General features: G+C 46.2%; 1 long non-coding RNA gene across 1 annotated transcript; it reads left to right on the forward strand.

Moving 5' to 3' along the window:
- The first annotated feature begins 10,155 nt into the window (after positions 1 to 10,155).
- LOC130358057 (uncharacterized) lies at positions 10,156 to 90,976 on the forward strand. The gene is made up of 3 exons (XR_008889389.1): positions 10,156 to 10,261; positions 44,135 to 44,310; positions 90,839 to 90,976. It is a non-coding gene; the product is annotated as an uncharacterized LOC130358057 (long non-coding RNA).
- The last annotated feature ends 37,683 nt before the right edge of the window (positions 90,977 to 128,659 follow it).

Raw genomic sequence — 128,659 nt, forward strand, 5'->3', positions numbered from 1 at the left:
ACTGAGTTAACCGGCAACTTTCGGTTTCAGCTCTGAGCGCGCGGCTAAAGGGTTAATAGCGTGCGGCACCGTGATCGGTGCTGCGCACTATTAGAGGCGGGTCCCGGCTTCACTATGACACCGGGCCCGCCGTGATATGATGCGGGGTTACCGTGTAACCCCGCGTTATATCAGGAGAGCAGGACCAAGGACGTACCGGTACGTCCTTGGTCCTTAAGGGGTTAAAATATACAGTAAAGTTACTTCAAGTTTACTTCAGAAAATCTGCTGTGGACATTCCATTATTTCTCCCTGCCGTTTGTGGGACGGTTGGCAGTAGGACCATTACATTGAGGAAACTGCACCCTGGCGTCACGACAATTAAGGGTTAACACCAACATACCCTACACTATCACCTGCACCACCCCGGCACCACAGATAGATGTAGATAAGATAGATAGATAGATAGATAGATAGATAGATAGATAGATAGATAGATATGAAATAGATAGATAGATATGAGATAGATAGATAGGTAGATATTAGATAGATAGATAGATAGATATGAGATAGATAGATAGATAGATAGATAGGTAGATATGAGATAGATAGATAGATAGATAGATAAGAAATAGATAGATATGAGATAGAGAGATAGATATGAACTAGATAGATAGATACAGAGGAAATCCACGTGAAAACAGCACAACCGCCTTGTTTGTGCTGCCATTTTTATCTATAGATAGATATGAGATAGATGATAGATAGATAGAATAATAGAACAGGATCATAGGGTCTTTGATACAGGGGATAAATAATAAAAGAGCTGTGTCTGTATAGAGAAGATATTGTACCTAATCCGTGTGTTTAAAGTCCAGAGCTGCTGAGGCAGTCGTATGATGCCCAGCAAGTTCCATGCACAAGTCCCTTCATCAAGGACTTGTGCACAGAACCTATTTGCGTTGTATGGTTGCTAAGCAACTGTACCACCAATCATGACCTTTAGAATGGACCGCATACCAACACTGGACTTAGCATTTAAGGGTAGGGTCACACATAGCACATCTGCAGCATATTTGAAGCTGCAGATGCGCTACTGACTGTCCCTATAGTGTGCCTCCAGCTGTGCCCGTGTGTCCTGTTCGCAGTAGCAATCCGCCGTTATGAGCAGACACAGAGGGAGAAGCCAGTCGTGGGCATGCATGTGCAGTGTACTCCAGACATCGCGGATGCTATTGGCCTAGCTCAGTGGGCAGGGGGAGTGGCCGCAATGTCTGGAGTACACTGCGTATGTGCACCCGCGACTTGCAGATCCCTGTGTGTCTGCTCGTAGCAGCTGTTGCTGTTGCCCCCAGGGCACACGGGCACAGCTGAAGGCACACTCTAGAGACGATCAGTAGCACGTCCGCAGTTTCAAATATGCTGCAGATGTGCTAAGTGTGACCCTACCCTTAGTCTTTTTGTTTCAGGCTGTAAACTCTACTGACATTTTTAGAGAGAACATCTAAGAGCTGTATTGACCTTCACAGTGTGTTCTCTACATGTTTCTCTACACAGAAGATATATAATGGGAATGGGAGGACTACAATACCCAGAAAAAAGATCAGAATTAGGGTTATTTAGTTTAGAAAAATAAAGCTTAGGGGTGGCCTGATAACTATGTATACATTTATTAGGGGACTGTACAGAGATCTCTCCCATGACCTATTTATACCCAGGACTGTATCTATAACAAGGGGGCATCCTCTACTCCCAAAGGATAGAAGGTTTCTATACCACAGATGGGGGTTCTTTACTGTAAGAGCAGGGAGACTATGGAACTATCTCCCAGAGAAAGTGGTATTTATGGGCCTAGATACATTTCTGGAGAGGAATAACATTACAGGTTATGGATACTAGATTTATAGGGATAGAACGTTGATCCAGGGATTTATTCTGATTGCCATATTTGTAGTCAGGAAGGAATATTTTTTTTACCCCTAGTATAAGGGTTTTTTGCTTTCCTCTGGATCAACTCAGTAGGGACAAAATAGGGATATAGGTTGGACTTGATGAACTCATTTTTTTAACCTTATGGACTATGTTGCTATGTTAAGATTAGTGTTGAGCGCGAATATTTGAAATGAAAATTTTTACTGTGAATATTGGGCACTTTGTGGTTTCACGTTTATGCGATTTTATGAGAATATTTATACGAATATCGGCACTTTTAGACTGGACACTGATCCCTTTCTTCTTTTAGGTGAGATGTAATTGTGCATGCGCATTATGCTAATTTAATTACGCATTTTCTCATGGAAAAAAAGAGAAAGAACATAGCGAATATGTAAATTTTGCGAACATAGGAGGAATATTCGTCCATATATTCACAAAATATCGTAAATTTGAATATGGCCCCTCCCACTCATCACTAGTTAAAATCATATGTGAAAATGGCAGGAGACTCACACATACTAATGGAAACAAAAGAGGAAAGGAAAAAAGCCAGAAAAATAGAGTTAATTAAACAAACTTGTAATATGACAAAGGAGACCGGGAGACCAGAAGACCAACAGACATAAATGAGCTTGATATACACCTTTTGGTTTTTAGTTAACCTATTGTCTGCTGATTTTGTACCTATTCTGCCCATGTGTTGCTCACCTGGCCTATCTGCCTTTCCTGACGTCCTGTGCACTAAGCTAGTGTAGGGACCATCACCCAGTTGGCGCCGCTGCTTAGGATGGATAGTCCAAGTAGGTAAGGACAGTGGTTTGCAGCGAGCTTAGGTTTGCAGTGTTCTCTACCTAACAAGTAGTGCTCTCGTCTGCATCACATCCTGCACATGAGGTAGATGAAAACCGAGGGAAGAGGAGAAGTTTAGAAGTAACTTTGCCCAAGGCAGTAGAATTAGCATTGCAATAGTGGTGAATAAAGGTTTGGGATTTCATCTGAAGGTGGCAACTTTTAGTTATTAGGCACTGACAAATATGGAAATGAGTTTCATTATTGCTCAATATATGCAAATATATGGAAATATATATTTCATAATCAAAAATAGCACAAGATCAGCAGTTTAGCAACACATAGCTTTGGATTTAAAAAGGAAGCATTGAAGTAAGTATTTCAGTAAGAAAGATATGTAAAATGCATATACAGCTCTTGTCTGTTGTATCATCATGCCCTGCATGTAATGTCTGACACTTCCTCTATACCAGTGGTCTGCAACCTGCGGACCTCCAGATGTCCGGGCATGCTGGGAGTTGTAGTTTTGCAACATCTGGAGGTCTGCTTGTTGAAGACCACTGCTCTGTACAATGCCCGAGGTGTACTGACATTTGGGTCAAGATAATTGGAAGAAAAGCAGTGCAGTTGCCCATAGCAACCAATCAGATTGCTTTTTTTTCTTTTTTAGTCTTGAGATGGGAGTGAGAGGTTGATTACAGAAGATGTTATTTTTAGATTGTGGTCTCAAACTGTGGCCCTCCAGATGTTACAAAACTTCAACTCCCAGCATGCCTGGAGCCAACGAGCAGGCATGCTGGGAGTTGAAGTTTTGCAACATCTGGAAGGTCACAGTTTAAGACCACTGTTTTAGATCATTAGCAGAGTAGAGAACACGTGTAGGATGGTAGACAGACATTCAGGAGGAGATGAAGGGAGGTCCAGCACTGGGGAGAACTTTGTCGGTAAGGCCCCTTTCACACTACGGAATTCTCGCGGCTGAATTCCGCGAGTGGAGATTCCGCCTGGCGGCCGCCGCCTAACTTACTTCGGCGCTAGGGCCACGGGGCACTGAGCCGTCACCATTGACGGCTATGGTCTGCTCTGAGAATCCGCACAAAGAATGAACATGTTCTTTCTTTGCGCGGAACACTTTCAGAGTCCGCCGCTGAAATTCCGCAGTGTGAACGGGTCTCGCGGAGACCCGTCCACACTAATGTTAAATTTCACACCGCGGAATTCTGCGGCAATTCCGTAGTGTGAACGAGGCCTCAGACTGAGACATTTGTACTGTATTCTGGACTGAACGGGAAACCAGTGTAATGACTGAGACGGGAGACATCGGTGTGATGACTGGAGAGGATGATGAGTCTGGCTGCGGCATTTAGGATGGACTGGAGAGGGGAGAGTTTAGAGAAGGGAAGGCCTATTAGTAAAGACTTATAAAACTTAAAGGAGTACTCCGCCCCTAGACATTTTATCCCCTATCCAAAGGATAGGGGATAAGATGTCTGATCACGGGGTTCCACCGCTGGGGACCACCGCGATCTCTCCTGCAGCACCCCTGTTCATCAGCTACATGGAGATCCAAGACCCCCACGATCAGACATCTTATCCCCTATGCCCTAGCCCCCTTCCATAGACTTGCATTGAGGGGTCGGGGCCGTGACATCATGATCCTCCGGCCCCTGTATCGCGAGTCATCGGGCACTGAGTGAACTTCGCACTGTGCAGCAGATGACAGCGGTGCTGCAGGAGAGATCGTGGAGGTTCCCATCGGCGGGACCCCTGTGATCAGACATCTTATCCCCTATCCTTTGGATAGGGCATAAGTTGTCTAGGGGCAGAGTACCCCTTTAAGACCAATGGAGCGGAGACTACTGAGGAGAAGTTGGTGATCTACAGAATTAATAGTGGCAGAGAAATCTAAGAGAATAAATAGATAGAAATTTACATTAGATTTGGACATCAGGAAATCATTAGGGACTTTGGTAAGGGCCTTTTCTGTGGAGTGTAGGGAGTGGAAACTAGACTATAAGGGGTCAAGGACCAAGCGTTCCAGGAGTCTGAAGATTAAGGGAAGAGAAGAGACGGGTCGATAGATAGCTGTATAAGTAGAGGATTGCTTATAATACAATTCCATAATAGTATATTACAGTGATCCCTCAACTTACAATGGCCTCAACATACAATAGTTTTAACATACAATGGTCTTTTCTGGACCATTGTAACTTGAAACTAGACTCAACATACAATGCTATGGAATCTGCCAAACGTGTCAATGGCTGGAAAAACCAACCAATCAGAATGGATATTTCACTGGTAAAACCCCTGTATTCCTAAAGTGCATGCACTGACTGGTGTCTGGTATCGCCCCCTACAGTACAGGGAGGTATTACATGTTCTGTACTCTTTACCTGTATTACTGAAGTGTATGCACTGACTGGTGTCTGGTAGCGCCTCCTACAGTACAGGGAGGTATTACATGTTCTGTACTCTTTACCTGTATTACTGAAGTGTATGCACTGACTGGTGTCTGCTAGCGCCCCCCACAGTACAGGGAGGTATTACATGTTCTGCACTCTTCACCTGTATTACTGAAGTGTATGCACTGACTGGTGTCTGGTAGCACCCCCTACAGTACAGGGAATTATTACATGTTCTGTATTCTTTACCTGTACCAGGGTTAGCTGCTCCTTTGGACATCAGGTGAGGGCGGCTCCATTTTTCTTTTTTAGAACATTGCGTGTTCTGCTCAGGACCCTGAAGAAGCTTCTGTCCTCTACATAGACCAGTGTTTTCCAAAGAGGGTGCCTCCAGCTGTTGCAAAACTACAACTCCCAGCATGCTGGGAGTTGTAGTTTTGCAACAGCTGGAGGCACCCTGGTTGGGAAACACTGAAATAGACAGTGATTTACAGCTCCCAGCAGATCTTTCTTACATTTATATGTAATGACTTGCTTTATCTATATTAGTTATCTACTTATGTTTCTTTAATCCTCTTTTTTTCCTATTTTTGGATGACATTTTCCATAGAATAATGGTCTCAACATATGATGGTTTCAACATACAATGGTCATCCTGGAACCAATTAATATTGAAACTTGAGGGACCACTGTATATTTAATATACCGTATATACTCGAGTATAGGCCGAGTTTTTCAGCACGATTTTTCGTGCTGAAAACACCCCCCTCGGCTTATACTCGAGTGAACTCCCCCACCCGCAGTGGTCTTCAACCTGCGGACCTCCAGAGGTTTCAAAACTACAACTCACAGCAAGCCCGGGCAGCCATCGGCTGTCCGGGCTTGCTGGGAGTTGTAGTTTTGAAACCTCCGGAGGTCCGCAGGTTGAAGACCACTGCGGCCTTCAACATCATCCAGCCCCCTCTCACCCCCTTTAGTTCTGAGTACTCACCTCCGCTCGGCGCTGGTCCGGTCCTGCAGGACTGTCCGGTGAGGAGGTGGTCCGGTGGGATACTGGTTCCGGGCTGCTATCTTCACCGGGGAGGCCTCTTCTAAGCGCTTCGGGCCCGGCCTCAGAATAGTCACGTTGCCGTGACAACGACGCAGAGGTGCGTTCATTGCGAACGTAATTCTGCGTCATTGCCAAGGCAACGGCTCTATTTCGGGCCGGAAGCGCGGAGAAGAGGCGCCCCCGGTGAAGATAGCAGCCCGGACCACCTCCCCACCGGACCACCTCCTCACCGGACCACCTCCTCACCGGACAGCCCTGCAGGACCGGACCAGCGCCGAGCGGAGGTGAGTACTCAGAACTAAAGGGGGTGAGAGGGGGGCTGGATGATGTTGAAGGCCGCAGTGGTCTTCAACCTGCGGACCTCCGGAGGTTTCAAAACTACAACTCCCAGCAAGCCTGGACAGCCGATGGCTGCCCGGGCTTGCTGGGAGTTGTAGTTTTGAAACCTCTGGAGGTCCGCAGGTTGAAGACCACTGAGGGCGAATGATGAGAAGAGGATGATGAAGGGGGGGTGTGGGGATGATGAAGGGGGGGGGGGTTGGATGATAAGGGGATGATGAAGGGGGGATGTGTGGGATGATAAGGGGATGATGAAGGGGGGATGTGTGGGATGATAAGGGGATGATGAAGGGGGGATGTGTGGGATGATAAGGGGATGATGAAGGGGGGATGTGTGGGATGATAAGGGGATGATGAAGGGGGGATGTGTGGGATGATAAGGGGATGATGAAGGGGGGATGTGTGGGATGATGACAAGGGGATGATGATGAGGATGTTAATGACGGGTCTGGATGATGACAGGGGGGGATGAGGTATTTCCCACCCTAGGCTTATACTCGAGTCAATAACTTTTCCTGGGATTTTGGGTTAAAATTAAGGGTCTCGGCTTATACTCGGGTCGGCTTATACTCGAGTATATACGGTAGTTCCAAATCAGATAATAGTTACTATGTTTAGAATAGACGTATTATTCTACTGATATTCTGTGTATCCAATTATAGGTTATAGAACGCTCACATCTCTGTATATAGATATGTACCGGTATATTTGCGATCTATACAGGGGAATGGTAAAATGACAAAAGCGAATGACATTTTTATCATGGAATCAATCCTGAAAGTTGGCGTTCTAGTAATAACTATTAAGCAATAAATGTCAGATGGCTTTGAAGCCTCACAGTGGGATCACTGAATTCTACACAGATGATTACATCCAATCACTTTAAATGCAGAGCGATATGGAGATTCTGCAAGGAAATTTACTAAATTACCTTCCCTTTCCATCTCATTTTCAGTACTTGGAACATGCAACAAAGTGTACATATCAATTATAGGATTAAAGTATTGGGTCCACCGAATGACAATGACATTAGACTGCCGTAATATATTACACTGGATGTAGAAACAATCACATAAAGGCGTGAGAATTAAAACAGGCCCTCTTAGAGCTTTATATATATATATATATATATATATATATATATATATATATATATATATATATATTAAACAGGATGAGTATTTAACTCAGGGAGAGTTCACCACTCCTGGTGTGACGGAGCTTTCAAGAGCCACTAAGCACTCCGCAGGCATTCTGGGTAAGGGACTATGCAAATCAGCTCATTATCCAAGGTGATGTAATGAGCTGATTTGCATATTCCCCTATACATATAATATATATATATATATATATATATATATATATATATATATATATATATATAAATATTACAGATTCTAGCCAGAAAACTGGAAGTCCACAACTAGGGTTGCCACCTTTCTTGCAAAAAAAAAAAAAATACCTGCCATGCTAATTTGCATAATTTCTATATGCGCAAAATCACAGGATACACATATGCACAAGGAAACTTTGTCCTTTTTTGACTCCTATAACTTTTTTATTTCTCTTTATACAGGCCTGTATGTGGGCTCATTTTTTGCATCACGATCTGTAGTTTTTAAAGGGGTTATCCAGGAAAAAACTTTTTTTCTATACATCAACTGGCTCCAGAAAGTTAAACAGATTTGTAAATTACTTCTATTAAAAAAAAATCTTAATCCGTTCAGTACTTATGAGCTGCTGAAGTTGAGTTGTTCTTTTCTGTCCAAGTGCTCTCTGATGGCACGTGTCTCGGGAGCTGTCCAGAGTAGGAGCGAATCCCCATAGCAAACCTATTCTGCTCTGTGCAGTTCCTGAGACAAGCAGAGATGTCAGCAGAGAGCACTGTTTCCAGACAGATGAGAACAACTCAACTTCAGTAGCTGATAGTTATTGGAAGGATTAAGATTTTTTAATGGAAGTAATTTACAAATCTGTTTAACTTTCTGGAGCCAGTTGATCTAAAAAAAAAAAAAAAAAAGTTTCTTCCTGGAATACCCCTTTAACAGTTCCATTTTTGTTTCAATGTTTCAAAGCACTGGGACATTATAAAGATGCGTCCATAAAACAATTTATAAATTGTGAATCCACTTATGTGGTATACAAAATAGATTGCAAAAGCTGCAATGTTTCCTACATTGGCAGCAGTAAGAGACCGTTAAAAAACGAATTCAGGAGCATTTAAGAGGTAGTGGCAGCGGCATATACTCTAACGCTTCTAATGTTTCAAAACACTTTAAAAATGTACATGGTGGTAGGGTCTCCGATTTTTCGTTTTCAGGCATTGAAGCTGTACAGTCACCTGATAGAGGTGGTGACCGCATCAAACTATTACATAACAGAGACATTTTTTGGATTTACTCTCTATGTACTTTTCAACCGCATGGTCTGAATTTAAAATCAGACGTTATTCTACACTATTGATGTTCTATGTAACCTCGGCAACTTAAAATAGTTACTCTTAATGATTATGTTAAAATGAAGCTGTTTGAATTACATTCTCTTATATGTATCCAATTTGGTCTCTTTCAATATACACAGGTTATGACAGCACTGTTTTCGAATTACTGTTTTTCTAAATAATTTTTCTAAATATTATATCTGTTTGATGTCCTATTTACGTGTACCTGTGGTGTTCAGCAGACGGGAATTTGCATGTTTGGAATTTACAGGGTTAATCCCAGGTTGGTGGTTTTTTACTCACCTGTTTCATTAGCTCTCTGGAATATATTCCTTTCCCCTCTGCTTCTCACCATGCATCTGATGAAAGGTCACATGACCTGAAGCGCGTCATGCTTGGCGCTTACTCCAAGGATTTTAATTGTCTGTCCTACTGAAGTCTCTCCATGTCTATGCTTTTAATGTGATGAAAATAAAGGTGAAGTTTCTTATCCGCTGGCATCTACCTGCTTTCTTCTAAACTTGGAGGACTATTCTGCCATGTGGTGAACGGGTGAGCTGACTATCCACTACTTTTGCAGATTTGTAAATTACTTCTATTTAAAAATCTTTATCCTTCCAGTACTTATCAGCTGCTGTATACTACAGAGGAAGTTCTTTTCTTTTTTAATTTCTTTTCTGCCTGACCACAGTGTTCTCTGCTGACACCTCTGTCCATTTTAGGAACTGTCCAGAACACGAGCAAATCCCCATAGCAAACCTCTCCTGCTCTGGACAGTTCCTGACATGGACAGAGGTGTCAGCAGAGAGCACTGTGGTCAGAGAGAAAGGAAATTCAAAAAGAAAAGAACTTCCTCTGTAGCATACAGCAGCTGATAAGTACTGGAAGGATTAAGATTTTTTGATGGAAGAAATTTGCTAATCTGTTTATCTTTCTGGCACCAGTTGATTTATTTATTTTTTATTTTTTCCCAGTGGAGTATCCCTTTATGGAATGAAAAGGGCACACCTATGGGGGTGCTCCCATTTGCCTTTCAAGGTTGTCCACATTTCCTCTTCTATTATTCTATGGCTGTAGCTTATATTGAACATGATTAAGTCATGGAGGGGCAGTCTATACCAGTAGCTGTCATCTACCCACCAAAATGCCTTGGTCACAATTGACTGCAGCATCTAGGGGGTTAAACTGCCAAGACCAGACAAAACTAAAACTTGCACCTGGCAGCAAGAATCAACTGCAATATAAGCGGACCCTTGCCTGTTATGGATCTTGCTTAGGACCAAAGCCCAATCAATATTAGCTTCACCTCGAATGGGAAAACAGGTTAAACCCCAAATTAGTTTAGTCTTTAGAAGTTTGAAAAGTTTGTTGCATCAAGTCCAAGAGTATATGGATGTCATAAGTAGATGGCCCCGCTCAAGACCCCTTCTATTGACCAGGGCCAAGATCAATTACAAACAACAGCTCCCTGTCTGGGGGTCTTAGCAGTGACATGTCTTACAGCTTTCCCTGGCATTATGATTTGATCGTCAGCATGGCCTGTGTTTTGGGAAACTGTACAGACAGGACAACCTCTTTAACCATAGGGTCACACACAGCACATTCCGCAGTGTACTCGGCAGTCACCGAGTGATGGCAGAGCGAGCTTCCTGCTCCCTGTAGCCCCGTGTGTCCCCCTGTAAATCCCATGTTAAATACCATGACCACAAACCATTTTTTTTTCTTCCAGCGTGGTAGGCAGCATTAAGTAAAACATAATTATTTCTAAACTTAATAAACATAAAATCCACAGTTCTCATCCACTTTTATTAAGGCATACTACCAGGTCTCAGTCTATGATCTTCACCGCACCATGGTACATCTAATGGTTCTTAAAGGGGTACTCTGACCCTAGACATCTGATCCCCTATCCAAAGTATAAGGGATAAGTTGTCTGAATTCCCGTGCCGCATTCGGCGTTCGCTTAGAGCGTCGGGTTTAGCGCCAGAGGCTCGAGACGTCATGTCCGCACGGCACTTTTGATGTCATGGCCACGCACCCTCCAATGCACGTCTATGGGAGGGGGCGTGGCAGCTGTCATTTCCCCTCCCATAGACTTGCATTGAGGGGGCATGGCCATAACATCACAAGGGGGGCGTGACCGTGATGTCACAAGCCTCCGTCCCGCATCGCCAGTCATCCGGCAAGGAGTGAAGTCCCCTTTGGATAGGGGATAAGATGTCTAGGGGCGGAGTACCACTTTAACCACAATGAATTTGTTGGCGTTGTAATACAGAATAAAGATGACCCATGTAATTGGAGCTAATAAAAAATGGCACAATGTTTCAGTGTCCTGACCATACAGTACATAGTACTTCAGAATGTGAACATGTTCCTGCTAAGCTCTATGTGAAAGACTATATGAAAGTCTTCTCTTTGTCTGTAGTCTCCCAGCTTCTGGAGTAATTTAGAGCATGGATGGACCTATAAAAGGTTTGTCGGGATATTTCTAAAAGTGAAATATAGGAGAGGTAGAAGAGGAATGTGATGATTTGTGAGATATTCTCCGCTCCGGATAACTGAGCAGCACATGGTCTACAGGAAACCTGGCCTATTGCGAGGAATCTCCTCTCTTTGGGGAACGATCATTGGCAATCAAATTGAATTACTAAGCACTTTGGGGGAAAGAAATTTTAAAATATGGATTTTCACTGTCACAGAGATCAAAAGCCAAGATATAGAATGAAATATCATCAACAAAGAGCACATCTGTCTTTCACCAAGGTTTAAATTCGACTTTTTAAAAGCTAAAAAATGGTGCTATATGGCTGTAAATTAAACACCTGTACGGCCAGTGGTTTTATCAGTCCTCTAGACTTATATAATCCTCTTAATCATGTCAAGTGGAGAACAATGGAAAATTCTATGGAGACATTTTATTAAAGCATCACAGTGCAAATGCAATGGGGGCAATTTAGTATCGGTGTAGAAAATGGGGCAAACATAAAGTACTGTATGTACTGTACAAGGGTGATTCCGTGGGCCTAGCCAAGCTGTATAGACTGTTACATCTGTCTGATTCAGTAAAGCTGCTGTTTTTCCGTAACTTGGCGTCATTATTTGCCCCCGTGCCTAGCCCAGGATCCAGCGGTATTCCTTAGGGTGGAGTAGAGGATAAACCACGCCCTGGTGTCACGAGCACAAGGGGTTAATGCCATCTGCCCCTAGGGTAATTCCATCTGCCCTCATCACACCCTCACCACAACTTTTGGCATCCTACGAACAGGATACAGGTGTGCGCCTTATGCCTAAAGTACCCCCCCCAGTCTGAACTGTGTCCAGTATTGCAGAGTAAAATTTGCACGCCGATGCAAACAAAGTTTGCACCATACAGTGTACAGGACTTTTTCTGTGAAAAGTGTTTAACTCGAGGCATTTGTGAAATAGAGGGGGATGTGAAGAAAAGACTGTTATGTCATTGAGAACTGTATAGAGTCTGTACCTGGAAGAGTTAACTTGGTCGATGTTTCCTGAGTGCGCGAGCAATCGCAGCTTTGCTCCGTCAGTCCGCAGCGGTGATGCCTCTTGAGTACAGCAAGGAGAAACCAAAGAGCTGCCCTGTGTTTTACAGAGGAAGATTTTGCTGTCCGGACCAAAACCAGAAGTTCCCTGGGCGCAGCCATATTGGAGGCTCCGATTGCTGCCTTGTCTTTGGCAGTCATCTACCAAGTACCCGCTGCAGTGCAAATACCAAGTCTCCGGTGCCTGAAGCTGTCAGTACTGCCACGTTATTGTCTGCAAGTCTGGTCGCAAGACTGTCCATTACCAGGTACCTTCAAAATAGAGGGGGAGTATCCACTACAGTACCCCCATTAGCCAAATCAGAGCCGCTACAACACTTCAGCAATCATCTTAAAAGGGAACATACCTTATTCTTCTTAAAGCGACAGCACACTCAAAAAACAACTGGATGTCTGAACCCAGCACCAAAGATCAACCATGCACCAGCGCCCCCTCATCTCCAGCAGCAAGGTCATCACCTGCTCCAATAGCCCCCTATTGCCTGCAGTCAACATCAACCCTGTCCTTCTTACCTACAATGGAGACCCCTTTACCCTGAGGGATTTCAAAGAGAGGATCAAGAGTTTGTTTGTCTTTTACTCTTTCCCTCCTAACCAACAGGTGCAATTGCTAACAGGACAACTCCAGGGACCGGCACTAGAGGAAGTCTCCACCTGGCCAGCATCTGAGAAGGCGACAGTGGAGCAGATCTTTGAAGGACTGTACCAGTTATTTGAGACCTTAAGCTGTAGCCCTACAGAATGCCCTAGAGAATGTCCAAAAATTAGATGGTATAACTTCTGAACAGGGCAACAAGGTGTTGATGGACAGATTCATTGATGGAGCCCATAACAAGTTGGACAAGGCCCAATTAAGAATGTTAGCATTCCAAAACCCTAACATGTCATTCCCTGCTTTTAAAAGACTGGCTATCCAAGTGACTGAGTCCAGGACTGAGTTAGAGGAAGTTTGTACTCCCCTTGCACCTGTTCAAGAGCCACTAGGGGCAGTAGCCAGGTCTATACCATCACTGTCCCCGCCCAAGTGCAACCCACTTTGCCAGTCACTGCAGCCTTAGATCCACAGAGCATTAAGCAGGACATTGAGCAATTGACCAAGGCTGTTAAGGAGCTTGCCATCTGGCCTGCTCCACCTGACCATGAACCTCCCCTGCCTAGGAAACCTGCTCCTGCTCCCTGCAATTCAAATTACTGTAATCCTTCACCTACTAGATAGATATTCAGGGACTTAGAGACCTTTATGAACCTATTGTAATAAACCCGGCCATTGGAAAATGCAGTGCTGGGATTTAAACGGATTCACCCTGAGGTTAAAGGACCAGCCCTCAGGAAAACAGTCACAAGGTCCAACCCCCGAATGACCTTAATCAGGACTCTCACTTTATGTTGCCTCTAGCTTTTTTGTAAAAGTCATTGTAGAAGGTGTACCTTTAGAGGCCTTGATATAGACCAGGTCACAAGTGTCTAACATATCTAAACTCAGCATTGGGATGCTAGTTTATTATGTGAGCCTTATGTTAATTTCAGGGTAGTTGCAGGTAATGGGCAACCAGTCCCCAGACATGGATACTGGGAGCCATCTATTCAGTTGGGAAAGCATGTACTTACCGGACAGGGAGTGATTGTAACTAATGTGACAGTCTGCTGAGTTTATATTGGGGATGAACATCATGAAAAATTGTTTCACTGAGATATTAGATGCTTTGCATGCCTCTCTTCCCCATATGTCCCCTTCAGACCAGGGGGCTGTGCAGCACCACTTGAAAGTTCTACAGGCGGGGCAGAAGTTTGCCAACAAGCAAGGTGAAATCTGCCGAGTACGAGTTCAAGACATCAGGTCGGTGACCTTACAACCCAACACGGAGACCATCATCTGGTGTTGTGCACATCCCGGAGTTAAGAATAGGGACTATCAGGCCCTGCTGGAACCTATGCAGTTAGAAGATCATCCTCTTGTCAGAACTGCAAGAAGTCTCGTCACTGTCACCAACGGGAGAGTCCTGGAGCGGTTATTGAACCTGTCTGATTCTGCCACTGTCTTACCCAAATATACTCCAGTGGCTCAGTTGTACCTCCTAGAGCCAAAACACATTGAGGGGCATTTACTAAGGGGTTTAGTCATTTTTTTCTGACTATTGTTGGCAAAATTGTCGCAATTGCGCCTACCCTATAAATTGTGCGACTTTCCCTAGCAAGAGCTAGAAAGTAAATTTTTTTTCCCGCTTAATTTACGCAAGTTTTCAGTTTTTAGGAATTTCAGGAATTTATTAACTGAGACAGTCGCAGTTGCGCAATAAACTGTCGCAACGGCCATAAAAATTGACTAAATTTACTCCAGCTCCAACATGGAGCAGGAAAAGCTACTGCCGCCCGGGCTCCGACATACTTTCTCCCCGCTACCCTCACTGCGCTACCGGGACACTGCAGTGATTTATATCCCCCCCTCTCACCTGCCAGCGCCACACAACTCCCATCTGTCTGCTGTTGCAAGACTACAAGTCCCAGCATGCCCTTACAGTGAGGACATGCTGGGAGTTGTAGTCTTGTAGCAGCGGGAGCTGAGCGGCGCGGGCGGGAGACAAGGGGGGGGGGTTTAGCGGGGAGGCCGTATGAGGAGCCCGGGCGGGAGACAAGGGGGGGGGGGGGTAGCGGGGAGACCGTATGAGGAGCCCGGACGGCTGCACTGTAATGTCAGCCCGGGCTCCTGCCCTGAGAGCCATAGGCTTTGGCTGTCAGGGCATGCTGGGTGTTGTAGTTTTGCAACAGCTGGAGGGCCACAGTTTGCAGACCACTGGTGTGTGGTCTGTAAACTGTAGTCCTCCAGCTATTGCAAAACTAAACAGCTGAAGGGGACCAGCGAAAACGTTCACTTACCCTTCCGAGGCTCCAGCGACGATCGCTGACGGAGATCGTCGCGCGGCAGTGTCGTGCAGCGCTGGATCCTATGTAAGCCGGTAAGTTGCGCAAAGCTTCCCAACCAGTGTGCCTCCAAATGTTGCAAGACTACAACTCCCAGCATGCCTGGACACCCTTTGGCTGTCCAGGCATGCTGGGAGTTGTAGTTTTGCAACAGCTGGAGGCACCCTTGTTGGGAAACACTGGCCTAAAACAGTGTTTCCCAACCAGGGTGCCTCCAGATGTTGCAAGACTACAACTCCCATCATGCCTAGACAGCCATTGGCTGTCCAGGCATGCTGGGAGTTGTAGTTTTGCAACAGCTGGAGGGCCACAGTTTGCAGACCATGGTTTGTGGTCTGTAAACTGTAGTCCTCCAGCTGTTGCAAAACTAAACAGCTGAAGGGGACCGGCGAAGACGTTCACTTACCCTTCCGAGGCTCCAGCGACGATCGCTGTCGGAGATCGTCGCGCGGCACTGTCGCGCGGCAGTGTCGTGCAGAGCTGGATCCTACGGAAGCCGGTAAGTTGCGCAAGCTTCCCAACCAGTGTGCCTCCAAATGTTGCAAGACTACAACTCCCAGCATGCCTGGACAGCCTTTGGCTGTCCAGGGATGCTGGGAGTTGTAGTTTTGCAACATCTGGAGGCACCCTGGTTGGGAAACACTGGCCTAAAACAGTGTTTCCCAACCAGGTTGCCTACAGATGTTGCAAGACTACAAGCCCCAGCATGCCTGGACAGTCAAAGGCTGTCCAGGCATGCTGGGAGTTGTAGTCTTGCAACATCTGTAGGCAACCTGGTTGGGAAACACTGTTTTAGGCCAGTGTTTCCCAGCCAGGTTGCCTCCAGATGTTGCAAAACTACAACTCCCAGCATGCCTAGACAGCCTTTGACTGTCCAGGCATGCTGGGACTTGTAGTCTTGCAACATCTGGAGGCACCTTGGTTGGGAAACACTGTTTTAGGCCAGTGTTTCCCAACCAGGTTGCCTACAGATGTTGCAAGACAATAACTCCCAGCATGCCTGGACAGCCTTTAACTGTCCAGGCATGCTTGGGCTTGTAGTCTTGCAACATCTGTAGGCAACCTGGTTGGGAAACACTGTTTTAGGCCAGTGTTTCACAGCCAGGTTGCCTCCAGATGTTGCAAAACTACAACTCCCAGCATGCCTAGACAGCCTTTGACTGTCCAGGCATGCTGGGACTTGTAGTCTTGCAACATCTGGAGGCACCTTGGTTGGGAAACACTGTTTTAGGCCAGTGTTTCCCAACCAGGTTGCCTACAGATGTTGCAAGACTACAACTCCCAGCATGCCTGGACAGCCTTTGACTGTCCAGGCATGCTTGGGCTTGTAGTCTTGCAACATCTGTAGGCAACCTGGTTGGGAAACACTGTTTTAGGCCAGTGTTTCCCAGCCAGGTTGCCTCCAGATGTTGCAAAACTACAACTCCCAGCATGCCTAGACAGCCTTTGACTGTCCAGGCATGCTGGGGCTTGTAGTTTTGCAACATCTGGAGGCACCCTGGTTGGGAAACACTGGCCTAAAACAGTGTTTCCCAACCAGGGTGCCTCCAGATGTTGCAAAACTACAAGTCCCAGTTTGGGAAACACTGTGCCCGGCCTCCGCCCCACCTTACTATAAGGGCATGCTGGGAGTTGTAGTCCTGCAGCTGGGGGCAGGGGACAAGCTTGTCACTTGCCCACACATCTCCTGCACCACACAACTACAACTCCCAGCATGTCCTTACTGTAAGGGCATGCTGGCAGTTGTAGTCGTGCGGGGCGGGAGATGTGTGAGCAGGTGATAATAAATGTACTAACCCATTTTTTTTGTTTTCTTCTCATTTCAGATCCGTGTATCCTGTGGACTCCTTCGGATTCGGTGGACTACTTCGATGACCAGCGTTTTTCTTTGTTTGATTTTAATAAAATGGTTAACGAGGGCTTGTGAGGGAGTGTTTTTTTGTAATAAAAATTTTTTAAAACCTGTTGTGTTTTTTTCTTACTTTACTAGACAGGCTTAGTAGTGGAAGCTGTCTTATAAACAGAGTCCATTACTAACCTGGGCTTAGCGCTAGCCACAAAAACAGCTAGCGCTAACCCCCTATTATTACCCCGGTACCCAACGCCACAGGGGTGCCGGGAAGAGCCGGTACCAACAGGCCTGGAGCGTCAAAAATGGCGCTCCTGGGCCTAGGCGGTAACAGGCTGGCGTTATTTAGGCTGGGGAGGGCCAGTAACAATGGTCCTCGCCCACCCTGGGAACCTCAGGCTGTTACTGTTTTGTTGTTATTTGGCTGAGAATGAAAATAGGGGGGACCCTATGCGTTTTTTTTTTTAAATAAATAATTAAATATATTTAAAAAAACGCATAGGGTCCCCCCTATTTTTATTCTCAGCCAAATACCAACCAAACAGTAACAGCCTGACGTTACCAGGGTGGGCGAGGACCATTGTTACTGGCCCTCCCCAACCTAAATAACGCCAGCCTGTTACCGCCTAGGCCCAGGAGCGCCTTTTTTGACGCTCCGGGCCTGTTGGTACCGGCTCTTCCCGGCACCCCTGTGGTGTTGGGTACCGGGGTAATAATTGGGGGTTAGCGCTAGCTGTTTTTGTGGCTAACGCTAAGCCCGGCTTAGTAATGGACTCAGTCTATAAGACAGCTTCCACTACTAAGCCTGTCTAGTAAAGTTAAATAAAAAAAAAACACAACAGGTTTAAAAAAAAATTTATTACAAAAAAACACTCCCCCACAAGCCCTCATTAACCATTTTATTAACATCAAGCAAAGAAAAACGCTGGTCGTCGAAGTAGTCCACCGAATTCGAAGGAGTCCACAGGATACACAGATCTGTAGAAGAAGTAACCAAAAAAAAAAAGTGTAAGTACATTTAGGGAGAAAAAAACTGTGTTAAAAAAATGTAATAAACACACACACACACACATTAAATACTTTTACCACTTCTGAGCCATGACTACAATTTACAGTGATCCCTCAACTTACAATGGCCTCAACATACAATAGTTTCAACATACAATGGTCTTTTCTGGACCATCGTAAGTTGAAACCAGACTCAACATACAATGCTACAGACAGTCCACAGATCTACAGATCTGTGAAACGTGTCAATGGCTGGAAGAACCAACCAATCAAAATGGGCATTCACTGGTAAAACCCCTGTATTACTGAAGTGTATGCACTGACTGGTGTCTGGTATTACATGTTCTGTACTCTTTACCTGTATCAGGGTTAGCTGCTCTTTTGGACACCAGGTGAGGGCGACTCCATTACTTGTTTGGGACATTGCCTGTACTGTACAGGACCCCTGAAGACGCTCCTGTCCTCTACATAGACCAGTGTTTCCCAATCAGGGTGGCCCCATCTTTTGCAAAACTACAACTCCCAGCATGCCCGGACAGCCTTTGGCTGTCCAGGCATGCTGGGAGTTATAGTTTTGCAACTGCTGGAGGCTCCCTGCTTGGTAAACACTGACATAGACAGTGATTTACAGCTCCCAGCAGATCTTTCTTACTTTTATATGTAAGGATTTGCTTTATCTATATTAGTTATCTACTTATTTTTCTTTGTCACTTTTTCCTATTTTGGATGACATTTTGGTGCCTTTAGAACCAATTACCACGTTTCCATAGAGTTATGGTCTCAACATACAGTGGTTTCAACTTACAATGGTTTTCCTGGAACCAATTAATATTGTAACTTGAGGGACCACTGTAGTTATTGAATTATTTAGATGTGGTGAAAAAGCTAAAAAAAAAAAAAAAAAGATCAGAAGGGAACCTAGCAGCCAAACCTATTCGGACAGCAGGAAAAAGGAACAGACTATTTTTTCTACTACATGAAGTAAATTTCCCACTTTTGCCTATGTGTGCCAAATGTATTAATGCCGTGCAACAATTTAGTAAATTTGTCGCACATAGTCAAAAATGAAGTAGAAAAAAACAGGGTAAAAACCAGACTACATAGTAAAAGATTAGTAAATGCCCCTCATTGTGTCAGAACATCTGGTGGTCCGACAGCGTGCAGCACAAGTTTCAAAGGGATCCAGTGCTAAGCCCCCAGAGCCCTGGTGGGCACAGCTCCAAGTTGGGGATGACACTACCATAAAAAAATAGGTTAATGGAGTCATTAGTGTTGCCAAAAGATATTATGAAGCTTTCAGGGATCGACCAATATCGATTTTTTTATGGCCGATACCGATGATCTGCGACCTTTCAGGCCGATAGCCAATAACTTATACCGATATTCCGGTATAAGTTATCGGATATTTCTCCCCCCCCCCCCCCACCCGGCCCCGCAGATCAATGATATAAAGCGGGCGCTTTAAATCAATTAACTGCAGTGGCTTTTGCAGGGCCAGAGACTGCCACCGCCCGCTTCTCTCCCCCTGCCTGGCCTGGGGTCCTCCCTAGTCCAACCACCACCGCTGCCCCATTGCCTCCCCCATCCCCGGATTTATAATTATCTGTTCCCGGCCACAGGAGCCAGAAGTAGCGTGGGCCCCGGGCCCCGGGAACAGGTAATTATAAATTCCGGGATGGGGAAGGCAATGGGGAAGCAGCGGCAGCAGTGGCAGCAGCGGCGGCGGTGGTGGTGGCGGTGGTGGTTTCTGGCCGGGGAGGCAGGCCGGGGGTGGGGCATTATTGGCATATCGGCAAGGTAATTGCCGATACCAATAATGTCCAAAATCGTGAATATCGGCCGATAATATCGGCCAAACCGATAATCGGTCGATCCCTAGTAAGCACCCCGGGAAGACTTCAATGATTCAGCACCGTATCCTCACAGGTAACAGCCCGCCTATCAAGGAAAGGCACCAGGCATGTACCAGACTGTCAAGAAGATGCTAACCGACATGAAAGAGACGGATGTCATACAAGAAAATCAGAGTCCCTAGGCGGCACCACTTGTCCTGGTCAAAAAGAAAGACGGAACCATCTGCTTCTGTGTCAACTTTAGGAAGCTGAACAATATCACACGTAAGGACGCTCATCCTTTGCCAAGGAACGAGAAGTCACATACGGCCCTGGGTCTGCTGCTTACTTCTCCACACTGGATTTGACCAGCGGATACTGGCAAGTGCCCATGGCCGTGGAGGATCGGGGGAAGACCGCCTTCGTGACACCCACAGGGTTGATAGAGTTTAAAAGTATGCCTTTGGGCATGCCCCTGCTACTTTCCAGCGTCTGAGGGAAAGGTGCCTGGGCCATCTGAATTTTCAAAGTGTCTTATTGTACCTAGACGATGCCATTGTGTATTCCAAGTCTTACCAGGAACACCTCAGTCATCTGTCAGACATTTTTCAAGTCTCCATTAAGCATGTACTGGAGATTAAACCGTCAAAGTGTAATTTGCTCAAAGCTCAAGTCCATTACTTGGGTCCTGTTGTCAGCGCAGAGGGAGTCCAGCCCAATCCTGAACAGGTGGAAGCTGTCAAGGACTGGCCTGCCCCATGCACAGGGAAAGATCTCAGGTGAACTACAAAGGAGAACTACAATGGAAGACCAACTATTGAATGGGTCAAAGAGCAAGAGAGCTTTCCAAGCTCTTAAACGTCTGCTAACAGAACCACCCATCTTGGCGTATCCAGACTACAGTCAGCCGTTCCGGCTATATACTGATGCCAGTTTTAAAGGTCTGGGAGCTGTACTGTCCCAAGTCCAGGAAGGACATGAGTGAGTGATCGCCTATGCCAGTCATAACCTGCGAGGAGCAGAGAAGAATAATGCCAATTACAGCTCATTCAAGTTTGAACTCCTCACCCTGGTATGGGCCATGACCGAAAAGTTCAAAGACTATTTGGCTGCCAAGCCTTTTACTGTCTACACGGATAATAAGCCGTTGGCCCACCTGAACACTACCAAGTTGGGTGCTATCGAACAGCGTTGGGCTTCGAGATTAGCCAATTACAGTTACACCATCAAGTACAGATGCGGAAAGTCAAATGTCAATGCCGATGTACTGTCTCGGATGACCCCGGTGAAGAACCATCCGTTGAAGACGTGTGGGAAGATGTGGAGATGCCCCCATTTTACCGGTTTGTGAACCAGGATTTTGTGACTGCCCTCATGGACGGTGATCCCAGGTTAAAGAAGACCTTTAAACTTGGAAGACTCTTCAGAACAAAAGTCGAGTCATGGGGGATCTGTTGGACTACCTTCTGGTGAAAAAGATACCAACCCTTCTACACCAGGCCCAGTGTGACTACGAGTTGAAACGCCTGTGGCGACAGAGGAAACGACTGTTTGTGCACAAAGGACTGTTGTACCGAAATTCTTTGGATCCAGTCTCGGGTGAGAGACTTCATCAGATTCTGGTTCCTCGAAGAGATGCGGCGATGGTCCTCAACGCATACCATGACCAGTCGGGAAACTTTGGAGTCCACAAGACTGAAGCCACTGTCAGGCAAAGGTTCTATTAGATCAGAATTGGGAGCGACATTAAAAAATGGTCCAGTGAATGTGCTGTCTGTAACATCACCAAGAATGTGCGCAAGGACGCAAGAGCGTGACAGACCCAACCAGTTGGTCGCGCTAGATTATGTGAATTTTTTTCCTGCCCTGTCCAGGTATACCTATGCTCTCACCATGGTGGATCGTGATTACAAGTGGGTTGTCGTTGTACCTATCAAAGATCTCACAGCCAAAGCAGCGGCTCAGATGTTCTACTCCAAATGGGTGCAAACCCTTGGGTGTCCGGAGTCCATCTTAACTGACCGTGGAACGGCCTTCGAGGCCCAACTCTTCCAAGAACTGTGGCAATTTCACAACTGCAAGAAACTCCGGACCACATGCTATGAGCAGCTTCTGTATGAAGGCAAGAAGAATGGCCCTGGTTATTGCCCGAGTTGTTGGAAATCTACAACAAAACAGTGTACTGCTCCACCGGATACACCCCCTTCTTCTTGATGATGGGCATGGGCAACTGCCGAAAGACCGAACGTTTGAATTACAGGCCCCAATCAACAATTCTGAAAATGGGCGAGGCCCAACAAAGACAACAAGAAGACTATAACAGCCATGCCTCTGCTAAACCACTCAAGGTGGGCGATAAAGTCTGGCTATGGAATTTCCCAAGAACTAACAAGTTAGACTCCATCTGGGAGACAGAACCCTATACGGTGACAGCCATACCCTATCCTGAGTCCGATGAATATGAAGTAAAGAAGCCTGGGTATGAGCCATAAGACGTCCACCGAAATCGTGTCAAGCTCTGTCTCAAAGAAGATCTACCAGTGCTCCCAGTACCGTCTCCTCCAGATGTCCGACCTGCAAGGGAGTATGTTCCTGGCGAGGGGATCCATCCATCCATGGATTTCCCCATGTTTTCAAAGAATCAGCCAGCATTCTTCTGTCTATCTCCAAACCCGGGACTAGTTCAACCAGCATTAGTCAACACGCCAGTCCCAGTCCTGTTACCATTGGCTCCGGTCTAAATACCTGTCTCCAGAGTGCCGACCATGTCTCCAATGTCTCCAGCTCAAATGCCAGCGAGTCCCGCAAGTTCTGAACCAATTCCAGCTCCTGACTTCATTGAAGAAGAGCTGACTGAAGCTCCAGAAGTTCTAAGGGTTCCAGATTCCCCAGGGGTGGTGCTGCGCAGATCTCAAAGGTCAACTCAGGGACAGTTACCAGCTAGGTACCGAGAGTGATAATACCTTTGTATATTTAGTCAGTCTAGCATAGATAATGCTAAGTGTAATTTTGTACAGTCAAGTCTAATGGAGTACATAGTGATTTGTATAGAAACTAGCCAAATGTAATGTCAAATGTAATGTCAAACTAGTCAAATGTAATGTAATGTAACTAACAAAAATATATTTCAGTCCATAATAGTCAGTAATGTCAAATGTGTAAATGTCTAAACATTTTCCTGTCCATCGTGTACAGGGTTCTCTACTAGCCAGAGAGTTCTTCTGGGAGCTAGATAAACACGAATAGTGACAGAGCTACCATGTATAAAGGTAATATTGTCCAGAAATATGCGTAGTATTTTGGGGAGAAAAAATACATAAAGAAAAAATAGACCAGCTCATCGCCCTGTAGAAGTAATCACTGGCAGGGTAGTTGGTGGAGGAGTACGGATGCAGGTCAAGCTGTGTAGCCAGTTGCAATGGAATCCAAACTTGGGATTCCATTTTGGGGAGAAGTAGCTAGTGCCAAAGGGCCCCAGTAGCTAAGACATTGCGGTAGAAAGCCTCCGACACCCTGATCCGAGTCAAGTGTGTTCAATGTGTTCATGTATGCAGTTGCAAGACTCAAGAACCTCATATGTCTTTTTATCCCCGTTATCAATACCCTTGCTAACAAAGGAGCATGTAAGGACATTCTCACCAATGCTACATGGACTCTTCCCCAACTGTTTACTATTTAGCCACCAAACCTCTGAAGGACTTTCAATATCAATGCCCCAGGAACAGTTTGTCATCACCAGGCACCAGTGGCCACTTTTATGTTGCTCACCCTCCAGGACTGGGTGCAAAGGGAAGCTGTTGTTAAGAGGGGGAGTTTGTGTGGCCCAGTACAGTAGTTGCACCCCTGTTCCCTAGCTACCCTATCAGGCAGCCTCCATACAGTGTCCCCTGCCCCCAAACCCCCCCCCCCCGCACCTTTCCCATTATCTATTCATTTGTACGCTGGTTATATAATGTATTATACATGAAATGTGTTATGCCTTTAAGACCAGTGGACATCTGATTAACCTGTTGTCATGTGATTGTAACCCAGTGAGGTGTCAGTGACCATGTGACCTATGGGTGACCTATGGGACCCCTCCAAGTCTCCATCATATAAGCCCTGGGAGGAGCTAGCTCTCTCTCTCTCTCTCTTCTCTTGAATGCTGAGGAACAGTGAGGTCAAGTCCTAGGTGTGTGTCTGGAGTCCAGAGGAGGCCTAAAGTTAGTCAAGCAGCCACGGATTCTCAAGTCCATTGCCCCACAGATCAAGTCAAAGCCTGGTAAGCTACAGAAGGGGTGAAGTCAGTCATAGTCTGTGATAGTCAAGTCAGTCCAAGTCATCCTGTCTCAAGTCAGTGTGGCCTGTATCCAAATTGTCCAAGTCCCAGCAAGCCCTAAGGTCTCTGAAGTCACTGGTCACCTCTGTGGGCCTAGCCAAGCTGTATAGACTGTTACACCTGTCTTACTCAGTAAAGCTGCCATTGTTCTGTAACTTGGCATCAGAGTCATTATTTGCCCCCGTGCCTAGCCCAGGATCCAGCGGTATTCCTTTGGGTGGTGTAGAGGATAAACCACGCTCTGGCATCACTAACACAAGGGGTTAATGCCATCTGTCCCTAGTGTAGTTCTATTTGCCCTCATCACACCCACACTACATTTGTAGTTTAACATCAGTGGTAAATGGCCAGTGACTTCAAATCAAAGCAAAACCATCTTAGTTGCCCAAAGCAACCAATCACAGCACAGTCCATAGCAACCAATCAATGCACAGCCCATAGCAACCAATAACAGCACAAGATTTATTTTTAAGAGCCAAATGTGAAATGATTTGATAAGATGACAACATTAAAACAAAGAAAAAGCTTAAGCATGAAGGAATTTACAATGCATTATGCATTGGATGAAGCAATTCAAAATCACTGGATGTTTATGTCATGGGAAAAGTCAGGTCCGCCTTAAAACTTTCAGAAGAGACAGTGGATAGGATTCGACCCATGTACCAGCACCGTCCTAGAACATTCACCAGGCTGACTAGTATGGAACTAAAGGTGCCATTATGGGTGTAGGAACCTGGGGAATGGGGATGGGGGTTATGCATCCCCCCAAGAAAATCATGCGGGGGACCAATAATGATGGAATTCCCCCAAGGTTGTGCCTGAAGTCCCAGCTTAAGGGTGCGTTCCCACAGGGCGTATACGCAGCGTATTTGACGCTGCACAAAATTTATGGCAGCAGCGGGAAATACGCTGCGTATTCCTTGCTCACTATACACACAGGGCTTTCCGGCAACAGCCCTATGTGTATAGTCAGTTTTAGAGGCGGAGCCGAGTGCCGGCGTGTCTGTGACACGCGGCTCCGCCTCCAAAACTCACTATACACATAGGGCTGCTGCCGGAAAGCCCTGTGTGTATAGTGAGCAAGGAATACGCAGCGTATTTCCCGCTGCTGCCATAAATTTTGCGCAGCGTCGAATACGCTGCGTATACGCCCTGTGGGAACGCACCCTAAAAAGTATGGAACTGTGGGTCGAGAATCTGGCTGTGTGGCCTACACTTACAGGGGAGGAGGAGGAGTAAGCACAGTCAGACTTCAGACACTAGAGGCAGTCTGTCTCTCTATTGCTCGGCACTTGGCTACACTGACCTCCCATGCCATGTTGTATCCGCCAGATGTCGTATAGGTCCTCCTCCCAAAGCAGATTAGAGACAAAAGAAGAAGAAAAGCATGTAGATGAAGAAGAGTCTTGAGATGGGTCAGATACAACATTGTGGTCACTGCATAAGGAGCAGGGAACCCCAAGTGGACTTGCCAGCTAATTTTAGTAAATGTTTTAAGAAACGGAGCTGGCCCTTGTTATGTGCACAAAGTACTACAATGGTGAGGTGGGTGGCATCAATTATGTAGCGTAAAATAACATACCTCCTCTGAGCATCAGAAGTTACCTCTTGGAGTGTGAAGGCGACCATGTTCCTGTTAGTGTTGAGCGGCATAGGCCATATTCGAATTCGCGAATATTTGCGAATATATGGACGAATATTTGTCATATTCGCGAATATTCGCATATTCGTAATGTTTTATTTTTGCATTTGCGAATATTCGAGTGTGCGAAAATTAACATATACAAAAATTTGCATACACAAAAATTAGCATAAGCGAAAATTCGCACATGCGAAAATTAGCATATGCACTGTGATGTGTACTGTAAAAAAAAAAGAAAAAAAAAAAAAAGAATATTCGTAATTACGAATATATAGCGCTATATTCGCGAATATTTGTGAATTCGCGAATATGCGATATTCGCGAATAAAATTCGAATTGCGAATATTCGCGAGCAACACTAGTTCCTGTCTGTTATCATAATTACCCTGGTCTTCGAGCTGTGGTGAGAATGAAAAATGTTAGGGTATGCAGGATGGTGGATTCTAGGAGCATACCTGGAGAGACGGTTGGTCTCCTGGGCACACAAGATATCACATCCAAGATTCTGAGCCTCCCTCCAGAGATGGGATCTTTTGTGTGGTGCATTTAACCCATTCACATTCATGCCAGCAATCGTTATGACTAGAGATGAGCGAAGTTACAGTGATTTGATTCGTCACAAACTTCTCGGCTCGGCAGTTTCTGACTTTAGCTTGCATAAATTAGTTCAGCTTTCAGGTGCTCCGGTGGGCTGGAAACGGTGGATACAGTCCTAGGAGAGTCTCCAGCCCACCGGAGCACCTGAAAGCTGAACTAATTTATGCAGGCTAAAGTCTGCAACTGCCAAGCCGAGAAGTTTGTGACAAATTGAATCACTGTAACTTCGCTCATCTCTAGTTATGACCATATCACATAGATATAACACATGTTAGGATATGATACAGGATATGCAAAAAGGGGGACAGAACGCACCTCCCAGCCAGCATGCATCTATCTGATATTACAGGAGGACAAAGCACTAGGACATCAGACATAGAGAAAATGCCACTTGAACAGTTAAACGTATAACAAATACAAACATAGAATAGCATCTGAATGCAAAATTTAAGAACAGGAAGATCCATTGGAAAGGGGGTCATCCAACAGTAAGCAGGGGTCAGACAGAGTCGACTCTGAATCCATTGGCAATGGGCACACCACCAGAGCTCATGGTGTAACAGGAAAAAAGAAATATGAAATGACAAATAAGTGCTGTCAGAGTTATCAAGCAGTAGCCCAATCCTTGGCCATCGGGACCAGACAAGCTGGGAGCTGAGGTTTAGGGGCAGCAGCAGGTGCTATCTTCCAGAGTTTCAGCAGTTCCAAGCCTTCCTCAAGGGAGCATACATTGTGCAGGGTATCTTCACCCCTGACGAAGAGGCGCACAGGGAACCCCCACCGGTAGGCAATTTTTGCTAATTGAAGGGCAGAGGTAACTGGCAGTAAGTCTCTGTGAGCTTGCAATGTGGCAGCTGAGAGGTCAGAATAGACCTAGATGTGGTGGAATGGTGCAGGAAGCACATTGTTCTTTCTAGCGGTTTCCATCAGGCATTCTTTCACAGTGTAGAAATGTACATGGGCAAAAAAAACTCATGTCAAAGAGTCATCTAAATGTTTCGAGCGGGGGACCCTGTGGGTCCAATCAACTTCCAGTTCTTGGGGTGTGCAGTCAGGAAGAGCCTTTTTGGAGGGGGACGCAGATGTAGTTTGGAATGTCCACAGGGGCCACCACCTCAGGAACCCCTAACGTAACTTTGGTATTATGGCAGCTCCTATCTTATAGAACTGCCACCTTGGCTTTGAGTACTTGGATGTCATCCTCCATAGCTGTGTGGGAGTCTACAAGAGTATTGTGCGAGTCGGCAAACTCGCCAAATTTATTTTCCACATGGTCCAGTCGGTCCCCCATAGCATCTACAGTGGTCTGCAAGGGGTTAACCATTCTCTGCATGTCAGCTAGGAAGGTTTTGCGTAGGACCGATAGCATGTCCCTCATGGTGGTGTCAGTAAGGGACTGGTTCATAACAGGGATGGCTTGAAGGGGATCTTCCCCTGGATCAGGGTCTGTGTCATGTAAACCCCAGGTGGTTGTAGCTTGTTGGAGAGGAGCATAGGGTGGGTTGGAGGAGTGCGCTCCAGGACTGGAGATATGAGGCCTGGCATGCGCACCGGAGGACTCACCTGGTGATGAGCCGAGGCTCTGGCTGGGAGGACAGTTATCTGCATGAAGGAGCTGCGTTGCTGCCCGCAGAGATAAGTCCTGAGATTGTGGAGGAATGGATAGGCAGTGTAATGCCGTGTCCGATGAGTATCACCGTAGCTGTGGAGAAATGGAGATGACATCTTCCGTGAGGAAGGGAGGCCTCGTGGTTGGAGAGAGAGATGTAAGTGCAGCGCCGGTGCCATCTTAGATTGCAGCGGTGCGGGGAACAAAGCTGAATTTCTTCAGCATTCCGGCTCTCCCGCACTTCCTCCATTTGACTGGCATGTCAGGAAGGTAATAGGTCTCTGTAGGTGTTAGAACTAGAGCAGCACAGTCGCTTTGTTGGTCGCTTTATAGGGCTCAGGAGCGGATCTCACTCAGTGTGCGACCATAACACCATGGCAGCCAGGCCACGCCCCTCTTATTTTAGTTTTTAAAATTTTTTTAAAGTAATGAAATAAAACAAAATATCTAAAAATTTGGTATTCGTATTTGTACTGACACATAAAATAAAGATAACATACGAGTTCCTCCATACGACAAAGAGAAATGTTTGGGTCACATAATTGAGCAATATTGTTTTCCAATTCTAATTCATTATCGTAAAATTAAGGTAGACAGTAAAAAGTACAACTAATACTGTGCAGAGGAAAAGTTGCCCAGTTGCCCATAGCAACCAATCAGATTGCTTCTTTCATTTTGCAGAGGCCTTTTAAAAAATGAAAGTAGTGACCTGATTGGTTGCTATGAGCAACTGGGCAACTTTTCCTCTGCACAGGTTTTGATAAATCTCCCCCTATGGGTCTTAGGAGGTGAGGAAGAAAAAATTACAAGCAAAAAAAATCTAAATGGGGGGTCAAGAAGTAGTTAAAAAAATACTTCTAACCCCTAAACATCAACAAAAACTTCCACATAAAAAACAATGTATATGCAGACTTTTCCCTAATTTGCTATAGACATCAAAATAATATCTTGCTGCAGCATTTTTGAACTTAAAAAAACCCAATGCATATGCCATGAAATGGTGTTGGATTGTAGCCTTGGTGTCCTTAGTTTGCCCTCTACGGCAGCAGGTAAGAGGTGGGATCTGTGTGCTCACGAAGTAATCGCAATTTCACAATAATTTTCCACCTTTTGAAGGTAAAATCACGTGTTGCCTTTCAAGTAAATAAGAAAAGTGATGCGTTCACAAAAATAAAAATAATAAAAAAAGAGAACTTTCCAAGTAACTTCTACTCCTCTTAAAATGCTGCCGGTGCTGAGGTATTAAATGAAAAAGAAGTAGAAAATGTAGTGATTTGTAATTTCCCAGAAGATGCCAAAGAGCTCAGCAATGAATTTTGATGCACTTCAGCTGTCCGCCGCGCTAAATGATTTCACAAATCAAACATCACTTCTATTTCACTCCTGTAAAAATGAAACAATATATCTCTTTTTTTTTCATTTACATAAGTCAAAGAGAAGAAGAAACGGTAGAACTGAAAAGTCATGAACATATTAAATGAGAGCATAAGGGGCTTAAACGAGATAAAAGACCGGCTATGTACGAACCTATGGGCATGTACAAGCAATGAGATAGGGCTCTGCTCGGTCCTGGTTTACATTGATACAAATTAGAGATGAGTGAACTTACAGTAAATTCGTTTCGTCACAAACTTCTCGGGTCGGCAGTTGATGACTTTTCCTGCGTAAATTAGTTCAGCTTTCCGGTGCTCCGGTGGGCTGGAAAAGGTGAATATATTCCTAGGAAAGAGTCTTCTAGGACTGTATCCACCTTTTCCAGCCCACAGGAGCACCTGAAAGCTGAACTCATTTATGCAGGAAAAGTCATCAACTGCTGAGCCGAGAAGTTCGTGACAAATCAAATTTACTGTAAGTTCGCTCATCTCTAATACCAATGGAACAATAGAGATTATATGAGACGACACTTGTGTTTAAAAATCTTAAGCCTACAAGTACTTATCAGCTGCTGTATACTACAGAGGAAGTTGTGTAGTTCTTTTCAATCTGACCACAGTTCTCTCTGCTGACATCACTTTGCATCTTGAATTTTTATCGTGAATATCGCAAATTCGCGATTATTGCGAATATATTCGCTATATATTCGAAATTGTGAATATTCACTTTTTTTCCTGCATATGTGAATATTCACATATTCCTTCTTTTCACTTGTGGGCCAATTAGAATGATGCAAATACATTTGTCAGAGGTTATCAACAACATCCCTAGCAACCAATAGTAAAGTTGCCCACCCCCTCATTGGTGTCTTCCTCGAATATGCGAGTCTTCCCATATGAGAATATGTGAATATAACGAATATGCGAAATTCACGAATATAGGATGAATAGTCATCTATATATTCGCGAAATATCACGAATTCGAATATGGGCAATGCCGCTCATCACTAATTTCAATGAGGAAGTCAAAGTTTGCAATACTTTTGTGGAAACATTGTGGTTATGCATCAAAAACTTTAACTTCGAAATTTAAATATTCCTCTCTAAAATGGGCACCAAATCCCCAACAAAATCTGTCCTACAAAAATTGAAAAAACGTGGGTAAGTTCATGCCGATTTTTTTCTTTTTTTTTTTCTATCTATCTAGTAATGTACAGAAAATTGCATTGACACAGACCCCCCCCCCCCCCCCACACACACACACATACACGCACACACACACACATACACTCATATGGGCATACTATAGACTATTTCATGAAATCTACCAAGTTCTAAATTGTGGTTTTGTAAAATCTGATTCAATAAAATCAGTATGAATGAGGCCTAAACAATTTCTTAGGCGACATCAGTGCATAGTGGCTGAAAGTGACTTTTGCTTATTCCATATTCTCATCAATATACTAGGAGAGTAAAGAGAATAAAATAATAATATACTAAATAAAAGAGTTTCCAGCCTACAAGCCTTTTTATGCCACTTCCATGTGAATATGATAAAAAAAAAAAAGGGAAATTAAGTGAAATAGAAGTTCATAAAATGCAAGATAAATATCTGTAATGGAGTTCAGAGCAAGCAAACAGGGCGAGAACCCGGGTGTGAATGCGAGTTTATTCCTGAGTGCAGTAAGTGTTTAAAATCATTATGTTCATGAGAGCGATATTCACCAAAAGAAAGATAAATATGCCAAACATCGCAAACTCAATTTGTAGGTGAATGATTAATGTCATGGAAGGACGGCAATTACAAGAGTTTGGATGTTACCCAGGGGGTTCGAGTTGTCAAGGAAGCCGGAGGACATGTACAGTACATCTTCTCAATAAGGGAACAAAAGTTTAGAGAATCGGATTTCGACTCAATCTATGGTCGTAATTTACTATACAGTGGTCATTCAAGTTACAATATTATTTGGCTCCAGGAAGACCATTGTATGTTGAGATCATAACTCTATGGAAACCTAGTAATTGGTTCTGAAGCCCCAAAATGTCATGAAAAAAAATAGGAAAAAGTAATGATTAAACAAAAATAGGTAGATACTGTAACTAATACAGATAAAGCAAGTTCTTACATATAAAAGTAAGAAAGATCTGCTGGGAGCTGTAAATCACTCTCTATGTAGAGGACAGGAGCTTCTTCAGGGTTCTGTACAACACACAGGCCCACATTTATTATTTTAAGTGTAAGTGAAGCATTTTTTTACACCCTTTTTTGTGTGCTGGCGATGTGTAGGAGCACCAAATGTATTAAATGTTCACAGAGCATTTGATAAATTTTGTGCAGGTAAACATTTTCTGAAATTTCTCTCTTCACATACACCAAAAAGCTATGCCAGGTCTGGGATGGTGTAGTTTTAGACACTTTTCAGTGGCTTTGCGCCTTTTTTGCGCCTTTTTACAAAAAGGCACAGTTCATAAATTTCAGTCCACGGCATGCGCTGAATTGAAAAGCGTTTACTGCTACTCCAAAACATCTGGAATGACTAAAATATTCTACCACCAAAAAGCGTAAAATAACACACAGTGCGCCAAAATAGCGCCTTTTGTACGGAGAAAAAAAGGTGTAAACTCATTGATAAATGTCGGCCACAGTGTCTCAAAAAAGTAAAATGGAGCTGCCCTCACCTGGAGCAGCTATCCCTGGCACCAGGGGCGGATCCAGAGTCTAGTCTCGGGAGGGGCACTTAGAGTTATTTTTTTTAGAGTATTTTGTGTTGGCGGACAGAAAATAAGGTGTTGCTTAAGGTACTTACAATATTTAGTCTAAAGGGGCGACATGCCTTCTTTACCATAAGAACTGTGAATTTATGGAACAGTCTACCTCAGGAACTGGTCACAGCAGGAACAATTAATAGCTTTAAAACAGGGTTAGATACATTCCTGGAACAAAATAACATTAATGATTATGCTGAATTATAAAACTACACCCCTTCCCCTTATCCCCTTACACCCTTCCCTTCAATTCCCTGGTTGGACTTGATAGATGTTTGTCTTTTTTCAAACATACTAACTATGTAACTATGTAACTATTTAAATGTATCATACAGTCCTAACCTTGTTTAAGACCCATAGGCCATGTTCACACGTCAGAATTTCCAATGCGGAATTCGGCACGGGCAATCCGCTGTAGCAGAGTCCCGTTGAATTCAACAGGATTCTGCTGCACTGTGCTCACGGCAGAATATCCATGCCAGATGTTTCCAGCACGGAAATTCCATTTTCTGTCTCTGTAGAAAGAATGAACACGTTTATTCTTTCTGCAGACACCGCACGGAATGCTTAGCCATCTCGGAGACGGCTGTCCGCACACAGATTTTCCCTGCGGACAGATAGGATGCCTGCGCTGTAGCATGTTGTGAGGCCCACGCTCTAGCATGTTGTGATGCCCACGCTGTAGCATGTTGTGATGCTTGCACTGTAGCATGTTGTGATGCCCGCGCTGTAGCATGTTGTGATGCCCATGCTGTAGCATGTTGTGATGCCCGTGCTGTAGCATGTTGTGATGCCCGCGCTGTAGCATGTTGTGATGCCTGCGCTGTAGCATGTTGTGATGCTTACACTGTAGCATGTTGCTATGCCCGCGCTGTAGCATGTTGTGATGCCCGCGCTGTAGCATGTTGTGATGTCCGCGCTGTAGCATGTTGTGATGCCCGCGCTGTAGCATGTTGTGATGCTTGCACTGTAGCATGTTGTGATGCCCGCGCTGTAGCAGGTTGTGATGCCCATGCTGTAGCATGTTGTGATGCCCTCGCTGTAGCATGTTGTGATGCCCACGCTGTAGCATGTTGTGATGCTTACACTGTAGCATGTTGTTATGCCCGCGCTGTAGCATGTTGTGATGCTTGCACTGTAGCATGTTGTGATGCCCGCGCTGTAGCAGGTTGTGATGCCCGCGCTGTAGCATGTTGTGATGCTTGCACTGTAGCATGTTGTGATGCCCGCGCTGTAGCATGTTGTGATGCTTACACTGTAGCATGTTGTGATGCCTGCGCTGTAGCATGTTGTGATGCCCACGCTGTAGCATGTTGTGATGCCCACGCTGTAGCATGTTGTGATGCTTGCACTGTAGCATGTTGTGATGCCCGCACTGTAGCATGTTGTGATGCCCATGCTGTAGCATGTTGTGATGCCCGCGCTGTAGCATGTTGTGATGCCCGCGCTGTAGCATGTTGTGATGCCTGCGCTGTAGCATGTTGTGATGCTTACACTGTAGCATGTTGTTATGCCCGCGCTGTAGCATGTTGTGATGCCCGCGCTGTAGCAGGTTGTGATGCCCGCGCTGTAGCATGTTGTGATGCTTGCACTGTAGCATGTTGTGATGCCCGCGCTGTAGCAGGTTGTGATGCCCGCGCTGTAGCATGTTGTGATGCTTGCACTGTAGCATGTTGTGATGCCCGCGCTGTAGCATGTTGTGATGCCCGCTGTAGCATGTTGTGATGCCTGCGCTGTTGCATGTTGTGATGCTGGGAGGGGCACTTAGAGTTATTTTTTTCGAGTATTTTGTTTTGGCGGACAGAAAATAAGGTGTTGCTTAAGGTACTTACAATATTTAGTCTAAAGGGGCGACACGCCTTCTTTACCATAAGAACTGTGAATTTATGGAACAGTCTACCTCAGGAACTGGTCACAGCAGGAACAATTAATAGCTTTAAAACAGGGTTAGATACATTCCTGGAACAAAAGAACATTAATGATTATGCTGAATTATAAAACTACACCCCTTCCCCTTATCCCCTTACACCCTTCCCTTCAATTCCCTGGTTGGATTTGATAGACGTTTGTCTTTTTTCAAACATACTAACTATGTAACTATGTAACTATTTAAATGTATCATACAGTCCTAACCTTGTTTAAGACCCATAGGCCATGTTCACACGTCAGAATTTCCAATGCGGAATTCGGCACGGGCAATCCGCTGTAGCAGAGTCCCGTTGAATTCAACAGGATTCTGCTGCACTGTGCTCACGGCAGAATATCCATGCCAGATGTTTCCAGCACGGAAATTCCATTTTCTGTCTCTGTAGAAAGAATGAACACGTTTATTCTTTCTGCAGACACCGCACGGAATGCTTAGCCATCTCGGAGACGGCTGTCCGCACACAGATTTTCCCTGCGGACAGATAGGATGCCTGCGCTGTAGCATGTTGTGAGGCCCACGCTCTAGCATGTTGTGATGCCCACGCTGTAGCATGTTGTGATGCTTGCACTGTAGCATGTTGTGATGCCCGCGCTGTAGCATGTTGTGATGCCCATGCTGTAGCATGTTGTGATGCCCGTGCTGTAGCATGTTGTGATGCCCGCGCTGTAGCATGTTGTGATGCCTGCGCTGTAGCATGTTGTGATGCTTACACTGTAGCATGTTGCTATGCCCGCGCTGTAGCATGTTGTGATGCCTGCGCTGTAGCATGTTGTGATGCCCACGCTCTAGCATGTTGTGATGCCCACGCTGTAGCATGTTGTGATGCTTGCACTGTAGCATGTTGTGATGCCTGCGCTGTAGCATTTTGTGATGCCCATGCTGTAGCATGTTGTGATGCCCGCGCTGTAGCATGTTGTGATGCCCGCGCTGTAGCATGTTGTGATGCCTGCGCTGTAGCATGTTGTGATGCTTACACTGTAGCATGTTGTTATGCCCGCGCTGTAGCATGTTGTGATGCCCGCGCTGTAGCAGGTTGTGATGCCCGTGCTGTAGCATGTTGTGATGCCCGCGCTGTAGCATGTTGTGATGCTTGCACTGTAGCATGTTGTGATGCCCGCGCTGTAGCATGTTGTGATGCCCATGCTGTAGCATGTTGTGATGCCCGCGCTGTAGCATGTTGTGATGCCCGCGCTGTAGCATGTTGTGATACCTGCGCTGTAGCATGTTGTGATGCTTACACTGTAGCATGTTGTTATGCCCGCGCTGTAGCATATTGTGATGCCCGCGCTGTAGCATGTTGTGATGCTTGCACTGTAGCATGTTGTGATGCCAGCGCTGTAGCATGTTGTGATGCTTGCACTGTAGCATGTTGTGATGCCCGCACTGTAGCAGGTTGTGATGCCCGCGCTGTAGCATGTTGTGATGCTTGCACTGTAGCATGTTGTGATGCCCGCGCTGTAGCATGTTGTGATGGCCGCGCTGTAGCATGTTGTGATGCCTGCGCTGTTGCATGTTGTGATGCCCATGCTGTAGCATGTTGTGATGCCCTCGCTGTAGCATGTTGTGATGCTTGCACTGTAGCATGTTGTGATGCCCGCGCTGTAGCATGTTGTGATGCCTGCGGTGTAGCATGTTGTGATGCCCGTGCTGTAGCATGTTGTGATGCCCGCGCTGTAGCATGTTGTGATGCCCGCGCTGTAGCATGTTGTGATGCCCGCACTGTAGCATGTTGTGATGCCCGCGCTGTAGAATGTTGCAAAAAATTATTTCCAGTATAATAATCAAATATACCAATTGCCACAGAATGGGAAAGTGCTAAAGAAGTTTTTACCTTTTAAAACTACAGCTCCCAGTATGACCTTAATTATGTGGTAAGGTTATGCTGGGAGTTGTTGTTTCACCCATCATTACGGCAGAACTTACAAGTGACTCCATCTCTGATAGGACATAATGAGGAGAATACAGAATGATATCAGTGACAACAGGTATCGTCTTCTCTATAGTGAGGAGAATACACAATGATATCAGTGATTACAGGTGACGTCTTCTCTATAGTGAGGAGAATACACAATGATATCAGTGACTACAGGTGATGTCTTCTCTATAGTGAGTAGAATACAGAATGATATCAGTGACTACAGGTGACGTCTTCTCTATAGTCTTTCCTTATCTAATTCAGATGGTACATACCACCGGGACTTGTTCCAGCTAAATGTTCTCTCAGCAGAACTTGATGGTTCCTCACTATGTCCGCGGATTCTGATCCTCTATGAAAACAATAATCATTATAATACTGCCAAACACTGTATCCTTTAAGAATATAATACTGGCACACACCGTACAATCTGAATATGATACTACTACACACTGTACCCTCTGAATATAATACCGCCACACACCGTACCCTCTGTATATAAAACCGCCACACACCGTAACCTCTTAATATAAAACCACCACACACCGTACCCTCTGTATATAAAACCGCCACACACCTTAACCTCTGAATATAAAAGCGCCACACACCGTAATCTCTGAATATAAAACCGCCACACACCATAACCTCTGAATATAAAACCACCACACACCGTATCCTCTGTATATAAAACCGCCACACACCGTAACATCTGAATATATTACTACAACACACTGAACCCTCCGAATATAATACTACCACATACTGTGCTTTCTGAATATTACCTTGCCATGCATCCTCTGAATACAATACCGTAATGTATTGTGGCCCATAAAAACCATACTACCCCAAAAATTCCTTATAATACACACTATGTATAATTGTCTTTAGACTGTTTTTTGTGTCTAAAAATGGTGCATTATATGAGAGGGGCATTAAATGTGAGGGGCACATGTCAGGGGGCATCATATGTGGGGGCACATGACAGGGGCATTATATGTGGGGGGGTACATGAGAGGGGGCATTATATGTGAGGGGCACATGACAGGGGGCATTATATGTGAGGGGCATGGGACAGGGGGTATTATAAGTGATGGGCACGTGACTTTGGGTATTATAAGTAAGCTGCAAATGTCAGGGGGGCATTATATGTGCATTATATGGGCACATGACAGGGGGGCCCCTGTCATGTGCCCCCACATATAATGCCCCCTGACATGTTCCCCTCACATATTGTTACGCCGAGCGCTCCGGGTCCCCGCTCCTCCCCGGAGCGCTCGCCACATCCTCGCTACTGCAGCGCCCCGGTCAGATCCACTGACCGGGTGCGCTGCGATACCGCCTCCAGCCGGGATGCGATTCGCGATGCGGGTGGCGCCCGCTCGCGATGCGCACCCCGGCTCCCGTACCTGACTCGCTCTCCGTCGGTCCTGTCCCGGCGCGCGCGGCCCCGCTCCCTAGGGCGCGCGCGCGCCGGGTCTCTGCAATTTAAAGGGCCACTGCGCCGCTGATTGGCGCAGTTGGTCTAATTAGTGTGTTCACCTGTGCACTCCCTATGTATACCTCACTTCCCCTGCACTCCCTCGCCGGATCTTGTTGTCATCGTGCCAGTGAAAGCGTTCCCTTGTGTGTTCCTAGCCTGTGTTCCAGACCTCCTGCCGTTGCCCCTGACTACGATCCTTGCTGCCTGCCCCGACCTTCTGCTACGTCCGACCTTGCTCTTGTCTACTCCCTTGTACCGCGCCTATCTTCAGCAGTCAGAGAGGTTGAGCCGTTGCTAGTGGATACGACCTGGTTACTACCGCCGCTGCAAGACCATCCCGCTTTGCGGCGGGCTCTGGTGAAAACCAGTAGTAACTTAGAACCGGTCCACTAGCACGGTCCACGCCAATCCCTCTCTGGCACAGAGGATCCACCTTCTGCCAGCCGAATCGTGACAGTAGATCCGGCCATGGATCCCGCTGAAGTTCCACTGCCAGTTGTCGCCGACCTCACCACGGTGGTCGCCCAGCAGTCGCAACAGATAGCGCAACAAGGCCACCAGCTGTCTCAACTGACCGTGATGCTACAGCAGCTACTACCACAGCTTCAGCAATCATCTCCTCCGCCAGCTCCTGTCCCTTCTCCGCAGCGAGTGGCCGCTTCAGGCCTACGACTTTCCTTGCCGGATAAATTTGATGGGGACTCTAAGTTTTGCCGTGGCTTTCTTTCACAATGTTCCCTGCACTTGGAGATGATGTCGGACCAGTTTCCTACTGAAAGGTCTAAGGTGGCTTTCGTAGTCAGCCTTCTGTCTGGGAAAGCTCTGTCATGGGCCACACCGCTCTGGGACCGCAATGACCCCGTCACTGCCTCTGTACACTCCTTCTTCTCGGAAATTCGAAGTGTCTTTGAGGAACCTGCCCGAGCCTCTTCTGCTGAGACTGCCCTGCTGAACCTGGTCCAGGATAATTCTTCCGTTGGCAAGTACGCCATCCAATTCCGTACTCTTGCTTCCGAATTATCCTGGAATAATGAGGCCCTCTGCGCGACCTTTAAAAAAGGCCTATCCAGCAACATTAAAGATGTTCTGGCCGCACGAGAAATTCCTGCTAACCTACATGAACTCATTCATCTTGCCACTCGCATTGACATGCGTTTTTCCGAAAGGCGTCAGGAGCTCCGCCAGGATATGGACTTTGTTCGCACGAGGCGTTTTTTCTCCCCGGCTCCTCTCTCCTCTGGTCCTCTGCAATCCGTTCCTGTGCCTCCCGCCGTGGAGGCTATGCAAGTTGACCGGTCTCGCTTGACACCTCAAGAGAGGACACGACGCCGCATGGAGAATCTTTGCCTGTACTGTGCCGGTACCGAACACTTCCTGAAGGATTGTCCTATCCGTCCTCCCCGCCTGGAAAGACGTACGCTGACTCCGCACAAAGGTGACACAGTTCTTGATGTCAACTCTGCTTCTCCACGCCTTACTGTGCTTGTGCGGATATCTGCCTCTACCTTCTCCTTCTCTACTAAGGCCTTCTTGGATTCCGTATCTGCAGGAAATTTTATTTTGGCCTCTCTCATCAACAGGTTCAACATCCCTGTGACCAGTCTCGCCAGACCCCTCTACATCAATTGTGTTAACAATGAAAGATTGGACTGTGCCGTGCGTTACCGCACGGAACCCCTCCTAATGTGCATCGGACCTCATCACGAAAAAATTGAGTTTTTGGTCCTCTCCAATTGCACTTCCGAAATTCTCCTTGGACTACCGTGGCTTCAACGCCATTCCCCAACCCTTGATTGGTCCACAGGAGAGATCAAGAGCTGGGGTACTTCTTGTTTCAAGGACTGTCTTAAACCGGTTCCCAGTACTCCCTGCCGTGACCCTGTGGTTCCTCCTGTAACCAGTCTCCCTAAGGCTTATATGGACTATGCTGACGTATTTTGCAAAAAGCAAGCTGAGACTTTACCCCCTCACAGGCCTTTTGACTGTCCTATTGACCTCCTCCCGGGCACTACTCCACCCCGGGGCAGAATTTACCCTCTGTCCGCCCCAGAGACTCTTGCTATGTCTGAATACATCCAGGAAAATTTAAAAAAGGGGTTTATCCGCAAATCCTCCTCTCCTGCTGGAGCTGGATTTTTCTTTGTGTCCAAAAAAGATGGCTCCCTACGTCCTTGCATTGATTACCGCGGACTTAATAAAATCACGGTAAAGAACCGCTAACCCCTACCTCTTATCTCTGAACTCTTTGATCGCCTTCAAGGTGCCCACATCTTTACCAAACTGGACTTAAGAGGTGCATATAATCTCAGCCGCATCAGGGAGGGGGACGAATGGAAAACTGCATTTAACACCAGAGATGGACACTTTGAGTATCTGGTCATGCCCTTTGGCCTGTGCAACGCCCCTGCCGTCTTCCAAGACTTTGTTAATGAAATTTTTCGTGATCTCTTATATTCCTGTGTTGTTGTGTATCTGGACGATATTCTGATTTTTTCTGCCAACTTAGAAGAACATCGCCAGCATGTCCGCATGGTTCTTCAGAGACTTCGAGACAATCAACTTTATGCCAAAATGGAGAAATGTCTGTTTGAATGTCAATCTCTTCCTTTCCTAGGATACTTGGTCTCTGGCCAGGGACTACAAATGGACCCAGATAAACTCTCTGCCGTCTTAGATTGGCCACGCCCCTCCGGACTCCGTGCTATCCAACGTTTTTTGGGGTTCACCAATTATTACAGACAATTTATTCCACATTTTTCCACTATTGTGGCTCCTATCGTGGCTTTAACCAAGAAGTATGCCAATCCTAAGTCCTGGTCTCCTCAAGCGGAAGACGCATTTAAACGGCTCAAGTCTGCCTTTTCTTCTGCTCCCGTGCTCTCCAGACCTGACCCATCTAAACCCTTCCTATTGGAGGTTGATGCCTCCTCAGTGGGAGCTGGAGCGGTCCTTCTACAAAAAAATTCTTCCGGGCATGCTGTTACTTGTGGTTTTTTTTCTAGGACCTTCTCTCCGGCGGAGAGGAACTACTCCATCGGGGATCGAGAACTACTGGCCATTAAATTGGCACTTGAGGAATGGAGGCATCTGCTGGAGGGATCAAAATTTCCAGTTATCATTTTCACCGATCACAAGAATCTCTCCTATCTCCAGTCTGCCCAACGGCTGAATCCTCGCCAGGCCAGGTGGTCGTTGTTCTTTGCCCGTTTTAACTTTGAAATTCATTTTCGCCCTGCCGACAAGAACATTAGGGCCGATGCTCTCTCTCGTTCCTCGGATGCCTCGGAAGTAGAGGTCTCTCCGCAACACATCATTCCTCCTGACTGTCTGATCTCCTCTTCTCCAGCCTCCATCAGGCAAACTCCTCCAGGGAAGACCTTTGTTTCTCCACGCCAGCGTCTCGGGATTCTCAAATGGGGACACTCCTCCCACCTCGCAGGCCATGCGGGCATCAAAAAGTCCTTGCAACTCATCTCTCGTTTCTATTGGTGGCCGACTCTGGAAACAGATGTTGTTGATTTTGTGCGGGCCTGTACTGTCTGTGCCCGGGATAAGACTCCTCGCCAGAAGCCTGCTGGTCTCCTTCACCCTCTGCCTGTCCCCGAACAGCCTTGGTCTCTGATTGGTATGGACTTTATTACAGACCTACCCCCATCCCGTGGCAACACTGTTGTTTGGGTGGTCGTTGATCGATTTTCCAAGATGGCACATTTTATTCCTCTTCCTGGTCTTCCTTCAGCGCCTCAGTTGGCAAAACAATTTTTTGTACACATTTTTCGTCTTCACGGTTTGCCCACGCAGATTGTCTCGGATAGAGGTGTCCAATTCGTGTCAAAATTCTGGAGGGCTCTCTGTAAACAACTCAAGATTAAATTAAACTTCTCTTCTGCTTATCATCCTCAATCCAATGGGCAAGTAGAAAGAATTAACCAGGTCCTGGGTGACTATTTACGGCATTTTGTTTCCTCCCGCCAGGATGACTGGACAGATCTTCTACCTTGGGCCGAATTCTCGTACAACTTTAGAGTCTCTGAATCTTCTGCTAAATCCCCATTTTTCGTGGTGTACGGCCGTCACCCTCTTCCCCCCCTCCCTATTCCCTTGTCCTCTGGTTTGCCCGCTGTAGATGAAGTGACTCGTGATCTTTCCACCATATGGAAAGAGACCCAAAATTCTCTTTTACAGGCTTCATCTCGCATGAAAAAGTTTGCCGATAAGAAAAGAAGAGCTCCCCCCATTTTTGCTCCCGGAGACAAGGTATGGCTCTCCGCTAAATATGTCCGCTTTCGTGTCCCCAGTTACAAACTGGGACCACGCTATCTTGGTCCTTTCAAAGTCTTGTGCCAAATTAATCCTGTCTCTTACAAACTTCTTCTTCCTCCTTCTCTTCGTATTCCCAATGCCTTTCATGTCTCTCTCCTTAAACCACTCATCATCAACCGTTTCTCTCCCAAAATTGTTTCTCCCACTCCTGTTTCCGATTCTTCTGACATCTTCTCAGTTAAGGAGATACTGGCCTCCAAGACGGTCAGAGGGAAAAAAATTTTTTTAGTCGATTGGGAGGGCTGTGGTCCTGAAGAGAGATCCTGGGAACCTGAGGACAACATCCTAGACAAAAGTCTGGTCCTCAGGTTCTCAGGCCCCAAGAAGAGGGGGAGACCCAAGGGGGGGGTACTGTTACGCCGAGCGCTCCGGGTCCCCGCTCCTCCCCGGAGCGCTCGCCACATCCTCGCTACTGCAGCGCCCCGGTCAGATCCACTAACCGGGTGCGCTGCGATACCGCCTCCAGCCGGGATGCGATTCGCGATGCGGGTGGCGCCCGCTCGCGATGCGCACCCCGGCTCCCGTACCTGACTCGCTCTCCGTCGGTCCTGTCCCGGCGCGCGCGGCCCCGCTCCCTAGGGCGCGCGCGCGCCGGGTCTCTGCGATTTAAAGGGCCACTGCGCCGCTGATTGGCGCAGTTGGTCTAATTAGTGTGTTCACCTGTGCACTCCCTATGTATACCTCACTTCCCCTGCACTCCCTCGCCGGATCTTGTTGCCATTGTGCCAGTGAAAGCGTTCCCTTGTGTGTTCCTAGCCTGTGTTCCAGACCTCCTGCCGTTGCCCCTGACTACGATCCTTGCTGCCTGCCCCGACCTTCTGCTACGTCCGACCTTGCTCTTGTCTACTCCCTTGTACCGCGCCTATCTTCAGCAGTCAGAGAGGTTGAGCCGTTGCTAGTGGATATGACCTGGTTACTACCGCCGCTGCAAGACCATCCCGCTTTGCGGCGGGCTCTGGTGAAAACCAGTAGTAACTTAGAACCGGTCCACTAGCACGGTCCACGCCAATCCCTCTCTGGCACAGAGGATCCACCTTCTGCCAGCCGAATCGTGACACATATAATGCCCCCGTCATGTGCCCCCACATATAATGCCCCCCTGACATGTGACCCTGACTTATAATTTCCCCTGTCCTGTGCCCCTCACATATAATGCCCCATGTCCTGTGCCCCTCACCTATAATGCCCCCCTGACATGTGCCCCTCACATATAATGCCCCCTGAGGGGGCAGGACAGGGGGCATTATATGTGAGGGGCACATGTCAGGGGGGCATTATATGTGAGAGGCACAGGACATGGGGTATTATATATGAGGGGCACATGACAGGGGGGGGGGGTCCTGTCATGTTCCCCCACCTATAATGCCCCCCTGACATGTGCCCCTCACTTATAATTTGCCCCTCTCGCTTATAATTTGCTCCACCACCCCTTTCTCACGCCCGTCACCTTTCTCCCACGCCACGACTGCTCCATTCCTGCAGTCAGTGAGAGCCGCGGGGACATGATCTCCGGGTGCCGGCACGATGATGTGACGTCTCTCACTGACTGCAGGAATGGAGCAGTCGGAGCGTGGGAGAAAGGTGACGAGCGTGAGAAAGGGGTGGTGGAGCGGGACAGCCGACAGCTCCCACTTCACCATGCTATAGTGCAGGAGGAGGGGTAACAATCTCGGGGGGGGGGGGGCAATTGCCCCGTTGCCCCCCCCCTGGATACGCTACTGCCTGGCACATGTAAAGAGTAGTACAGAACATGTAGTACCCTCTGTACTGTAGGGAGGCACTACCAGACAGCCAGGCAGTGCATGCACTTCAGGAATACAGGGTTTTACCAGTGAAATTTCCATTCTGATTGGTCAGTTCCTTCGGGTATTGATACGTTTTACAGATCTGGACTGTCCGTAGCATTATATGGTTTCAGGTTACAATGGTCCAGAAAAGACCACTGTATGTTGAAAATATTGTAAGCTGAAGGATCACTGTATATGTATTACACTAGCAAAAAACCTTGTTAATTTCTGTGTAGTTCCTCCCCTACTACTCTTACTCAATAGGGTCCTTATTTTTATTTGTTAAAACAGTGGCGCACAGTGACTTCACATGGGTGGCATTCGGACCAGAAAAAGCTTGAATACCGAGTGAAACAGATTCTGTCGCCTGACAGTGAATACCCCCCACTGTGATCCTTTCTCCCCCTCTGCACAATGTTTTATATGTGAGTATATAATAAAGAAGCAACCCTGAAAAAGAAGCACTGGTGAGTTTGCCGACTTTTTTCATCTTCTCCTTATACCTTAAAGATTGAAGTTTTATCTGGACTTTCTGGCTGGAATATTGTTTTTTTATTTTTTATTCTACAAGTGTCAGGTGATGGGTGGGATTATACAGTCAGGGGGTGAGAATGTTGTATAATGAGGGGCGTTTCTGCCTAATACATACCCCGGATTGTATAATCCCGCCCATCACCTGATATTCATTTCCAATAATAAAATTACATTCACATCCATCTGACTGATTTCCTGATTTGTCAGACAAAATGAAACTGTAAAAAGGTGTGTGATCAGGGCACCCTAATCTATTTAATTATTATCTAACGATAATGCAGTCTCATATTTTAAGGGTTGGCCACATGTTCTCTTATAGGGTAGGGTCACACGTAACAGATCCGCAGCGTATTGTATACTGCGGATCCGCCGGTGACCCGGCCCATATTGTGCCTCCTGCTGTTGCGGAACCTACCTGCCCCGCCCCTTTTCCTGCACACCCCGCCCCCTGACCTGCTTACAGCGGCAATCTGTGGCTCCAAGTAGCAGTGTATTTGCAATGTCTGAGTACACTGCGCATGCACATTGCAGCTTATATGGGATGTCTGAGTGCACTCGGCAACTTTCAGGCCCCAGTGTGGCTGCTCGGAGCAGTGGATTGCCGCTGCGAACAGGCCAGGGGGCAAGCAGGGAAGGGGGCTTGGAGGGTGGGTTCCGCAACAGCAGGAGGCACAATATGGGTCGGGTCATCGGCGGATAAAATACACTGCCGATCCATTGCGTGTGAACCTACCCTAAAGGGGTTTTCCGGACATACATGTTTTTACACTGGAATGGGGTTGCTTTTGAAATAAAGACAAACCATACTCACCTGCCCCGATCCCGTGCAGCTTTTGTTCTTCCCGATCCCTGCTCCTCTCTGCTCCTATTTGGCAAAGCGGTCATTTTATGCAGGAATAAAACTCAATTGGGGGGGGGGGGGCTACAGAGAGCAGCAGGTACTGGAAGCCATGAAAACAGCATTTGCAAGGGATCAGCGCAGGTAAGTACAGTTTGTTCTTTATTTTTAAAGCACTCACACTACAGTGTAAAAGCTAGTGAATGCCCCAGAAAACTCCTTTAACTCAGGAAGAAGATTTATTTTACAAATATAATATAAAAGAAAGATTTAATTCCCTATCCTAGCCTAAATTTCCTAGCAAAGGCATTGAGGCTTTTTAACACACCCATGACCCCCATCCCTCCATCAGCCACTGTTGCAGCCAACAAAGCAGCATTGCTGACTAATTGTAGGATAAAGAGTGGGAGAAATGAGCAGGAGCATGTGTCACTCCATAGACTGCAGTGCTCTACACTGGTGGCCCCATAGACTTACATTGTAGCCAAATGATAGAGATCCCTGAGAGCAAGAAGTGAAGCATGTTACCGTGCACTTCTCCCTGCTCATTTTCCTGGTCGGTGGGGGTCTTAGTGTTTCTGTGACAGGGACACTTTAAATGTTTATCTTTTTGACTTGGGCAATAGATTAGCATTTTCAAACTTTCTACATTGAAGTGTATATTACACCCCAAATGAATGTTTTTCCATCATCTGTTGCAATTTAGATCTTAAAACTGATTATCGATTATCCTGTGTCAGATTTATCATGTGATAACATTTAAATTAAGTATTCAAGCAAATACACTGCTCAAAAAAATTGCTAGAGATAGAGAAAGAGAAAGGTAACACATCCTAGATGTGAATGAATGAACTAATGGTATGAAATACTTTCGTCTTTACATAGTTGAATGTGCTGACAACAAAATCACACAAAAATTATCAATGGATATCTAATTTATCAAGGAGGTCTGGATATGGAGTTAACACTCAAAATCAAAGTGGAAAACCACACTACAGGCTGATCCAACTTTGATGCTGTCACGATCCCGGCTGGCAGGAGGTGGATCCTCTGTGCCAGAGAGGGATTGGCGTGGACCGTGCTAGTGGATCGGTTCTAAGTCACTACTGGTTTTCACCAGAGCCCGCCGCAAAGCGGGATGGTCTTGCTGCGGCGGTAGTGACCAGGTCGTATCCACTAGCAACGGCTCAACCTCTCTGACTGCTGAAGATAGGCGCGGTACAAGGGAGTAGACAGAAGCAAGGTCGGACGTAGCAGAAGGTCGGGGCAGGCAGCAAGGATCGTAGTCGGGGGCAACGGCAGGAGGTCTGGAACACAGGCTAGGAACACACAAGGAAACGCTTTCACTGGCACAATGGCAACAAGATCCGGCGAGGGAGTGAAGGGGAAGTGAAGTATAAATAGGGAGTGCACAGGTGAACACACTAATTGGAACCACTGCGCCAATCAGCGACGCAGTGGCCCTTTAAATCGCAGAGACCCGGCGCGCGCGCACCCTAGGGAGCGGGGCCGCGCGCGCCGGGACAGGACAGACGGAGAGCGAGTCAGGTACGGGAGCCGGGGTGCGCATCGCGAGCGGGCACTACCCGCATCGCGAATCGCATCCCGGCTGGAGACGGTATCGCAGCGCACCGGGTCAGTGGAGCTGCCCGGAGCGCTGCGGTAGCGAGAGAGAAGCGAGCGCTCCGGGGAGGAGCGGGGACCCGGAGCGCTCGGCGTAACAGTACCCCCCCCCTTGGGTCTCCCCCTCTTCTTAGAGCCTGAGAACCTGAGGAGCAGACTTTTGTCTAGGATGTTGTCCTCAGGTTCCCAGGATCTCTCTTCAGGTCCACAGCCCTCCCAATCCACCAAAAAGAACTTTTTTCCTCTGATCGTCTTGGAGGCCAGTATCTCTTTCACCGAGAAGACGTCAGAAGAACCGGAGACAGGAGTGGGAGAAACTAACTTGGGAGAGAAACGGTTGATGATGAGTGGTTTAAGAAGAGAGACATGAAAGGCATTAGGAATACGGAGAGAAGGAGGAAGAAGAAGTTTGTAAGAGACAGGATTAATTTGGCACAAGACTTTGAAAGGACCAAGATAGCGTGGACCCAGTTTGTAACTGGGGACACGAAAGCGGACATATTTAGCGGAGAGCCATACCTTGTCTCCGGGAGCAAAAATGGGGGGAGCTCTTCTTTTCTTATCGGCAAACTTTTTCATGCGAGATGAAGCCTGTAAAAGAGAATCTTGGGTCTCTTTCCATATGATGGAAAGATCACGAGTCACTTCATCTACAGCAGGCAAACCAGAGGGCAAGGGAGTAGGGAGGGGGGGAAGAGGGTGACGGCCGTACACCACGAAAAATGGGGATTTGGAGGAAGATTCAGAGACTCTAAAGTTATACGAGAATTCGGCCCATGGTAGAAGATCTGCCCAATCATCCTGGCGGGAGGAAACAAAATGTCGTAAATAATCACCCAAGACCTGGTTAATTCTTTCCACTTGTCCATTGGATTGAGGATGATACGCAGAAGAAAAGTTTAATTTAATCTTGAGTTGTTTACAGAGAGCCCTCCAGAATTTTGACACGAATTGGACGCCTCTATCCGAGACTATCTGTGTGGGCAACCCGTGAAGACGAAAAATATGTACAAAAAATTGTTTAGCCAACTGAGGCGCTGAAGGAAGACCAGGAAGAGGGATGAAATGTGCCATCTTGGAGAATCGATCAATGACCACCCAAACAACAGTGTTGCCACGGGATGGGGGTAGGTCTGTAATAAAATCCATACCAATCAGAGACCAAGGCTGTTCGGGGACAGGCAGAGGATGAAGAAAACCAGCGGGCTTCTGGCGAGGAGTCTTATCCCGGGCACAGACAGTGCAGGCTCGCACAAAGTCCACGACATCCGTCTCCAGAGTCGGCCACCAATAGAAGCGAGAGATGAGTTGCACAGATTTCTTGATGCCTACATGACCTGCGAGATGGGAGGAGTGACCCCATTTGAGGATTCCGAGGCGTTGGCGTGGAGAGACGAAGGTCTTTCCTGGAGGAGTTTGCCTGATGGAGACTGGAGAAGTGGAAATCAGGCAGTCAGGAGGAATGATGTGTTGTGGAGAGAGTTCAACTTCCGAGGCATCCGAGGAACGAGAGAGAGCATCGGCCCTAATGTTCTTATCGGCAGGCCGAAAGTGAATTTCAAAATTAAATCGGGCAAAGAACAGAGACCACCTGGCCTGGCGAGGATTCAGCCGTTGGGCAGACTGGAGATAGGAGAGGTTCTTGTGATCGGTGTAAATAATAACTGGAAATCTTGATCCCTCCAGCAGATGCCTCCATTCCTCAAGTGCTAATTTAATGGCTAGAAGCTCTCGATCCCCGATGGAGTAGTTTCTCTCCGCCGGAGAGAAGGTCCTAGAAAAAAAACCACAAGTAACAGCATGCCCGGAAGAATTTTTCTGTAGAAGGACCGCTCCAGCTCCTACAGAGGAGGCATCAACCTCCAATAGGAAGGGTTTAGAAGGGTCAGGTCTGGAGAGCACGGGAGCCGAAGAAAAGGCAGACTTGAGCCGTTTAAAGGCGTCTTCCGCTTGAGGAGGCCAAGACTTGGGATTGGCATTTTTTTTGGTTAAAGCCACGATAGGGGCCACAACGGTAGAAAAATGTGGAATAAATTGCCTGTAATAATTGGCGAACCCCAAAAAACGTTGGATAGCACGGAGTCCGGAGGGGCGTGGCCAATCTAAGACGGCAGAGAGTTTGTCTGAATCCATTTGTAGTCCCTGGCCAGAGACCAAGTATCCTAGGAAAGGAAGAGATTGGCATTCAAACAGACATTTCTCTATCTTGGCATAAAGTTGATTGTCACGAAGTCTCTGAAGAACCATACGGACATGCTGGCGGTGTTCTTCTAGATTGGCAGAAAAAATCAGGATATCGTCCAGATATACAACAACACAGGAGTATAAGAGATCACGAAAAATTTCATTAACAAAGTCTTGGAAGACGGCAGGGGCGTTGCACAGGCCAAAGGGCATGACCAGATACTCAAAGTGTCCATCTCTAGTGTTAAATGCCGTTTTCCATTCATCCCCCTCTCTGATGCGGATGAGATTATAAGCACCTCTTAAGTCCAGTTTAGTAAAGATGTGGGCACCTTGGAGGCGATCAAAGAGTTCAGAGATGAGGGGTAGGGGGTAGCGGTTCTTTACCGTGATTTTATTAAGACCGCGGTAGTCAATGCAAGGACGTAGAGAGCCATCTTTTTTGGACACAAAGAAAAATCCGGCTCCGGCAGGAGAGGAGGATTTACGGATAAAGCCTTTTTTTAAATTTTCCTGGATGTACTCCGACATAGCAAGAGTCTCTGGGGCGGACAGAGGATAGATTCTGCCCCGGGGTGGAGTAGTGCCCGGGAGGAGGTCAATAGGACAATCATAAGGCCTGTGAGGAGGTAGAGTCTCAGCTTGTTTTTTGCAAAAAACATCCGCAAAGTCCATATAGGCCTTAGGGAGACCGGTTACAGGGGGAACCACAGAGTCACGGCAAGGGGTACTGGGAACCGGCTTTAGGCAGTCCTTGAAACAAGAGGGCCCCCAACTCTTGATCTCCCCAGTGGACCAATCCAGGGTTGGGGAATGGAGTTGAAGCCAGGGTAGTCCAAGGAGGATTTCGGAAGTGCAATTGGGGAGGACCAAAAATTCAATCTTCTCGTGATGAGGTCCGATGCACATTAGAAGGGGCTCCGTGCGGAAACGTATGGTACAGTCCAATCTTTCATTGTTTACACAATTGATGTAGAGGGGTCTGGCGAGACTGGTCACTGGGATGTTGAACCTATTGACGAGAGAGGCCAAAATAAAATTTCCTGCAGATCCGGAATCCAAGAAGGCCATAGTAGAGAAGGATAAGGCAGAGGCAGATATCCGCACAGGCACAGTAAGACGTGGAGAAGCAGAGTAGACATCAAGGACTGTCTCACCTTTGTGCGGAGTCAGCGTACGTCTTTCCAGGCGGGGAGGACGGATAGGACAATCCTTCAGGAAGTGTTCGGTACTGGCACAGTACAAGCAGAGATTCTCCATGCGGCGTCGTGTCCTCTCTTGAGGTGTCAGGCGAGACCGGTCGACCTGCAAATCCTCCACGGCGGGAGGCACAGGAACGGATTGCAGGGGACCAGAGGAGAGAGGAGCCGGGGAGAAAAAACGCCTTGTGCGAACAAAGTCCATATCCTGGCGGAGCTCCTGACGCCTTTCGGAAAAACGCATGTCAATGCGAGTGGCAAGATGGATGAGTTCATGTAGGTTAGCAGGGATTTCTCGTGCGGCCAGAACATCTTTAATGTTGCTGGATAGGCCTTTTTTAAAGGTCGCGCAGAGGGCCTCATTATTCCAGGATAATTCTGAAGCAAGAGTACGGAATTGTACGGCGTACTCGCCAACGGAAGAATTACCCTGGACCAGGTTCAACAGGGCAGTCTCAGCAGAAGAGGCTCGGGCAGGTTCCTCAAAGACACTTCGAATTTCCGAGAAGAAGGAGTGTATAGAGGCAGTGACGGGGTCATTGCGGTCCCAGAGCGGTGTGGCCCATGACAGAGCTTTTCCAGACAGAAGGCTGACTACGAAAGCCACCTTAGACCTTTCAGTAGGAAACTGGTCCGACATCATCTCCAAGTGCAGGGAACATTGGGAAAGAAAGCCACGGCAGAATTTAGAGTCCCCATCAAATTTATCCGGCAAGGATAGTCGTAGACCAGAAGCGGCCACTCGCTGCGGAGGAGGTGCAGGAGCTGGCGGAGGAGATGATTGCTGAAGCTGTGGTAGTAGCTGCTGTAGCATCACGGTCAGTTGAGACAGCTGTTGGCCTTGTTGCGCTATCTGTTGTGACTGCTGGGCGACCACCGTGGTGAGGTCGGCGACAACTGGCAGAGGAACTTCAGCGGGATCCATGGCCGGATCTACTGTCACGATGCCGGCTGGCAGGTAGTGGATCCTCTGTGCCAGAGAGGGATTGGCGTGGACCGTGCTAGTGGATCGGTTCTAAGTCACTACTGGTTTTCACCAGAGCCCGCCGCAAAGCGGGATGGTCTTGCTGCGGCGGTAGTGACCAGGTCGTATCCACTAGCAACGGCTCAACCTCTCTGACTGCTGAAGATAGGCGCGGTACAAGGGAGTAGACAGAAGCAAGGTCGGACGTAGCAGAAGGTCGGGGCAAGCAGCAAGGATCGTAGTCGGGGGCAACGGCAGGAGGTCTGGAACACAGGCTAGGAACACACAAGGAAACGCTTTCACTGGCACAATGGCAACAAGATCCGGCGAGGGAGTGAAGGGGAAGTGAAGTATAAATAGGGAGTGCACAGGTGAACACACTAATTGGAACCACTGCGCCAATCAGCGGCGCAGTGGCCCTTTAAATCGCAGAGACCCGGCGCGCGCGCGCCCTAGGGAGCGGGGCCGCGCGCGCCGGGACAGGACAGACGGAGAGCGAGTCAGGTACGGGAGCCGGGGTGCGCATCGCGAGCGGGCGCTACCCGCATCGCGAATCGCATCCCGGCTGGAGACGGTATCGCAGCGCACCGGGTCAGTGGAGCTGCCCGGAGCGCTGCGGTAGCGAGAGAGAAGCGAGCGCTCCGGGGAGGAGCGGGGACCCGGAGCGCTCGGCGTAACAGATGTAATGTCCTTAAAACAAGTCAAAATGAGGCTCAGAAGTGTGCGTGGCCTCCACGTGCCGTATGACCTCCCTACAACACCTGGGCATGCTCCTGATGAGGATGGCGGATGGTCTCCTGGATGTCCTTCCGAGACCTGGACTAAAGCATCCGCCAACTGCTAGAAAGTATGTGATGAAACGTGGCGTTGGTGGATGGAGCGAGATATGATGTCCCAGATGTGCTCAATCGGATTCAGGCCTGGGGAACGTGCGGGCTAGTCCATAGCATCAATGCCTTACTCTTGCAGGAACTGCTGACACACTCCAGCCACATGAGGTTTAGCATTGCCTTGTATTAGGAAGAATCCAGGACCAACCGCACCAGCATATGGTCTCACAAAGGGTCTGAGGATCTCATCTCGGTACCTAATGTCAGTCAGGTTGCCTTTGGCAAGCACATGAAGGGCTGTGCGGCCCCCCCAAAGAAATGCCCTCCCACACCATTACTGACCCACCGCTAAACTGGTCATGCTGGAGGATGTTGCAGGCATTAGAACGTTCTCCACGGCGTCTCCAGACTCTGTCACGTCTGTCAAATGTGCTCATTGTGAACCTGCTTTCATCTGTGAAGAGCATAGGGCGACAGTGGCGAATTTGCCAATCTTGGTGTTCTCTGGCAAATGCCAAACTTCCTGCACGGTGTTAGGCTGTAAGCACAACCCCCACATGTGGACATCAGGCCCTCATACCACCCTCATGGAGTCTGTTTCTGACCTTTGCGTGGACACATGCACATTTGTGGCCTGCTGGAGGTAGGGTTGCCACCCTGCCGGTATTTTACCGGCACAGCCGGTATTTTCATCTACATTCCGGGCTGTGCCGGTAAGTTTGGATGAAAAATACCGGCCATGCAATGGCCGGTATTTTTCATTCACTGACAGGGGCGGACGGAGCAGCATCCCCAGAACAGCACTGCTTTCATGACCGGCCGTACAATGCCCAGGTCTAACACCACCAGCCTGTGACAGGGAGAGCTCCGTGCGATGACAGGAAGAGACTGTACAGTGCTGGGGAGGGGGGCGTGACCTCCTGTCTCCTCTCTCCCCCTCCCCCGCCTTCTCTCTGCCCCGTGCAGTCTTACAACCCTCCATAGGCAGAGCAGGGAGGGGAGAAGAGGAGAGGCCATGTATCCTGTCTCCCTCTGCTGCACAGGGCGGGTGAGTGTCTGTGTATATATATACGTGTGTGTGTGTGTGTGTGTGTGTGTGTGTGTGTATATATATATGTGTCTGTGTGTATATATGTGTCTGTGTGTATATATGTGTCTGTGTGTATATATGTGTCTGTGTGTATATATGTGTCTGTGTCTGTGTCTCTGTGTCTGTGTGTATATATATATATATATATATATATATATATATATATATGTGTGTGTGTGTGTGTGTGTGTGTAGGGGGGGGGGGTAAACTGCCTAATCTGGGGGACAACTATGCTGCCTAATCTGGGGGACAACTATGCTACCTAATCTGGGGGACAACTATGCTACCTAATCTGGGGGACAACTATGCTGCCTAATCTGGGGGACAACTATGCTGCCTAATCTGGGGGACAACTGGGGTACAACTATGCTCCTAATCTGGGGGACAACTGGGGTACAACTATGCTCCTAATCTGGGGGACAACTGGGGGACAACTATGCTCCTAATCTGGGGGACAACTGGGGGACAACTATGCTCCTAATCTGGGGGACAACTGGGGGACAACTATGCTCCTAATCTGGGGGACAACTGGGGGACAACTATGCTCCTAATCTGGGGGACAACTATGCTCCTAATCTGGGGGACAACTGGGGTACAACTATGCTCCTAATCTGGGGGACAACTGGGGTACAACTATGCTCCTAATCTGGGGGACAACTGGGGTACAACTATGCTCCTAATCTGGGGGACAACTGGGGTACAACTATGCTCCTAATCTGGGGGACAACTGGGGTACAACTATGCTCCTAATCTGGGGGACAACTGGGGTACAACTGGGGGACAACTATGCTCCTAATCTGGGGGACAACTGGAGGACAACTATGCTCCTAATCTGGGGGACAACTATGCTCCTAATCTGGGGGACAACTATGCTCCTAATCTGGGGGACAACTGGGGTACAACTATGCTCCTAATCTGGGGGACAACTGGGGTACAACTATGCTCCTAATCTGGGGGACAACTATGCTCCTAATCTGGGGGACAACTATGCTCCTAATCTGGGGGACAACTATGCTCCTAATCTGGGGGACAACTATGCTGCCTGATCTGGGGGACAACTATGCTGCCTGATCTGGGGGACAACTATGCTGCCTAATCTGGGGGACAACTATGCTGCCTAATCTGGGGGACAACTATGCTGCCTAATCTGGGGAAAAACTACCCGGCCCTCCACAATATTTTTAGTTTCTCATGTGGCCCCATGGGATAAATAATTGCCCCCCTCATTCCTCCTCAACCCCGGACATTCCTTAACCTGGAGCCGCCCGGGGAAAGGAGAAAGTGAAGACAAGAGACTGGTGAGACCTCTCTGCAAAATTGTGTATTTAATGCAGTGTTTCCCAACCAGGGTGTCTCCAGCTGTTGCAAAACTATTACTCCCAGCATGCCCAGACAGCCTTTGGCTGTCCGGGCATGCTGGGAGTTGTAGTTTTGCAATAGCTGGAGGCACCCTGGTTGGGAAACACTGATTTAATGTGTGAAACTATCTGCTGCGCTCTGTATCTAATCCTGTCATGTGCGATACTGTCTGCTGAGCCTGTGTATCTAATCCTGTCATGTGTGATACTGTGAGCTGAGCCTGTATATCCAAATCTGTCATGTGGGATACTATCTGCTGAGCCTGTGTATCTATATCTGTCATGTGTGATACTGTCTGCTGAGCCTGTGTTTCTAATCCTGTCATGTGTGATACTGTGAGCTGAGCCTGTGTATCTAATCCTGTTGTGTGATATTGTCTGCTGAGCCTGTGTATCTAATCCTGTCATGTGTGATACTGTGAGCTGAGCCTGTGTATCTAATCCTGTCATGTGTGATACTATCTGCTGAGCCTGTGCATCTAAATCTGTCATGTGTGATACTGTCTGATTAGCCTGTGTATCTAATCCTGTCATGTGTGATACTGTCTGATTAGCCTGTTTATCTGACGTTGCGCAGGGGGACGTCACTCGTCATCAGAGAGAGCCAGCGTTGCTGTCGCGCGCCACCACTACCGCCGCCGCTGGCATAAATAGGGTTTTGGTAGGTATTCTCTAAATGTAAATTTTTTTGTGCGATATAGGAAAATTCCCCCCCATATATATTGTATCCCTCCAATCCCCTATGCCATTTCTTAAACCCCCCTCCCATCCCCCGTGCCATTTCTTAAACCCCTGATCCCTCAGCCCCTGTGCAATCTGGCCCCTCCCCTTTTGTAGCTCCACCCCCACATAGCCACACCCATGACCGGTATTTTTCTGAGGGAAAGGTGGCAACCCTAGCTGGAGGCCATTTTGTAGGGCTCTGGCAGTGCTCCTCCTGCACTTCTGTGCACAAAGGCAGAGGTAGCGGTCCTGCTGTTGGTTTGTTGCCCGCCTACAGCCTCCTCTACGTCTCCTGATGTACTGGCCTGTCTCCTGGTAGTGCCTCAATGCTCTGGACACTACACTGACAGATACAGCAAACATTATTGACACAGCTCGCATTCATGTGCCATCCTGGATGAGCTGCACTACCTGAGCCATTTGTGTGGGTTGTAGACTAGAGTGAAAGCACCCCCAGCATTCAAAAGTGACCAAAACATCAGCCAGGAAGCATAGGAACTGAGAAGGGGTCTGTGGTCACCACCTGCAGAACCACTCCTTAATTGGAGATGTCTTGCTAATTGCCTATAATTTCCACCTGTTGTCTGTTCCATTTGCACAACAGCATGTGAAATTGATTGTCAATCAGTGTTGCTTTCTGAGTGGACAGTGTGATTTCACAGAAGTGTGATTGACTTGGAGTTACATTGTGTTGTGTAAGTGTTCCCTTAATTTTTTTTGAGCAGTGTAGAAACACAGGCTAAAGTGGAACTTTCATGCAATAAACCATAAGGATCCCTTTTTGGCCCTCCAAAAAGTTGGGATGTATGATCGCATCCAATGGTAGACTGCACAATTGTTTGTCTGCCTCTTAAAGGGGTACTCTGGTGGAGTCGGAGGCCGTGAGCGTGACATCAAATCACACCCCCCTCTCTTCATGTCTATGGGAGGGGACGTGTTGGCCGCAGGAACCCAGCGTTTGTTTAGAATAGCCGGGTGCTGTGGGAAATCATGGGGGGCCCCCAGCAGAAATATTATCCCCTATCCTTTTGATAGGGGATAAGATGTATAGCAGTGGAGTAAACCTTTAAATTTGGAGGCATATTGAGGTAGGGCAAAGTTGTCCTTCTTGACTAGAAACAAGGGGCAGGTGCTACCTATATTCCGGCTAAAAAATACAGATGTAGCAGAGCTAAAAGTGTTCAACAGTATCTTGCTTTGGATTCACTTGCATGCCTATGGATACATTGTTGAGCCAATGACACACTTAGCACAGCTACATCTGTATATTTAGAAATGTAGATTTTGTTTGTTCAGCAGCCAGAATATTCTTTTTTGTAACAGCAAAGTAAGTAATGTTGTACCTCATGTATTATTAATGGAAACCTCAGAACGGAGCCGGACAGTATAATGGCAGCTTCCACTTTCGAGGTTATTTACAGACATATGTTGTATATTCCTCGGTCTTTTTTCATCCTGTAAGTTTTCCTGTGTCACTGCGATCTGTAAAGCACGAAATCTCCTCTAGATTGAAAACACATTACTGTAACCGGATAAGGTCATCACTTTTTAAGTGTAATGCAATTGGAGTCATAAAATAAATTTTATCGTTTGCATAAAAAGACTTTATGTGGATTAAACTCCACTTTTAATTTGTCCTATAATTTCTCACATTGAATCCTATAAATGATGGATCTGCCAGCTCTAGATTGGATGCAGCATTACACTTATTTATGACTAGCTGAGTATCCGGCGCTGCCCGGTTTTTCCTACCTTATCCTTGTGGGGGAGGAAAACAACAAAGGAAAAAGCTTTTGTCCTCATATACCGACCCCAAATCCCCCCCTCATATTCCGACCTCATATCCTGTCTTTATATTTTGTCCTCATATCTCGACCTCATATCCCGTCCTCATATCCTGACCTCATATACCGTCCTCATATCCCGACCTCATATGCAGTCCCCATATCCCGTCCCCATATTGCATCCCCATATCCCTTCCCCATATCCTGTCCCCATATCCCATTCCCATATCATGTCCTCATATCCCGTCCTCATATCCTGTCCCTATATCCTGTCCCCATACTGTGTCCCCATATTGCATCCCCATATCCCGTCCCCATATCCTGTCCCCATATCTCGTTCCCATATCCTTTCCTCATATCCCGTCCCCATATACTATCCTCATATCCCGTTCTCATATCCCGTTCCCATATCTGTCCTCATATCCCGTCCTCATATCCCGACCTCATATCCCGTCCCTATATCCTGCCCTCATATCCTGTCCCAATATCCTGTCCTCATATCTAATCCTCATATTCCATCCTCAGGTGGGGCTGAGTTGTGGTAAAGATATTGTAAGCTGAATATAAAAGGGGTGTGACATAAAGGGTGGGCGTGTCTTTGCAAGATGGAGTATGGCATGCGTATAGGGTGTGGCTTGCAAGCCAGACTGACACATTCACCAGGAGATGCAGAGCGGAGCTTGTGGAATAAGGTACCAGAAGTCCTATATACTTGCAGGGGACTTGAAACAAAAACCCCATCCTTCACATATCGGGGGTAGGTTAGGGGTTAATTAGTATTAGTGAAATTACTCCAGCTGTACTAAAGTTATGCAGTAACATATATTTTCCTTAGACTTGTATGGGACTTTAAATAAAATCCCCAACCCTGGCAAATGGGGTCGGTAAAGGTTAAATCACCTATCCTTTGTTTGTTGTTGACATATAAGTAACATGTGTGCCAAGTTTCATGGTAATATATTTAGCCATTTGGAAGTGATGCTCTAACATACACACATACATATATACACACATACACACATACATACACACATACACACACATACACACACATACACACACATACACATACACACATATATACACACACATACACACACACACACATATACACACACATACACACACACACGCACACATATACACACACATACACACACACACATACACACACAAACATACACACACACACACACATACACACACAAACATACACACACACATACATACACACACAGACACACACACATACACATACACACACACATACACACATATACACACATACACACATATATACACACACATACACACACACACATACACACACACATACACACACATATACACACACACAGACAGACACACACATACACACACACACACACATATACAGACATACACACACATACACACACATACACACATGTACACATATACACACACACACATACACACACATACACACACATACACACACGTACACATATACACACACACACATACACACATATACACACACATACACACACGTACACATATACACACACACACATACACACACAAACATACACACACACATACATACACACACAGACACACACACATACACACACACATACACACATATACACACATACACACATATATACACACACATACACATACACACACACACATACACACACACATACACACACATATACACACAGACAGACACACACATACACACACACACATATACAGACATACACACACATACACACACATACACACACATACACACACGTACACATATACACACACACACATACACACATATACACACACATGCACACATATACACACACATGCACACATATACACACACATACACATACACACACATGCACACACACAGACACATACACACATGCACACGTTGAGATTTATATATGTAGATTGTTATCTAATGATCAATCTATTTCAGTGTAATAAGTACAAATTGCAAGATCGAGATAAAAGAGGAAAAATCCCATAAATATCTCAGCACCACTTAAGGTTGTTGCATAGAATGGGTTTAGCAAATGAATAGATGTGAAACTGCATTGAAACATTAGTCACATCTTCAAAAGTCAAAGCAATTTGTACAGTAACCTGTATGTATAATGGAGCCTGCATTGTATTGCAGATCCTATATGAATAATGGAAGAATCATAGACTATCACATTCTGATGGATGCAAATCTTATTCTGTTGGATCCAATGTATGTAATGCATTAGTCACACAGCCTATTCATGTAATACCTGTTATGGCAGGGTTTCTTTTTCATTTGTCAGCACACTTGTGTTCATATACACACATGCATGCACATAAATTCATGTCCCGATGGCAGCCACATGCAGTGTAAGCTTCTTCTCTAGCACCAGCCACAGAACACACATTGCCAGCAACATAGCTCCATATGAGGCTACCTACAAAACCCTTAAAGAGAACCTCTCATGATCTTATTAAATTTTATAATCCTCCCAGTTCACTGCCCCCTCGTGATAAACCACCCCCTGACTTAATTTTTTTTTCTTCCTTGATATTGCTCTGTATTTTCAGCTCAGTCTCAGACAGATTCACAGACTGGGAAGGGGCATTACCCATCAGGCATGACATCATCTGAAGCCATACAGGGGAAAACTTCCTCCCTCACTCTCCCAGAGCAGTTCAGTGTGAGATGAGCTATGATCGGCTAAGGCTGCACACACACCTCTCAGGCCAGCAGGAGTCCAAAGGCTGTGCAAGAGATGGAGGAAATGGGCTCTGGACAAGTAGGGAGACACCTAATGGCAGCTTTTTTAAACACAACACCTAGAAAACTTCCTTTTTTTTTTTTTTTTTAACAAAGTACATTATAAAGATTTTTATTTACCATAAGGAGTGCAATAGCAAAAATTAGTTTTAATGACACTGACCATTTAAAGCTGGTTACAGAATAGTGCCATTCACAGAGCTCCATGAAGTGCCATCATACAAGGCGCTGAGTGTCCATAAGGTGCCAACCATTTACAGCTACTGTTCTGCCATATAGTGTGAGTTACAGAGCCCCCAGAGTCAGTTCTAGCAAGGATCATCCTGCTGTTTAGTCATCTTGTGTCTATTAGATTGTTTGGGGCATCTCTTAGAAAATTACTTTAGAGCTTATCAATTAGTGTGGATCAGCTGATCTGGATGCTCAAAACAGGGCTTGTTTGAAGTAGGAGTTTCTTATTGATTCTCTCCTGACAGGTCCCTGACTTTTGCAGTGGGGTGCGGATTATATTGTATGTTCTATGTATTTAAACCCAAAATTCCTTGTATTTCTTGTTCTAGCCTAATTTTGTTTCCAGTCAGTTAAGTTGATTCTTGGTTAATTCTTGTGTAGTCCTTGTTTCTATATCTTGACTTGCTATTGTTTCTTACTGTATTGTCTTCATGCATTTATTTCTTAGTACAGCAGTAGCGATGAGCGAAGTTACAGTAGTTTGATTCGTCACGAACTTCTCGGCTCGGCAGTTGCTGACTTTATCCTGCATAAATTAGTTCAGCTTTCAGGTGCTCCGGTGGGCTGGAGACTCTCTCCTAGGACTGTATCCACCTTTTCCAGCCCACCGGAGATCCTGAAAACTAATTTATGCAGGCTAAAGTCAGCAACTGCCGAGCCGAGAAGTTCATGACAAATGGAATCACTGTAACTTCGCTCATCTCTATTCAGCAGTGCCCAGCCTTGGTTTTTGTATCTTGCTCTTAGTGTCCACCTGTTGTTTGTGTTTGTGCCAGAGTAGACATATTTTCAGGGACAGTAAGCGTCAGTGAGGTCAGTGTTTAGAGAGATATAGGTAAAGATTTAGGAAAATCAAGTTTTTCTTTTAGTTTGTTCCTGTTCCATTACCACCTGCCCCAGTTTCTGACTGCAGTCTTTATCACTCATTTGTGTCATTATCCATTTCTATTACTATTTGTTTATATTTTCTGTTGGAAAGTTCCAGTTTTTTAATTCATTACCTGCTTACATACATGCATACTTTTACATATTTGTTCATGTGACTGTTACAAAAGTCTGCCCTACTGTAAGTCCTGGGGTATCTGAGTATTGGGAATAACTATAAGGATCTGAAAAAATCAACTGATATACAGTATTGTACACCCTTTACAATTTTGTAAATATTTTGCTATATCTTTTCATGTGGCAAATGACACTCTGCTACAATGTAAAGTAGTGAGTGAACTACTAAAGGGGTACTCCGCTGCTCAGCGTTTGGAACAAACTGTTCAGAACCCTGGAGACGGCGCCGGGATGTCATAGGAACGCCCCCTCATGACATCATGTCCCGCTCCCTCAATGCAAGTCTATGGGAGGGGGTGTGATGGCTGTCACGCCTCCTTACATAGACTTGCATTGAGGGGGCGTTATGTCTTGAGGGGGCTGGCCTAAGACATCATGAGCTCCCGGCGCCGGCTCCAGCGTCCTGAACAGTTTGTTCCAAACACTGAGCAGCGGAGTACCCTTTTAATGTATAATCCTTGGCAACAAAAGTGAGTACATCTCTAAGTGGAAATGTCCAAATTGCACCCAAAGTGTCAATATGTTGTGTGGCCACCATTATTTCCCAGCACTGCTTTAAGCCTCTTGGGGATAGAGTTCACCATAGCTTTACATGTTGTCACTAGTGTTGCTCACGAATATTCGCAATGCGAATTTCATTCGCGAATATCGCATATTCACGAATTTGCGAATATTCGCGAATATAGCACTATATATTCGTAATTACGAATATTCGTTTTTTTTTGTTGTTTTTTTTTCACAGTACACATCACAGTGATCACCCCTCTCTACTTCCAGCTTGTGTGGTGTAAAGAAGGCTCCAATACTTCTGTGTGAGACAGGCGTGCAAATTTTCGCATACGTGAATTTTGCCTTATGCGAAAATAAAACGCGAATATTACGAATATGTGAATTTAGCAAATATATGACGAATATTCGTCCATATATTCGTGAAATATCGCGAATTCGAATATGGCCTATGCCGCTCAACACTAGTTGTCACTGGAGTCCTCTTCCACTCCTCCATGATGACATTACAAAGCTGGTGGATGTTCTAGATCTTGTGCTCCCCCACCTTCTTTTTGAGGATGTCCCACAGATCCTCTATAGGGTTTAGGTCTGGAGACATGCTTGGTCCGTCCATCACCTTTACCCTCAGCTTCTTTAGCAAGGCAGTGGGGGCCTTGAAGGTGTTTTGGGGATGTTATCATGTTGGAATACTGTCCTGCAGCCCAGTCTCTGAAAAGAGGGGATCATGCTCTGCTTCAGTATGTCCCAGTACATGTTGGCATTTATGGTTCCCTCAATGAATTGTAGCTCCCCAGTGCCAGCAGCACTCATGCAGCCCCAGACCCTGACACTCCCACCACCATGCATGACTGTAAGCAAGACACACTTGTCTTTGAACTCCTCAGCTGGTTGCCATCACACACACTTGTCTTTGAACTCCTCAGCTGGTTGCCATCACACACACTTGTCTTTGAACTCCTCAGCTGGTTGCCATCACACACGCTTGTATTTGAACTCCTCAGCTGGTTGCCATCACACACACTTGACATCATCTGAACAAAATAAGTTTATCTTGGTTTTATTGGACCACAGAACATGGTTTCAGTAATCCCTGTCCTTAGTCCACTTGTCTTCAGCAAACTATTTGCAGGCTTTCTTGTTCATCTTCTGGGACAATAGCCATGCAGACTAATTTGATGCAGTGTGCAGCATACGGTCTGAGCACTGACAGGCTGAACGCCCCACCCCCCACTCCCACCCCTTCAACTTCTGCAGCAATGCTGGCAACATTCATATGTCTATTTCCCAAAGACAACCTCTGGATATGACACTCAGCATGTGAATTCAACTTCTTTGGTCGACCATGGGGAGGCCTGTTCTGAGTGGAATATGTCCTGTGAAACCGCTGTATGGTCTTTCCCATTGTGATGCAGCTTAGCTTTAGGGACTTGGTAATATTCTTATAGCCTAGGCCATCTTTATAAAGAGCAATAATTCTTTTTTTAACGAGTCACATGACACCGGGGAGGGAAAATGGGCAATTGGCCCCAATTTGGATATGTACGCTTAGGGGTGTACTAATTTTTGCTGCCAATCTTTGTGCAGCACCAGGTTTTTTTTTTTTAAACACTGGGTGCAGGCGGTGTGGTCATGACGTCACGGCAATGCCCTTGTGATGTCACATCACGCCCCCTCAGTGAAAGTTTATGGGAGAAGGTATGGCAGCCATCACACCCCCTCCCATAGACTTGCATTGGGGGGGCGTGGCGTGACATCACGGGGTGCATTGCTGTGATGTCACAACCCTGCCACTCGCTCCAAGCATTTGGAACAGAATGTTCCGCATGCTTGGGCAGTGGAGTACCCCTTTAAAAATGCATGGATGTGTGTTGAATTATTTTGAGGGGACACAACATTAAAGGAGAGCTCCAGAATAGGAAAATTATCGTCCCTACTGCCGGCAGTAAAAAAAATAAACAGGTACATACCTTCCTTCGCTCCCCGATGCCTCTGGTAACCGGCTCCGGCCTCCGCCGCGATCCTCTTCCTGGTTGCCGGTGGTCAGCGAGTCATACTGCACTCAGCCAATCACCGGCTGCAGCAAAGTCCCAACTCGGCCAGCGATAGGCTGAGCGGCAGTGTGACGTTTTTGGCCCCAGCAGCAGGTGCCGGTGTAGTGAAGAATTGTGTGTCTTGAAGCGTTCTCTCACTGCCGCTCAGCCTATCGCCGACTGAGTCGGGACTTCGCTGCGGCCGGTGATTGGCTGTGTGCAGCATGATTAGTTGACCACCGGCAACCAGGAAGAGTATCGCGGCGGAGGCTGGAGCCAGTTACCGGAGGCACCGGGGGAGGGAAGGAAGGTATGTACCTGTTTATTTTTTTTACTGCTGGCAGTATGGACGATAATTTTCCTATTCCGGAGTTCTCCTTTAGCCCCTTAAGGACACAGGACGTACTCAAACGGCCCCTTTTCCGAGTCCTTAAGGTCTCAGGACGTTTGAGTACGTCCTGTAAAATCCCGGCCCCCCGCCGCTAGCCGGAGGGGTGCCCGGTGCATGCTGGGGGTTGTAGCTTTTGCAACAGCTGAAGGCACACTGGTTGCAAAACACTGAGTTTGTTACCAAACTCGGTGTTTCACAACCAGTGTGCCTCCAGCTGTTGCAAAACTACAACTCCCAGCATGCACTGATAGACCGTACATGCTGGGAGCTGTAGTTTTGCAACAGCTGGATGTTTCTCCCCCCCCCCCCCCCCAATGTGAATGTACAGGGTACACTCACATGGGCGGAGGTTTACAGTAAGTATCTGGCTGCAAGTTTGAGCTGCGGCAAATTTTCGTCCGCAGCTCAAACTGCCAGCGAGAAACTACTGTGAACCCCCGCCCGTGTGACTGTACCCTAAAAACACTACACTACACTAACACAAAATAAAATAAAAAGTAAAAAACACTACATATACACATACCCCTACACAGCCCCCCTCCCCAATAAAATTGAAAAACGTCTGGTACGCCACGGTTTCCAAAACGGAGCCTCCAACTGTTGCAAAACAACTACTCCCAGTATTACCAGACAGCCACTGACTGTCCAGGCATGCTGGGAGTTTTACAACAGCTAGAGGCACCCTGTTTGGGAATCACTTGCGTAGAATACCCCTATGTCCACCCCTATGCAATCCCTAATTTACGCCTCAAATGCGCATGACGCTCTCACTTTGGAGCCCTGTCGTATTTCAAGGCAACAGTTTAAGGTCACATATGGGGTATCGCCATACTCGGGAGAAATTGTGTTACAAATTTGGGGGGGTATTTTCTGCTTTTACCCTTTTTAAAAATGTAAAATTTTAGGGAAAAGAAGCATTTTAGGCAGCAGTGCCAGCAGAGCACTTTTCAACCCCATATGGGGTGTTTTCTGAATCGGGAGAAATTGGGCTTCAAATTTTCGGGGGTATTTTCTGCTATTACCCTTTTTAAAAATGTAAATTTTTTGGGAAAACAAGCATTTTAGGAAAAAATAAATTTTTTTTTTTTACATATGCAAAAGTCGTGAAACCCCTGTGGGGTATTAAGGTTCACTTTACCCCTTGTTACGTTCCCAGAGGGGTCTAGTTTTCAAAATGGTATGCCATGTGTTTTTTTTTGCTGTTCTGGCACCATAGGGGCTTCCTAAAAGTGACATGCCCCCCAAAAACCATTTGACGCTTCTTCCCTTCTGAGCCCACTACTGTGCCCGCCGAACAATTAACATAGACATATGAGGTATTAATGTTTAAAGTGACCATGGTCAGAATTGCAAAAAGTCCTTAAGGTGAAAAAAGGCTCAGTACTTAAGGGGTTAAACACTGTTAGACAGGCTGTGTAATCACTACTTTACGCTGTAGCAGAGGGTCATTTTTTTTGTGTTGCAACATAAAAAGATACCATAAACTATTTACAATGTAAAGGAATGTCTTATGACCACCCGGTATTGTTACATATAAGATCATAAAAATATTAGTAAAAAGGGAGGAATTGATAAACATAACAAAATAACAACCACTTTTCACTTATGTGCTGATACTCCAGAGAGTTCTTTGTTTACTTGGCTGCAGCCATGACATTTACTTACAGTATAACCACATGGTCTCATCTGTGGATGGCACAACACAACTGAGGACAGTGACTGATTGGGATGGTCACTTGAGTAGAAAAGCATGACATCACTGCAGCCAAGTACACAAAGTTCTGTGGGGATCACCTGAGTGGCAATGCTAAAGTGGCAGTGGATTTGAAAGGCGAGTAATGTTATTTTATCACAAAACCTCCTTTGGCCAATTTTTTATGATCTTCAAAAATCACTTTAAAGGGGTAGTCCGGTGGGGAAAATTTTTCAAATCAACTGGTGTTAGAAAGTTATACAGATTTGTAAATTAGTGAGTTGTTTATTTCAGTCTGACCACAGAGCTCTCTGCTGCCACCTCTTTCCGTGTCAGGAACTGTCCAGAGTAGAAGCAATTCCCATTGAAAACCTCTCCTGCTCCGGACAGTTCCTGACTCGGACAGAGGTGTCAGCAGAGAGCACTGTGGTCAGACTGGAAAGAACTACACAATTTCCTCTGGAGCATACAGCAGCTGATAAGTACTGGAAGGATTAAGATTTTTTTTTCATAGAAGTAATTTACAAATATGTTTAACTTTCTAGCAACAGTTATTTGAAAAAAAAAAATGTCCACTGGAGTACACCTTTAAATGCTGGACCTCCAAAAATGTCTAATCGGTAAGTGCTTCTCAAATGCAATTTATAAAATCAAGGCAAACCCAAAACTCGTATCATAAACCCAGTTCTGTATGTCTATATTGGTTTGTATACAGATCTGTAGGCACTCCCAGTGTTGCTGTATTGTACCTATATGAGCACCATATTGTCTTTTAGAAGCAATGCTCAGGGAGGAGAATACCTGCCTAATACATGGTACCTGCCATGGTTGTTTTTCACAGATTCATCCAGAAACCATAGCCTCTGTATTAAATAGAACAGTATGGGATTATATTAGGTTATAGATTCAAACATCAAATATTCATAATGTACATGTGTACATCAGGCCTAAGGGTACCACCCCCTTTTTCCTTCACAGTAGTTGTTTATGGATTCATGTACATAGTTGTATTGTGGATCCCGAGTTCTTGATAAAAGCTTCCACCTTTATTACAGAAATGTCATTAAAATCCTAGAATAGACAGACATTAAAGCATACAGAGCATCCCTGACACGTTTCCAGCTGTCATGCAACCACTTAGTCACAGGGCCTATTGGCACATAGAAACAGGGACACTGTGTACAGCCTTGTGATAAGTCAGTGTTAAGCTTGGCTTTAACCCCTTAAGGACCAAAGGTTTTTCCGTTTTTGCACTTTCGTTTTTTCCTCATCACCTTCTTAAAATCATAACGCTTTTAATTTTGCACCCACAGATCCATATGAGGGCTTATTTTTTGTGCCACCAATTGAACTTTGTAATGACCAATCATTTCACCACAAAACTTACGGCGAACCCAAAAAAATATATATTTGTGGGGCAAATTTGAAAAAACGCCATTTTGTAACTTTTGGGGGCTTCCAATTCTATGCAGTGCACTTTTTTTTTTTTGTAAAAATGACACCATATATTTATTCTGTAGGTGCATACGGTTACAATGATACCTAATTTATATACTGTAGTTTTTTCTTTATTTTACTACTTTCAAAAAATTATTACTACATGTACCAAAATTTGTATGTTCAAAATTGTCATCTTCTGACGCCTATAACTTTTTTATTTTCCTGTATACGGGGTGGCATGAGGGCTAATTTTTTTTGACCTGAAGTTTTTATTGGTATCGATTATTCTGATGGGACTTTTTGATCACTTTTTATACATTTTTTTAGGGTATACAAAGTGACAAAAAATACGCAATTTTGGACTTTGGAATTTTTGGAATTTTTTTACCTGTATGCCATTGACTGCATGGTTTAATTAACATTATATTTTTACAGTCTGGACATTTACGCACACGGCAATACCTCATATGTTTATTTTTGTTAAATCACATTTATTCACTTTATTTATTTTTACTATTTTTACACAGTTTTTAGCCCCCATATGGGACTATTACTTGCAATCCTTTGATTGCATACACTTTTCAATGCTATGCCATAGCATAGCATCGATCAGTGTAATCTGCACTCGATTGTCTGGATCTCAGGCTTGGAGCAATCAAACGATGATCGAACAGCGTGGAGCGAGGTAAGGCACCTCCCGTTGTCCTCTCAGTTGATCAGGACACCGCGAATTCACCGTGGCATCCCGAACAGCTCCACTGAGCTAACCGGCTTGGATTTCTCCCGTTTTAGATGCTGCAATCCACTTTGATTGTGTCGTCTAAAGGGTTAATACCAGACATATGCCTGATCGGCGATGTCTGGTATTAGCCAGGGGTCCTGGTTGCTGATATCAACCGGGACCCAGCAGATACCGCTTCACATTACGGGAGCTGGCCACGAATGTAAATATACGTCTGTGGTCATTAAGAGGTTAAAGCTGCAGGTGAGGTGGCAGCTGGTCAGGCAAACACTATAGATAGTATCAGACATAGCAGAGCTAAACAGGTATTTACAGCAGAAGCTGTGAGAACAGCTAGCCAATATGGCTACAGGTGCAGGCTGGCTGGAACAAACTACAAGCCGACAGGAATCGAAGTAGACAGTCCATGTTCATACACAGAGATGTGTGTAAGAGCCCAAAGGATGAGGCAAAAGCAAAGTGAAGAATACAGGCAGGTATAAGCAACACAGGACCAGCATACAGACAGGCTTCAGAGACCTAACAATGCAGAATACACAACATTAATGAGGCCTCGGGCAACAGGTGTGACTTTATAGGGAGTGCCAGGCAAAGATTGGAGGAGGATCCATTAGAGAGTGTGTGCTGGCTCTGGAAAACTCATCTCTCACAGTAAAGCCTTCGCAGCCCCTAGTGGACAGAGCGGATACTGCAGCAAGAGAGAAACCAGAACATGAAGACCAGGAAATATAGCAGACACATGTCACAGAAAATGTCGCCCGACGCTGGTAGGTACCAGAACACATGGTACATTGGTGGTTGCCAATCAGTAGTGTCACAGTCTGCCATAAGGGTGCATGATGCCAATTTCATATCAAGGCATATGAAGCTTTTTTTTTATATATGTCATTTAGATTCCATATGAAGCCAACAGACAAAACGAATGCATGTCCTATTGCACTTCGTACCTCATGATGCTAATAGTGCCTAATAGAGCCTATACATCAGGGCTCCTTGCTGTGCCATGTGCTTGAGCCCTAATACTCCTGACTGTGTAGCAGTGGTCTCAAACTGTGGCCCTTCAGATGTTACAAAACTTCAACTCCCAGCATGCCTGGTAGATGATGAAGTTTTGCCACAAGTTTGAGACCAATGCTTGGTTTCTTGCCAGTGCTTGTAGATTTTAACCCCTTAAGGACACAGAGCGTATCCATATGCCCCTGTTTCCAAGTCCTTAAGGACATAGGGCGTATGGATATGCCCTGCGCATTTCTGGCCCCCGCCGCTAGCCGGAGGGGAGCCGGTGCCGGATGCCTGCTGAAACCGTTCAGCAGGCATCCCGGCATATTGCCCAGGGGGGTCATTATGTCTGCCCATGTCGGCGATGGCCGCAGATCGCTGGACAATTCAGTCCAGTGATCTGCGGCGGATTCCAGGTCAATCGGGTCTCCAGTGACCCGGTGATCCGGAATTACTCGCTGATCGGGGCCGTCTCTGATGGCCCCGAACAGCCATAGCCAGCAGGGATGAGGTGGCACTGGTGCCACCTCACGATCGCCCTGATTCATCGGCCGGTTTCCCGGCCGACCAATCAGTGCTCCTGCTACGGGTGTCACTCCCACAACCCGCTCCGCCCTCTTCCGGAGGACATGAGCGGGTGCTGGAAGAAGACCCCGGGAGCTGGGGACCCCGATCCCCGGCGTCCCTGTTGGGATCGGGGCCCCAGGAGCGACGGCTGTGGCGAGGTACTGACCTGCAGGAGTGGCGTGGAGCAGCAGTTGGAGGTGCTTAGCAACAGCTCCCAGCATGCAAAAAGGGCATACTGGGAGCTGTAATTATGCAACAGCAGGAGGCAGACCACCACAACTCCCAACATTCCTTTATGGGCATGCTGGGACTTATAGTTTTGCAACAGCTGGAGGCACATTTTTTCTATGGAAAAGTGTACCTTCAGCTGTTGTATAACTACAACTCCCAGCGTGCACAATCAGCTAAAGTGCATGCTGGGAGTTTTAGTGGTGCATCTGCTGGTTGCATAACTACAACTCCCAGCATGCCCGTTGGCTGTCGGTGACTGCTGAGAGTTGCAGTTTTGCAACAGCAGGAGGTGGTGAGAGCCTGAATGCAGATCGTAGAGGGAGGGGGCATGTTTAAGGAAAAGTTAAAAAAATAACGACCGCTATAAAACCATGCAGACCCCTGTGAAGGTGGTAGAGGATAGTCAGGGGGAGAAAGAATGCCTGTTTGATACAGAGGAGAAGATGGAGGAAGGTGGTGAGAGAGAGATGGCGGCAGTGAGGGTGATGAGAGTGAGGGGGATGATTGTGATACCCCGTGTACCCCTAAGACCTCTGTCACCCCAAGTGCAGAATATATTAACCTTGCTCAAGTCACCTTACCAACCACTTCAGAGGAAAGTGACAGCAGGGATGGCGGTGACAGCAGCCCGGTCGGTGGGGGGGCTCCTGCGGGCCATAGTGATGCAGGAGTCACCCACCCGTCTGGAAAATTTCAGTTTTGGCCAGGACCTGGGCCTGACGAGAATAAAAGGAAGAAAATGAAGAAGAAAAAGGCTGGGAAGCAAGTGAAGTTTGTCTTCTCCCCTTTCAAGCAGTCTGGGCCACCTGAAAAGTTGGTTCAGGCTGCTGGGCCCCCCACCCTGCCAGATCCCGCTTCTGCTGTGGAACGGGACCAGTACGGGGGGGTACAGTGCTGCATCCAACATGGCCGCGGGTGCCACAGTCACGCATCCTGCTGGTAGGGAAGAGCAGGACGGGCTAATGGTGGGCAATAGTTATGCGGCAGTATGCAAGGGGAGCGGTTCCCCGAGTATTGTGGGCAATGTCACCAGCTCTGCAGGGCACTCCCCTGAGAGGGGGGGGGAGTGTCCGGGCGCCGGGACCTACTGCTGAGCCTGTGCGGTCGGGCGCAGTGTGTGGCGCGGATGCTGCGGGGATCTCCCCTGATAGGGAGGGGAGTCCCTGCACATCAGTGGCAGGAGGAGGTGTGGAGGTGCGCCCGGAGGGGCAGCCTCAGCCTCGGGATTTGACGTCTACCGTGACGTCTCGTATAGAGGATGAGTCAGTGTCGGCAGCCGCCGGTGACCTTAGAGGGAGCAAGAAGCCCAAGCTAAAACACGTCCAGGCCAGCCCAGAGATAGTGGGTGAAGCAGCTGCTGATCCCATATATACTGTAAATGAAAGCAATGTAAATACAAAGAGTGTGAATGATGGGAGTGGTAGTGCTGTGGATGAGAGGGGTGTATGTGGGAGTGGTAGTGGTGTAGATGGGAGGAGTGATAGTGGTGTAGATGGGAGGAGTGGGAGTGGTGTAGATGGGAGGAGTGGTAGTGGTGCAGATGGGAGGAGTGGTAGTGGTGCAGATGGGAGGAGTGGTAGTGGTGTAGATGGGAGGAGTGGTAATGGTGTAGATGGGAGGAGTGGTAGTGGTGTAGATGGGAGGAGTGGTAGTGGTGTGAATGGGTGGAGTGGTAGTGGAGTGAATGGGAGGAGTGGTAGTGGAGTGAATGGGAGAAGTGGTAGTGGTGCAGATCGGAGGAGTGGTAGTGGCTTTTGTGGCAGTACAGGTGGCCTAGGCAGGGACATAGGGACGGTGTCTTGTCCGGCTGCCCCCCCCCCCCCCCCCCCGGTCGCCAGGAGTTATGCAAGTGTGGCGGCTGGGGGTTCAGTGGGATCTTTACCTCCTGCATCTGGTGACGGTCAGTTGCAACGGCGCCTCCTGGAGGCACTGAAGGGAGGAGAAAGGACGCTCCAGGTAGAGGGAAAGGAGATGGACCTGTCTTTTTGGGTGGAGAGACGTGGTCTGGGAGCGTTCCAAGAGAGGAATGGGGAGACCGTATGGTCCCTCCAGACACCCGGGCAAGGAGGTAGTTCGCAAGAATGTGGCCCGTCTGGTCTGGAAAGGCGAAGATGCGTGCCCCCAAAGGGGCAAGGTGGTGGAGCTTCTTTTCCAGATGGGTTTCAGGGCTAGGGACATCTTTGCCCTGATTCACCCCTTCGGCTCCTCCAAGTCTGACGTCAGCTTTGTTAGGCCGAAGGGACTAGATCTCTTTTGGTCTAATTATGAGCTGATGAAAAACGAGCCCGGATGGCGAGATTTCGCTGTAAAAGCGGTATCTCGCCAGAGTATGGTAAAGAAAGTGACCGTTTTGACCCGTAACGAGTGACTTTCTTGCTATGACATTATGACCTGGTTGGGCAGGTACGGGGAGGTGACGGACGTCCCCCGGAAGAACTTTGATGAGCACAATATATGGTCAGGGGCCTGGATGTTTTCCGTCCATCTCAGGCGTTCAGGGAAGACGGTCACCCACATCCCTTCGGCCGCCTTCCTGGGACACGACAGGATTCAGATCTTCTACCAGGGGCAGCCGAAGCTGTGTCACAGGTGTGGTGACCCAAACCACTTTAGTGCCAACTGCACTCAGCAGATATGCACCCTCTGCTGTGGGGTGGGTCACCTGGCGGCCACCTGTGGACAGATTCGGTGTAACTTGTGTGGTGACTTAGGTCACCCGTTCAGCCGGTGTCCGTGCTCATTCTCTAACGCTGTGACCGCCCCGGCTGGGGAAAGCCAAACTGTTGCCCCGGCGGGGGAAGGGACCAGTGGAGGAGAGGGGGCACGAAAGCCAGTGAAGGAAAAACATAAGACCCCCTGTATGCGGAGGCGAGAGGAGAAGCGCAGTGTTACGCCTAGCGCTCCGGGTCCCCGCTCCTCCCCGGAGCGCGTACGGCGTCTCTCTCTCCGCAGCGCCCCGGTCGGTCCCGCTGACCGGGAGCGCTGCACTGTCACGGCCGTCGGGGATGCGATTCGCACAGCGGGACGCGCCCGCTCGCGAATCGCATCCCAGGTCACTTACCCGTTCCCGTCCCCTGCTGTCATGTGCTGGCGCGCGCGGCTCCGCTCTCTAGGGCGCGCGCGCGCCAGCTCCCTGAGACTTAAAGGGCCAGTGCACCAATGATTGGTGCCTGGCCCAATTAGCTTAATTGGCTTCCACCTGCTCCCTGGCTATATCTGATCTCCTCCCTTGCACTCCCTTGCCGGATCTTGTTGCCTTGTGCCAGTGAAAGCGTTTTGTGTGTCCAAAGCCTGTGTACCAGAACTTCTGCTATCCACCCTGACTACGAACCTTGCCGCCTGCCCCCGACCTTCTGCTACGTCCGACCTTGCTTCTGTCTACTCCCTTGTACCGCGCCTATCTTCAGCAGTCAGAGAGGTTGAGCCGTTGCTAGTGGATACGACCTGGTCACTACCGCCGCAGCAAGACCATCCCGCTTTGCGGCGGGCTCTGGTGAAAACCAGTAGTGACTTAGAACCGGTCCACTAGCACGGTCCTCGCCAATCCCTCTCTGGCACAGAGGATCCACCTCCTACCAGCCGGGATCGTGACAGTAGATCCGGCCATGGATCCCGCTGAAGTTCCTCTGCCAGTTGTCGCCGACCTCCCCACACTGGTCGCCCAGCAAGCCCGACAGATTGCCCAACAAGATCACCAGCTTTCGTACTTGACCACCATGACACAGCAACTCCAGTCGCAGCTACAGCAGCTTCAGTCACAGCTACAGCAATTTCAGTCTCAGCTACAGCAGCAGCAACCATCTCCTCCGCCAGCTCCTGCACCTCTTCCGCAGCGAGTGGCCACTCCTAACCTCCGCCTGTCCTTGCCGGACAAATTTAATGGGGACTCTAAGTTTTGCCGTGGCTTTCTTTCGCAATGTTCCCTGCACTTGGAGATGATGTCGGATCAGTTTCCTACTGAAAGGTCTAAGGTGGCTTTCGTAGTCAGCCTTCTGTCTGGAAAAGCCCTGTCATGGGCCACACCGCTCTGGGACCGCAATGACCCCGTCACTGCCTCTGTACACTCCTTCTTCTCGGAAATTCGAAGTGTCTTTGAGGAACCTGCCCGAGCCTCTTCTGCTGAGACTGCCCTGCTGAACCTGGTCCAGAGTAATTCTTCCGTTGGCGAGTACGCCATGCAATTCCGTACTCTTGCGTCTGAACTTTCCTGGAATAATGAGGCCCTCTGCGCGACCTTTAAAAAAGGCCTATCCAGCAACATTAAAGATGTTCTGGCCGCACGAGATACTCCTGCTAACCTGCATGAACTCATTCATCTAGCCACTCGCATTGACATGCATTTTTCTGAGAGGCATCAAGAGCTCCGCCAGGAAAAAGACTTAGATCTCTGGACACCTCTCCCACAGTCTCCATTGCAATCTGCGCCCAGGCCTCCCGCCGAGGAGGCCATGCAAGTGGATCGGTCTCGCCTGACCCTGGAAGAGAGGAATCGTCGTAAGGAAGAGAATCTTTGTCTGTACTGTGCCAGTACCGAACATTTTTTGGTGGATTGCCCTATCCGTCCTCCACGTCTGGGAAACGCACGCTCGCACCCAGCTCTCGTGGGTGTGGCGTCTCTTGATGCTAAGTCGGCTTCTCCACGTCTCACGGTGCCTGTACGGATTTCTCCTTCAGCCAGCTCTTCCCTCTCAGCCGTGGCCTGCCTGGACTCTGGTGCCTCTGGGAATTTTATTCGGGAGTCCTTGGTGAATAAATTCTGCATCCCGGTGACCCGTCTTGTCAAGCCACTCCACATTTCCGCGGTCAACGGAGCCAGGTTGAATTGCACCGTGCGTTTCCGCACGGAGCCCCTCCTAATGTGCATCGGACCTCATCATGAGAAAATTGAGTTTTTGGTCCTCTCCAATTGCACTTCTGAAATTCTCCTTGGACTACCCTGGCTTCAACACCATTCCCCAACCCTGGATTGGTCCACAGGGGAGATCAAGAGCTGGGGACGCCGTACGCGCTGCGGGGAGGAGCGGGGACCCGGAGCGCTAGGCGTAACAGTACCCCCCCCCCTTAGGTCTCCCCTTCTCTTTGTCCGGTAACTGCCTCCCCTGGGATGAGGACACCGGGAAAGGATGGAGGGATTCCTCAACGGCAGGCAGTACAGCAGGAGTGGGAATGGGGAGGGAGGGCAGAGGGCGAGGCCTGGCACGGGGCAGTGTGACACCAGGACGAGGGCCATGAGGAGGCATTGAGGCTTGCCTGACTGGACTGGGAGGGGGGGAGAGGCACTTCTTAAGGCGGGCAGAGTCCATAACGACCTTAGGGAGACCGGATACAGGAGGAACCACAGGGTCACGGCAGGGAGTACTGGGAACCGATTTAAGGCAGTCCTTGAAGCAAGAGGTACCCTCTTGCTTCAAGGACTGCCTTAAATCGGTTCCCAGTACTCCCTGCCGTGACCCTGTGGTTCCTCCTGTATCCGGTCTCCCTAAGGTCGTTATGGACTCTGCCCGCCTTAAGAAGTGCCTCTCCCCCCCTCCCAGTCCAGTCAGGCAAGCCTCAATGCCTCCTCATGGCCCTCGTCCTGGTGTCACACTGCCCCGTGCCAGGCCTCGCCCTCTGCCCTCCCTCCCCATTCCCACTCCTGCTGTACTGCCTGCCGTTGAGGAATCCCTCCATCCTTTCCCGGTGTCCTCATCCCAGGGGAGGCAGTTACCGGACAAAGAGAAGGGGAGACCTAAGGGGGGGGGGTACTGTTACGCCTAGCGCTCCGGGTCCCCGCTCCTCCCCGCAGCGCGTACGGCGTCTCTCTCTCCGCAGCGCCCCGGTCGGTCCCGCTGACCGGGAGCGCTGCACTGTCACGGCCATCGGGGATGCGATTCGCACAGCGGGACGCGCCCGCTCGCGAATCGCATCCCAGGTCACTTACCCGTTCCCGTCCCCTGCTGTCATGTGCTGGCGCGCGCGGCTCCGCTCTCTAGGGCGCGCGCGCGCCAGCTCCCTGAGACTTAAAGGGCCAGTGCACCAATGATTGGTGCCTGGCCCAATTAGCTTAATTGGCTTCCACCAAGAAAATAATTCTACTGCTGTACAAATCACTAGTCAGACTATACATAGAATACTGTGTACAGTACTGAGCACCAGTGTACAAGAAAGATATAGTGGAGCTGGGCAACCAAGGAAATACAGGGAATGGGAGAACTACAGTACCCAGAAAGATTATCAGAATTAGGGTTATTAGTTTAGAAAAAAGAAGGCTTAGGGGAGACCTAATAACTACCGTATATACTCGAGTATTAGCCGTTCCGAATATAAGCCCCTAATTTCACCCCAAAAACCCAGGAAAACCTATTGACTCGAGTATAAGCCTAGGCTGGGAAATAAATCATTCCCCCCGTCATCATTCCCCCCCCCCCAGTCATCATCCTGCCCTCCTCTGTCATCATCCCGACTCCCACTGTCATCATCCAGACCCCCCTCATCCCTCCTGTCATCATCCAGACACCCCTCATCCCCCCATCATACAGATCCCCCTTTCCCCCCCGTATCATTATCCATATCCCCCTCATATCCCCCTGTCTTCATCCAGACCCCCCTCTCTTGTTCTCTACTCACCTCCCCAGTTGCAGCTCTGTCGGTCCTTCCCTAGCAGCCGTCCAACGTCGCTGCAGGGAACGTCCGACTTCTAGTGGGGAGGGTGAGCCAGTTTTGGTCATCCATCTTGACGGAGAGGCCCTCTTCTCTGCTGCGGGCTGGCCCCGGACTAGTGACGCTGCATTGACGCCGCCGCATAGGGACGCCCCTGACGTCACGGATGTCTGCTGTGCACGGACGTCCCTGCATGGTGGCATCAATGCAGTGTCACTAGTCCAGGGCCGGCCCAAAGCGGAGAAGAGGGCCTCCTGGTCAAGATGGACCGCCCGGACCAGCTCACCCGCCCTACTGGAAGTCGGACGGTCCCTGCAGCATAGATGGGCGACGATGGACGGCCCGGCCCATCCCACCCCGACCGGTATGCCTGGGATTTCCTCTTCACTCGAGTATAAGCCGAGGGGGACGCTTTCGTCATGAAAAATGGTGCGGAAAACCTCTTATACTCGAGTATATACGGTATGTATAAGTATATCAGGGGACCGTTCAGAGATCTCTCCCATGATCTATTTGTACCCAGAACTGTATCTGTAACAAGGGGGCATCCTCTAGGTTTAGAGGAAAGAAGGTTTCTACACCAGCACAGAAGGGGGTTCTGTACTGTAAAAGCAGTGAGACTGAGGAATTCTCTGCCAGTGCAGGTGGTCATGGTGAACTCTATGAAATAATTTAAAAAGGGTCTGGATGCATTTTGGAGAACAATAACATTACAAGTTATGGATTCTAGATCTATAGGGACATATTTGGAGTCGGGAAGGAATTTTTACCTCCAGTATGAGGTTTTTTTTGCCTCTGGATCAACTCAGTAAGGACTCATTAGGGTTATAGGTTGAACTTGAATGGACTCTGGTCTTTTTTCAACCTTATGAACTATGTTACTATGTTACTTTGTATCTTCACAGTGTCTTTAGCTAAATAATACTATGTTGATAAGAAAAGTAACAGCTGATGGAAGCGAGTACATTGTTCAATATGAATTGCTGAAAATATGTGCTGGAGTTGTCTAATGTTTTACCCGGCATGACATAAATTTCTGAATAGTGAGACTATGCTCGTGGCCCTGTCATTAAATAAAACAAGAAACGCGGCTCCATTATCAACCTTTTCCAGAATGATGCCTAAGTATCCATTGAGGTCATTTTCTCATCATTCATCACAGCTGTCTGCAGGAGCTCAATTCCAAATCTGGATGTTCAGTAAAGCTTATTGTAACCCAGACAAAACACTTATTACATTCACTGAAGATACTGCATGTGTAACCATGAAGCTTCCTGATTTGAAGCTTTGCAATGAATTTTAAACAGTGCAGTTGGATTTTCTATATGTTATTGTGGACAGGTTTTGTGTGGTTATTGAATGGAAACCCAAGGTGCTTGTTACAATGAAGACTAGTCAAAAAAGTATAGCATGGCAATAGGGCACTTTGGACAATGTATTTTTATTTTTTTTTACAGAAGCTTCCCCTTATAATCCGGGCCAGAACCCAGCAGCAGTTTTTTAAACTCTCTTGTTACACCCAGTGGGAAGGAAAAATTACACAGTACCCTCTTAGACCAATAGGCTATAGTAGCAATGGTCGGACGTTCTGCGTACTCAAGGAAGAGAGAGCGACTGCAGGAAGTTGGTCGGAAATCTCTCCTATGTTCTACAAGGTTCTTGAAACATTCCTCAGAGATCTGGGACAACATAGAAATATACTGTAGAATGTGTCTGCAAATAAGAACCATATGACCCATCTAGTCTGACCATTATTCTAAATACTATGAATAGTCCATGGCCCTACCCTATAGCCTTATGCCTATCCCATGCATGGTTAAACTTCTTCACTCTATGTGCAATTACCACTTCTGCTGGAAGGCTATTCCATGCATCCACTACTCTCTCAGTAAAGTATTACATTCTGATATTACAGCAGAAACCTTTCCCCCTCTGATATAAAATGATGTCCTCTTGTTGTAGTTTTTCATCTCTTAAATACCCCCTCCTACCGTGTTGATGCATTTAAAAGTTTCTATCATATCACCTCTGTCTTTTCTTTCTTCTATACATGTTAAGGTCCTTTAACCTTTCCTGGTAAGTTTTATACTGCAATCCATGTACTAGTTTAGTATCTTCTCTGAACTCTCTCCATTGTATTTATATCATTCTGGAAATACGGTCTCACATGTAGGTAGGAAACAGTGGAGCCCTAACTCGCCCACAGCCACTTTCCCTACCTATCAGCCCTAAGTGACGAAACCACGATGACAACCCCTCCCTGCTAAGTTCTAGGGCAGTGTTCTCAAAATAATAAAATACAAAACAGTCGGAGTTGGAAAACAGCTGGGGGCACACAAAACTGACAGAACTAAATCTAGACAAATACACAGTAAAGTAAGGTCAGACTAGCTGGGGTCAATAACAGGAGTAAGCAAAGTACCAGAACAGGAGAGTAGTCAAAAAGCCAAGCCAAAGGTCAAACCTGAAGTCAGAAACACTATAGGATTGCTGGTTGCTAAACAAAGTCTTTCACTGACCAGGACTTGAAGCACACTGCAGGTTTAAATAGCCAACTACAAAGGTGCGATCTTAGCATGGTCAGCTGACCAGCCCAGAAAGCTAGGGTGTAGCCAGCAACCAAACTAAACCAAAGCTCAAGAAATTTTAACCCTTCAGGTCAGACACGGAGGAGTCATTACTTGCAGCCTCCAGTACTGCGCACAATACTCCAAATGAGGTCTCACCAGTGTTCTGTACACAGGATGAGCGCTTACCTCTCTACTGATAATACCTCTCCCTATACATCCAAGCATTCTACTAGCATTTCCTGCTGCTGTATTACATTTTCTGCCTACCTTTAAGTCTTCTGAAATAATGACCGCTAAATCCCTTTTCTCAGATACTGAGGTTAGGACGGTATAACATATTCTATTTTCTACTATTGGGTTTTTACATCCCAGGTTCATTTTCTTGCACTTATCCATATTAAAGGTCAGTCTCCAGAGACCACTCCTCTAGTTTACCTAAAACCTTTTTCATTTTGTGTATCCCTCCAGGAACATCAAGCCTGTTACACATTTTTCTGTCATGAGCAAAAATAATATAAAGTTATTAAACAAAATGGATCCCAGTATAGATCCCTGAGGTCCCCACTGGTAACAAGACCTTGCTCTGAATATACTCCATTGACTACAACCCTGTGTTGTCTGTCCCTCCACCCCTTCCTAATCCATTCAACAATATGGGAGTCCAAGCTCAAAGACTGCAGTTTATTGATAAGTCTTCTATGTGGGACAGTGTCAAAAGCCTAACTAAAATCTAGATAAGCAATGTCTACTGCCCCTCGGCCATCTATTTTTTCAGTTACCCAATCAAAAAAATGTATATGATTAGTTTGACATGATCTCCCTGAAGTTATCCCATGATATTGCTCATTTTGCAATCCATAGGATTTTAGATGTTACATAATCCTATCCTTTTTTAGGGTTTAAATTAATTTCCCGACTATTAATGTCAGACTTACTGGTCTATAATTGCCTGATTCCTCTCCACTAACTTTCTTATGAATAGGCACAACATTTGCCAACTTCCGATATTCTGGGACGTTTGCTGTTAGCAGTGATTAGTTAAAGTGGTTGCACGCTCAGCCCATGGCAGAAGACCGGGATATCCCTGCACCCTGCACCCCCTGATGCTGACTCCTCCTCTCCCTTCTGCCCACAATCCCAACTTTGCCTGTAGTCTCACTTTTTAAGTTGGATTGTGGGCAAAACTGGGGGAGTTTGGCCATTATTGGTCCCCCCCAGTGGAGTACTATGCAGGGGGCGGGGAGGGGGGGCGGCCCGCCCTGGGTGCCGCTCACAAGGGGGGTGCCAGGGGCGGACTGACCCGCCGCAGCCGCCGCCGCCACCACTACTGAGGATCCGGGACACTCGTCCCAGACCCCCAGCAGACAGCGGTGCCTTCTCCTGTATGCGCGATACACGCACATACAGGAGAAGGCGTCCCCTCTGTGTGAGCCGCATCTGCAGCTACACAGAGGAAACGTGACCTCCACCCCCACACAGCACACAGTACAGGCGCCGGTGTCTGTACTGTGGAGGGGAGAAGTCGCAGGCCCTGCAGCAGAGGAGATCGCTACGTGGGATATCAGGTGAGCATTCTTTTTTTATTTATTTTTCTCAACTCTGCATACACCTATGGGGAAGGGGAGGGGGGTTACTCTACATATACCTATGGGGAAGGGGAGGGGGGGTTACTCTACATATACATATGGGGGAGGGGGGGTTACTCTACATATAGCTATAGGGGAGGAGGGGGGGTTACTCTACATATACCTATGGGGGAGGGGGGGTTACTCTACATATATACCTATAGGGGAGTAGGGGGGCTTACTCTACATATAACTATAGGGTAGGAGGGGGGGGGGTTACTCTACATATACCTATGGGGGAGGAGGGGGGGTTACTCTACATATACCTGAGGGGGGGTTACTCTGCATATATACCTATAGGGGAGGAGGGGGGTTACTCTACATATACCTATGGGGAAGGGTAGGGGGGGTTACTCTACATATACCCATAGGGGGGGTTACACTACATATACCTATGGGGAAGGGGAGGGGGGGTTACTCTACATATACCTATGGGGAAGGGGAGGGGGGGTTACTCTACATATACCTATGGGGAGGGGGGTTACTCTACATATACCTATGGCGAGGGGGGGTTACTCTACATATACCTATGGGGAAGGGGAGTGGGGGTTACTCTATATATACCTATGGGGAAGGGGAGGGGGGTTACTCTACATATACCTATGGGGAAGGGGAGGGGGGGTTACTCTACATATACCAATGGGGAAGGGGAGGGGGGGTTACTCTACATATACCTATAGGGGAGGGGGGTTACTCTACATATACCTATGGGGAAGGGGAGGGGGGGGTTACTCTACATATACCTATGGGGAAGGGGAGGGGGGGTTACTCTACATATACCTATGGGGAAGGTGAGGGGGGTTACTCTACATATACCTAAGGGGGGGGGGGTTACTCTACATATACCTATGGGGAAGAGGGGGGTGTAGCTGCATATAAATATGGGAAAGAGGGGGGTGTAACTGCATATACATATGGGAAAGGGGGGTGTAACTGCATATACCTATGGAAACGGGGGGGTTACTCTACATATACCTATGGGGAAGGGGAGGGGGGTTACTCTACATATACCTATGGGGAGGGGGGTTACTCTACATTTACCTATGGGGAAGGGGAGGGGGGGTTACTCTAAATATACCTATGGGGAAGGGGAGGGGGGTTACTCTACATATACCTATAGGGGAGGGGGGTTACTCTACATATGCCTATAGGGGAGGGGGGTTACTCTACATATACCTGTCAGGAAGGGGAGGAGGGGTTACTCTACATATACCTATGGGGAAGGGGAGGGGGGTTACTCTACATATACCAATGGGGAAGGGGAGGGGGGTTACTCTACATATACCTATAGGGGAGGGGGGGCTACTCTACATATACCTATGGGGATGGGGAGGGGGGGTTTCTCTACATATACCTATGGGGAAGGGGAAGGGGAGGGGGGGTTACTCTACATATACCTATAGGGGAGGGGGGGTTACTCTACATATACCTATGGGGAAGAGGAGGGGGGTTACTCTACATATACCTATCGGGAAGGGGAGCTGGGGGTTACTCTACATATACCTATGGGGAAGAGGGGGTGTAGCTGCATATACCTATGGTAAAGGGGGGGTGTAACTGCATATACCTATAATAAAGGGGGGGTGTAACTGCATATACCTATGGGAAAGGGGGGGTGTATCTGCATATACCTATGGGAAAGGGAGGGGGGTGTAACTGCATATACCTATAAGAAAGGGGGGGTGTAACTGCATATACCTATAAGAAAGGGGGGATGTAACTGCATATACCTATGGGAAAGGGGGGGGGTGTAACTGCATATACCTATAAGAAAGGGGGGATGTAACTGCATATACCTATGGGAAAGGGGGGGTGTAACTGCATATATCTATGGGAATGAGGGGGGGAGTGTAAGTGCATATACCTATGGGAAAGAGGGGGGGTGTAACTGCATATACCTATGGAAAAGGGGGGGTTTAACTGCATATACCTATGGGAAAGAGGGGGGGTGTAACTGCATATACCTATGGGAAAGGGGGGGTGTAACTGCATATACCTATGGGAAAGAGGGGGGGTGCAACTGCATATACCTATGGGAAAGGGGGGATGTAACTGCATATACCTGTGGGAAAGGGGGGTGTAACTGCATATACCTATAAGAAAGGGGGGGTGTAACTGTATATACCTATGGGAAAGAGGGGGGCGTGTACCTGCCTATACCTATGGGAAAGAGGGGGGGGAAGGTAACTGCCTACACCTATGGGGAAAGGGGAGGAAAGGGGGGGTGGTAACTGCCTATACCAATGGGGAAGGGGGGGTGTAACTGCATATACCTATGGGAAAGAGGGGGGGTGCAACTGCATATACCTATGGGAAAGGGGGGATGTAACTGCATATACCTGTGGGAAAGGGGGGTGTAACTGCATATACCTATAAGAAAGGGGGGGTGTAACTGTATATACCTATGGGAAAGGGGGGGGTGTAACTGCATATGCCTATGGGAAAGGGGGGTATAACTGCATATGCCTATGGGAAAGGGGGGGGTGTAACTGCATATACCTATGGGAAAGAGGGGGGGTGTAACTGCATATACCTATGGGAAAGGGGGGGTGTAACTGCATATACCTATAGGAAAGAGGGGGGGTGCAACTGCATATACCTATGGGAAAGGGGGGATGTAACTGCATATACCTGTGGGAAAGGGGGGTGTAACTGCATATACCTATAAGAAAGGGGGGGTGTAACTGTATATACCTATGGGAAAGGGGGGGTGTAACTGCATATGCCTATGGGAAAGGGGGTGTAACTGCATATGCCTATGGGAAAGGGGGGATGTAACTGCATATACCTATGGGAAAGAGGGGGGGATGTAACTGCATATACCTATGGGAAAGAGGGGGGATGTAACTGCATATACCTATGGGAAAGAGGGGGGGATGTAACTGCATATACCTATGGGAAAGAGGGGGGGATGTAACTGCATATACCTATGGGAAAGAGGGGGGGGATGTAACTACATATACCTATGGGAATGAGAGGGGGGTTGTAACTGCATATACCTATGGGAAAGAGGGGGGGTGTAACTGCATATACCTATGGGAAAGAGGGGGGCGTGTACCTGCCTATACCTATGGGAAAGAGGGGGCGGAAGGTAACTGCCTACACCTATGGGGAAAGGGGAGGAAAGGGGGGGGGTGGTAACTGCCTATACCAATGGGGAAGAGGAGGGTTACTCTACATATACCTATGGGGAAGAGGGGGTGTAGCTGCATATACCTATGGTAAAGGGGGGTGTAACTGCATAAACCTATAATAAAGGGGGGGTGTAACTGCATATACCTATGGGAAAGGGGGGGTGTATCTGCATATACCTATGGGAAAGGGAGGGGGGTGTAACTGCATATACCTATAAGAAAGGGGGGGTGTAACTGCATATACCTATAAGAAAGGGGGGATGTAACTGCATATACCTATGGGAAAGGGGGGGGGGGTGTAACTGCATATACCTATAAGAAAGGGGGGATGTAACTGCATATACCTATGGGAAAGGGGGGTGTAACTGCATATACCTATGGGAATGAGGGGGGGAGTGTAAGTGCATATACCTATGGGAAAGAGGGGGGGTGTAACTGCATATACCTATGGAAAAGGGGGGGTTTAACTGCATATACCTATGGGAAAGAGGGGGGGGTGTAACTGCATATACCTATGGGAAAGGGGGGGTGTAACTGCATATACCTATGGGAAAGAGGGGGGGTGCAACTGCATATACCTATGGGAAAGGGGGGATGTAACTGCATATACCTGTGGGAAAGGGGGGTGTAACTGCATATACCTATAAGAAAGGGGGGGTGTAACTGTATATACCTATGGGAAAGAGGGGGGCGTGTACCTGCCTATACCTATGGGAAAGAGGGGGGGGAAGGTAACTGCCTACACCTATGGGGAAAGGGGAGGAAAGGGGGGGGTGGTAACTGCCTATACCAATGGGGAAGGGGGGGTGTAACTGCATATACCTATGGGAAAGAGGGGGGGTGCAACTGCATATACCTATGGGAAAGGGGGGATGTAACTGCATATACCTGTGGGAAAGGGGGGTGTAACTGCATATACCTATAAGAAAGGGGGGGTGTAACTGTATATACCTATGGGAAAGGGGGGGTGTAACTGCATATGCCTATGGGAAAGGGGGGTGTAACTGCATATGCCTATGGGAAAGGGGGGGATGTAACTGCATATACCTATGGGAAAGAGGGGGGGATGTAACTGCATATACCTATGGGAAAGAGGGGGGATGTAACTGCATATACCTATGGGAAAGAGGGGGGGATGTAACTGCATATACCTATGGGAAAGAGGGGGGGATGTAACTGCATATACCTATGGGAAAGAGGGGGGGATGTAACTACATATACCTATGGGAATGAGAGGGGGGTTGTAACTGCATATACCTATGGGAAAGAGGGGGGGTGTAACTGCATATACCTATGGGAAAGAGGGGGAGGTTTTTTTTTTTTAAACTCTACCTATACCTACAGGGAAAGGAGGGGGACCAATGGGGAAGGGGAGGGGGGGTTACTATATATATACCTATAGGGGAGGGGGGGTTACTCTATATATACCTATGGGGAAGGGGAGGGGGGGTTTCTCTACATATACCTATGGGGAAGGGGAGGGGGGTTACTCTACATATACCTATGGGGAAGGGGAGGGGGGTTACTCTACATATACCTATGGGGAAGGGGAGGGGGGTTACTCTACATATACCTATGGGGAAGGGGAGGGGGGTTACTCTACATATACCTGTGGGAAAGGGGGGGTTACTCTACATATACCTAAGGGGAGGGGGGGTTACTCTACATATACCTATGGGGAAGAGGGGGGGTGTAACTGCATATACCTATGGGAAAGGGGGGGTGTAACTGCATATACCTATGGGAAAGGGGGGGTGTATCTGCATATACCTATGGGAAAGGGGGGGTGTAACTGCATATACCTATGGGAAAGGGGGTGTAACTGCATATACCTATGGTAAAGGGGGGGTGTAACTGCATATGCCTATGGGAAAGGGGGGGTGTAACTGCATATGCCTATGTAAAAGGGGGGGTGTAACTGCATATACCTATGGGAAAGAGGGGGGGTGTAACTGAATATACCTATGGGAAAGAGGGGGATGTAACTACATATACCTATGGGAAAGAGGGGGGTGTGTAACTGCATATACCTATGGGAATGAGGGGGGGGTGCAACTGCATATACCTATGGGAAAGAGGGGGGGTGTACCTGCTTATACCTATGGGAAAGAGGGGGGGGGGGGAGGTAACTGCCTATGCCTATGGGGAAAGGGGAGGAAAGGGGGGGGGGTGGTAACTGCCTATACCAATGGGGAAGAGGGGGGTAACTCTGCCTATACCAATTGGGAAGAGGGGGGTAACTCTGCCTATACCAATTGGGAAGAGGGGTAGGGGAATCTGCCTATACCTATGGGGAAAAAAGGGTTTAACTCTGCCCATACCTATGGGAAACGGGAGGAGGTTTTTTTTTTAACTCTGCCTATACCTACGGGGAAAGGGGGGGGGGGACTCTGCTGCCTATACCTAAGGAGAAAGGGGTGTTAACTCTGTTTCTATACCTATTGGGAAGGGGGTTTAACTCTGCTGACTATACCTACAGGGAAGGGGGGGCTACCTAACTTTATACCTGGAAGCCTTACTACTTACCTACATACACAGCTACCTAACTATGTACATACCTGGCCTTCATACATGGCTGCCTAACCACCTAGCTAGCCCCCTACCTACCTAACTTGTCACCTACCTACATATCTGGCTTCCTGATCTACCTACCTAGTTACTTATTTACCTGGCTACCTACCTACCTGCCCGTTTACTGTGCAGAACACCAAGGAGCGCATTATTACAGTTTGCGGGCCTATAGATGGAAAGATTGTGTAGAGGAGGGCACTGAATATATGCAGAGTCTGACATGTTTTTCCTGCAGATGGCGATCTTATCCAGACGGAGAAGAAAAGGAAAGAGGACGCAGCTGATCAGAAAAGAGAAAGCCGGTTGCGGGCGAAACGCGTCGGAGACTCATAGCAGGTGTAGGGTCCAGTCCGGTATCTATATGTCCTCTGCCTTCTATTTTTTCTAACTGTCACCTCCATTGTGCACTTTTGTTTTTGTACTTAACACATGTTATGCTGTTTAATACCACTGCCATCTTAGAACATTGCACTTTGCTTAGTTATTCACTGTGTGATATTTCTCACTATGTAAGAAGTGTTTATAGTTTTTTAGCACTTGCACTTTATTCTTAGTTACTCTTGCACACTCAATCCTATCTTCTGTATGTACATAAAGACTTATTATATATATATACATTTTTTAATCCACCTACCGGACTCAACTCTCCCTTTATATATATATATATATATTTTTTATCCTGCTTTTATTATTATCAATTATTACATGTTGTAAATTGAGATGAATTTTTATCAACTTATATCTATGGATTTATATTGATTGTGTATGAATTTTCTTTTCCTATTTTATATCATATATTTTTTTTTAATTTATGTCTTTGTATTTAATAAAATTTACATATATATTTTTATATTACTTGTATTTCATCATTGGGGCATAAGGTTTACGCTCTTTGTAGCGTATTGTAGGTTTACATATTTGGTCTTCTGTCTTTTTAGACCCCTTTTTCATTTATTTTAAGGAGCCATTTTTTGGACTCTTTTTGAACTAATTTTTTTTGTTTCTCTCGTAGCACTTTGGAAACTTCTGCCGCAGTCGTGACATTTTTTAGCTATTATTAGAATGTGTGAGCTTAAGCTGATAAGCCGTAATGGTTTATCAGTTCCGCGTAGCCTTTGATGTCTGTATTTGGCTATAGGGTTCGCTGTTGGGTTGAATACTTTTTATATGTTTGCTGTGATCAGATCCATTTAAACTATATCACTGCGGTTCTCAAGTCATCATCTGGCTCCTTAAGTTGTTTTCCCATCATGAAGAAATGGATATTTTCTGTTTATAACGTTGGGAATATAATAAAGGTAAATGGTTACTTTTTCTGTCATTGCTGTGTGGTTTAGTGCTTTCCATTATTAGCATGTATATGATTGAAAGTGCAATTGCTGGTGGTACAGAAAAGGGAATGCTGGGTGTATTCTACCTAATCATTGGAACACTGGTGTTCAATATAGCACTTAGCAGAAAAAATGTTCAATGTGAGGCTGTGTTTACATAATGGGGTTTATTCACTAACGTGATCCCGACTCTTTTTTTCTCGGGTTTTGCGCCCGTGCGACACAATTTGCCGCCAAAAAAAAAAAAAACTAAATTTCACAAGAAAAACCTGAAAAGGGGGACATGGCTTAGACAAAAGGGGCATGGCCTCGACAGTTTTGATAACTCCCAACATATTTACTAGGGTAATCACAGAAAATGTGGTGGATTTGAGCTGGGAAAAACCCGTCAGATCAGACCAGCTGTAAAAAAAAAAAAAAAAAAAGCAAAACATAGGAAAAGTGCAAAATTACTATTGAAATTGTGTAACTTTACAACTTTTTTCTGAAACTGCAATAAAAATAGAGCTATTTTACCACAATCTGCATAATCATGTTATCTCAATGAAAATCATGGTATCTATCTATATATCTGTCTTCTATCTAATCTATCTATCTATCTAAAAAAGTTAGAAATTGGTCAGCACATTCTGATACACAACCATTGTATGAAATAAGTACACAGTTGCATGCTACTGCGACTGAACTACAAATACAAGCAAAAGAATTACAGCAGCACACTGCTAGCACACAGCTATATATGAAATATGACATCTTTAACTTAGCAATACTGCTATATTGAAAAATAGATGTTCATAGCTTACCATTTGGCTAAATAGTGTGTACCATCCCCCCACGATAAGGTGATCTCTTTGGGATAGACTATGAATATGCCTCTCCTAGGCTAGCACTGAGCCTTAATATCTGGGAATGCAAGGTCTGGCACATCCCGCACCTAATGGAGTAGGTAGGGTGCCACGTCCCAAATGATGCCTGAAGAAGCGGACCTTCCGCGAAACGCGTTGCATTGTGAGTAATAAAATTCCCTTATCCTTACCTTGGTCTCAGCGCCTGATGGATCCTGCAGATTGTTGGAGGAGTTTTCTTAAATTTCATATCCCAAATAAGGTCACCTTATCGTGGTGGGATGGTACACACTATTTGGCCAAATGGTAAGATAAGAACCTCTATTTTTCACCATAGCAGTATTGCTTAGTTACACATGTCATATTTCACATGTAGCTTTGTGCTAGCAGTGTGCTGCTGTTATCCTTTTGCTTCTATCTATCTATCTATCTATCTATCTGTATCTAATTATTTCATCTGTATATCTCTCTCATAAGTATTTATGTTATATCTGCGATGCATTTGCAAACTATTCAGACCCTTTCCCTTTTTTTTTTTTCAATTTCTTTTGTTATTATGGCCTTGTTATAAAAAAAAAAAAATTTAAGTTTTTTCCCCATCAATGCATTCATTACCCCATAATAACAAGGTATAAACAGAATGATACAAATCTTTGCAAATGTATTATAAAGGAAAAACTAGAACATTGCAGGTTTCTTAGGGATGATGCCACAAGGTTTACACACCTAGATTTCAGAATTTCGTGCCACATTCTTCTTTACATATCCTGTAAGGTTGGATGGGAACAGTTGGTAGAAGCCATTTTCAGATCTCTAGAGATGTTCCATTGGGTTCAGGCTCTGGCTGGGCCACTCAAGGACATTCACAAAGTTGTCATTAAGCCGTTCTCTTATAGTCTTGGCTGTGTGCTTAGTGTCATTGTCTTATTGAAAGCTGAACCTTCAGCCCAGTCTGAGGTCCAAAATGCTCTAGATCAGGTTTTCATTATGACCTTTGCTTCATTCAGCTTTCCCTCAACCCTGACCGGTCTCCTTGTCCCAGCCGCTGAAAAACAACCCCACAACATATTGCCACCAACATGTTTCACTATAGGGATAGTATTAGTCAGGTGATGTGCAGTGCCTGGTTGCCTCCGGACATGACACTTAGAATTAAGGCTAAGAAGTTTAAGGTCTGCTCTAAGAAGAATCCCAGTTGTTCCAACATATTTCCATGTAGGAAGTGCGAAGGCCATTGTTTCCTAGATATGTATTGCACTCTTCTTTAGATCTGTGCCTCCACATAATCCTGTCTCTCAACTCTACAGGCAGTTCTTCCCACCTCATTGCTTGGTTTTTGCTCCGTTATGCTTTTGTCAGCTGTGAGACCTTATATGAACTGGGGTCTGTCTTTCCAAATCATGTTCAAATCATGTCCGGCTTGGTGACATCACTTGAATCTGTGTAGCATCTAGGAAAATATAGGAGTGTCACCACTCCATGTTAGCAACAACATACACAGCCTTACGAGGAAATGTTAGTAAGGGCTAGCACATACATAAAAACAAAGGAATGGCAGTAATTCCCTAGGTACTGGACCGAAGGAGCGCTACACTGGGGAGGAGACATTGGCGGGTAATGTTGTGGGACTTATCCTCCTAATGTAGGAAAATAGAGACTGTAAGTAGGTGATTCACTGACCACAACAGGCACAACGCAGTTTTATGTCAATAAAGGGTGGATACACATTGGACATTGTTTAATTCATGTTTTTAATGCCAGTTTAACCCCTTCCCTCTTTGGCGATTTTTCATTTTTGAACTTTAGTTTTTTCCTCCTCACTTTCTAAAAATCATAACACTTTCAATTTTACGCCTAAAAATCCATATGAGGGCTTGTTCTTTGCTTTGTAATAACATTAATAATTTCACTACAAAATCTACAGCAAAACCAGAAAAAAATTATTTATGGGGCAAATTTTTTTTTTTTTTTAAAAAGCCATTTGTAATTTTTAGCGGCTTCTGTTTCTACACAGTGCAGATTTCGATAAAAATTCCACCTTTATTCTGATGGTCCATACGGTCGCAAGGATACCCAAGTTATATATTTTTGATTTTATTTTACCACAAAAAAAATTATAACTACATGCACCAAAATTAATACGTTGAGAAATGTCCTCTTCTGACCCTATAACTTTTTTATTTTTCCGTATAAGGGGCAGTATGAGGACTTTTTTGCGCTGTGATCTGAAGTTTTTATCATTACCATTTTTGTTTTGATCTGACTTTTTGATAACTTTTTATTCATTTTTTATGGTATAAAAAGATACCAAAAATATGTTATTTTGGACCTTGGAATTTTTTTTAACGTGTACGCCATTGACCGTGTAATTTAATTTATGAAATATTTGTATAGCGCAGACATTTACGCACGCAGCAATACCACATATGTTTATTTTTATTGACACAGTTTTCTTTTTTTTTTTTTTACTTTTATTAGGGAAGGGTTTAAATCACTGTAAGACTCACCGCAGACGACTGTAACTCAGGAGGTAGTAGATCACTCCCGGATGAAGCGGGGTGAAACGCGTTGGAGTGTGAGGTGGGGAACACCGGAGCAGACGGCTGTGCAATCCAGCGGTGTGCTTTCTATCTCTTGACCCATACTTGTTGCATTAAGGGCAGTACATTGGAGCTGCATTAGGATGGTTTGTACACAAGCCTCCACTCATATCATTGGGTATGTGGATTGAGGACATTATTTTTGCATAGTCATATCTATACCAATATTATGATGGAAAACTGATCCAGCTTAATGGTTTTGCACTTTCATTTTGATTTACGCACTATTTGCACAACAAATCTGTAAAGATATCTTTGTACCCTATCATGCCGTTTCCCTACCTTTTGTCCTTTTAATGTGTCCTATGTCATATGTGTTTTTTAGGGGTGTGATACTTGTTTCTGTGTCAATTATGCAATTGTGCTATTGATAAATAAAGATATATATTTTTTGCAAATCACACTGGTGATTTATTATTACTGAGTGGGACCATACTGTAGGTTTTGTGTTGTTGGGTTTAGTGTCCACATTTTTTGGTAGTCATATTGAACAGGTATTGGTGGTCTGTTTATATAGGTTGTTCTGGTTTTCACCAGTGCCTGCCTCTCTGGACTTGCTGCGGCAGGCGGCACCCAGGTCGCTATCCCTGGCACGACTTGATTACACAGGTGGCTGAGGTGAAGCGTGGCACAGAAGGGACAAGGCAGGGCGTAGTCAGGAAAACAGAAGGTCTGGGCAGGTGGCACAGGAGCGTAGTCAGTAGAATAGCAGAAGGTCAATAGGCAGGGGACTAGGAACACGGGCAGGTCACGGAATGCAAGGTCTGGTACACAGCAAGGAACACGGAATACTGCTTTCTCTCAGGCACAAAGGCCAACAAAGACAACTTATAAGCGAGGTACAGGTGGCAAGTAATTACGGGGGCACTGGCCCTTTAAATTTCAAAGGCCCAGTGCACGCGCGCCCTAGGAGGTGGCTGATGGCTGCTGACAAGGGTGGGGAGATGTGCTCACGGCCGGAATGTCCGGCCGGAGCGCAAGGTATAACAATCACATTTATTAACACTTTATATTCAATAAAGTCCAATAGAGGACTATAACATTGCACACACTGATTTCCTACACTGATCATTGCCATGCAATAGCATGCCATTGATCAGGGTTATCGCCGCTCGACTGCTCCTGCCTGGATTTCAGGCATGGTGCAGTCATTCAGCGATCGGAAAGCAAGGAGGCAGGTAGGGATCCTCCTCTTGTTCTGCAAGCTGTTCGGGACACCGTGATTTCCCCACGGCGGTCCCAAACAGCACCACTAAGCTAACTAAACTTTTGATTTAGACGCACTGATCAAGTTTGATTGCCAGATCCAAAGGGTAATGCCGAACATCAGCACGATCAGCGATGTCTGGAATTAGCCATGGGTCCTGGTTGCATATAGCAACCGGGACCCACGGGTATGATGCGCGCTCATCTGCTGAGCGCGCATCTTAACTGGGGAGCCGCAGATGGACGTTAATGAATGTCCATTTGCTGCAAGGGGTTAATATTGTGTTGTTTTTTTAATTTTTTTTATTAATTTATATAACACCAACATATTTTGCAGCACTTTACAACACAGTGGAAACATATATAGATCTATCTATCTATTCCAAAAGAACAGCACAACAACTTTCAGTAATCTTATAGGTAGGTGCAGGCCGTCATCTGGTTCCTGGTCACATAATCCAAGACTTCAATCTAAAATAGACAAGACCGCAGCACACAGGCGTAGTGAAAAAACAAAGTTGATTTTATTTCATCCTCTGCAGAGCAGAGCTGAGGTCTTGTCTATTTTGGACATCTATCTATCATCTATCTATCTCACATATCTATCTATCTATCTCATATATATCTATCTATCATCTATCTATCTCACATATCTATATATCTATCTCATATCTATCTATCTATCTATCTCATATCTATCTATCTCACATATCTATCTATCTATCTATCTATCTCATATCTATCTATCTCATATCTATCTATCTACCTATGTCTCTCTCTCACTGTCTGCCTAATAAATGTCATGGTTGCCTTCACCTCTCTTGTGGCTGATACATTAGATTGATATTTATTTTTACTTTGTGATATTATAATGAATCTAATATGAATTATAGACCTCACATCCACAATTATTGCAGCAAATTATAACCGTAATAAAATTAAGTGACAGATTTACGGTGGTCTTGTGTTACATGCAGTTTAAAGGACAAAAATAAATCAGCCCTTACCCCTGAATAACATTGGGGTTGGTCAAAAATTGAATGAATAATAATAGCACTTAAGGCGCATAATTGAACAGAAATGCAAAAATCTGTATATAAAACATAAAATAAAGGATGAAACTAATGAATATATTTGTCATGCACAATTTAATATCTATTTATATGAATAGTATTATTTAGCTGTAAACTGGGCATAACAAAAGCAGAGCAGAGGACGTTATAGGACTGGCCTATATAGAGTGAGACTAAAACATGTAAACTTGGGTTAATGTATGGTATACAGAAAACTACAATGCAATGCATAGATACACATCTAGTCACCTAGAGAATTACTAACAGGATAGTGTTTTCTATTGCCACCTGCTGGTGGAATTCTAGAATGTTTAGCTACATTAAAAGAAATATTAATAAAGAAACAGAAGTCGATAAAAAATAAAGAGTTGCAGGTCTCAGGATCCTAAATCTGTACCCAATCCCTATGAAAAGCTATAAAAAAAAAAAAAAGAAAAGGCTGGATATTTTATATACTTATAGGTCCCTGCCCATAAGAGCTTATAATGTAAATTAGGAGACTGACACAATAGTTACATGGTGGTATTTCAGACCAGAGGATCATCCCCTTGTTGTGGCGTGGGAAATGTAAAGAAAGCTCCATGAACCAGTCATGTAACCAGTATCTGAGCCAACATGGATATAAAGGGCAGAAATCTTTGACAAGGGTAGTTATTCGAGGAAAGAGAGTGATGTCTTAGCCACAAAAAACTTCTTTGAAATCTGCTGTCAATTGCTTGTTGTTATGATCAGTCTGTCTCTAGTAACAGAAAAAAGAGAAGGTCAATCTGGGCTGTGTACCTGCAATCTGCAAGCTTGTCTTCTTCCTCCAAAAGATCGACACTGTCCATGAAAGGTAAATCATAGCTTACCACTTATCTCAGCAGCAGTAGTTCAGTGTTTAGTGTAACCCCTTCCATACAAACCCAGTGCATCTGTGTCCCCTTTTCTTGCAATCTATAGTAGTGTATAGAGATGAGCAAATTTTTGAAAAATTTGATTCGCCAAATATTTATTAGTAATGTATTTTAATAATGTGTTTAATAAAGTGTGTGTGTGTTTCACTTTTTAAAAAAAAATTTGTAACATTTTTTTAAATAGTACTACTACTCCCAGCATGGAACAAATTGTACCAATAGACAGTACTTGCACTAATAGACAGATCGTCCTGAGTGTCACTCCTGACACCCACTGCGATCATCCTGTATAATGTATAGATGCGGGAGGCTTTCTCGCATCTAGATAGGACTATCGCATTGGGTGTCATGAGTGACACCTGCTGTAATCTGTCCTTAACTGCTGGTACTACTGCTCCCAACATGGGGCACACTCTGCCCCATGCTGGGAGCTGTAGTACCTGCATTAATAGACAGATTGCAGCGGGTGTTACTTCTGACACCCGATGCGATCGTCCTGTATAATGTATAGATGCGGGTAGCCAGCCGCTCTTCTCTGGTCCCACTGTAGTATGAGCATATGCTGTAAATGTACCTATTATTCATATTTCCCGCAGAGATCTGTGATTGGCTGGAACCATCTGGCCATTCAAAGCTCTCTGCAAGAAATATGAATAAGTGATGTGAATTCTATTCACATCACTGGCCAGCCGGAGTATAGTGCAGTGATGCGAGCGCAGGAGAAAGCTGCTCTATCTCTGCGATAGAAAGGACAATCGTATCGGGTGTCAGGAGTGACACCTGGGGCGATCTGTCTATTAGTACAGGTACTACAGCTCCCATCATGGAACAGTCTGTTCCATGCTGGGAGTAGTAGTGCTACCTAAAAAATTAAAAAAATAGAGAGAAAAAAAGTGAAACAGACATATACACACACTTTTTTTAAACAGAATATTAAAATAAATTACTAACAAAAAAAAATGTAAAATTTATTAGAATTTTATTATTAATTATAATATATTTAAATGGCCCCTTTCTACATTTTTATTATTGTTGGCTACATTTTTAGGTCCCTGCACGCCCACATAAATTGATCCCTGTTTAAAAATGTACATTAACATTTTTTTTTATACACCCAAGAAAGGAATCTACATTTTATTCTATTCTGCCAGAGCAGAGAAATCCTTAACTGCAAAGGTCACAGGTTAAATATGTGGTTAATCACAATTAATTTGCATAATAAGTAGGTCAATTGACTGTACGCTTGTGGTTTACCACGTATTGAACCTGTGACCTTTGTAGCTATAGTTTATTGATTATTTAATGATTATTTCAGCTCTGCACTGAAAATAAAAAAAAGTCTGCGATGTGGATTTCAACTAAAAAAATAAAAGATCTTAAACTGATACTGTGGCCATGCCTGAATTTGTAGGCAACACAATTTAAATGTTTTAAAACAAAATTATTTTTTATTAAAAAGCAGTGAACAATTTTTGTGAGCTGGGCAGGGAACTGAGAGCCCCGGCCAGTCGATATTAACATGCAAAGCAGCCTGTGAAAATGAATAGAATACTGTAATATAGTATTATAGTAAAGGTTAGAATAGATATATAGCTGCGGGGAGAGTATAGCTGCGGGGAGGTCTAGGGACCTCCCCGCAGCATCCACTCTACCCTCTCTCCCCTGCACCCAGCCCCGATGTCGATTCACCGCAAGTTGTACCTGTACTGACGATGTGACGGCAATTAAAGCAAAGCTTGAAGGTGGTGAGTTGCAGCGTTTTTCTTTACTTGATTCTTTATACAAAATGTTTGCTGTTCCACGCATTGCACCCCACCAAGCTACGGGACTGTTCGAGCACCTGTCTGATAGGCTGATTCCGAAGGATACGCTGGGCCTGGCCTGTCCTCTTTTGTTAATTCAGATAAATATATATATAGCAATCAATATTTCTAGCTGCGATGTTCTAAAGAAATAGTTTACACTGCTGTGTGCAGAAGATTGAATCAGCCTGTTGTACAGTTCTGCCGGGATGGATTTATTTTGCTAACATTTTTTAATAAGGGGGTATAGTGATTAAAAGTACCCCTATTAACCCCTTCCCTACCCATGACATACATGTACGTCATGACAGGGAAGGATTTTCCTGACGTACATGTACGTCATGCAGATACTGGCCCCTATTAGCGGCATCCCGCCGCGCCTGGTAAGATGGTGGCTATCACTAATAGGTAGCCATCTTGCCTCGGGACCTAGGGGGTTTCGTCCCCCCTCACCACGATCATTATTATCAGCTAGTCAAATCTGACTAGCCAATGGCAGCGCTTCGCAATGAAAATCCTGAGCAGAGCCGTGTGTGTGTGTCTCGATCACGGGGTTCGGGACACACACACTGCTCTGCTAAGTGGTCCCTGATGTCCCGTCCCCCTTCCCCGATGTCCCTTACCGGTCCCGAGCTCCCGCAGCTGTGCCCTTCTGCATGCTTCACTTCCGGGTGAAGCAAGTGCAGTATTTTTTTTTTTTTTGTAAATGAGCTGTTTAGTTTTACAACAGCACCCCTAGTGTCCTAAACCTGCTACTGCATCTTGTGCTTGGCAGGGGAGACACTTAGGGAGAGGAGTATTCTAGGGACAACGCTTGTGGCCTGCTCACCCTGTATGTCTCCCTATGAACCCATGCAACCTTTGTAACTGGGGTCTGCCCAAGTATAGCTAGAGCTAGTCCTTGATCCCAGGGTATAATTTGGTGAGGTATCTGGGGGGTGTACCCATGATGGTGTATGCAACAAAATCATTCCAGACATGCAGGCTACTAACAAAACAGGTTTACACTTTACTGAAGTCCGCTGCACATAACCAGACAATATTCTCCTCACAGTACAGAGTACTTTTGGATGGATGCTTGGAAATTCACAACAGTTACCCTTAATTTTTTTTGCAAAAAGTAATACTGACAATTCTCTGAAAATACTGTATGCACTGTTGCTTGTGGATATGTATACAGTCCAATAAGATAAATCTCTACTGAGAAGGGCATGCACAGATTGGCTAAATGTGGTGAAGATATACTTCCAAAGATTTGGACTCTTAGTTTCTGGTATTACGATTCCCTATGGCAGGGTGTAAGATAGGGATGATAGTGATGTGTAAGCCTCCCTACAGTGACCCCTGGGCCTCCTCTATACCTGTCCCTTTGTATATATATATATATATATATATATATATATATATATTCCCTGTATTATATTGTATAATCTTTATAAAAGGTGTGATAGCTTTAAGAATGTTTAACATGTGATTACCAGTGTCATGTGATTGTAACCCAGTGAGGTATCAGTGACCATGTGACCTATGGGACCCCTCAGAGTCTCCCCTATATAAGCCCTGGGTGGAGCCTCTGCTCTTTCTCTTCCTGCTTATGCTGAGTTGCAGCAAGGTCAAGTCCAAGAGTGTGTCTGGAGTTCATAGGAGGCCTCAAGTCAGTCCAGCAGCCACAAGTCTTCAAATAAGCTACAATTGGGGCATAGTCAGTCACATTCAAGTCAGTCAAGTCAAAGTCATCTGTCTTCAGTCAGCGTGGCCTGCATCAATATTGTCCCAGTCCACTACAAGTCCCAACAAGCCCTGAGGTCTCTGAAGTCACTGGTCACCTCTGTGGTCCTTGCTAAGCTGTATAGACTGTTCCATCTGTCAATCAGTAAAGCTACCGTTGTCCTGAACTTGGCGTCTGAGTCATTATTGCCCCCATGCCTAGCCCAGGATCCAGCGGTATACCTTCGGGTGGTATTGAGGATAAATCACACCCTGGCGTCACAAATACAAGGGGTTAATGCCATCTGCCCCTAGGGTAATTCCATCTGCCCTGCATCACACCCCATACCACACTATTCCCTCTTCTGACAAGACCATTCTCCCTCTCATAGTAGGAACAGAGTAATTGAGATGAATGCCCTCTCGGCAGGGACTGGAGACAGGCTTGGGTAAACCTTCTGAAATGCCACACAGTGTCATGACAGACCCAGAGCTGACTAAAGTGAACTTTAGCAATCGAAACTGGCAAATTCAGCAGTCAATCACATGCTGCACAGCAGGCTTTTGCTGGAAACAGGTATGGTTTGGTTCCAGACAGGAATTGTTTGGTTCCAGGATAGAGAGGTTGGACTTCTAAGACTCTTCCCTCAGAATCTTCTAGCAGATTCTAGACAAAAACTAGTTTTTAAACTAAAACTTTCTGTGTGGTGTTGGAGGAATTAGCAATGTCTGCATCCACAGCAGTCAGATGATGCTTTGCAGAGTACAGTGCTATACATGGCATGTAGAGGAGAGAAGGGATTATTGATGCACTGGGTTTGCATGGTGCTGTGTGAGCACAAAAAAAAACAGCAGCACACAAAGGAAGAGGTTACACTAGCTGTTGCTGCTAAGAAGGCAAAGTTGAGAAAAGATTATGCTGCAGCATTGTGGACATCCAGCAGTAGGTATACTGGTATTTACACAAGGGATGGGCGGTGAGAGATGAGAGCAGGGTTGATAACTTGAATTTTTCTTTTTTTTCTGTATGACTTCATGAAATCATGAAAGACAGGTATGTATGTCTATAACTCAATATACTGATATAAAGCCATTACCAGCATATACTCTGAGCTGTAAAATGATGATAATTCCAATCATATTGACATACTTAACAGTCTTAAAACAGATAAGTGTTTTGTTTTTTGTTTACATGGAGTCTGAAAATAAAGTCAGTTGTGGATCCTCTGCAGCAGGCAGACTGGCTCAGTTTGCAGATACACCACCCAGGCTTTCTCATGGTCTCTCCCTTTCTTGCACATAGCACACGCTAAGCCCTCCTCCCTATTTCTGTGTTTTGTCCTGGGCCTCTTTGTTAGTAGAGACAAAATTTCCCTAACAACAGGCAGTGGACAGCAGATTGCATAGAAGGGAGACACATAGGGGCCAGGATTTTAGGGCTATTTCTCTGTGGTAAGGAGTCATTTTTGATAAATGAAGTGATATACAAATATGTTACATGGGCTATCAGAAGGAGGGGAATTGTTTGAAAAGACAGTGACTATTTAAGGATGCATGAAGCTTTTACATCAGTATATGGAGTTCTGCATTACAGGCTGTAGAAATATGTCACCATATGATGCCTCTGTAAAGCTCTGTAATATAGAATGCAATGGAGAATTGTAAAATGTATATCTTGCATTGCAAAGGGTTAAACCTAAGGGGCAATCTGAAGAAAATCTAAGTCAAAAGGTTTTGTAAAACCCCATTCACTTATTTAAAAATAAAACTTAAAAAATCACCTAAAAATTGGAAGGTTCCTTAAGGGGTTTATGAGCCCACTACACATATGGGTTATAAGATAAATCCTTTGTTTTCTCTGCAGGTCGGTTACAACTTTTAATATATTGCTGGTGATTCCACCAGACCATAGAGAATTGCCCAGGTCTGCTGCTCATAATATTCCAGCCTTTATTACAAATGGCCGCGAAGTTTCAGCGGGTGCAGAGTGAAAGTTTTGCATTAACCTCAGACAGTGTTTTATTAAAGCTATACATTTGTTCAGTATTAAATGTAAAAAAAAAAGTATAGCAAGTTTATTAAAACGACCATCACTCACTTAAACACCAAGGGACTGAGGGGGGGGTTGGGTGAAGAAAGATTATAGCGATATCAGTTTACCAAGGCTTCTGCTTTACTGCAGCAATAAATGGTTAGTGCTGGATTTATGAAATACAAAGCATTGTTGCTGATCCTGAATGTCAGCACATTTGTCTTTTATATCTGTGCACACTTATCCTGGATTGAGGTAGCTGTATAGAGGTCGTACAGCACAGTCTGCACCTACGGCTAACATAATAAACTTAAAAACATCAAATATATATATATATATATATATATATATTATATATATATTTATATATATATATATATATATATATATATATAGCAATGTTTGTGGTCAAAGGGGTACACTGCCCCTAGACATCTTATCCCTGCAGCTGGGGACCCCCGCCATCTCCCTGCTGTATCCGGCATTCGTTTACAGTGTTGGGTGCAGCGCCGGAGGCTCGTAACATCACGGCCACGCCCGCTTGTGATATCACGGCCACGCCCCCTCAATGCAAGTCTATGGGAGGGGGCATGATGACCATCATGCCCCCTCCCATAGACATGCATTGAGGGGGCATGGCCGTGACATCACAAACTGTATTCAAACGTGTGCTTTAAATTTGACCTGCATACTATTTTAAACCATATGCATTTTAAATTTAAATGTCCGGTTGCATCAGTTTTTGCAAAAAATAAAAAATAAAAAAGTATATGATTTTTTTCAAAAATTTTTTTTTATTCCAAGGAAAGTGGGTGTGGTTTGCCATGTGCAAGAAAAAACATATCCCAAAAACCATATGCCATCTGTTTTTTTATTTACTTCAATGTACAAAACAGTACACAAAACCGCACATGACCAAAAACTTACACAACGGGACACTTCTTGTTGCATACGTTTTTGCATGGGAGGTCTATTGTGATGTCCCAGCACCAAAGGCTGTCCTGTGGCTTCGGACTTCTTCGGGCAGACCTGCGGCACAGGTGTTAAAGAACTGAATATTAGTAGTATTATGTTCAAGCACTTTTTTAGAAGTTTAATATATTTTCATGAGTATTATGTTATTTCTTTATATGTTATATACATATATACATATACATGTTATATATATATATATATATATATATATATATATGTAGTACATTTAAGGATGTGGCGCATTGAAAGCCCATGTGACCCTGTATGCCCAATGGGAACCCCTAAACTGTTTAGTATATGGAGTAGTGGGGGGAGGAGTTGCCCCAATTCACTTCAGCCTAGAGCTGTAAGCAGAGCACAAGTGTGGTAAAGGTGTGAGGTATGTGGAGAAGCACTGGGGAAAGGCCCAGAACAAAATCTCTTTTCAAGTCTTATCCAGTCATATGCATGTATCATCCCCACGGTCGAAGTTCATGCACTGGTGGAGAAAGCTAAAGGACCCTGAAAGAAACCTAGCTACTTGGACAAATCTTCAGTCTCCTTTCAAGTCAGTTTCAATTCTATTGGTTAAAATCACCACAAGTCCCAGCAAGGCAACAGGGCTCCCAAGGGGTTACACTGCATCCTCTCCACTCTGCATCATACTGTATGTGTAACACCATCTGCACCCTGCTCAGTGAAATGCAGTTATCTGTAACCTTGCGTCGGTGTGTTTCTTTACTCCATGTGCTGTGTCTGGCTCAGTAGAGGCTGTCTCCAACCTCCGACCGTGTATAGGCGAACGGTGCCCTGGCGTCACGAAGGGATAAGGTATTTCCTAGCACCTCTGTGGCTACCACACTATGTATACGTTTTCTATACGGTTGCATATAGTTTTCCTATACAAATCCTTTTACAGAAACCATATAGCAAAATTGTGATGTGAATGCACTCCATAACACTGACAGGCATAATTCATTGCAGCACAGATCCGTAGCGTAATGTCCCCTGATGTGACAGTAAAAAAGAGGAAAAGAATAAATAAATAAAAGGTAAACAAAACATAAATAAAAAATAAATATCAATAATAAATAAATAAATAAACACAATCCCCCTTTTTCCTCCAAAAAATTTCAAATTCAAAATCTCATTTGTACCCCAAAATGATACCATTAAAAACGTCAACTAATCCCGGCAAAAAAATTCCTGCACATAACATTGTCCATATAAAAATAAAGTAAGGCTCTCAGAAAATCAAATTAGTTTTCATAGTGTAAATATAATAAACTGTAAAATGAAGTACATAGATTAGGTATCGCTAATCGTACAGATCGGCAGAATAAAATGACTATATTATTTATACAGAAAGGTGAACACAATAAAAAACAATTATAATAAACTTACTGCTTTTTGTTAAGTATGCCTGATGTACCCAAAAATAATACAATTCAAAACAGCAACCACACAAAAGAAGCACTCACGCAGCTCCTTCGGTAAAAAAAAAATATATATATATATCCCCTTAAGGACGCAGGGTTTTTCCGTTTTTGAATTTTAATTTTTTCCTCATCACCTTCTAAAAATAATAAAGCTTTCAATTTTGCACATAAAATTCCATATGATGGTTTATTTTTTGCGCCTGCAATTCTACTTTGCAGTGACATTAGTTATTTTACCCAAAAATTTACGGCAAAAAAAGAAAAAAAAAATAATTGTGCGAAAAAATGGAAGACAAAAAGCCATTTTGTAAATTTCGGGGGCTTCTGTTTCTACGCAGTGCATTTTTCTGTAAAAATGACACCTTGCCTTTATTCTGTAGGTCCATACGGTTAAAATGATCCCCTACTTATATAGGTTTGATTTTGTCGTACTTCTGAAAAAAATCATAACTACATGCAGGAAAATGTATACGTTAAAAACTCTTATCTTCTGTCCCCTATAACTTTTTTATTTTCTGCGTACAGGCCGGTATGAGGACTCTTTTTTTGCGCCGTGATCTGAAGTTTTTAGCGGTACCATTTTTGATCGCTTTTTATTCATTTTTTCATGATATAAAAAGTAACCATATATTTTTATAAATTGGACATTTCCGCACGTGTTTATTGTTATTTATTTATTTATTTTTTATGGGAAAAGGGGGGTGATTCAAACTTTTATTAGGGAAGGGGTTAAATGACCTTAATTACCTTTTTTTTTTTTACTTTTTTTTGCAGTGTTATAGCTCCCATAGGGAGCTATAACACTGCACACACTGATCTTTTACACTGATCCCTGCAAAGCCATAGCTTTGCATTGATCAGTGTTATAGGCGGTCGATTGCTCAAGCCTGGATCTCAGGCTTGGAGCAATCAATTGCCGATCAGACGCGACGGAGACAGGTAAGGGGACCTCCACTCACGTGCTAGCTGATCGGGACATCGCGATTTTATCACGATGGTCCCGATCAGCCCGACTGAAGCTTTCACTTTCATTTTAGACATGGTGATCAACTTTGATCGCCGCGTCTAAAAGGTTAATAGCACAACGATCGGTGCCGCACGCTACTAGCCCATGTTCCCAGCTATTATTAGCCGCTGGGAACGACCCGGTATGATGCGGGGTCACGGCGTGATCCCGCGTTATATACAGAGAACGGGTGCAGGGTGTATTGGTCTTAAGAGGTTAAACTGCTCTCAGACTACACTCACATTTTTTTATAAAAAGATCAGTTTTGTGACTATAAATGTGAAAAGCCAAGTAAATATGTATATATAGTAGGTATCGCCATAATCGTGCTGAACTGCAGAATAAAAATGACAGTAAAAAATGAAGTAAAAAAACTATGGCAGAACAGTTTTTTTTTTTTTTTATACCACCTTAGAAAAAATGGAATAAAAAGTGATTAGAGTGTCACATGTACCCCAAAATGGTACCAATGAAATGATCAATTCTTCTGTCAAAAATATTTTCGGACCCCAAGGCCTCTGCATCTTAATATAATACCTACACAATATCCTAAATAAAATGAGGACACAAAATACACATTGTGCTTCTTCATGAGCACATGGGCAACATATGGGATATTTCCAAATATGTCGGAATTAGGGAAAAAATTTGGGCCTACTCACTTTTGTTGTTAAGGTTTAGACATTAATGGCTGTATGATGAGTTATTTTTAAGGGACACAATATTAAACACTGTTATACAGGCTGTGCACTCACTACTTTCCACTGTAGCAGAGTGCTGTCACATAAAAAATATTAAATAAAATATTTACAAAAATGTAAGGGATGGATTCAGCAATGTGAGATACTTTATATATATTCTGAGGAGTGAACTCACTTATAGGAAATACTGTATATAATGTGAGGGGTGGACTCACTTATGGGAGATACTGTATATATAATGTGAGGGGTGGACTCACTTATGTGAGATACTGTATATATAATGTGAGGGGTGGACTCACTTATGGGAGATACTGTATATATAATGTGAGGGGTGGAGTCACTTATGGGAGATACTGTATATAATGTGAGGGGTGGACTCACTTATGGGAGATACTGTATATAATGTGAGGGGTGGAGTCACTTATGGGTGATACTGTATATAATGTGAGGGGTGGACTCACTTATGGGAGATACTGTATATATAATGTGAGGGGTGGAGTCACTTATGGGAGATACTGTATATATAATGTGAGGGGTGGACTCCCTTATGGAAGATACTGTATATATAATGTGAGGGGTGGACTCACTTATGGGAGATACTGTATATATAATGTGAGGGGTGGAGTCACTTATGGGAGATACTGTATATAATGTGAGGGGTGGAGTCACTTATGGGAGATACTGTATATAATGTGAGGGGTGGACTCACTTATGGGAGATACTGTATATAATGTGAGGAGTGGACTCACTTATGGGAGATACTGTATATATAATGTGAGGGGTGGAGTCACTTATGGGATATACTGTATATATAATGTGAGGGGTGGACTCACTTATGGGAGATACTGTATATATAATGTGAGGGGTGGATTCACTTATGGGAGATACTGTATATATAATGTGAGGGGTGGACTAACTTATTGGAGATACTATATATATAATGTGAGGGGGGACTCACTTATGGGAGATACTGTATATATAATGTGAGGGGTGGACTCACTTATGGGAGATACTATATATATAATGTGAGGGGGGACTCACTTATGGGAGATACTGTATATATAATGTGAGGGGTGGACTCACTTATGGGAGATACTATATATATAATGTGAGGGGTGGACTCACTTATGGGAGATACTGTATATATGTTACGGCGAGCGCTCCGGGTCCCTGCTCCTCCCCGGAGCACTCACGGCTTCTCTCTCCCTGCAGCGCCCCGGTTAGACCCGCTGACCGGGAGCGCTGCACTGACATTGCCGGCGGGGATGCGATTCGCATAGCGGGACGCCCCCCTCGCGAATCGCATCCCAAGTCACTTACCTGTCCCGGTCCCCGGCTGTCATGTGCTGGCGCGCGCGGCTCCGCTCTCTAGGGCGCGCCCGCGCCATCTCTCTGAGACTTAAAGGGCCAGTGCACCAATGATTGGTGCCTGGCCCAATTAGCCTGATTAGCTTCCACCTGCTCCCTGGCTATATCACCTCACTTCCCCTGCACTCCCTTGCCGGATCTTGTTGCCTTGTGCCAGTGAAAGCGTTTAGTGTTGTCCAAGCCTGTGTTACCTGATCTCCTGCTATCCATATTGACTACGAACCTTGCCGCCTGCCCCGACCTTCTGCTACGTCTGACCTTGCCTCTGCCTAGTCCTTCTGTCTCAGCAGTCAGCGAGGTTGAGCCGTTGCTAGTGGATACGACCTGGTTGCTACCGCCGCAGCAAGACTATCCCGCTTTGCGGCGGGCTCTGGTGAACACCAGTAGCCACTTAGAACCGGTCCACCGGCACGGTCCATGCCAATCCCTCGCTGACACAGTGGATCCACAACCTGTAAGCTGAATCGTGACAGTAGATCCGGCCATGGATCCCGCTGAGGTGCCGCTGCCAAGTCTCGCTGACCTTACCACGGTGGTCGCTCAGCAATCGCAGCAAATTGCCCAACAAGGACAGCAGCTGTCGCAGTTGACCGCCACGTTACAGCAACTTCTGCCACTGCTACAGCAGCAACCATCTCCTCCGCCAGCTCCTGCACCTCCTCCGCAGCGAGTGGCCGCTCCTAGCCTCCGCTTGTCCCTGCCGGACAAATTTGATGGGGACTCTAGACTCTGCCGTGGATTTTTGTCTCAATGTTCCCTGCATATGGAGATGTTGTCGGACCTATTTCCTACAGAACGGTCTAAGGTGGCGTTCGTAGTGAGCCTTCTTTCTGGATAGGCCTTGTCTTGGGCCACACCGCTCTGGGACCGCAATGATCCTGCCACAGCCACTGTCCAGTCCGGTGTGAAGTCCGTAGTGTCTTCGAGGAACCAGCCCGAGCTTCTTCTCCCGAGACTGCCCTGCTGAACCTGGTCCAGGGTAATTCTTCAGTAGGCGAGTACGCCATCCAATTTCGTACTCTCACTTCCGAATTATCTTGGAATAACGAGGCTCTCTGCGCGACCTTAAAAAAAGGCCTATCCAGTAACATCAAGGATGTGCTGGCCGCACGAGAGATTCCTGCCAACCTGCAAGAACTTATCCATTTGGCCACCCGCATTGACATGCGTTTTTCTGAGAGACACCAGGAGCTCCGCCAGGAAAAAGACCTAGATCTCTGGGCACCTCTCCCACAGTATCCTTTGCAATCTACACCTGGGCCTCCCGCCGAGGAGGCCATGCAAGTGGATCGGTCTCGTCTGACCCAGGAAGAGAGGAATCGCCGTAGGGAAGAAAATCTTTGTCTGTATTGTGCCAGTACCGAACATTTCTTTGTGGATTGCCCTATTCGTCCTCCACGTCTAGGAAACGCACGCACGCACCCAGCTCAAGTGGGCGTGGCGTCTGTTGGTTCGAAGTCTGCTTCTCCACGTCTCACGGTGCCCGTGCGGATTTCTCCTTCTGCCAACTCCTCCCTCTCAGCCGTGGCCTGCTTGGACTCTGGTGCCTCTGGGAATTTTATTCTGGATTCTTTGGTGAATAAGTTCTGCATCCCGGTGACCAGTCTCGTAAAGCCGCTCTACATTTCCGCGGTCAACGGAGTAAGATTGGATTGCACCGTGCGTTACCGCACAAAACCCCTCTTAATGTGCATTGGACCCCATCACGAAATGATTGAATTTTTCGTCCTTCCCAACTGCACCTCTGAGGTCCTCCTCGGTCTGCCATGGCTCCAGCTTCATTCTCCCACCCTTGACTGGACCACCGGGGAGATCAAGAACTGGGACTCTGCTTGCCACAAGAAATGCCTCTCCCCCCCTCCCAGTCCCGTCAGGCAAGCCTCAGTGCCTCCTCCTACACCTGGTCCCCCCAAGGCTTATCAGGACTGTGCCTTGCCTCCTCATGGCCCCCGTCCTGGTGACACCCTGCCCCGTGCCAAGCTTCACCCTCTGCCCTCCCTCCCCATTCCCACTCCTGATGCACTGCCTGCCTTTGAGGAAACCCTACATTCACTCCCGGTGTCCTCGTCCCTTGTGAAGCAGTTGCCGGACAAAAAAAGGGGGAGACCTAAGGGGGGGGGGTACTGTTACGCCGAGCGCTCCGGGTCCCTGCTCCTCCCCGGAGCGCTCACGGCGTCTCTCTCCCTGCAGCGCCCTGGTTAGACCCGCTGACCGGGAGCGCTGCACTGACATTGCCGGCGGGGATGCGATTCGCATAGCGGGACGCGCCCGCTCGCGAATCGCATCCCAAGTCACTTACCCGTCCCGGTCCCTGGCTGTCACTAGGGCGCGCGCGCGCCTGCTCTCTGAGACTTAAAGGGCCAGTGCACCAATGATTGGTGCCTTGCCCAATTAGCCTGATTAGCTTCCACCTGCTCCCTGGCTATATCACCTCACTTCCCCTGCACTCCCTTGCCGGATCTTGTTGCCTTGTGCCAGTGAAAGCGTTTAGTGTTGTCCAAGCCTGTGTTACCTGATCTCCTGCTATCCATATTGACTATGAACCTTGCCGCCTGCCCCGACCTTCTGCTACGTCTGACCTTGCCTTTGCCTAGTCCTTCTGTCCCACGCCTTCTCAGCAGTCAGCGAGGTTGAGCCGTTGCTAGTGGATACGACCTGGTTGCTACCGCCGCAGCAAGACCGTCCCGCTTTGCGGCGGGCTCTGGTGAACACCAGTAGCCACTTAGAACCAGTCCACCGGCACGGTCCATGCCAATCCCTCGCTGACACAGTGGATCCACAACCTGTAAGCCGAATCGTGACAATATATAATGTGAGGGGTGGACTCACTTATGGGAGATACTATATATATAATGTGAGGGGGGACTCACTTATGGGAGATACCGTATATATAATGTGAGGGGTGGACTCACTCTTGGGAGATACTGTATATAATGTGAGGGGTGGACTCACTTATGGGAGATACTGTATATAATGTGAGGGGTGGATTCACTAATGGGAGATACTGTATATAATGTGAGGGGTGGACTCACTTATGGGAGATACTGTATATATAATGTGAGGGGAGGACTCACTTATGGGTGATACTGTATATAATGTGAGGGGTGGATTCACTTATGGGTGATACTGTGTGTAATGTGAGGGGTGAAATCACTTATGGGAGATACTGTATATAATGTGAGGGGTGGAGTCACTTATGGGAGGTACTGTATATATAATGTGAGGGGTGGACTCACTTATGGGAGATACTGTATATATATATATAATGTGAGGGGTGGACTCACTTATGTGAGATACTGTATATATAATGTGAGGGGTGGATTCACTTATGGGTGATACTGTGTGTAATGTGAGGGTTGAAATCACTTATGGGAGATACTGTATATAATGTGAGGGGTGGAGTCACTTATGGGAGGTACTGTATATATAATGTGAGGGGTGGACTCACTTATGGGAGATACTGTATATAATGTGAGGGGTGGACTCACTTATGGGAGATACTGTATATATAATGTGAGGGGTGGACTCATTTATAGGTGATACTGTATATAATGTGAGGGGTGTACTCACTTATGGGAGATACTGTATATAATGTGAGGGGTGGACTCACTTATGGAATATACTGTATCTATAATGTGAGGGGTGGACTCACTTATGGGAGATACTGTATATATAATGTGAGGGGTGGACTCACTTATGGGATATACTGTATATAATGTCAGGGGTGGACTCACTTATGGGAGATACAGTATATATAATGTGAGGAGTGGACTCACTTATGGAAGATACTGTATATATAATGTGAGGGGTGGACTCACTTATGGGAGATACAGTATATATAATGTGAGGGGTGGACTCACTTATGGGAGATACTGTATATAATGTGAGGGGTGGACTCACTTATGGGAGATACAGTATATATAATGTGAGGAGTGGACTCACTTATGGAAGATACTGTATGTATAATGTGAGGGGTGGACTCACTTATGGAACATACTGTATATATAATGTGAGGAGTGGACTCACTTATGGAAGATACTGTATATAATGTGAGGAGTGGACTCACTTATGGAAGATACTGTATATAATGTGAGGGGTGGAGTCACTTATGGGTGAGACTGTGTATAATGTGAGGGGTGGACTCACTTATGGGTGAGACTGTGTATAATGTGAGTGGTGGACTCACTTATGTGAGTACTATAGGATGAATGTGTGGAAAATGACCACAGTTAGTATTAAGTGCTTTGTTGGCAGTAATTCTGACAAGGAAAGTCCCCAGATATGTGTACCAAACAGGGTCTACACAGCACAGCTACCTGTGTAGATATTACAGTTTCCTATTGCAAGGAATAGGAAACAGACAATACTGATGTGTAAGCCAAGATGCGATACCTCTGGTAGGGAGCCTACAAAGAGTTAAAGGGGTACTTTGGTGGACGACAATTTATTTTTAAATCAACTGGTGCCAGAAAGTTAAACCGATTTGTAAATGACTTCTATTAAACATTCTTAATCCTTCCAGTACTTATCATCTGCTGTATGCTCCACAGGAAGTTTGTTTCTTTTTGAATTTCTTTTCTGTCTGACCACAGTGCTCTCTGCTTACACCTCTCTCTATGTCAGGAACTGTCCAGAGCAGGACCAAATCTTCATAGCATACCTATCCTGTGCTGGACAGTTCCTGACACAGACAGAGTTGACAGCAGAGAGCACTGTGGTCAGACAGAAAATAAATTAAAAAAGAAAATAACTTCCTGTGGAGCACACATCTGATAAGTACTGGAAGTACTGTATTAAGATTTTTCAATAGAAGTAATTTACAAATCTGTTTAACTTTCTGGCACCAGTTGATTGAAAACTACTTGAGATGATTTGTCCCCTTGGTTTGGACTGGAGACAGTTGTCAGTAAAACCTCCCGAATGCCACATGGGGCCATGATCCCCACAGTTGAACCCACATACCATCCCACAGCCGCCCCCACCCCCCTCCTCCGGGATGAGCTAGTTTTCCCTTATTCTATGTACAACTACAAAAGAGTACATTCATCCTGCTGGTAAATATTTGTATTTTTATATTATAATTATTATTATGTTTTATGTATAAGCAATATACCAACCACAATACAGAAGGTAACACAATAAGATTCAATTCTCTAACCCCTCACATCAATGCTTGTTGTCTGTCCCTGTAATGTACAGGATTATCAGCTCCGTTTCATGCACAGATATATATTACAATCAGTGTGGCGCCCCCTCCCCCATGCAGCGTGTCCGGCAGTGCAGCGAGGTTCTTATTAAAAGATCCTTCAGTACAATATTTACACATGGTTATCGGGGTATTTTACATTGTCACTCAAGATTCATCCTGCATTTTCATCTCTTATTCAATGATCTTATATTAGATTTTTTATTTTATTTAAATGTCAGTGTATTCGGTTTGTACATTTTCCGGATGCCTCCTATCTCGGAGATATTCTGAACTATGTGGTTACATTTACTATTATTTTTTAAACCTTATGATTTTTGCATGTTAAACCTTTAAAATTAACTTTGTATATTATAAGACTTTATTTCCTATCCTTGTTTTGACATATTTCCACCTACTGACCTTTTATGAATTTTTTTTCTTAGTTTCTTTTTGGTCTTTTTTCTTATTTTATTTGTTTTGTGCAATGAGGTTTCTTTTTATTGGTACCATATATACTCGAGTATAAGCCGTCCCGAATATAAGCCGAGGCCCCTAATTTCACCCCAAAAACCCAGGAAAAGTTATTGACTCGACTATAAGCCTAGGGTGGGAAATACATCACCCCCCCCCCCCCCTGTCATCATCCAGACCCCCATCATTAACACCTCCGTCATCATCACCCTGTCATCATCCCCCCTTCATCATTACCCTGTCATCATCCCCCCCTTCATCATCACCGCCTGTCATCATCACCGCCTGTTATCATCCCCCTGCCATCATCACACACCCCCCTTCATCATCACCGCCTGTCATCATCCCCCTGTCATCATCCCACACCCCCCCCTTTCATCATCACCACCTGTCATCATCCCCCCGTCATCATCCCACCCCCCCACCCCCTTCATCATCACCTCCTGCCATCATCCCCCTGTCATCATCCCACCCACCAATCCCCCCCCCCTTCATCATCACCGCCTGTCAATCCATGCTGGGAGTTGTAGTTGTAGTTGCAACATCTGGAGGTCCGCAGGTTGAAGACCACTGAACAGGCGGAGAGTTCACTCCAGTATAAGCCGAGGGGGGTGTTTTCAGCACTAAAAATTGTGCTGAAAAACTTGGCTTATACTCAAGTATATACGGTACCATTTTGGTTTTCATGTGATTGTGTAGTACTTATGATTCAATGTGTTTTAAAAAAACGGCAGTTTTTGTTACATATATTTGTATATATGTTTTAGTTTTTTGACCTTAAATATTTTTAAAGATTTATATTTTCAAAATATTTTGCCTATTATTAGAATACTTTTTAGCGGTTATCAAGGCCAGCTAAAAAATTAATGTATAATTCCATTTGTGATGCACATACAGATCCAGATGTGCCAGATATATGTAGAAGCCTGCACCAGATGATATACTTGGCACGTCATAGCATAGCTTATGGCTGGCTACAGACGGGTCACTAGACCCGTGGTGTTAGGCTGGGACTTGTGGCCATACTATGGATATGTTATGTATATATGTCCGTAATAGTGTTGCTCGCGAATATTCGCAATTCGAATATTATTCGCGAATATCGCATATTCGCGAATTCACGAATTTCGCGAATATAGCGCTATATATTCGTAATTACGAATATTCGTTTTTTTTTGTTTTGTTTTTTCTTCACAGTACACATCACAGTGATCACCCCTCTCTGCTTCCAGCTTGTGTGGTGTAAAGAAGGCTGTAATACTACTGTGTGAGACTGGCGTGCAAACATTCGCATATGCGAATTTTCGCGTATGTTAATTTTGTATATGCTAATTTTCACATATGTTAATTTTCGCATACACGGATTTTCGCATATGCGAAAATAAAACGAGAATATAACAAATATGCGAATATTCGCGAATATATGACGAATATTCGTCCATATATTCGCGAATATTCGCGAATTCGAATATGGCTTATGCCGCTCAACACTAGTCCGTAATACACCCATGTGAAGCCAACCTAAGACAGATTTTAAAAACTTCCTCTTTTTTTCTGTAAGCTTCAATTCTATGCCTTATGGCTCCATACGAGTCCCAAGTGGAACAGAGCGATAACATGACACCTACAGACTGTAAACTCGTAATGTACCTCTGTGCATCTCTATTTAATTATTTATCCTTTCATAGAGTTTTTTTCTCTAATTTATACAGGAGATTTTCTACTTTCTAGGTGGTAATTTTTTAGAGCTTGGGAAGACCACATCCCTATGCAAGATCTTAAATTGAACTAGAGACAAAACCAATCTGGAATGGCCCCTGCTCTCATAAGGCCTCAAAGCAGCCACATTGGTCATCTCTATAACATTGTCCATTGTGGTAGGCAGATCCTGTTGTGTCATGGTATCTTGTCAATGATATAACAATAGAAAACCCCAGTGACTATCTATTCTTCCCACAGAATGAGGTACAGCCACAGTGGCATAACTACCATAGGGGCAGAGCATGCCACAGCTTTTGGTCCTATGGTGGGGGGGTCTAGCACTGGACTTCTCTTGCCTAGCATTTGCCTGTAGCCACCACCAAGTAAAACCTCACTGTATAAAGATTTTTACAGCTACATTTTTTATACTAGCTGTAAAAATACTGCAGCACATTACACAGTAATATTTACACACTTTAATGGCTTTTCAGGTTAAAAAAGGTTATTAAACAAATAAATATAATGTGTGGATAAAAAGGATTGCTATAGTGGGGATCAAAAGTTTGGGCACCCCAGGTAAACATTTGTATTAATGTGCATAAAGAAGCCAAGAAAAGATGGAAAAATCTCCTAAAGGCATCAAATTACAAATTAGACATTCTTACAATATGTCAACAAAAGTTAGATTTTATTTCCATCATTTACACTTTCAAAATAACAGAAAACAAAAAAAATGGCGTCTGCAAAAGTTTGGGCACCCTGCAGAGTTAATATCTTGTACTGCCCCCTTTGGCAAGTATCACAGCTTGTAAATGCTTTTTGTAGCCAGCCAAGAGTCTTTCAATTCTTGTTTGAGGTATCTTTGCCCATTCTTCCTTACAAAAATCTTCCATTTCTTTGAGATTTCTGGGCTGTCTGTCACGCACTGCTCTTTTAAGGTCTATCCATAGATTTTCAATTATGTTGAGGTCAGGAGATTGTGAAAGCCATGGCAAAACCTTCAGTTTACGCCTCTTGATGTAATCCCCCGTGGATTTCGAGGTGTGTTTAGGATCATTATCCATTTGTAGAAGCCATCCTCTCTTTAACTTCAGCTTTTTCACAGATGGTATCAAGTAACATCCAAAATTTGCTGAAATGTTATTGAATCCATTGTTCCTTCTACTTGTGAGATGTTCCCTGTGCCACTGGCTGCAATACAACCCCAAAGCATGATTGATCCACCCCCATGCTTAACAGTTGTACAGAGGTTATTTTCATTATTTAACCTCATCGGTCCACAGAACTTGTTTCCAAAATGCATCAGGCTTGTCTATATGTTCATTTGCAAAGTTCAAATGCTGATTTTTGTGGTGAGGATGTAGAAGAGGTTTTCTTCTGATGACTCTTCAATGAAGACCATATTTGTACAAGTATCTCTTTATAGCGGAATAGTGTACCACAACTCCAGTGTCTGTAAGATCTTTCTGGAGGGATTGTGCAGTAAAACATGGGTTTTGAATTGTTTTTCTCACAATCCTGCGAGCTGTTCTGTCTGATATTTTTCTTGGTCTTCCAGATCTTGCTTTAACTTCCACTGTTCCTGATGACTGCCATTTCTTAATTACATTCCGAACAGAGGATATTGACATCTGAAAACGTTTTGCTATCTTCTTATAGCCTTCTCCAGCTTTGTGAGGGTCAACTATTTTCAGTTTCAGATTTCCAGACAACTGCTTAGAAGAACCCATGGTGCTGATTGTTGGGGCAAGATCAGATGAGTCTGTGCCTTTAAAACCTTTGAGATTGAAATTACCTGGTCTTCCCAGATGATGATTAAGAACAATCCATGACACTGGCAGGTCTCAGCTTTGCAAAGGGGGCAGTGCATGTTATCAATTTTGCAGGGTGCCCAAACTTTTACAGAAGCCATTTTTTTGTTTTCTGTTATTTTGAAAGTGTAAATGATGGAAATAAAATCTAACTTTTGTTGACATATTATAAGAATGTCTAATCTGTAATTTTATGCCTTTTGGAGATTTTCCCATCTTTCCTTGGCTTCTTTATGTACATTAATACAAATCCCACTGTATGTGCAAAATAGGTATTCTTCAAGATGTCAGTAGATTATTGCATAAAACAGATAACCCTTTTTGGGGACCATATTAACCCTTCATATACACATGTTTATTCCCTTTGTGTGTATTGGAACTAAACCAAAAAAGGGAGGGGAAAAAAAGTAAATTGGACATAATGTCACACCAAACTCCAAAAATGGGCTGGACAAAATTATTGGCACCCTTAACTTAATATTTGGTTACACACCCTTTGGAAAAAAATTAATTAAATCAATTGCTTCCTATAACCATCAATAAGCTTCTTACACCTCTCAGCCAGGATGTTGGACCACTCTTCCTTTGCAAACTGCTCCAGGTCTCTCTTATTGGAAGGGCGCCTTTTCCCAACATCAATTTTAAGATCTCTCCACAGGTGTTCAATGGGATTTAGATCTGGACTCATTGCTGGCCACTTTAGAACTCTCCAGCGCTTTCTTGCCAACCATTTCTGGGTGCTTTTTGATGTATGTTTGGGGTCATTGTCCTGCTGGAAGACCCAAGATCTCGGATGCAAACCCGGCTTTCTGACACTGGGCTGTACAGTGCGACCCAAAATCCGTTGGTAATCCTCAGATTTCATGATGCCTTCCACACATTCAAGGCACCCAGTGCCAGAGGCAGCAAAACGACCCCAAAACATCATTAAACCTCCACCATATTTCACTGTAGATGCTGTGTTATTTTCTTTGTAGGCCTCATTCCGTTTTCGGTAAACAGTAGAATGATGTGCTTTTCCAAAAAGCTCTATCTTTGTCTCATCTGTCCACAAGATGTTTTCCCAGAAGGATTTTGGCTTACTCAAGTTCATTTTGGCAAAATGTAGTCTTGCTTTTTTATGTCTCTGTGTCAGCAGTGGGGTCTTACTGGGTCTCCTGCCATAGCGTTTCATTTCATTTAAATGTTGACAGATAGTTTGCACTGACACTGATGCTCCCTGAGCCTGCAGGACAGCTTGAATATCTTTGGAACTTGTTTGGGGCTGCTTATCCACCATCCGGACTATCCTGCATTGACATCTTTCATCAATTTTTCTCTTCCGTCCACACCCAGGGAGATAAGCTATAGTGCCATGGGTTGCAAACTTCTTGATAATGTTGCACACTGTGGACAAAGGCAAATCTAGATCTCAGAAGATGGACTTGAAACCTTGAGATTGTTGATATTTTTAAACAATTTTGATTCTCAAGCCCTCAGACAGTTCTCTTCTCCTCTTTCTGTTGTCCATGCTTAGTTTGGCACACACAGACACACAACGCACAGACTAAGTGAACGTCTCTCTTTTTTATCTGCTTTCTGGTGTCATTTTTATATTGCCCACACCTGTTACTTGCCCCAGGTGAGTTTAAAGGGGCATCACATGCTTGAAACAATCAAATTTTTCCACAATTTTGAAAGGGTGCTAATAATTTTGTCCAGCCCATTTTTGGAGTTTGGTGAGACATTATGTCCAATTAGCTTTTTTTCCTCCTTTTTTGGTTTAATTCCCATACACACAAAGGGAATAATCACGTGTATAGCAAAATATGTGTTAAGGCAATCCTTTTCTATGAGAAATACTTACTTTTCTTGAAAAATTTCAGGGGTGCCAACATTTACGTCCATGACTATATAGATATATATATATATATATATATATATATATATATATATGTAGTTGCAAGCTGCTGATATGTTTTGTATGTTCGCAGTTCAACCTACTTAAAGGGGTACTCCACCCCTAGACATCTTATCCCCTATCCAAAGGATAGGGGATAAAATGTCAGATCGCCGGGGTCCTGCTGCTGGGGACCCCCGCAATAAAGCAAGCTGCACCCACCTGTAACTGCTTTCGGAAACGCTGGAGGTTCTCTGGCTAATTCCTCCCAACCACGGGGATGGAAGATAGTTATGTCACGACTCCGCCCCCCGTTTGACGTCATTCCCCCTCCCCCTCAATGCAAGTCTATGGGAGGGGCGTGACAGCACACGGGGGTGGAGTCGTGACGTCACGATCTTCCATACCCGTGGTCGGGAGGCATTAGCCAGAGACCCTCCAGCACTTCCGGAAGCATTTAAGTGTGGGTGCTGCTTGCTATATTGCGGGGGTCCCCAGCGGCGGGACCCCGGCAATCTGACATCTTATCCCCTATCTTTTGGATAGGGGATAAGATGTCTAGGGGCGGAGTACCCCTTTAAGTAAACCCAGTCCTGCATTATCACAAACTACCAGTGTCTTTCCAGATACATGACCAACAGGTTTTGGGCCTAGCTCCAGACACTAAAGCACAGGCGAAAAGTGTTGTGTCTATGATCAAATACTGTGAGGAAACAAGAGCTGCATACAATGTACTGAAAGATGGCAAGTGGTTCAGTCAGTGTAGTAATGTGGGAAGACAAAAATGGTAGCAGTCCTGCTAGGCTAAGGTTGAGTACATAGCAAGAAAAATAGGAGAAAAAGAAAAATGGGAGAAAAGAAGATACCAGAGCAGATGTCCAGTATTAAAATAACATTTATTTAAATAATGTGATGTGAGGTCTTAAGCAGGGCCCTTGCTTCAGACGAGTCACAAGATATAATAAAACGAGCTGGGGTGAGATCAGTAGCAGCGCTCGGCAGCGCTGAAGACCCCCTATTTGTTGCCCACTCTACCCTGTCTGCACAGGGCTGCTGTATGAGTGGTTTGCAGTATAGTGGGGGTTAAGGCTGAATGTTGATCATGTGCGCTTTGCAGCGCTGGTGTCCTTTGCTTTGGGACCCTATTTACCCTGACGGCACAGGGACAGAATTTTTGTCTTCCCATTTCACTATTGGCACATTGGGCATAGTATCCTCAGAGGCCATCGCATGTTGAAGGCAGCATCAACATACGATGCTTTTGTATGTCAGGGCCATCGCATAAACGGGTATCCGGCAGCGCAGACTGCTTCAGCTGCCCCCGGATAGCCGTTTACGGTGCCCCTTGTGCTCCGGTGATGGTCTCCTACCTGTCCTCGGGGCTCCGGAGCTCCTCTTCACGATCCCCTGCATCGCCGGCTCTCTCCATCGTCGTCGCCACACACGCCGTCCTATCATCCAATAGAAGCGGCGTGCGTAGTGACGTGGTGGTGGCGACGTGAGAGCGACAATCCCGGAGAAGCAGAGACGTCCGGAGCGTCGGGGACACCACAGGGACACCACGGGGACACCACGGGGACGTGGTGACAGCGATGGAGGGCGACATCCAGGGCAGCGGTGACGAGCGGTGACGGTCCGGAGCGGCGGGCACAGGTGAGTACAACTTCCTATACTTTACATTGCACGGATCCCTCAACATGCGATGGTTTCAACAAACGATGGTTCATTTGGAACGGATTACCATCGCATGTGGAGGGACCACTGTATATATATATCACTAGGTCATGCAGTCTTTTTTATCTAGCTATTGAATTTGGCTCACAAATCCCTGTGTTCTGCTGCTCATGAAGTAACATGACCCATTGTTTACATTATGCTTGATAAAGACCTTAAAGACCTATTTAAAAATCTTAATCCTTCCAGTACTTATCAGCTGCTGTACTCCATAGGAAGTTCTTTTCTTTTTTAATTTCCTTTCTGTCTGACCACAGTGCTCTCTTGTGACCACTCACTGTATATACAAAAGCTGATAAGTACTAGAAGAATTAAGATTTTTAAATAGTAGTAATTTACAAATCTGTTTAACTTTCTGGCATCAGTTGATTTTAAAAAAAAATGTTTTCCAGTGGAGTACCCCTTTAATGTAAGACTGAAATGTCACACCTCTGTATTTGATGGGTGAATAAACTACTTTTTCTTAGATATCCTGCTGGAGTTCCATTGTTTCTGGATTATAGTCCTGGTCAAACACTCAAGGCTGCTAGCCACAGACGGTTAAGTCCTTTCTTCACTGAGCACATTCCATACCCTTTTTGCTTTCTGGACATATAGAACCAGGTTATCAGAAGAACACTGGAACATAAAACTTGTTATGCAACAATTATCATTGCTGCAGCAGTTGGCAAATATTCAGATGAAGCTGCGATTGCCACAAAAAAGTTAGACAACCAGCATCCAAACCACTCGCTCAACCAGCAGAATGAGGATGAGGTTTGTTACAGTGTGTCACCACTGTAGTAAGGTGGAGCATGTCAAAGGGCGGTCCTATGGGCGGTCCTATAAGCCTTTGCCTAGGATGACAAAAATCCTTGCACCAACCCTGAATACATAGCAGCTGCAGCAGAACGTGCTTCTCAAGAAGTGATTTGGATTCATCAACTTCTACTAGATTTGGAACTGAACATGTCTCAGCCCGTACCCTGTCACAGCGAGCGCTCCGGTCATCACCTCCGGACCGGAGCGCCCTCTGCTTCAGCCCTCCGTTCCGGGGTCCCGGCGTCTCTCGGTCAGACGCACTGACCGGGAGTGCGGGTCCCACTGTGGCAGGGACACGGCTAGCGTGGCGGCTGGTCCCCGCTCACGTGCCGCTTCCCTGTTTGCCTTACCTGCTCCCCGCCCGGCACTCTGCTCTCCTGTATCCCGGCGCGCACGGCCCCGCTCTCTAGGACCTTCTTCTGGACTTCACTTCTATTTGGCGAGAGACCCACGCAGCCCTCCTCAAGGCCTCGGCCCGTATGAAAGTCGTAGAACTCCTCCGGAATTCAGTACCTGTGACAAGGTGTGGCTCTCCTCGAAGTACATCAGATTTAAGGTACCAAGTTACAAGCTGGGCCCCCGTTACTTGGGTCCCTTCAGAGTCAAGAGCCGCATTAATCCGGTGTCCTACCAGCTCCATCTTCGTCCCTCCCGCAGAATTCATAACTCTTTCCATTTCTCCCTTCTCAAACCTGCTATCTTTAATCGCTTCTCTCCTAAACTTCTTTCTCCCACCCCTGTCACTGGTACCTCAGATATTTTTACAGTTAAAGAAATCCTAGCCACCAAGCTCGTTCGGGGGAAAATATTTTTTTGGGTCGACTGGGAGGGCTGCGGTCCTGAAGAGAGGTCTTGAGAGCCTGAAAATAACATCTTGGACCGCAGTCTTATCCTCACATTTCTTGGTGCCAAAAAGAGAGGGAGACCTAAGGGGGGTACTATCACAGCGAGCGCTCCGGTCCTCACCTCCGGACCGGAGCGCCCGCTGCTTCAGCCCTCCGTTCCGGGGTCCCGGTGTCTCTCGGTCAGACGCACTGTTGCAGGGACGCGGCTAGCGTGGCGGCTTGTCCCCGCTCACGCGCCACATCCCTGTTTGCTTTACCTGCTCCACGCGGCCCCGCTCTCTAGGGCGCGCGCACGCCGGCTTCAGTAAATTTAAAGGGCCAGCGCACCGGTAATTGGTGCGCTGGTTCCTCACCTTCCACTGTGTCCTACCCATAAAAGGCACCTGCCCCTTCCTGCCCTTGCCAGATCTTTGTGCCTTGTGCCTCTGAGAAAGCGTTCCCTACTGTGATTGTTGCCTAGCCAGTTGCCGAACCCGTTGCTACCGTATACTCGCCTGTGAACCCTTGCTGCCTGCCCTGACCTCTGCTACGTCCGACTATGTTCTTGCCTGCTCCCTGTGTACCATGCTATATCAGCTGCCAGTGAGGTTGAGTTGTTACTGGGGGATACGACCTGGTAATTACTGCCGCAGCAAGTCCATCCCGCTTTGCGGCGGGCTCTGGTGAAGACCAGTAACTGCTTAGAACCGGTCCTCCAGTACAACCCGTGCCATCACCTCTCTGGTCAAGAGGATCCACTACCTATCCTGCCGGTTTGTGGCATACTAAAGACAATCTCTCATTGGGCTCTCTGCCCAATGCCTTGGCTACTGGGGCCCCTTGGCATTACACACTTCTCCCCTGAAGACTAGATATATTTAGACATTTATTAGATACCATTTGACATTTGTTAACCCTGACTTTTAAATTACATGCTTTTGTGGGAACAGGAATACCTTCTGGCCAGGAAAGTATCCTGAGCACGTGGGCACAAGAAATTACATTAGACATTTTAGACATATAAGAAATTTGTATGGACTGTGTAGTTGTGAGTGTTACAGCCCTAATGTTGAGTGGATATGTGTACATGACTTTATGTGTACTTGTGGACTATGTGTAGTACACGACTTTACTCTGTACATGTTAACGATGGGGTGATATGTTGCTTCTCTTGATTAGGTCAGGATAACCACTACAAGAAAGCTGCCAGACATCAGAAAATATGGTACACTACAATTTTTTTTATTTTGGTGTACAACAAATGATATACATTTTTAGTATACTATAACAATTAAAGTACAGGACCGAAAATATTTCCCTTGTACATAATGGTGAGCAAAAATATATTACTATGGCAGTATTTACACAGATGTCCATGTATCGCTGTTACGCCGAGCGTTCCGGGTTCCCGCTCCTCCCCGGAGCGCTCGCTACACTCTCGCTCCCGCAGCGCCCCGGTCAGATCCACTGACCGGGTGCGCTGCGATACCGCCTCCAGCCGGGATGCGATTCGCGATGCGGGTGGCGCCCGCTCGCGATGCGCACCCCGGCTCCCGTACCTGACTCGCTCTCCGTCGGTCCTGTCCCGGCGCGCGCGGCCCCGCTCCCTAGGGCGCGCGCGCGCCGGGTCTCTGCGATTTAAAGGGCCACTGCGCCGCTGATTGGCGCAGTGGTTCTAATCAGTGTGTTCACCTGTGCACTCCCTATGTATACCTCACTTCCCCTGCACTCCCTCGCCGGATCTTGTTGCCATTGTGCCAGTGAAAGCGTTCCCTTGTGTGTTCCTAGCCTGTGTTCCAGACCTCCTGCCGTTGCCCCTGACTACGATCCTTGCTGCCTGCCCCGACCTTCTGCTACGTCCGACCTTGCTTCTGTCTACTCCCTTGTACCGCGCCTATCTTCAGCAGTCAGAGAGGTTGAGCCGTTGCTAGTGGATACGACCTGGTCACTACCGCCGCAGCAAGACCATCCCGCTTTGCGGCGGGCTCTGGTGAATACCAGTAGTGACTTAGAACCGGTCCACTAGCACGGTCCACGCCAATCCCTCTCTGGCACAGAGGATCCACCTCCTGCCAGCCGGCATCGTGACAGTAGATCCGGCCATGGATCCCGCTGAAGTTCCTCTGCCAGTTGTCGCCGACCTCACCACGGTGGTCGCCCAGCAGTCACAACAGATAGCGCAACAAGGCCACCAGCTGTCTCAACTGACCGTGATGCTACAGCAGCTACTACCACAGCTTCAGCAATCATCTCCTCCGCCAGCTCCTGCACCTCCTCCGCAGCGAGTGGCCGCCTCAGGCCTACGACTATCCTTGCCGGATAAATTTGATGGGGACTCTAAGTTTTGCCGTGGCTTTCTTTCACAATGTTCCCTGCACTTGAAGATGATGTCGGACCAGTTTCCCACTGAAAGGTCTAAGGTGGCTTTCGTAGTCAGCCTTCTGTCTGGAAAAGCTCTGTCATGGGCCACACCGCTCTGGGACCGCAATGACCCCGTCACTGCCTCTGTACACTCCTTCTTCTCGGAAATTCGAAGTGTCTTTGAGGAACCTGCCCGAGCCTCTTCTGCTGAGACTGCCCTGCTGAACCTGGTCCAGGGTAATTCTTCCGTTGGCGAGTACGCCGTGCAATTCAGTACTCTTGCTTCAGAACTTTCCTGGAATAATGAGGCCCTCTGCGCGACCTTTAAAAAAGGCCTATCCAGCAACATTAAAGATGTTCTGGCCGCACGAGAAATTACTGCTAACCTACATGAACTCATTCATCTAGCCACTCGCATTGACATGCGTTTTTCCGAAAGGCGTCAGGAGCTCCGCCAGGATATGGACTTTGTTCGCACGAGGCGTTTTTTCTCCCCGGCTCCTCTCTTCTCTGGTCCTCTGCAATCCGTTCCTGTGCCTTCCGCCGTGGAGGCTATGCAAGTTGACCGGTCTCGCCTGACACCTCAAGAGAGGACACGACGCCGCATGGAGAATCTCTGCCTGTACTGTGCCGGTACCGAACACTTCCTGAAGGATTGTCCTATCCGTCCTCCCCGCCTGGAAAGACGTACGCTGACTCCGCACAAAGGTGAAACAGTCCTTGATGTCAACTCTGCTTCTCCACGTCTTACTGTGCCTGTGCGGATATCTGCCTCTACCTTCTCCACTAAGGCCTTCTTGGACTCCGGATCTGCAGGAAACTTTATTTTGGCCTCTCTCATCAACAGGTTCAACATCCCAGTGACCAGTCTTGCCAGACCTCTCTACATCAATTGCGTTAACAATGAAAGATTGGACTGTGCCGTGCGTTACCGCACGGAACCCCTCCTAATGTGCATCGGACCTCACCACGAAAAAATTGAGTTTTTGGTCCTCTCCAATTGCACTTCCGAAATTCTCCTTGGACTACCCTGGCTTCAACACCATTCCCCAACCCTGGATTGGTCCACAGGGGAGATCAAGAGTTGGGGTCCCTCTTGTTTCAAGGACTGCCTTAAACCGGTTACCAGTACTCCTTGCCGTGACCCTGTGGTTCCCCCTGTAACCGGTCTCCCTAAGGCCTATATGGACTTTGCGGATGTTTTTTGCAAAAAACAAGCTGAGACTCTACCTCCTCACAGGCCTTATGACTGTCCTATTGACCTCCTCCCGGGCACTACTCCACCCCGGGGCAGAATTTATCCTCTCTCTGCCCCAGAGACTCTTGCTATGTCTGAGTACATCCAGGAAAATTTAAAAAAGGGCTTTATCCGCAAATCCTCCTCTCCTGCCGGAGCCGGATTTTTCTTTGTGTCCAAAAAAGATGGCTCCCTACGTCCTTGCATTGACTACCGCGGTCTTAATAAAATCACGGTAAAGAACCGCTACCCTCTACCTCTCATCTCTGAACTCTTTGATCGCCTCCAAGGTGCCCACATCTTTACCAAACTGGACTTAAGAGGTGCTTATAATCTCATCCGCATCAGAGAGGGGGATGAATGGAAAACGGCATTTAACACTAGAGATGGACACTTTGAGTATCTGGTCATGCCCTTTGGCCTGTGCAACGCCCCTGCCGTCTTCCAAGACTTTGTTAATGAAATTTTTCGTGATCTCTTATATTCCTGTGTTGTTGTGTATCTGGACGATATCCTGATTTTTTCTGCCAACCTAGAAGAACACCGCCAGCATGTCCGCATGGTTCTTCAGAGACTTCGTGACAATCAACTTTATGCCAAAATGGAGAAATGTCTGTTTGAATGTCAATCTCTTCCTTTCCTAGGATACTTGGTCTCTGGCCAGGGACTACAAATGGATCCAGACAAACTCTCTGCCGTCTTAGATTGGCCACGCCCCTCCGGACTCCGTGCTATCCAACGTTTTTTGGGGTTCGCCAATTATTACAGACAATTTATTCCACATTTTTCCACCATTGTGGCTCCTATCGTGGCTTTAACCAAAAAGAATGCCAATCCTAAGTCATGGCCTCCTCAAGCGGAAGACGCCTTTAAACAGCTCAAGTCTGCCTTTTCTTCTGCTCCCGTGCTCTCCAGACCTGACCCATCTAAACCCTTCCTATTGGAGGTTGATGCCTCCTCAGTAGGAGCTGGAGCGGTCCTTCTACAAAAAAATTCTTCCGGGCATGCTGTTACCTGTGGTTTTTTTTCTAAGACCTTCTCTCCGGCGGAGAGGAACTACTCCATCGGGGATCGAGAGCTACTAGCCATTAAATTAGCACTTGAGGAATGGAGGCATCTGCTGGAGGGATCAAGATTTCCAGTTATTATTTACACCGATCACAAGAACCTCTCCTATCTCCAGTCTGCCCAACGTCTGAATCCTCGCCAGGCCAGGTGGTCTCTGTTCTTTGCCCGATTTAATTTTGAAATTCACTTCCGGCCTGCCGATAAGAACATTAGGGCCGATGCTCTCTCTCGTTCCTCGGATGCCTCGGAAGTAGAGCTCTCTCCGCAACACATCATTCCTCCTGACTGCCTGATCTCCACTTCTCCAGCCTCCATCAGGCAAACTCCTCCAGGGAAGACCTTCGTCTCCCCACGCCAACGCCTCGGAATCCTCAAATGGGGTCACTCCTCCCATCTCGCAGGTCATGCGGGCATCAAGAAATCCGTGCATCTCATCTCTCGTTTCTATTGGTGGCCGACTCTGGAGACGGATGTTGTGGATTTTGTGCGGGCCTGCACTGTCTGTGCCCGGGATAAGACTCCTCGCCAGAAGCCCGCTGGTCTTCTTCATCCTCTGCCTGTTCCCGAACAGCCTTGGCCTCTGATTGGTATGGACTTTATTACAGACTTACCCTCATCCCGTGGCAACACTGTTGTTTGGGTGGTCGTTGATCGATTCTCCAAGATGGCACATTTCATCCCTCTTCCTGGTCTTCCTTCTGCGCCTCAGTTGGCAAAACAATTTTTTGTACACATTTTTCGTCTTCACGGGTTGCCCACGCAGATCGTCTCGGATAGAGGCGTCCAATTCGTGTCTAAATTCTGGAGGGCTCTCTGTAAACAACTCAAGATTAAATTAAACTTTTCTTCTGCTTATCATCCTCAATCCAATGGGCAAGTAGAAAGAATTAACCAGGTCCTGGGTGATTATTTACGGCATTTTGTTTCCTCCCGCCAGGATGACTGGGCAGATCTTCTACCATGGGCCGAATTCTCGTATAACTTCAGAGTTTCTGAATCTTCTTCCAAATCCCCATTTTTCGTGGTGTACGGCCGTCACCCTCTTCCCCCCCTCCCTACTCCCTTGCCCTCTGGTGTACCCGCTGTGGATGAAATATCTCGTGATCTTTCCACCATATGGAAAGAGACCCAAAATTCTCTCTTACAGGCTTCATCACGCATGAAGAAGTTTGCTGATAAGAAAAGAAGAGCTCCCCCCATTTTTTCTCCCGGAGACAAGGTATGGCTCTCCGCTAAATATGTCCGCTTCCGTGTTCCCAGCTACAAATTGGGACCACGCTATCTTGGTCCTTTCAAAATTTTGTGCCAGATTAATCCTGTCTCTTATAAACTTCTTCTCCCTCCTTCTCTTCGTATTCCTAATGCCTTTCACGTTTCTCTTCTTAAACCACTCATCATCAACCGTTTCTCTCCTAAACTTATCTCTCCCACTCCTGTCTCCGGTTCTTCAGACATCTTTCCCGTAAAGGAGATACTGGCCTCCAAAAAGGTCAGAGGAAAAACCTTCTTTTTGGTTGACTGGGAGGGCTGTGGTCCTGAAGAGAGATCCTGGGAACCTGAGGACAATATCCTAGATAAAAATCTGGTCCTCAGGTTCTCAGGCTCCAAGAAGAGGGGGAGACCCAAGGGGGGGGTACTGTTACGCCGAGCGCTCCGGGTTCCCGCTCCTCCCCGGAGCGCTCGCTACACTCTCGCTCCCGCAGCGCCCCGGTCAGATCCACTGACCGGGTGCGCTGCGATACCGCCTCCAGCCGGGATGCGATTCGCGATGCGGGTGGCGCCCGCTCGCGATGCGCACCCCGGCTCCCGTACCTGACTCGCTCTCCGTCGGTCCTGTCCCGGCGCGCGCGGCCCCGCTCCCTAGGGCGCGCGCGCGCCGGGTCTCTGCGATTTAAAGGGCCACTGCGCCGCTGATTGGCGCAGTGGTTCTAATCAGTGTGTTCACCTGTGCACTCCCTATGTATACCTCACTTCCCCTGCACTCCCTCGCCGGATCTTGTTGCCATTGTGCCAGTGAAAGCGTTCCCTTGTGTGTTCCTAGCCTGTGTTCCAGACCTCCTGCCGTTGCCCCTGACTACGATCCTTGCTGCCTGCCCCGACCTTCTGCTACGTCCGACCTTGCTTCTGTCTACTCCCTTGTACCGCGCCTATCTTCAGCAGTCAGAGAGGTTGAGCCGTTGCTAGTGGATACGACCTGGTCACTACCGCCGCAGCAAGACCATCCCGCTTTGCGGCGGGCTCTGGTGAATACCAGTAGTGACTTAGAACCGGTCCACTAGCACGGTCCACGCCAATCCCTCTCTGGCACAGAGGATCCACCTCCTGCCAGCCGGCATCGTGACAATCGCTCAGTAGTCCAGATACACTATAGAGTTCATGTTCTAAGAGCTCAGGCTCTGTCAGGTTCCTGAGAAGACATTTTGGCCGTAGCCGGGCACAACACTTAAGAAATTGGTTACCACAAAACTTTCTTGACAGTTTGTCATGCACTGTGCTTAACTGTTGCTTGTAAACCTGGAACAACAAAAGATTGTGCTTGCACACAGAAGTCAGTTAGTCTCATGACCAAATTGGGCAAAGTTACTGTACAAGAGCACACAAATAGAACATTTCTTTTACGTATGTACTCTTCCATTCCAACCTCGTTGGTCAGACTGCTTTCTAGGCTGTAAAATATACCTCTCCATGTGGTTGACATGTGTGTTCCTTGAGACATGGAACAAACGGGATTCAGTGATGGTCGGACTCACAATGACCACAACTTGTACAGCAGCAGCTTTTGCCACTGGAGGAATGACAGTTGGTGCCTGTTGGGCCAGTCACAGCTCCTGAACAGCTGGAGTAGGCCGAGGCACTTTTGTTGGTGCACGCTGGTCCGGCCAAACCTCTGGGGAACCGAGAGTAGGCCTGGGCACTTCCATTGGTGCCCGATGGTCAAGCCAAACCTCCTCAATAGTAGGAGTAGGCCTGGGCACATCTGTAAACGTCTGCAGACCCAGCCAAACCTCTGTGGCAGCAAGAGTGGGCCAGGTCATTTTTTTTAGACAAATTTAATTTTGAATTTTTCAGCATCTTGGCCCTTGGACATAGATGTCATGGAGAGGATAGATAGAGTAGCAGGCCTTTTCAATGTCTTGGCCTATGCTGTCTGGGATCAGTTTGTTAACAACTTCCTTCAAGTCATTTATTTGCACCTTTTGGGTCATGATTTCCATCATCTTGGTGCGAATCTGACGGACTTGTTGAGGCCCTTCTGATCTGATTGTTGTGCGCCTTGATGGAGCTAACACAGAAGAGACGGAGGAGGTAGCCATCTGTAGTCTTCCCATCCACCTGTGCTTTAATTCGGGTCCTCTGTTTTTTTACAACTGGGCCCCCTTGCAACCTGGGGAGTACTGGCCCTTTAAGATGCTGCAGCAGCTTAGTCTGTCTGGGCTGAGATACCCTGGGTGGCAATTCCCCACTTAATGTCAAGTACCCAGGAACACTGCTGGGCATGAAGGGGTTAATGTGACTCACCACTGGTACCAGAGACTGACTTGCAAGCGTTGGTATCGGCGGCTCACCTGCGATCTGCATCTTCCTTGTGACTGTTGGTGTCTGCAGAGTCTGTGCTGCAGCGGGTACCCGGACAGAATTAGCGGAGCTGGATGCAGCCACCAGGATTCGCAATACGGCTGCCCCCAGGGAACTTCCTGTGGCTGAAATTTAGGCTTGAGGCCTCCAGATGTGCTGGACACTGACTCTGAGACGTCTGGACTGGACTTGACCTCAGCAGAAAGTGAAACACAAGAGAGAGATGGTAGTACCTCCCCCTCTTATAAAGGGGGGCTGAGTAAGGAGCTCATAGGCCAACTGTGGGCCACCTGGTCATCTGGTGCTCTCTGGATAACAAAACATATGGCTTGAACATGTAACAACCTTTATCATGTGACTAACAATCATGTGACCATATCAAAGGTCCTTTACCCTTAATATATAACTTATATACATTATGAGGGAACACTGCAGATGAGTCCTGAGGACATACAGGGACTCAACCAGAAAGGACTGTAGGAGCATAAGTATTGTACCTTTTGTATTAATTGCACTTGTCCAGTAGATGGCACTATGCAGTCAACATTACTAGTTGTGTATAACTTGTTGGTTCACTCACAAAAATGACTTTTAAAATGTTTTCCCCCGATATGTTGTATGTACCAAAAATCAGCATACTTGGACTCTTGGAATTATTAATATTATATTTTAATAGCTTCAAAGTTGTTAATATTTTTTTAGTCTTTTTTTTTTTTTTTTGTAAAATGGGAAAAAGGGGCGATAATTTTTTTTGGGGGAGGGGTTTATTTACTTTTTTTAAACACTCTCTTTTTACTATTTATTTTGTATGTTTTAAGTCCCCACAGGGGACTATTTTTAGCAATCTTTGGATTTCCATTATGT

This window comes from Hyla sarda, chromosome 2 (assembly GCF_029499605.1).
Source record: "Hyla sarda isolate aHylSar1 chromosome 2, aHylSar1.hap1, whole genome shotgun sequence".
Classification (NCBI taxonomy): domain Eukaryota; kingdom Metazoa; phylum Chordata; class Amphibia; order Anura; family Hylidae; genus Hyla; species Hyla sarda.